This window comes from Asterias amurensis, chromosome 21 (assembly GCF_032118995.1).
Source record: "Asterias amurensis chromosome 21, ASM3211899v1".
Classification (NCBI taxonomy): domain Eukaryota; kingdom Metazoa; phylum Echinodermata; class Asteroidea; order Forcipulatida; family Asteriidae; genus Asterias; species Asterias amurensis.
The window spans coordinates 6,316,361-6,460,539 of record NC_092668.1 but is presented as its reverse complement, the minus strand read 5'-3'; the positions used below and the strand labels follow the sequence as shown (position 1 = coordinate 6,460,539).

At 40.3% G+C, this 144,179-nt stretch overlaps 2 protein-coding genes across 6 annotated transcripts; one reads left to right on the top strand and one right to left on the bottom strand.

The window, feature by feature from the left end:
* The first annotated feature begins 28,569 nt into the window (after positions 1 to 28,569).
* Positions 28,570 to 36,559, top strand: LOC139952808 (visual pigment-like receptor peropsin). Its single transcript, XM_071952040.1, has 6 exons — positions 28,570 to 28,822; positions 31,367 to 31,477; positions 32,942 to 33,118; positions 34,621 to 34,805; positions 35,617 to 35,769; positions 36,261 to 36,559. Exons 1-6 carry the CDS (start codon positions 28,759 to 28,761, stop codon positions 36,546 to 36,548), a joined length of 978 nt encoding a protein of 325 aa, XP_071808141.1. The 5' UTR covers positions 28,570 to 28,758; the 3' UTR covers positions 36,549 to 36,559.
* Positions 36,560 to 42,644: 6,085 nt separating this feature from the next.
* LOC139952806 (WD repeat and FYVE domain-containing protein 3-like) lies at positions 42,645 to 142,434 on the bottom strand. Of its 5 annotated transcripts, none has more exons than XM_071952035.1 (69): positions 142,329 to 142,434; positions 132,661 to 132,969; positions 128,200 to 128,323; positions 117,812 to 118,095; positions 116,706 to 116,898; positions 113,781 to 113,967; positions 112,950 to 113,116; positions 109,733 to 109,788; positions 109,176 to 109,420; positions 108,555 to 108,727; positions 107,847 to 107,948; positions 106,932 to 107,125; positions 106,087 to 106,225; positions 104,978 to 105,078; positions 103,773 to 103,921; positions 101,233 to 101,319; positions 100,544 to 100,814; positions 99,041 to 99,255; positions 98,084 to 98,541; positions 96,639 to 96,860; positions 96,111 to 96,271; positions 95,415 to 95,643; positions 93,812 to 93,963; positions 93,136 to 93,247; positions 92,364 to 92,554; positions 91,790 to 91,942; positions 90,911 to 91,146; positions 89,934 to 90,049; positions 88,772 to 88,898; positions 87,612 to 87,829; positions 86,956 to 87,143; positions 85,609 to 85,743; positions 84,862 to 85,035; positions 83,202 to 83,240; positions 81,115 to 81,162; positions 79,542 to 79,730; positions 78,659 to 78,860; positions 78,182 to 78,253; positions 77,147 to 77,245; positions 76,338 to 76,470; positions 75,045 to 75,243; positions 74,535 to 74,572; positions 74,049 to 74,096; positions 72,477 to 72,567; positions 70,799 to 70,978; positions 69,868 to 70,089; positions 69,038 to 69,215; positions 67,950 to 68,113; positions 67,382 to 67,530; positions 66,746 to 66,866; positions 64,719 to 64,885; positions 62,895 to 62,955; positions 61,734 to 61,853; positions 61,300 to 61,417; positions 59,653 to 59,700; positions 55,123 to 55,229; positions 54,541 to 54,694; positions 52,966 to 53,057; positions 52,241 to 52,453; positions 51,333 to 51,465; positions 50,141 to 50,388; positions 49,547 to 49,609; positions 48,877 to 49,056; positions 48,322 to 48,444; positions 47,557 to 47,616; positions 45,872 to 46,580; positions 45,434 to 45,545; positions 43,890 to 44,087; positions 42,645 to 42,783 (listed from the first exon to the last, which is right to left on the bottom strand). In XM_071952035.1, exons 2-69 carry the CDS (start codon positions 132,838 to 132,840, stop codon positions 42,669 to 42,671), a joined length of 10,932 nt encoding a protein of 3,643 aa, XP_071808136.1. In that variant the 5' UTR covers positions 132,841 to 132,969; positions 142,329 to 142,434; the 3' UTR covers positions 42,645 to 42,668. The 5 variants fall into 5 exon arrangements, with proteins under 5 accessions (XP_071808136.1, XP_071808137.1, XP_071808139.1 ...); XM_071952036.1 differs by having other exon boundaries at positions 77,156 to 77,245; XM_071952038.1 differs by lacking the exon at positions 59,653 to 59,700.
* Positions 142,435 to 144,179: the final 1,745 nt, after the last annotated feature.

Below are 144,179 nucleotides of genomic sequence, written 5' to 3'. Positions count from 1 at the left end.
TCGCGTTTTGACGTTGCAAATCGACCAAGTTGAGCATCCTGAACAACTTTCCTGTGTGGAGTCATGCAAAATTCGCAAAACGTTGGGAATTACAACTTTTTGGTGCAAAAGTGACGTCATAGTTTGACAAAAAATCGTCGATTACCGCCAAAGTAAATTATTGATGGGGTTCAAATTTGCACAGGCACACTCGGGTGGGGTAACCGCAAGAAGTAATCACGCTAATTCGGCTTTTCGGGAGCTCGAAAATTAAAAAGTTTGTTCCCCGGGCAGGGAAAAGGGAAGAGCGGCCATCTTGTTTTTCTAATAGTCAACTCTGGAAATCGCGTTTTGACGTTGCAAATCGACCAAGTTGAGCATCCTGATCAACTTTCCTGTGTGGAGTCATGCAAAATTCGCAAAACCTAGGGAATTACAACTTTTTGGTGCAAAAGTGACGTCATTTTTTGACCAAAAATCGTCGATTACTGCCAAAGTAAAACATTGACTGGGTTCAAATTTGCACAGGCACACTCGGGTGGGGGTATCCGCAAGAAGTAATCATGCTAATTCGGCTTTTCGGGAGCTCGAAAATTAAAAAGTTTATTCCCCGGGCAGGGAAAAGGGAAGAGCGGCCATCTTGTTTTTCTAATAGTCAACTCTGGAAATCGCGTCTTGACGGTGCAAATCGACCAAGTTGAGCATCCTGAACAACTTTCCTGTGTGGAGTCATGCAAAATTCGTAAAACCTTGGGAATTACAACTTTTTGGTGCAAAAGTGACGTCATAATTTGTCCAAAAATCGTCGATAACCGCCAAAGTAAAACATTGACGGGGTTCAGATTTGCACCGGCACACTCGGGTGGGGTATCCGCAAGAAGTAATCACTCTAATTCGGCTTTTCGTGGTGGCTCGAAAATTAAAAAGTTTATTCCCCGGGCAGGGAAAAGGGAAGAGCGGCCATCTTGTTTTCTAATAGTCAACTCTGGAAATCGCGTTTTGACGGTGCAAATCGACCAAGTTGAGCATCCTGAACAACTTTCCTGTGTGGAGTCATGCAAAATTCGCAAAACCTTGGGAATTACAACTTTTTGGTGCAAAAGTGACGTCATCATTTGACAAAAAATCGTCGATTACCGCCAAAGTAAAACATTGATGGGGTTCAAATTTGCACAGGCACACTCGGGTGGGGTATCCGCAAAAAGTAATCACGCTAATTCGGCTTTTCGGGAGCTCGAAAATTAAAAAGTTTATTCCCCGGGCAGGGAAAAGGGAAGAGCGGACATCTTGTTTTTCTAATAGTCAACTCTGGAAATCGCGTTTTGACGGTGCAAATCGACCAAGTTGAGCATCCTGAACAACTTTCCTGTGTGGAGTCATGCAAAATTCGTAAAACCTTGGGAATTACAAATTTTTGGTGCAAAAGTGACGTCATAATTTGTCCAAAAATCGTCGATTACCGCCAAAGTAAAACATTGACGGGGTTCAGATTTGCACCGGCACACTCGGGTGGGGTATCCGCAAGAAGTAATCACGCTAATTCGGCTTTTCGGGGTGGCTCGAAAATTAAAAAGTTTATTCCCCGGGCAGGGAAAAGGGAAGAGCGGCCATCTTGTTTTCTAATAGTCAACTCTGGAAATCGCGTTTTGACGGTGCAAATCGACCAAGTTGAGCATCTTGAACAACTTTCCTGTGTGGAGTCATGCAAAATTCGCAAAACCTTGGGAATTACTACTTTTTGGTGCAAAAGTGACGTCATAATTTGACAAAAAATCGTCGATTACCGCCAAAGTAAAACATTGATGGGGTTCAAATTTGCACAGGCACACTCGGGTGGGGTATCCGCAAGAAGTAATCACGCTAATTCGGCTTTTCGGGAGCTCGAAAATTAAAAAGTTTATTCCCCGGGCAGGGAAAAGGGAAGAGCGGCCATCTTGTTTTTCTAATAGTCAACTCTGGAAATCGCGTTTTAACGGTGCAAATCGGCCAAGTTGAGCATCCTGAACAACTTTCCTGTGTGGAGTCATGAAAAAATCGCAAAACCTTGGGAATTACAACTTTTTGGTGCAAAAGTGACGTCATAATTTGATCAAAAATCGTCGATTACCGCCAAAGTAAAACATTGACGGGGTTCAAATTTGCACCGGCACTCTCGGGTGGGGTATCCGCAAGAAGTAATCACGCTTATTCGGCTTTTCGGGGTGCCTCGAAAATTAAAAAGGTTATTCCCCGGGCAGGGAAAAGGGAAGAGCGTCCATGTTGTTTTTCTAATAGTCAACTCTGGAAATTTCGTTTTGACGGTGCAAATCGACCAAGTTGAGCATCCTGAACAACTTTCCTGTGTGGAGTCATGCAAAATTCGCAAAACCTTGGGAATTACAACTTTTTGGCGCAAAAGTGACGTCATATATTGACCAAAAATCGTCGATTACCGCCAAAGTAAAACATTGACGGGGTTCAAATTTGCACCGGCACACTCGGGTGGGGTATCCGCAAGAAGTAATCACGCTAGTTCGGCTTTTCGGGGTGCCACGAAAATTAAAAAGTTGATTCCCCGGGCAGGAAAAAGGGAAGAGCGGCCATCTTGTTTTTCTAATAGTCAACTCTGGAAATCGCGTTTTGACGGTGCAAATCGACCAAGTTGAGCATCCTGAACAACTTTCCTGTGTGGAGTCATGCAAAAGTCGCAAAACCTTGGGAATTACAACTTTTTGGTGCAAAAGTGACGTCATAATTTGACCAAAAATCGTCGATTACCGCCAAAGTAAAACATTGGCGTGCTTCAAGATTGCACCGGCACACTCGGGTGGGGTATCCGCAAGAAGTAATCACGCTAATTCGGCTTTTCGGGGTGCCTCGAAAATTAAAAAGGTTATTCCCCGGGCAGGGAAAAGGGAAGAGCGTCCATCTTGTTTTTTCTATAGTCAACTCTGGAAATTTCGTTTTGACCATGCAAATCGACCAAGTTGAGCATCCTGAACAACTTCCCTGTGTGGAGTCATGCAAAATTCGCAAAACCTTGGGAATTACAACTTTTTGGCGCAAAAGTGACGTCATAATTTGACCAAAAATCGTCGATTACCGCCAAAGTAAAACATTGACGGGGTTCAATTTTGCACCGGCACACTCGGGTGGGGTATCCGCAAGAAGTAATCACGCTAGTTCGGCTTTTCGGGGTGCCACGAAAATTAAAAAGTTTATTCCCCGGGCAGGAAAAAGGGAAGAGCGGCCATCTTGTTTTTCTAATAGTCAACTCTGGAAATCGCGTTTTGACGGTGCAAATCGACCAAGTTGAGCATCCTGAACAACTTTCCTGTGTGGAGTCATGCAAAAATCGTAAAACCTTGGGAATTACAACTTTTTGGTGCAAAAGTGACGTCATAATTTGTCCAAAAATCGTCGATAACCGCCAAAGTAAAACATTGACGGGGTTCAGATTTGCACCGGCACACTCGGGTGGGGTATCCGCAAGAAGTAATCACGCTAATTCGGCTTTTCGTGGAGGCTCGAAAATTAAAAAGTTTATTCCCCGGGCAGGGAAAAGGGAAGAGCGGCCATCTTGTTTTCTAATAGTCAACTCTGGAAATCGCGTTTTGACGGTGCAAATCGACCAAGTTGAGCATCCTGAACAACTTTCCTGTGTAAAACCTTGGGAATTACAACTTTTTGGTGCAAAAGTGACGTCATAATTTGACAAAAAATCGTCGATTACCGCCAAAGTAAAACATTGACGGGGTTCAGATTTGCACCGGCACACTCGGGTGGGGTATCCGCAAGAAGTAATCACGCTAATTCGGCTTTTCGGTGTGGCTCGAAAATTAAAAAGTTTATTCCCCGGGCAGGGAAAAGGGAAGAGCGGCCATCTTGTTTTTCTAATATTCAACTCTGGAAATCGCGTTTTGACGGTGCAAATCGACCAAGTTGAGCATCCTGATCAACTTTCCTTTGTGGAGTCATGCAAAATTCGCAAAACCTAGGGAATTACAACTTTTTGGTGCAAAAGTGACGTCATTATTTGACCAAAAATCGTCGATTACCGCCAAAGTAAAACATTGACTGGGTTCAAATTTGCACAGGCACACTCGGGTGGGGGTATCTGCAAGAAGTAATCATGCTAATTCGGCTTTTCGGGAGCTCGAAAATTAAAAAGTTTATTCCCCGGGCAGGGAAAAGGGAAGAGCGGCCATCTTGTTTTTCTAATAGTCAACTCTGGAAATCGCGTTTTGACGGTGCAAATCGACCAAGTTGAGCATCCTGAACAACTTTCCTGTGTGGAGTCATGCAAAATTCGTAAAACCTTGGGAATTACAACTTTTTGGTGCAAAAGTGACGTCATCATTTGACAAAAAATCGTCGATTACCGCCAAAGTAAAACATTGATGGGGTTCAAATTTGCACAGGCACACTCGGGTGGGGTATCCGCAAAAAGTAATCACGCTAATTCGGCTTTTCGGGAGCTCGAAAATTAAAAAGTTTATTCCCCGGGCAGGGAAAAGGGAAGAGCGGCCATCTTGTTTTTCTAATAGTCAACTCTGGAAATCGCGTTTTGACGGTGCAAATCGACCAAGTTGAGCATCCTGAACAACTTTCCTGTGTGGAGTCATGCAAAATTCGTAAAACCTTGGGAATTACAACTTTTTGGTGCAAAAGTGACGTCATAATTTGTCCAAAAATCGTCGATTACCGCCAAAGTAAAACATTGATGGGGTTCAAATTTGCACAGGCACACTCGGGTGGGGTATCCGCAAGAAGTAATCACGCTAATTCGGCTTTTCGGGAGCTCGAAAATTAAAAAGTTTATTCCCCGGGCAGGGAAAAGGGAAGAGCGGCCATCTTGTTTTTCTAATAGTCAACTCTGGAAATCACGTTTTGACGGTGCAAATCGACCAAGTTGAGCATCCTGAACAACTTTCCTGTGTGGAGTCATGCAAAGTTCGTAAAACCTTAGGAATTACAACTTTTTGGTGCAAAAGTGACGTCATAATTTGACAAAAAATCGTCGATTACCGCCAAAGTAAAACATTGACGGGGTTCAGATTTGCACCGGCACACTCGGGTGGGGTATCCGCAAGAAGTAATCACGCTAATTCGGCTTTTCGGTGTGGCTCGAAAATTAAAAAGTTTATTCCCCGGGCAGGGAAAAGGGAAGAGCGGCCATCTTGTTTTTCTAATATTCAACTCTGGAAATCGCGTTTTGACGGTGCAAATCGACCAAGTTGAGCATCCTGATCAACTTTCCTGTGTGGAGTCATGCAAAATTCGCAAAACCTAGGGAATTACAACTTTTTGGTGCAAAAGTGACGTCATTATTTGACCAAAAATCGTCGATTACCGCCAAAGTAAAACATTGACTGGGTTCAAATTTGCACAGGCACACTCGGGTGGGGGTATCCGCAAGAAGTAATCATGCTATTTCGGCTTTTCGGGAGCTCGAAAATTAAAAAGTTTATTCCCCGGGCAGGGAAAAGGGAAGAGCGGCCATCTTGTTTTTCTAATAGTCAACTCTGGAAATCGCGTTTTGACGGTGCAAATCGACCAAGTTGAGCATCCTGAACAACTTTCCTGTGTGGAGTCATGCAAAATTCGTAAAACCTTGGGAATTACAACTTTTTGGTGCAAAAGTGACGTCATAATTTGTCCAAAAATCGTCGATAACCGCCAAAGTAAAACATTGACGGGGTTCAGATTTGCACCGGCACACTCGGGTGGGGTATCCGCAAGAAGTCATCACGCTAATTCGGCTTTTCGTGGTGGCTCGAAAATTAAAAAGTTTATTCCCCGGGCAGGGAAAAGGGAAGAGCGGCCATCTTGTTTTCTAATAGTCAACTCTGGAAATCGCGTTTTGACGGTGCAAATCGACCAAGTTGAGCATCCTGAACAACTTTCCTGTGTGGAGTCATGCAAAATTCACAAAACCTTGGGAATTACAAATTTTTGGTGCAAAAGTGACGTCATAATTTGACAAAAAATCGTCGATTACCGCCAAAGTAAAACATTGATGGGGTTCAATTTTGCACAGGCACACTCGGGTGGGGTATCCGCAAGAAGTAATCACGCTAATTCGGCTTTTCGGGAGCTCGAAAATTAAAAAGTTTATTCCCCGGGCAGGGAAAAGGGAAGAGCGGCCATCTTGTTTTTCTAATATTCAACTCTGGAAATCGCGTTTTGACGGTGCAAATCGACCAAGTTGAGCATCCTGATCAACTTTCCTGTGTGGAGTCATGCAAAATTCGCAAAACCTAGGGAATTACAACTTTTTGGTGCAAAAGTGACGTCATAATTTGTCCAAAAATCGTCGATAACCGCCAAAGTAAAACATTGACGGGGTTCAGATTTGCACCGGCACACTCGGGTGGGGTATCCGCAAGAAGTAATCACGCTAATTCGGCTTTTCGTGGTGGCTCGAAAATTAAAAAGTTTATTCCCCGGGCAGGGAAAAGGGAAGAGCGGCCATCTTGTTTTCTAATAGTCAACTCTGGAAATCGCGTTTTGACGGTGCAAATCGACCAAGTTGAGCATCCTGAACAACTTTCCTGTGTGGAGTCATGCAAAATTCGCAAAACCTTGGGAATTACAACTTTTTGGTGCAAAAGTGACGTCATCATTTGACAAAAAATCGTCGATTACCGCCAAAGTAAAACATTGATGGGGTTCAAATTTGCACAGGCACACTCGGGTGGGGTATCCGCAAAAAGTAATCACGCTAATTCGGCTTTTCGGGAGCTCGAAAATTAAAAAGTTTATTCCCCGGGCAGGGAAAAGGGAAGAGCGGACATCTTGTTTTTCTAATAGTCAACTCTGGAAATCGCGTTTTGACGGTGCAAATCGACCAAGTTGAGCATCCTGAACAACTTTCCTGTGTGGAGTCATGCAAAATTCGTCAAACCTTGGGAATTACAACTTTTTGGTGCAAAAGTGACGTCATAATTTGTCCAAAAATCGTCGATTACCGCCAAAGTAAAACATTGACGGGGTTCAGATTTGCACCGGCACACTCGGGTGGGGTATCCGCAAGAAGTAATCACGCTATTAATTCGGCTTTTCGGGGTGGCTCGAAAATTAAAAAGTTTATTCCCCGGGCAGAGAAAAGGGAAGAGCGGCCATCTTGTTTTCTAATAGTCAACTCTGGAAATCGCGTTTTGACGGTGCAAATCGACCAAGTTGAGCATCTTGAACAACTTTCCTGTGTGGAGTCATGCAAAATTCGCAAAACCTTGGGAATTACTACTTTTTGGTGCAAAAGTGACGTCATAATTTGACAAAAAATCGTCGATTACCGCCAAAGTAAAACATTGATGGGGTTCAAATTTGCACAGGCACACTCGGGTGGGGTATCCGCAAGAAGTAATCACGCTAATTCGGCTTTTCGGGAGCTCGAAAATTAAAAAGTTTATTCCCCGGGCAGGGAAAAGGGAAGAGCGGCCATCTTGTTTTTCTAATAGTCAACTCTGGAAATCGCGTTTTGACGGTGCAAATCGACCAAGTTGAGCATCCTGAACAACTTTCCTGTGTGGAGTCATGCAAAATTCGTAAAACCTTGGGAATTACAACTTTTTGGTGCAAAAGTGACGTCATAATTTGTCCAAAAATCGTCGATAACCGCCAAAGTAAAACATTGACGGGGTTCAGATTTGCACCGGCACACTCGGGTGGGGTATCCGCAAGAAGTAATCACGCTAATTCGGCTTTTCGTGGTGGCTCGAAAATTAAAAAGTTTATTCCCCGGGCAGGGAAAAGGGAAGAGCGGCCATCTTGTTTTCTAATAGTCAACTCTGGAAATCGCGTTTTGACGGTGCAAATCGACCAAGTTGAGCATCCTGAACAACTTTCCTGTGTGGAGTCATGCAAAATTCGCAAAACCTTGGGAATTACAACTTTTTGGTGCAAAAGTGACGTCATCATTTGACAAAAAATCGTCGATTACCGCCAAAGTAAAACATTGATGGGGTTCAAATTTGCACAGGCACACTCGGGTGGGGTATCCTTAAAAAGTAATCACGCTAATTCGGCTTTTCGGGAGCTCGAAAATTAAAAAGTTTATTCTCCGGGCAGGGAAAAGGAAAGAGCGGACATCTTGTTTTTCTAATAGTCAACTCTGGAAATCGCGTTTTGACGGTGCAAATCGACCAAGTTGAGCATCCTGAACAACTTTCCTGTGTGGAGTCATGCAAAATTCGTAAAACCTTGGGAATTACAAATTTTTGGTGCAAAAGTGACGTCATAATTTGTCCAAAAATCGTCGATTACCGCCAAAGTAAAACATTGACGGGGTTCAGATTTGCACCGGCACACTCGGGTGGGGTATCCGCAAGAAGTAATCACGCTAATTCGGCTTTTCGGGGTGGCTCGAAAATTAAAAAGTTTATTCCCCGGGCAGGGAAAAGGGAAGAGCGGCCATCTTGTTTTCTAATAGTCAACTCTGGAAATCGCGTTTTGACGGTGCAAATCGACCAAGTTGAGCATCTTGAACAACTTTCCTGTGTGGAGTCATGCAAAATTCGCAAAACCTTGGGAATTACTACTTTTTGGTGCAAAAGTGACGTCATAATTTGACAAAAAATCGTCGATTACCGCCAAAGTAAAACATTGATGGGGTTCAAATTTGCACAGGCACACTCGGGTGGGGTATCCGCAAGAAGTAATCACGCTAATTCGGCTTTTCGGGAGCTCGAAAATTAAAAAGTTTATTCCCCGGGCAGGGAAAAGGGAAGAGCGGCCATCTTGTTTTTCTAATAGTCAACTCTGGAAATCGCGTTTTGACGGTGCAAATCGGCCAAGTTGAGCATCCTGAACAACTTTCCTGTGTGGAGTCATGAAAAAATCGCAAAACCTTGGGAATTACAACTTTTTGGTGCAAAAGTGACGTCATAATTTGATCAAAAATCGTCGATTACCGCCAAAGTAAAACATTGACGGGGTTCAAATTTGCACCGGCACTCTCGGGTGGGGTATCCGCAAGAAGTAATCACGCTTATTCGGCTTTTCGGGGTGCCTCGAAAATTAAAAAGGTTATTCCCCGGGCAGGGAAAAGGGAAGAGCGTCCATGTTGTTTTTCTAATAGTCAACTCTGGAAATTTCGTTTTGACGGTGCAAATCGACCAAGTTGAGCATCCTGAACAACTTTCCTGTGTGGAGTCATGCAAAATTCGCAAAACCTTGGGAATTACAACTTTTTGGTGCAAAAGTGACGTCATAATTGGACCAAAAAACGTCGATTACCGCCAAAGTAAAACATTGACGGGGTTCAAATTTGCACAGGCACACTCGGGTGGGGTATCCGCAAGAAGTAATCACGCTTGTTCGGCTTTTCGGGGTGCCACGAAAATTAAAAAGGTTATTCCCAGGGCAGGGAAAAGGGAAGAGCGGCCATCTTGTTTTTCTAATAGTCAACTCTGGAAATCGCGTTTTGACGGTGCAAATCGACCAAGTTGAGCATCCTGAACAACTTTCCTATGTGGAGTCATGCAAAATTCGCAAAACCTTGGGAATTACAACTTTTTGGTGCAAAAGTGACGTCATAATTTGACCAAAAATCGTCGATTACCGCCAAAGTAAAACATTGGCGTGCTTCAAATTTGCACCGGCACACTCGGGTGGGGTATCGCAAGAAGTAATCACGCTAATTCGGCTTTTCGGGGTGCCACGAAAATTAAAAAGGTTATTCCCCGGGCAGGAAAAAGGGAAGAGCGGCCATCTTGTTTTTCTAACAGTCAACTCTGGAAATCGCGTTTTGACGGTGCAAATCGACAAAGTTGAGCATCCTGAACAACTTTCCTGTGTGGAGCCATGCAAAATTCGCAAAACCTTGGGAATTACAACTTTTTGGTGCAAAAGTGACGTCATAATTTGACCAAAAATCGTCGATTAACGCCAAAGTAAAACATTGGCGTGGTTCAAATTTGCACCGGCAAACTCGGGTGGGGTATCCGCAAGAAGTAATCACGCTAGTTCGGCTTTTCGGGGTGCCACGAAAATTAAAAAGGTTATTCCCCGGGCAGGAAAAAGGGAAGAGCGGCCATCTTGTTTTTCTAATAGTCAACTCTGGAAATCGCGTTTTGACGGTGCAAATCGACCAAGTTGAGCATCCTGAACAACTTTCCTGTGTGGAGTCATGCAAAATTCGCAAAACCTTGGGAATTACAACTTTTTGGTGCAAAAGTGACGTCATAATTTGTCCAAAAATCGTCGATTACCGCCAAAGTAAAACATTGACGGGGTTCAGATTTGCACCGGCACACTCGGGTGGGGTATCCGCAAGAAGTAATCACGCTATTAATTCGGCTTTTCGGGGTGGCTCGAAAATTAAAAAGTTTATTCCCCGGGCAGGGAAAAGGGAAGAGCGGCCATCTTGTTTTCTAATAGTCAACTCTGGAAATCGCGTTTTGACGGTGCAAATCGACCAAGTTGAGCATCTTGAACAACTTTCCTGTGTGGAGTCATGCAAAATTCGCAAAACCTTGGGAATTACTACTTTTTGGTGCAAAAGTGACGTCATAATTTGACAAAAAATCGTCGATTACCGCCAAAGTAAAACATTGATGGGGTTCAAATTTGCACAGGCACACTCGGGTGGGGTATCCGCAAGAAGTAATCACGCTAATTCGGCTTTTCGGGAGCTCGAAAATTAAAAGGTTTATTCCCCGGGCAGGGAAAAGGGAAGAGCGGCCATCTTGTTTTTCTAATAGTCAACTCTGGAAATCGCGTTTTGACGGTGCAAATCGACCAAGTTGAGCATCCTGAACAACTTTCCTGTGTGGAGTCATGCAAAATTCGTAAAACCTTGGGAATTACAACTTTTTGGTGCAAAAGTGACGTCATAATTTGTCCAAAAATCGTCGATAACCGCCAAAGTAAAACATTGACGGGGTTCAGATTTGCACCGGCACACTCGGGTGGGGTATCCGCAAGAAGTAATCACGCTAATTCGGCTTTTCGTGGTGGCTCGAAAATTAAAAAGTTTATTCCCCGGGCAGGGAAAAGGGAAGAGCGGCCATCTTGTTTTCTAATAGTCAACTCTGGAAATCGCGTTTTGACGGTGCAAATCGACCAAGTTGAGCATCCTGAACAACTTTCCTGTGTGGAGTCATGCAAAATTCGCAAAACCTTGGGAATTACAACTTTTTGGTGCAAAAGTGACGTCATCATTTGACAAAAAATCGTCGATTACCGCCAAAGTAAAACATTGATGGGGTTCAAATTTGCACAGGCACACTCGGGTGGGGTATCCGCAAAAAGTAATCACGCTAATTCGGCTTTTCGGGAGCTCGAAAATTAAAAAGTTTATTCCCCGGGCAGGGAAAAGGAAAGAGCGGACATCTTGTTTTTCTAATAGTCAACTCTGGAAATCGCGTTTTGACGGTGCAAATCGACCAAGTTGAGCATCCTGAACAACTTTCCTGTGTGGAGTCATGCAAAATTCGTAAAACCTTGGGAATTACAAATTTTTGGTGCAAAAGTGACGTCATAATTTGTCCAAAAATCGTCGATTACCGCCAAAGTAAAACATTGACGGGGTTCAGATTTGCACCGGCACACTCGGGTGGGGTATCCGCAAGAAGTAATCACGCTAATTCGGCTTTTCGGGGTGGCTCGAAAATTAAAAAGTTTATTCCCCGGGCAGGGAAAAGGGAAGAGCGGCCATCTTGTTTTCTAATAGTCAACTCTGGAAATCGCGTTTTGACGGTGCAAATCGACCAAGTTGAGCATCTTGAACAACTTTCCTGTGTGGAGTCATGCAAAATTCGCAAAACCTTGGGAATTACTACTTTTTGGTGCAAAAGTGACGTCATAATTTGACAAAAAATCGTCGATTACCGCCAAAGTAAAACATTGATGGGGTTCAAATTTGCACAGGCACACTCGGGTGGGGTATCCGCAAGAAGTAATCACGCTAATTCGGCTTTTCGGGAGCTCGAAAATTAAAAAGTTTATTCCCCGGGCAGGGAAAAGGGAAGAGCGGCCATCTTGTTTTTCTAATAGTCAACTCTGGAAATCGCGTTTTGACGGTGCAAATCGGCCAAGTTGAGCATCCTGAACAACTTTCCTGTGTGGAGTCATGAAAAAATCGCAAAACCTTGGGAATTACAACTTTTTGGTGCAAAAGTGACGTCATAATTTGATCAAAAATCGTCGATTACCGCCAAAGTAAAACATTGACGGGGTTCAAATTTGCACCGGCACTCTCGGGTGGGGTATCCGCAAGAAGTAATCACGCTTATTCGGCTTTTCGGGGTGCCTCGAAAATTAAAAAGGTTATTCCCCGGGCAGGGAAAAGGGAAGAGCGTCCATGTTGTTTTTCTAATAGTCAACTCTGGAAATTTCGTTTTGACGGTGCAAATCGACCAAGTTGAGCATCCTGAACAACTTTCCTGTGTGGAGTCATGCAAAATTCGCAAAACCTTGGGAATTACAACTTTTTGGTGCAAAAGTGACGTCATAATTGGACCAAAAAACGTCGATTACCGCCAAAGTAAAACATTGACGGGGTTCAAATTTGCACAGGCACACTCGGGTGGGGTATCCGCAAGAAGTAATCACGCTTGTTCGGCTTTTCGGGGTGCCACGAAAATTAAAAAGGTTATTCCCAGGGCAGGGAAAAGGGAAGAGCGGCCATCTTGTTTTTCTAATAGTCAACTCTGGAAATCGCGTTTTGACGGTGCAAATCGACCAAGTTGAGCATCCTGAACAACTTTCCTATGTGGAGTCATGCAAAATTCGCAAAACCTTGGGAATTACAACTTTTTGGTGCAAAAGTGACGTCATAATTTGACCAAAAATCGTCGATTACCGCCAAAGTAAAACATTGGCGTGCTTCAAATTTGCACCGGCACACTCGGGTGGGGTATCGCAAGAAGTAATCACGCTAATTCGGCTTTTCGGGGTGCCACGAAAATTAAAAAGGTTATTCCCCGGGCAGGAAAAAGGGAAGAGCGGCCATCTTGTTTTTCTAACAGTCAACTCTGGAAATCGCGTTTTGACGGTGCAAATCGACAAAGTTGAGCATCCTGAACAACTTTCCTGTGTGGAGCCATGCAAAATTCGCAAAACCTTGGGAATTACAACTTTTTGGTGCAAAAGTGACGTCATAATTTGACCAAAAATCGTCGATTAACGCCAAAGTAAAACATTGGCGTGGTTCAAATTTGCACCGGCAAACTCGGGTGGGGTATCCGCAAGAAGTAATCACGCTAGTTCGGCTTTTCGGGGTGCCACGAAAATTAAAAAGGTTATTCCCCGGGCAGGAAAAAGGGAAGAGCGGCCATCTTGTTTTTCTAATAGTCAACTCTGGAAATCGCGTTTTGACGGTGCAAATCGACCAAGTTGAGCATCCTGAACAACTTTCCTGTGTGGAGTCATGCAAAATTCGCAAAACCTTGGGAATTACAACTTTTTGGTGCAAAAGTGACGTCATAATTGGACCAAAAAACGTCGATTACCGCCAAAGTAAAACATTGACGGGGTTCAAATTTGCACAGGCACACTCGGGTGGGGTATCCGCAAGAAGTAATCACGCTTGTTCGGCTTTTCGGGGTGCCACGAAAATTAAAAAGGTTATTCCCAGGGCAGGGAAAAGGGAAGAGCGGCCATCTTGTTTTTCTAATAGTCAACTCTGGAAATCGCGTTTTGACGGTGCAAATCGACCAAGTTGAGCATCCTGAACAACTTTCCTATGTGGAGTCATGCAAAATTCGCAAAACCTTGGGAATTACAACTTTTTGGTGCAAAAGTGACGTCATAATTTGACCAAAAATCGTCGATTACCGCCAAAGTAAAACATTGGCGTGCTTCAAATTTGCACCGGCACACTCGGGTGGGGTATCGCAAGAAGTAATCACGCTAATTCGGCTTTTCGGGGTGCCACGAAAATTAAAAAGGTTATTCCCCGGGCAGGAAAAAGGGAAGAGCGGCCATCTTGTTTTTCTAACAGTCAACTCTGGAAATCGCGTTTTGACGGTGCAAATCGACAAAGTTGAGCATCCTGAACAACTTTCCTGTGTGGAGCCATGCAAAATTCGCAAAACCTTGGGAATTACAACTTTTTGGTGCAAAAGTGACGTCATAATTTGACCAAAAATCGTCGATTAACGCCAAAGTAAAACATTGGCGTGGTTCAAATTTGCACCGGCAAACTCGGGTGGGGTATCCGCAAGAAGTAATCACGCTAGTTCGGCTTTTCGGGGTGCCACGAAAATTAAAAAGGTTATTCCCCGGGCAGGAAAAAGGGAAGAGCGGCCATCTTGTTTTTCTAATAGTCAACTCTGGAAATCGCGTTTTGACGGTGCAAATCGACCAAGTTGAGCATCCTGAACAACTTTCCTGTGTGGAGTCATGCAAAATTCGCAAAACCTTGGGAATTACAACTTTTTGGTGCAAAAGTGACGTCATAATTTGTCCAAAAATCGTCGATTACCGCCAAAGTAAAACATTGACGGGGTTCAGATTTGCACCGGCACACTCGGGTGGGGTATCCGCAAGAAGTAATCACGCTATTAATTCGGCTTTTCGGGGTGGCTCGAAAATTAAAAAGTTTATTCCCCGGGCAGGGAAAAGGGAAGAGCGGCCATCTTGTTTTCTAATAGTCAACTCTGGAAATCGCGTTTTGACGGTGCAAATCGACCAAGTTGAGCATCTTGAACAACTTTCCTGTGTGGAGTCATGCAAAATTCGCAAAACCTTGGGAATTACTACTTTTTGGTGCAAAAGTGACGTCATAATTTGACAAAAAATCGTCGATTACCGCCAAAGTAAAACATTGATGGGGTTCAAATTTGCACAGGCACACTCGGGTGGGGTATCCGCAAGAAGTAATCACGCTAATTCGGCTTTTCGGGAGCTCGAAAATTAAAAAGTTTATTCCCCGGGCAGGGAAAAGGGAAGAGCGGCCATCTTGTTTTTCTAATAGTCAACTCTGGAAATCGCGTTTTGACGGTGCAAATCGACCAAGTTGAGCATCCTGAACAACTTTCCTGTGTGGAGTCATGCAAAATTCGTAAAACCTTGGGAATTACAACTTTTTGGTGCAAAAGTGACGTCATAATTTGTCCAAAAATCGTCGATAACCGCCAAAGTAAAACATTGACGGGGTTCAGATTTGCACCGGCACACTCGGGTGGGGTATCCGCAAGAAGTAATCACGCTAATTCGGCTTTTCGTGGTGGCTCGAAAATTAAAAAGTTTATTCCCCGGGCAGGGAAAAGGGAAGAGCGGCCATCTTGTTTTCTAATAGTCAACTCTGGAAATCGCGTTTTGACGGTGCAAATCGACCAAGTTGAGCATCCTGAACAACTTTCCTGTGTGGAGTCATGCAAAATTCGCAAAACCTTGGGAATTACAACTTTTTGGTGCAAAAGTGACGTCATCATTTGACAAAAAATCGTCGATTACCGCCAAAGTAAAACATTGATGGGGTTCAAATTTGCACAGGCACACTCGGGTGGGGTATCCGCAAAAAGTAATCACGCTAATTCGGCTTTTCGGGAGCTCGAAAATTAAAAAGTTTATTCCCCGGGCAGGGAAAAGGAAAGAGCGGACATCTTGTTTTTCTAATAGTCAACTCTGGAAATCGCGTTTTGACGGTGCAAATCGACCAAGTTGAGCATCCTGAACAACTTTCCTGTGTGGAGTCATGCAAAATTCGTAAAACCTTGGGAATTACAAATTTTTGGTGCAAAAGTGACGTCATAATTTGTCCAAAAATCGTCGATTACCGCCAAAGTAAAACATTGACGGGGTTCAGATTTGCACCGGCACACTCGGGTGGGGTATCCGCAAGAAGTAATCACGCTATTAATTCGGCTTTTCGGGGTGGCTCGAAAATTAAAAAGTTTATTCCCCGGGCAGGGAAAAGGGAAGAGCGGCCATCTTGTTTTCTAATAGTCAACTCTGGAAATCGCGTTTTGACGGTGCAAATCGACCAAGTTGAGCATCTTGAACAACTTTCCTGTGTGGAGTCATGCAAAATTCGCAAAACCTTGGGAATTACTACTTTTTGGTGCAAAAGTGACGTCATAATTTGACAAAAAATCGTCGATTACCGCCAAAGTAAAACATTGATGGGGTTCAAATTTGCACAGGCACACTCGGGTGGGGTATCCGCAAGAAGTAATCACGCTAATTCGGCTTTTCGGGAGCTCGAAAATTAAAAAGTTTATTCCCCGGGCAGGGAAAAGGGAAGAGCGGCCATCTTGTTTTTCTAATAGTCAACTCTGGAAATCGCGTTTTGACGGTGCAAATCGGCCAAGTTGAGCATCCTGAACAACTTTCCTGTGTGGAGTCATGAAAAAATCGCAAAACCTTGGGAATTACAACTTTTTGGTGCAAAAGTGACGTCATAATTTGATCAAAAATCGTCGATTACCGCCAAAGTAAAACATTGACGGGGTTCAAATTTGCACCGGCACTCTCGGGTGGGGTATCCGCAAGAAGTAATCACGCTTATTCGGCTTTTCGGGGTGCCTCGAAAATTAAAAAGGTTATTCCCCGGGCAGGGAAAAGGGAAGAGCGTCCATGTTGTTTTTCTAATAGTCAACTCTGGAAATTTCGTTTTGACGGTGCAAATCGACCAAGTTGAGCATCCTGAACAACTTTCCTGTGTGGAGTCATGCAAAATTCGCAAAACCTTGGGAATTACAACTTTTTGGTGCAAAAGTGACGTCATAATTGGACCAAAAAACGTCGATTACCGCCAAAGTAAAACATTGACGGGGTTCAAATTTGCACAGGCACACTCGGGTGGGGTATCCGCAAGAAGTAATCACGCTTGTTCGGCTTTTCGGGGTGCCACGAAAATTAAAAAGGTTATTCCCAGGGCAGGGAAAAGGGAAGAGCGGCCATCTTGTTTTTCTAATAGTCAACTCTGGAAATCGCGTTTTGACGGTGCAAATCGACCAAGTTGAGCATCCTGAACAACTTTCCTATGTGGAGTCATGCAAAATTCGCAAAACCTTGGGAATTACAACTTTTTGGTGCAAAAGTGACGTCATAATTTGACCAAAAATCGTCGATTACCGCCAAAGTAAAACATTGGCGTGCTTCAAATTTGCACCGGCACACTCGGGTGGGGTATCGCAAGAAGTAATCACGCTAATTCGGCTTTTCGGGGTGCCACGAAAATTAAAAAGGTTATTCCCCTGGCAGGAAAAAGGGAAGAGCGGCCATCTTGTTTTTCTAACAGTCAACTCTGGAAATCGCGTTTTGACGGTGCAAATCGACAAAGTTGAGCATCCTGAACAACTTTCCTGTGTGGAGCCATGCAAAATTCGCAAAACCTTGGGAATTACAACTTTTTGGTGCAAAAGTGACGTCATAATTTGACCAAAAATCGTCGATTAACGCCAAAGTAAAACATTGGCGTGGTTCAAATTTGCACCGGCAAACTCGGGTGGGGTATCCGCAAGAAGTAATCACGCTAGTTCGGCTTTTCGGGGTGCCACGAAAATTAAAAAGGTTATTCACCGGGCAGGAAAAAGGGAAGAGCGGCCATCTTGTTTTTCTAATAGTCAACTCTGGAAATCGCGTTTTGACGGTGCAAATCGACCAAGTTGAGCATCCTGAACAACTTTCCTGTGTGGAGTCATGCAAAATTCGCAAAACCTTGGGAATTACAACTTTTTGGTGCAAAAGTGACGTCATAATTGGACCAAAAAACGTCGATTACCGCCAAAGTAAAACATTGACGGGGTTCAAATTTGCACAGGCACACTCGGGTGGGGTATCCGCAAGAAGTAATCACGCTTGTTCGGCTTTTCGGGGTGCCACGAAAATTAAAAAGGTTATTCTCCGGGCAGGGAAAAGGGAAGAGCGGCCATCTTGTTTTTCTAATAGTCAACTCTGGAAATCGCGTTTTGACGGTGCAAATCGACCAAGTTGAGCATCCTGAACAACTTTCCTATGTGGAGTCATGCAAAATTCGCAAAACCTTGGGAATTACAACTTTTTGGTGCAAAAGTGACGTCATAATTGGACAAAAAAACGTCGATTACCGCCAAAGTAAAACATTGACGGGGTTCAAATTTGCACCGGCACACTCGGGTGGGGTATCCGCAAGAAGTAAACACGCTAGTTCGGCTTTTCGGGGTGCCACGAAAATTAAAAAGGTTATTCCCCGGGCAGAGAAAAGGGAAGAGCGGCCATCTTGTTTTTCTAATAGTCAACTCTGGAAATCGCGTTTTGACGGTGCAAATCGACCAAGTTAAACATCCTGAACAACTTTCCTGTGTGGAGTCATGCAAAATTCGCAAAACCTTGGGAATTACAACTTTTTGGTGCAAAAGTGACGTCATAATTTGACCAAAAATCGTCGATTACAGCCAAAGTAAAACATTGACGGGGTTCAAATTTGCACCGGCACACTCGGGTGGGGTATCCGCAAGAAGTAATCACGCTAGTTCGGCTTTTCAGGGTGCCACGAAAATTAAAAAGGTTATTCCCCGGGCAGGAAAAAGGGAAGAGCGGCCATCTTGTTTTTCTAATAATCAACTCTGAAAATCGCGTTTTGACGGTGCAAATCGACCAAGTTGAGCATCCTGAACAACTTTCCTGTGTGGAGTCATGCAAAATTCGCAAAACCTTGGGAATTACAACTTTTTGGTGCAAAAGTGACGTCATAATTTGACCAAAAATCGTCGATTACCGCCAAAGTAAAACATTGGCGTGGTTCAAATTTGCACCGGCACACTCGGGTGGGGTATCCGCAAGAATAATCACGCTAGTTCGGCTTTCCGGGGTGCCACGAAAATTAAAAAGGTTATTCCCCGGGCAGGAAAAAGGGAAGAGCGGCCATTTTGTTTTTCTAATAGTCAACTCTGGAAATTTCGTTTTGACGGTGCAAATCGACCAAGTTGAGCATCCTGAACAACTTTCCTGTGTGGAGTCATGCAAAATTCGCAAAACCTTGGGAATTACAACTTTTTGGTGCAAAAGTGACGTCATAATTAGATCAAAAATCGTCGATTACCGCCAAAGTAAAACATTGACGGGGTTCAAATTTGCACCGGCACTCTCGGGTGGGGTATCCGCAAGAAGTAATCACGCTAATTCGGCTTTTCGGGGTGCCTCGAAAATTAAAAAGGTTTTTCCCCGGGCAGGGAAAAGGGAAGAGCGGCCATCTTGTTTTTCTAATAGTCAACTCTGAAAATTTCGTTTTGACGGTGCAAATCGACCAAGTTGAGCATCCTGAACAACTTTCCTGTGTGGAGTCATGAAAAATTCGCAAAACCTTGGGAATTACAACTTTTTAGTGCAAAAGTGACGTCATATATTGACCAAAAATCGTCGATTACCGCCAAAGTAAAACATTGACGGGGTTCAAATTAGCACCGGCACACTCGGGTGGGGTATCCACAAGAAGTAATCACGCTAGTTCGGCTTTTCGGGGTGCCACGAAAATTAAAAAGGTTATTCCCCGGGCAGGAAAAAGGAAAGAGCGGCCATCTTGTTTTTCTAATAGTCAACTCTGAAAATCGCGTTTTGACGGTGCAAATCGACCAAGTTGAGCATCCTGAACAACTTTCCTGTGTGGAGTCATGCAAAATTCGCAAAACCTTGGGAATTACACCTTTTTTGTGCAAAAGTGACGTCATAATTTGACCAAAAATCGTCGATTACCGCCAAAGTAAAACATTGATTGGGTTCAAATTTGCACCGGCACACTCGGGTGGGGTATCGCAAGAAGTAATCACGCTAATTCGGCTTTCCGGGGTGCCTCGAAAGTTAAAAAGGTTATTCCCCGGGCAGGGAAAAGGGAAGAGCGGCCATCTTGTTTTTCTAATAGTCCACTCTGGAAATCGCGTTTTGACGGTGCAAATCGACCAAGTTGAACATCCTGAACAACTTTCCTGTGTGGAGTCATGCAAAATTCGCAAAACCTTGAGAATTACAACTTTTTTGTGCAAAAGTGACGTCATATATTGACCAAAAATCGTCGATTACCGCCAAAGTAAAACATTGGCGTGGTTCAAATTTGCACCGGCACACTCGAGTGGGGTATCCGCAAGAAGTAATCACGCTAATTCGGCTTTTCGGGGTGCCTCGAAAATTAAAAAGGTTATTCCCCATGAAGGGAAAAGGGAAGAGCGGCCATCTTGTTTTTCTAATAGTCAACTCTGGAAATCGCGTTTTGACGGTGCAAATCGATCAAGTTGAGCATCCTGAACAACTTTCCTGTGTGGAGTCATGCAAAATTCGCAAAACCTTGGGAATTACAACTTTTTGGTGCTAAAGTGACGTCATAATTTGACCAAAAATCTTCGATTACCGCCAAAGTAAAACATTGATTGGGTTCATATTTGCACCGGCAAACTCGGGTGGGGTATCCGCAAGAAGTAATCACGCTAATTCGGCTTTTCGGGAGTTCGACAATTAAAAAGTTTATTCCCCGGGCAGGGGAAAAGGAAGAGCGGCCATCTTGTTTTTCTAATAGTCAACTCTGGAAATCGCGTTTTGACGGTGCAAATCGATCAAGTTGAGCATCCTGAACAACTTTCCTGTGTGGAGTCATGCAAAATTCGCAAAACCTTGGGAATTACAACTTTTTTGTGCAAAAGTGACGTCATATATTGACCAAAAATCGTCGATTACCGCCAAAGTAAAATATTGACGGGGTTCAAATTTGCACCGGCACACTCGGGTGGGGTATCCGCAAGAAGTAATCACGCTAATTCAGCTTTTCGGGGTGCCTCGAAAATTAAAAAGGTTATTCCCCGGGCAGGAAAAAGAGAAGAGCGGCCAGCTTGTTTTTCTAATAGTCAACTCTGGAAATCGCGTTTTGACGGTGCAAATCGATCAAGTTGAGCATCCTGAACAACTTTCCTGTGTGGAGCCATGCAAAATTCGCAAAACCTTGGGAATTACAACTTTTTGGTGCAAAAGTGACGTCATAATTTGACCAAAAATCGTCGATTACCGCCAAAGTAAAACATTGGCGTGGTTCAATTTTGCACCGACACACTCGGGTGGGGTATCCGCAAGAAGTAATCACGCTAGTTCGGCTTTCCGGGGTGCCACGAAAATTAAAAAGGTTATTCCCCGGGCAGGAAAAAGGGAAGAGCGGCCATCTTGTTTTTCTAATAGTCAACTCTGGAAATCGCGTTTTGACGGTGCAAATCGATCAAGTTGAGCATCCTGAACAACTTTCCTGTGTGGAGCCATGCAAAATTCGCAAAACCTTGGGAATTACAACTTTTTGGTGAAAAAGTGACGTCATAATTTGACCAAAAATCGTCGATTACCGCCAAAGTAAAACATTGGCGTGGTTCAAATTTGTACCGGCACACTCGGGTGGGGTATCCGCAAGAAGTAATCACGCTAATAAGGCTTTTCGGGGTGCCTCGAAAATTAAAAAGGTTATTCCCCGGGCAGGGAAAAGGGAAGAGCGGCCATCTTGTTTTTCTAATAGTCAACTCTGGAAATTTCGTTTTGACGGTGCAAATCGACCAAGTTGAGCATCCTGAACAACTTTCCTGAGTGGAGTCATGCAAAATTCGCAAAACCTTGGGAATTACTACTTTTTGGTGCAAAAGTGACGTCATAATTAGATCAAAAATCGTCGATTACCGCCAAAGTAAAACATTGACGGGGTTCAAATTTGCACCGGCACTCTCGGGTGGGGTATCCGCAAGAAGTAATCACGCTAATTCGGCTTTTCGGGGTGCCTCGAAAATTAAAAAGGTTTTTCCCCGGGCAGTGAAAAGGGAAGAGCGGCCATCTTGTTTTTCTAATAGTCAACTCTGGAAATTTCGTTTTGACGGTGCAAATCGACCAAGTTGAGCATCCTGAACAACTTTCCTGTGTGGAGCCATGCAAAATTCGCAAAACCTTGGGAATTACAACTTTTTGGTGAAAAAGTGACGTCATAATTTGACCAAAAATCGTCGATTACCGCCAAAGTAAAACATTGGCGTGGTTCAATTTTGCACCGACACACTCGGGTGGGGTATCCGCAAGAAGTAATCACGCTAGTTCGGCTTTCCGGGGTGCCACGAAAATTAAAAAGGTTATTCCCCGGGCAGGAAAAAGGGAAGAGCGGCCATCTTGTTTTTCTAATAGTCAACTCTGGAAATCGCGTTTTGACGGTGCAAATCGATCAAGTTGAGCATCCTGAACAACTTTCCTGTGTGGAGCCATGCAAAATTCACAAAACCTTGGGAATTACAACTTTTTGGTGCAAAAGTGACGTCATAATTAGATCAAAAATCGTCGATTACCGCCAAAGTAAAACATTGACGGGGTTCAAATTTGCACCGGCACTCTCGGGTGGGGTATCCGCAAGAAGTAATCACGCTAATTCGGCTTTTCGGGGTGCCTCGAAAATTAAAAAGGTTTTTCCCCGGGCAGGGAAAAGGGAAGAGCGGCCATCTTGTTTTTCTAATAGTCAACTCTGGAAATTTCGTTTTGACGGTGCAAATCGACCAAGTTGAGCATCCTGAACAACTTTCCTGTGTGGAGTCATGAAAAATTCGCAAAACCTTGGGAATTACAACTTTTTAGTGCAAAAGTGACGTCATATATTGACCAAAAATCGTCGATTACCGCCAAAGTAAAACATTGACGGGGTTCAAATTAGCACCGGCACACTCGGGTGGGGTATCCACAAGAAGTAATCACGCTAGTTCGGCTTTTCGGGGTGCCACGAAAATTAAAAAGGTTATTCCCCGGGCAGGAAAAAGGAAAGAGCGGCCATCTTGTTTTTCTAATAGTCAACTCTGGAAATCGCGTTTTGACGGTGCAAATCGATCAAGTTGAGCATCCTGAACAACTTTCCTGTGTGGAGCCATGCAAAATTCACAAAACCTTGGGAATTACAACTTTTTGGTGCAAAAGTGACGTCATAATTTGACCAAAAATCGTCGATTACCGCCAAAGTAAAACATTGACGGGGTTCAAATTTGCACAGGCACACTCGGGTGGGGTATCCGCAAGAAGTAATCACGCTAGTTCGGCTTTTCGGGGTGCCACGAAAATTAAAAAGGTTATTCCCCCGACAGGGAAAAGGGAAGACGGCCATCTTGTTTTTCGAATAGTCAACTCTGGAAATCGCGTTTTGACGGTGCAAATCGACCAAGTTGAGCATCCTGAACAACTTTCCTGTGTGGAGTCATGCAAAATTCGCAAAACCTTGGGAATTACAACTTTTTGGTGCAAAAGTGACGTCATAATTAGATCAAAAATCGTCGATTACCGCCAAAGTAAAACATTGACGGGGTTCAAATTTGCACCGGCACTCTCGGGTGGGGTATCCGCAAGAAGTAATCACGCTAATTCGGCTTTTCGGGGTGCCTCGAAAATTAAAAAGGTTTTTCCCCGGGCAGGGAAAAGGGAAGAGCGGCCATCTTGTTTTTCTAATAGTCAACTCTGGAAATTTCGTTTTGACGGTGCAAATCGACCAAGTTGAGCATCCTGAACAACTTTCCTGTGTGGAGTCATGAAAAATTCGCAAAACCTTGGGAATTACAACTTTTTAGTGCAAAAGTGACGTCATATATTGACCAAAAATCGTCGATTACCGCCAAAGTAAAACATTGACGGGGTTCAAATTAGCACCGGCACACTCGGGTTTTAATCGTCGTAAAAAGTTGTAATTCCCTAGGTTTTGCGAATTGTGCATGACTCCACACAGGAAAGTTGTTCAGGTTGCTCAACTTGGTCGATTTGCACCGTCAAAACGCGATTTCCAGAGTTGACTATTAGAAAAACAAGATGGCCGCTCTTCCCTTTTACCTGGCCGGGGAATAACCTTTTTAATTTTCGAGGCACCCCGAAAAGCCGAATTAGCGTGATTACTTCTTGCGGATACCCCACCCGAGTTTGCCGGTGCAAATTTAAACCCCGTCAATGTTTTACTATGGCGGTAATCGGACGTTTTTTGGTCAAATTATGACGTCACTTTTGCACCAAAAAGTTGTAATTCCCTAGGTTTTGCGAATTTTGCATGACTCCACACAGGAAAGTTGTTCAGGATGCTCAACTTGGTCGATTTGCACCGTCAAAACGCGATTTCCAGAGTTGACTATTAGAAAAACAAGATGGCCGCTCTTCCCTTTTCCCTGCCCGGGGAATAAACTTTTTAATTTTCGAGGCACCCCGAAAAGCCGAATTAGCGTGATCACTTCTTGCGGATACCCCACCCGAGTGTGCCGGTGCAAATTTGAAGCACGCCAATGTTTTACTTTGGCGGTAATCGACGATTTTTGGTCAAGTTATGACGTCACTTTTGCACCAAAAAGTTGTAATTCCCAAGGTTTTGCGATGTTTGCATGACTCCACACAGGAAAGTTGTTCAGGATGCCAACTTGGTCGATTTGCACCGTCAAAACGCGATTTCCAGAGTTGACTATTAGAAAAACAAGATGGCCGCTCTTCCCTTTTACCTGGCCGGGGAATAACCTTTTAATTTTCGAGCTACCCTGAAAAGCCGAATTAGAGTGATTACTTCTTGCGGATACCCCACCCGAGTTTGCCGGTGGAAATTTGAACCACGTCAATGTTTTACTATGGCGGTAATCGGACGATTTTTGGTCAAATTATGACGTCACTTTTGCACCAAAAAGTTGTAATTTCCAAGGTTTTGCGAATTTTGCATGACTCCACACAGGAAAGTTGTTCAGGATGCTCAACTTGGTCGATTTGCACCGTCAAAACGCGATTTCCAGAGTTGACTTTTAGAAAAACAAGATGGCCGCTCTTCCCTTTTCCCTACCCGGGGAATAAACTTTTTAATTTTCGAGCTCCCGAAAAGCCGAATTAGCGTGATTACTTCTTGCGGATACCAATACGAAGGTCTAAGTCCAGCAATTTTATCAAACAAATTTGAACCCATAATTGAAAAGTTATGGGCCGAATTTTAGAAAAACACAAGGGGTTACGCCAATTTTTTTGTCAAATGTTGGCTTCGATTTTAAACAATCAAAAGGGGGTAATATTCAGCATTTGTATCTAATTTGGACCAAAAATTAACAACAACAAATTTAAGGCAGAACACTAAGAAAAACACAACAAGTCCAGCAATGTTATATCAAATTTGAACCTATATCTGAAACATCCTCCTCAGCCCAATGTTAATTTTCTATTGGGTGGCCGAATGCCCGGCGTACAGAATTCCATGGGACACCGGAATTGTCTGATTTTTTGATAAAGAGGTAATTTCTCACTAAAATACTAAAATACTTCTAGCTGAGAGTCTTTTATTCCTATCTGAAATCATACAAATTCGTCAAACAAGGTCGAATATTGTTCAGTGCCTTTAAAGCCACTGCAGAGTGGAGACGTTTAGTATCCTGTCATGGATCAATCTTCTGATTTGTTGTATCTCAACGTATGCATAAATCAGCATAGAACAAACCTGTGAAAATTTAAATTCAATTGGTCGTCAAAGTTGCGAGAGAATAATGGAAACAAATTAACCCTAAAAATAATATCCAACAAGATATATAGTGTTATTGTATCTATAGTGCAAGTCTCTCGTGTTTTTGTTTTTGTTTGTTTGCTTGTTTGTTTTTACCGAACCTCTGAAATGGGTTGCCAGTGAAGTTCTTGAGGCACTGTACATGTTCCATGCATAATTCTCTCCAAGGCTGCACGGATGATGAAGCCAAGAAGTCTACCCATTTCTTCTTCTTCTTCTTCTTTTTGTGTGTGTAGCATTTCAGGGTGGGATTATTGTAATTTATTCAGTTCTTAGGGCGGATTACAAAAAAGCTGATTAATATTCATGTAGTCAAGACAACACTCTGCCTTGAAGAAAACCCATTATTTTAAAAGCGTCTTTACCTAAATCTCTTTGTATTTATATGCATTAGCCAGTCTAATGGTGCTGTCCACAATTGAGATTACGTTCATATAAAAGTGTAAATAGATTTTCCAGTGAGAGTGGTTGATTAAATCGAGGTCGTCCTCTTAAAGACACTGGACACTATTGGTCAAAATTGTCAAAGACCAGTCTTCTCACTTGGTGTATCTCAACATATGCAAAATAAGAGCCTGTGAAAATTTGAGCTCAATCGATCATCAAAGTTGGGAGATAATAATAACAACAGGAAAACACCATTGTCACACGGAGTTGTACGCTTTCAGATGCTTGATTTCGAGACCCCAAATTCCAAATTCTACCAATTTGGTAACTGTCAAAGACCAGTCTTCCCACTTGGTGTATTTCAACATAACATAAAATAACAAACCTGTGAAAATTTGAGCTCAATCGGTCGTCGAAGTTGCGAGGTAATAATGAAAGAAAAAACAACCTTGTCACACAAAGTTGTGTGATTTCAGATGCTTGATTAAATCAAATTTAATGTCATGCATACGGGCCGTGGAGACGCAGGTGTTCAGGCACAAATGTAATTCTACGATACAAAAGAAATGAAATATCTAGTTTTTAAATCGTTAATAAAGGAGATTCCCATAGGATATGATTCGATTTCCATGAATACAACCAATGTTAACTTTAACATAGTCAGTGTGTTTGGTTCACTTTCACACAGAAAAATAGCAAACGTTTTAAGCATGTAAAATGGCCCAGCGCTCTGGGTCTCAACTAGCCAAACAGAACATCTTTTGTTGAATGTGCAAGTATGATTTTATCCGATCCTACACATCCCCGGCACTGGACGCGGTTGGCAATCACACAAAAATAATTGTAAGCATTACAGATAATACTCGGTAATGAGCAAATGAGAGCTGTTGATAGTTTTACTAAAAAACACAACGTTTTTATAAAATCGGCTAAGGATATTTTCGGCACATGCAATACAAATTTTAATTCTCTTGAACCATAATCACAACAAAAATCACTCATTTTATCATTTTCTATTATTATATGTTTTGTTAAAGACACTGGACTGGTAATTTTCAAAGACCAGTTTTCTCACTTGGTGTATCTCAACATATACATATAAGAACCCGGTGACAATTTGAGCTCAATCGGTTGTCAAAGTTGCGAGCTGATAATGAGAGAATAAACACCCTTGTCACATGAAGTTGTGTGCTTTCAGATGCTTGATTTCGAGACCTCAAAATCTAATTCTGAGGTCTCGAAATCAAATTCAAATATTTTAGTGGAAAATCACTTCTCTCTCTCGAAAACTACGTTACTTCAGAGGGAGCCATTTCTCACAATGTTTTATACTATCAACATCTATCCATTGCTCGTTACCAAGTAAGGTTTAATGCTAACAACTATTTTGAGTAATTACCAATAGTGTCCACTGCCTTTAAGGTCATAAAAACTAATTAGAGCATTCTCTTCCAAAACACCTCTCGAATCCCATCAATCCCCGAACACTTACGACAAGATAATGAGCTCTTGCTGTGTATAATGACTTGCTGGTTTCCCCCGCGGAGACTGTCACTAAAAATAAGCATTATTATAATGAACCTTTTCGAGCACACCATCTTTTCTCATTAACGTGGCATTAACAATGAGGCCATTTTGTATGATCACAATGATCACAAAAACAGAGAAAAACAATACTGTGCACTCAACATGGAAAGTTACCTGGTCTGGCTGTAATTCTACCGTGCGTTCCCAAGTTTGCATATCGTTTTAAAGCTTGGTTGCGGCTAGGTTCACACGTGCGAGGAGATAAAACTTGTTTAGCGGCCCAGCCGTCGATTTCATCAAACATTAGTCTTCCGCAACCGCTTTCGACTTTTTATTACGGTCTCGGTAAGTTGAATGGGAAGTCGACAGTATAACATGCCTCCCCATTTATTTTGTCATTTCTACAAACAAGTTGCGGTACTCTAAAGCCCGTTTCACATGAGAGCAATTTAGCAAGGGTCCCTTGCTAAATTGTAGCATGACTTTAAACATTTTACAAAATGCACCTCGTGTGAAGAAAAAAAAATGTGTGTCTTCTGTCCAAGTTCTCTTGTGAATCTATTCAAAATATTGAGTAACTAAACACAAAAAGTTTAATGGGAGCAAGGCTGAACTGACTAGTGATTTTATCGACGCTTCGACTGGTCTTCAACGATCATAATCTGTGTTTGTGAGTGGCTTTGTGCTTCGGTAGCGCGCTCTAATCGGTCAAAACATCACCTTCTTGACTCTCTCGTATCAGATTCGATCCGTCTGAATTGCCACGGCAGGTGGAAGCTTTCTCCTTAAATAAGATATCCCCATCAGTCCATATTTTTTGTTACAGATTTAATCAGAGTACATTGGTCTATCCTCACCGGACAGCTGTGGGACGCGAGTCTTCTCGGGCAGCCAGATCAAATCTTCTCAAACCTCAAAGTTTGAATAATGTATTTATCATACTCGGGTGTTTTGGCACCTGAAAGATTTTCCTTGTGTCGCGGACTAGACATTGTGATCCGACTTTGATTAAAAAGCAACTCTTGTTCTTGGCAACATCTACACACGAAGTTGTCAGATTTGCTTTCGTGAAAGCGCAAGTCGTTTTTTTTTTCCACTCAGCGTATTATATTGAACACAGTACGAGACCACGAACTTTTAGCTATTACAAAACAAAAGCATCGTAGTTATTTTTTGTGAACTATAAGGTTGCAGTCTACAAATACACATATAGGCCTACACGCTATGAACTGATTACGAAATAAGCGCTATGAACTGATTACGAAATAAGCAGACAAACAATTATTGCTGGTGGTTTTCTTGATGAGAGTATTTTATTATCCAAACATTTCTTGGCATTCTTCGGCCGTGTGTAATCTGTGACAGAGAGGGGTGTCTTTTGAGGGAAAGATGATGTGCATTCCTTGGATGTAAGGGTGTATGAGATTTGGTACATCTTTATATCTGATTGAGAATTACCTACCAAGATGGCGGATGATGGCTCAACGGACACAGTGAAGATACTCGTCGGAGGGTTCATGATTTTTCAGAGTGAGTTATATAATATTAATTATGGTTTTAATCTTAAAGACAGTGGGCACTTTTGGTAATTGTCAAAGACCAGTCTTCCCGATCACTTGGTGTATATAAGCATATGCATAAAATAACAAACCTGTGAAAATTTGAGCTCGATTGGTCTCGGAGTTGCGAGATAACTATGAAAGAGAAAAACACCCCTGTCACACGGAGTTATGTGCTTTTAGATGCTTGATTTCGAGACCTCAAATTTTAAACTTGAGGTCTCGAAATCAAATTCGTTGAAAAGGCAGTGGACACTATTGGTAATTACTCAAAATTTAGCATAAAACCTTACTTGGTAACGAGTAATGGGGAGATAAAACATTGTGAGAAACGGCTCCCTCTGAAGTGACATGAATTTCGAGAAAGAAATAAGTATAATGTTAGGAGGCCTCGAAATCAAGCATCTAAAAGCACACAACCTCGTGTAACAATGGTGTTTATTCTTTCATTATTAATATTATCTCGCACATTAGACGACCAATTGGGGCTCAATTTCCACAGGTTTGTTATTTTATGCATACAGCAAGTGAGAAGACTGGTCTTTGACAATTACTAATAGTGTCCATCGTCTTTAAAAGAACACGTTGCCTTGGATCGGACGAGTTGGTCTATAAACAGCGTTTGCAACCGTTTGTTATGAAATGTATATGGTTGGAAACGTGTTTTAATAATAATAATAATAATAATAATAATAATAAAAAGTAGTGTTTTAAAAGTAGAATACAATGATCCACACAAGTATCACTCAAAAATGCACGGTTTTCATTTTACGTCGCGAATTAACACGGTCGGCCATTTATGGGAGTCAACCTTTTGACTCCCATAAATGGCCGACCGTGTTAGTCGACGAGGTAAAACGAAAACCACCTTTTACAACATCTTTCTATCCATATCAATTTTGTAACAAACGGTTACGAACGCTTTTCAAAGACCAACTCGACCGATCCAAGGCAACGTGTTCCTTTAAACACCAATGTGTATTATAGCACTGTTTACTCAGTAGGCCAGTCTGTGTTTGGTGCTGCACTTGGAGAGCTGAGGAAAGTACTGAGTACACACAGTGCTAAAACACATCTGTGTTGTAAAAGGTTAAACCAAAATTGTATTTTTTTATCCCTGATGCAGAAATAATATCGACTAAAGGCAGTGGACACTATTGGTAATTACTCATAATTAATATCAGCATAAAACTCAGTTGGTAACGGTAATAGGGAGAGGTTGATATAGTATAAAACATTGTGATAAACAGCTTACTCTGAAGCGACGTAGTTTTCGAGAAAGAGGTAATTTTTCACGAATTTGATTTCGAGACCTCAAGTTACAATTTGAGGTCTCGACAAGAGTGCTCTTTCATTCATAGTTATCTCGCAACTCCGACGACCAATCGAGCTCAAATTTTCACAGGTTTATTACTTTTTGCATATGTTGAGATACACCAAGTGAGAAGACTGGTCTTTGACAATTACCAATAGTGTCCATTGTCTTTAAGTTAAATGTATATCTTCAGTTGAAGGAGCATCTTTGTTTTTGTTTTGTTTTCCTCGGAACAGTTGCACAAATTACCAATCCTTGTTTTTTTTTTCAACCAGCTAAAAACGAACAATCAATGAAATATTATCCATGTCGGTGGTCACCTATAGTATATTCAAAGGAAAACAGCGATAAATGTGTTGTTATTGTTCAGAATAGTCCCAAAATGGGAGGTGGTAATTAGCTCCGTAAGGGGATATACCAAGCTGACAACAGCCCGTCTCTCTCATGGTGGCTCTGAAGGGACATCGCACATCGCAGATACCTATGCAAATAATTTGCGATATCAAAAATATCTTCACGTTCATGCCACCATACTCATCGTGGTACACCGGATTATGCAAACTATACACTGTGATTTAGTAACTAGACGGCAATACTTAAATTATAGTCATTGTGAAATGTTATTAGCGTGGCCAGTGACTTACAGTCATATAATTACAAATCCTGCAGTCCAACCAGTTAATTGTTTTTCTGGCGGATTGACGCTCTTTCTCTCTAAACACGGCGAGCTTTCAGCTTTGAAATCATTGTAAAATGAATTCAGTAATTACTGCTTGATTTTACAGAACATTTCAAATTCATCTTACAATGAGTTTTTAATTTCACCAGACTAATTAATTGCATTGTGACATCACAATTTGCTTCGAGAAGCGCGATTAACAGCTTAGAACAATCTTTAACTTTTCATAAATTGTGTATGTAAAGTTTTAGCCGTCTGTTTTCATCTATAGAGTGACGTCACAGTTATGGTTAAATTCGAGCTTATCGGCTTTATTTAATAAAATGAATATGAATCCAGTAGTGCTTGATCTCTCTAAGCAATATTGTTAGATTCATAATTTGTATTGTGGCCCCACAATTTGCTTTGAAATTAACAGTGATTGATATAGGCAGCTTATAGAACAATCTTAACTCTGAATTTCCAATTAGTAGAAACGCCTTTATTGTAATAATTTATCTTGCTACGGTATCCCCAATTAGCCATTGCTGGATTATTTGGTAACTCCGTCATCATCAGGATGTTCTGGAAATTCAAGCAGCTACGGACGCCTAGCAACAATCTGCTACTATTCCTTTCTGTTGCAAACTTAGGTGAGTCTGTGAACTTTATTTGACCCTTGACCTAGGACATATACAGTCCATTTGAATGAATAAGTTGACATGGTTATGTTTTGTAGAGGGCCGGTGTCGCAAGAGTCTGTCTCTGAGATTGTGCCGCCTTGTGGCGATTTGTGTGGATATTCCATCTGATTTCGCCCTCTTTTGAACCAAATTTCTTCAAAACGGCTCCCTCTGGAGAAAGAGATAATTTTCCAATACAATATTTTGATTGAATTCGAGACCTCAGCCGATGAGGTTCTCGAATTCAAGCATTGGAAGCACACAACATTTGTGCGACAAGGGTGTTTGTCCTTCCATTATTCTCTCGCAACTTCCACGACCAATAATTGAGTCAAAATTTTCACAGGTTTATTATTGTGTGTATACGTTGAGATACAGCAAGTGAGAAGACTGGTCTTTGACAATTACCGAAGGTGTCCAGTGTCTTTATAAGCAAGTCTAGAGTATAGTGTAATGTTGATGCAATACTGGAGTTACGGTGTACTGAGATAGATGAGGATGCCAGCTTGCTAATGGGGTGTGAGATGACGATAATGATTGTAGACGGCAGAAGGGACTGAGTGCGTCTTCAGGTTGAAGCTATTTTTTTTTTTTTTTTTTTTTTTTAATAATGACGAGATAAACAGGACGATAAATCGGAGAAATGTCTGGGAGCTTTTTAATAGAGGAAGTCATTAGATGGATTGGTGAAGCTTTGATGGCAGGTGGCCGTTTGGGACAATCTACATCCAGTATACTATAATCTATCGAAACAAATATTACCCCCTCAAGACAGTGTTGAAGAAGGAGAAGAAGAAAACTTGTTCTGGCTACAAGCTTTAAAGGCACTGTACACTATTGGTAGTTGTCAAAGACCAGTCTTCTCACTTGGTGTATCTCAACATTATGCATAACATAACAAACCTGTGAAAATTTGAACTCCATTGGTCATCGAAAGTGGCGAGATAACTATGAAAAAGTAAAAACACCCTTGTCACGCGAAGTTGTGTGCTTTCAGATGCTTTATTTCAAGACCTCAAGTTCTAAATCTGAGGTCTCGAAATTAAAGTCGTGGAAAATTACTTCTTTCTCGAAAACTACGTTACTTCAGAGGGAGCCGTTTCTCACAATGTTTCATACTATCCACCTCTCCCCTCTCTCGTTACCAAGTGAGGTTTTATGCTAATAATTATTATGAGTAATAACCAATAGTGTCCACTGCCTTTAAAGCATACAAACAAGCTAAGCAAAACCAAATTATGCTTACCAGAATAAGGTTACCGGCCACAATACCATGTCAAATATTAATGTACAATTTGTGCCTGGTATCCTGCTCATTCTTGCTAAGCAGGTAGGCCCATAGGCTCTTGCCAACATGTAACGTCATACCAGTGGCAACAATAAAAATGAAATTCAAACTGTGTTAATTCAATCTTTTTCCACGCTGCTGATAAGGAATGTGCTTGTGTATACCATTCTCCACTGCGTCGACATTCGCTGGCCATTGGGTTTTCGATACGTCTGGATGTAAATTCTACGGCTTTGCAAGCATGTTCTTCGGTCTGTCTGTTATCGGCATCCTGACTTGTCTCAGCATTGACCGATACATTGTCGTCTGCCGGAGGTCACTCGGTAAGTTTTCGCGCCTAAACAGAGAGTCTGTTCCAATATGATCGGTGCGCAGAGGATTTTGGGTTAAGTCCGAGTACAAAAATCAGCGCTAATTTTGAAGCAATGCGGTCAGAGAGTTAACAACTCTACGAATGCGGTACACAATACATTTTAGAAACTGGCATTGTTACACGCAAACTTAAGCATGACGTCTATTTTGACAGCGTATTCATGTAAACTGTATCTCGGAGTGTGTTTTGTCGACCCCAAACAATTCACCAATTCGGTTACCGGACTTCCAGTTGGTCTGAACAGCATCGTCACCGCCCAACCGATGACCAATGTTTCTGGTTAGGGTCGCCAAAACGCACTCCAGGTTCACTCAGTTTTCCCAAATGACGATGTGCATATGGGCTATAGACCTTTCTTTTGCAACGTCACAGCCCGAGTTTTTCCTAACCCAGATTGAAAAACTATGGAAAGCCATAAATGCAAATCAAGAAAAGATCGCTATTTTTGGTAACAATGTATAAAAAGAACTTGTTGATTTTGTTAAAAACAAAACAACTAATTATGAGAGGTATTATAATTAATTGAAAGTTTGCAGAAAATGTTGAATTTTGTTAAAATATTTGTTTTTTTTATGATTAAAGGAACACGTTGCCTTGGATCGGACGAGATGGTCTATAACAAGCGTCTGTAACCGTTTGTTATGAAATGCAAGAGCTAATCAAAATGATCACTCACACTCTCGTGGAGACGTCATGCACCTTGGGCCAGTCCAAAAATGACCCGTTCCACAAGCAGGGCACTTGGGGCCTACCCGGGTGAGCCCCTGGAACGACGTCAAAGCTATTCAAACGCCACCGGGGCAGATCGGGGTCGACCCGGGGAAGCTAATCGAACTCACCCTATAAAGACGTTGACTTTTGTCTTTTGATTATATATATATATAGCTATCAAATATCGTTTGTGCAAACGGTAGCTTAATTTTCGGTCTTTAAAGGAATACGTTGCCTTGGAGCGGTCGAGTTGGTCTTTGAAAAGCGTTTGTAACCGTTTGATAAAAATGCATAGTTAGAAAGATGTTGTAAAAGTAGAACACAATGATCCAAACACATTTGCCTCGAAATTGCGTGGTTTTCCTTTTACTTGGTGAACTAACACGGTCGGCCATTAATATGGGAGTCAAAGATTTGACTCCCATATAAATGGCCGACCGTGTTTGTCGACGAGATAATAGGAAAACCACGCAATTTCGAGTGATACTTGTGTGGATCATTGTATTCTACTTTTACAACATCTTCCTAATCATATGCACTCTACAAACGGTTACATACGCTTTTCAAAGACCAACTCGACCGATCCAAGGCAACGTGTTCCTTTAACTCCTGCAACAGGTCGTCCGCGGTGGCCGTTTATTTGAATACGAATAAATCATGCAGATAAACTCTGGTGTTTAGCGGATTTTGTAAACTTCAAAAGAGTTTTTACAAATAATGATAACCTTTGTCTCTCTTCAGCCTCTATGTTAACCCAAGTCCACTACAACTACATGTCTCTGACGGCCTACGTGAATGCCCTGTTCTGGGCCATCATGCCGGTGTTTGGCTGGGCACGTTACGAAGAGGATCCCGGAAGTGGATGCGCTCTAGATTGGAACAGAAGGGGCGCTTCTTACATCTCCTACCTCTTCACCCTCTTTGTGGTACGTCACCATGTCTGAAACCTTGTGTTGATCAGTAGCAATTCAAGTACTCTTTGAAACAGGTGTCAGACTGTTTTCGCTTACGGCCAGCAGGTCTGATTCCTTGTGTTGTTCAGTAGCAAGTAAAAGAATAAAATAAATAGGGGCCAGACTGTTTTCGCTTGTGGCCTCGGTTGGGAAGCGCAGATTTGTTTTGGCGGTAACAATGACGTAGGCTTATAATACTGTCGGTAATATTGACGTAGGCTTTTCACTACTGATTGGTAATACTGACGTAGGCTTGTTAGTGCATGTCGGTAATAATGACGTAGGCTTTTTACTACTGATTGGTTATAATGACGTAGGATGGTTAGTGCTGTCGGTAATAATGACGTAGGCTTGGGTTCTGATTGGTAATAATGACGTAGGCTTGTTTCAAATGCTGGTAATAATAATGTAGGCTTATTGCTACCAGTTCTGTCGGTTTTTATGAAGTTAGCATCCGACTTCTGGCGTAATAATGACGTACGTAGGCCAAGTACAGAGTCATGTGCTTTGCTGTCAAGACATCGTCCAAAGATACTAGATTTCAAACGTACACCCGTCATTTTGGTAGGTAGTTTACAAAAGGTTATTCGATTTTCTCAAAAGTGTCAAACAGAAAAATGCCGTATAAAATCCTTAAACTTACTCAGGAGTACCAAAAGTAGATCTTAATTAATTTAGTGTACACTAAGTTCTGTTTGTGTTTTATGTTTAAGACTTATTCACAGTTACTAATCGATCTCATGGAAAGACAAACATTTCTTTTGGTTGTCATTTCGTGCTGTAGATTAACTTCCTCGTACCGTTAGTAGTGATGGTCACTTGCTTCGGTCGAGCACACGCCGTCATGGTGAAGCGTGAGCAGGTACACGCTGCTTCCTCTGACAACGATCTTACTCCCATCAACTCCGACTGGGCTAACCAGAAACAAGTCACGATGGTACGTAAATTCATGTTGTATTTATTAAGACCTGGTTCCAAGTATGTGATCGTGGCTTTTAGTCCGCCCGATAGCCAACAAATTTTTGCTATTTAAAAAAAAGATGGTTCAAAACAGGGCGCTACGATTAGTGCTTTGTACACGGTTCGCCGTTCGCCGTATATATATGGGGGACAGAATCCTCGATTTGACCATGGAGGAAGAAAATAGTACACCGCTTCATCATTGTCATGCACTGTCGGTTTTGTACATTTTCTGCATTACTATAGGCAAAGATAACCATTTCTGATAAATGCTTTGTTTGGAAAACAGTTGTTCGTCTGGAATATCTCCCGCCCGCACAGCACTTGAGGGACATGCACATGGTGTTACCGCAAACCTCTCCTAGTTATACTTCCATCATGCAGATTTTCAAATCTTACTTGTTTAGAGTTCTTTCATTTCAATTCAGTGTTGATTAATTACCATCATGACCCATATTTACACTTCAGCTTGGCGTCGCCCTGATCGTCGTCTTCCTGTTTACATGGTCCCCCTTCGCCATCATCTGCATATGGGGTGCCATAGGAGACCCACACAACGTCCCCTACTGGTTTGCCGTCATAGCCCCCTTCGCAGCAAAATGGTCACAGGTTCTAAACCCCCTCATGTTCGTAATGTTCATCAAGAGGTTTCGCGATTACACCCTGGTGATTCTGTGCTGCAAGACGCACGTGGAGACCATCGAACTCACACAGCAGACTACCAGTGACCAACAAGCGGTCGAGCGTGCGCTGTGACGTCATTACTAAGCCGCCATTTTGAATTTGTTTCCATGTAGCAGTTCTCACTGCAACGTCACATCCCGAGTTTTTGCCAACTGAGGTTGGAAAACTACAGAAAAGCCATAAATGCAAATTAAAACAGACAGCTACTGTTTTTCACAATGTTTGACACACAATTTAAACATAGTGTTGAACTGGTTGGAAACAAAGTACACAGTAATGGGAGGTATTTTATTGAAAGTTTGCATAACATACTGAATTATTTTGGTTAAAACATGTTTAACACGATTGAGTGTTTTACTAACAAACGGCCGTCCATAATGCCAACCAGCTATGTTTGTTTATCAACAATTGGAAAGGTCTGTAAGCTTATCAATCGTGGGTGTTTTTTCCAATATTTTCCGAAATCTTACAAAAAATTGAGACCAACAATCTGCACTTGGTATTTCACGTTATTTGATTGCACACAAAGACCCGTTTTGCGACTATTTTGCAAGCTCTATACCAATCCTGTACCTTTCAGAAAAAATAATTCAAGGTGGGTTTATCGTTTGAATTTCCATCGTAGGCGTTTTGTTTGATTGTGTGTTTTCGTGATTTCCTTTGTCTGTTTGTTTTTTGTTGTTTTATAGTATTGTTTTTTTTCTAGGGGCGGGGTAAGGGTTTTGCCGTTGTCGGTTTTTTTCCCCCTCATGGAAGAGGAACTCATATGACGTCACAATTTGCGAAGTCACGAACAAAGTGACTTAAAACAAAAACACGTTTGGCTACGAGTGTGTTTTATTAATTCATTGAGTTTTTTATTAATATTATACGACCGTAAGCCAGTTCTGCATATTAACTAGACACTGACACACGACTTACTTCCACATAATGAATAAGTATTTTTTTTGCAAAACATCTTTTTCTTTCCACATAGGGATAATGTATTTATAAAGGAATATTAAATTAATTTACAGACCAATATTGGGAATTTTTATACAGAAAGTTCTCTGTGTCTCGTATACACAGATCAAAACATGTAAAGTTTATTCAAACGTTTGAATTATTAGCAATTCAAATTTAAACACATATATAAAGTCAATATTGACTGCTCATGTGACACAACACAAATCTTGGCATTATCTTTGATGTTTTTTTAAATAATATCAATTTACCATCTTTAGATAAAATATAAATTATTAATATTGATTAAATATTGATTAATATCTACGTTTAAAGGGTCTATGTACTTTTTGTAGGACAAAAAAACACACAGATTTACATTAAACTTGCACAGTTTGAAAGTAATAGTAATAGAAAGCTTCCCTGAAAATATTACTTGCTGAGGTAATGTAGTTTTTGAGAAATGAGTAAAACAATGTCAAGAAAATAATTTTCTTCTCGCTGATCATGGGACGAAAATTATTTTAGCATGTAAAAGCGTATTTTCATGACATTGTTTTACTCATATCTCAAAAACTACAGCACCTCAGCATCTAATATTTTCAGGGAAGGTTTCTACTATCATTATCTTCAAACGGTGTAAGTTTAATGTACATCTGTGGAAAGCCTTTAAGCAAAAAACTCACAGTTTGAAACTGATGGTAGTTGATTTACTCTTAAAAACCGTTCGTTTGTATGATTGAGTGATAGTGTGTACACGGTTCACTGTAGAGTTATAGACATATGTTCACCACAGGTTAAGCTAATGTTTTAAAATGCTCCAAACATATTTATTTTCCCGCTCATCAGCATTTCTTAGATAGTATTTTGGCTGAGTAGTATTATAAACTTGGGCAAGGAATGGAGGTTATTAACTTTTATGTAGCTTTGATAAATTTGGTTTCGAGTAGAGTTTTGGTGTGAAAACTTGTTGAACATAAGAATCGGAGCAAAGGGCCATCACTATGGTAACACAAGTTAGTTTCCCGAAATTTTCACACTAAAACTGTTATATCTTAGATGGCTGGTTAAATAGTGAACAAAAAAAAATTGTTGTCCAGTAAAACTGGTCGAGTTGGTAAAAAAAATAGTACAAAATACTGTTTGTAAATGTGTCGTATTACAGTTATGTACTTAAAATTATATTGTTAATAAAAGTGTCTTTAAAAGCAAAATACATTCCGGAATATTGCAAAATTAATCTCTACATCAAAGAAAATGTTTGGTGACAATCACCAAGCTGCCACCTTAGAGGTAAACCAAAAATGAACCAATAGAAACGTGCAGATTTGTACGCACGGCGCACAAGATTGCCCAATGAACAAACGTCCTTTTGCAAGACGTACGTGTCAACGTTATTTTGAGTGAACCAGTTTTTCGCGCGTTAACATCTAAAGCATGATTCCTGCAAATGCGATACAAATTTTTACGTCACAAATAGTTCGCTGTGCTAAACTCCTGCTAAACATTCGCTATGAACACAGCCACGTGACGTCAAAATTCGCTTCGCAAGCACAGGAACAATGTTCGAATGCGCAAAAGACTTGCACAGATATTCAAAAACTTAAGGCTAGTCCTATAAGTTAGAACTCGAGATAAGACTATAGTCTTTACTCTTCGTCAAACCCACCCATGTAAGCACAAAAACTTAATAAGCACTGGCAATTATATCTTAGCAGAAACTGGCTACCAGCCAAAAGTCGAACAAGTTTACATTGATGTGACAGGTGCCCCACAAATTTGTCGCTTAGCATAGAAATTTGCCAAGCAGTATTTTCCGCCGAACAATTTTTATGAAATTGGGCACAGGAATTGAACCCAAGACCTCCCAGCCAAAACGTCAATCTGTGCATTTAGTTGTGGTTATTCCAGCCAAGGACCCCCCAACACTGAGCACACAAATCTGTTTCAACTTAAAGGGGCAGCTTCACCATATTAATAGCAAGCCTGTGGCTGTACGTGGAATAGTGAACTCTCGCATCCAGCTATACTCCACGCGCCCTCACTTCATATCACATCCATGGAGAGAGTGCACGCAAGCAGAAACCGGGCGAGAGTTCACTGTTCGTCTGTTCGATTCTCAAGACGAGACGTAACCATTGCTTTGTCCTTGGGATGGGACATAAAGCCGTTGGTCCCATGTGTTGTGTAACGCATGTAAAAGAACCCAGTGCACTTATCGGAAAGAGAAGGGGTTCTCCCCGGTGTTCCTGGCTGTGGCTGCTGCATCACCAGAGCACTTTGTAAGCCATTAAGGTGCTAACTAATTGGGTCTCAGAATTCATCACTTCATTATTATTATTATTATTATTATTATTATTATTATAATTTTTATTATTATGATTCCATAATGGCCACAGTCCTGCATTGAACATGACGAAACTGCCCCTTTAACTAGTGAAGGGAAAATCACCAACTATTGTTGCAGGAATAACATTCATATTAAACAGTAATAATTATGTACAAATTTTACTAGTGATCACAACAATGATCTCAAAAATAACAAGTTAAAAAATCCTTAAATGGAATTATTGATCTCTTAAACAAATAACGGAATATAAACTCACAAGTTTTTTATATCTTTTGCTCACAGCTTTTTTTCCAAAATGGTAATGCACAAAATCCATTGTGGCCTTATTTAAACAGCATGGAACCAGAAGCTGTAGACTTCACCACCATATACAATCACTTTGTCTTTCTAAATCCTCAATTTTTCAGCCTTGTAAAAAAAAAAACCAGAAACACGAGAACTTCTCAAATGAAAATCTACACAAGAATAATATACATGGTATTTGCATACATTAATATTACATGATTAGCATATTCATAAGTAACATTGCACTGAAACAGTCAGCAGTACTGTACACTTGCTCACACTTGCCCAGAGAGGGCGCTACCACTGATTTCAAACACTGAGCATTTTAATATAATTTTTATTTTCCAATATTTTTTTTTTCTCACCCAAAAAGAGTGACATTGTGAAAGAAAAAACAGCAGCAATATCACTCACAAAATACATTTCCTATTATAAAATTAATATTTATCAACTTTTCCCAACAGACTTGGGCAGAAGCTTCCCATTTTTTAAAATACTCCCCTTTTTATTGTTATCCCTTAGTTTATCCAGTTACTTTGTGAGTGAATTTGTACTGCTAAATAGTAATTGCTACTACGATATCTTAGCACAAACGTCCCTGATTTATATACACTATTTTCTGTCCTCACATTATACATATTGAATAGAATACCTCCTCGGTACAACTTTAAGACATTCACATGGATGTGTATAAATCTCGTCACGTGTTTTTTTTTTTCAAAAAAAAACCTTTGTGTTTCCTCTCCTATTAAAGATCTGTGCGACCAACACAAGGCCGATTTTGTTCATAGTTTTGGTCCTCTTTCTATGATAAGAATCAGTACTAAGAATAATGCTCTTGCAGTCAGGGAACCTGACCAGTTTACTAATAACCAGTCTACTTTTCATTGATTTTGTTTTGTTCACCCCCAAACTAAACCAATCGGTTCTTTCCACAGCCAGCATTTCCCAAAGATACAGAAATTAGTATAGTCTGACCAGTATTAACACCATGTGACTACGGCTGTTCGCCAATCAAAACCAGCCACAGAGTGCACAAAAAACTCATTCGTCCTAATTTGGCAAGAGTGGACAATATCTCCCATTTAGCGATTCTATTCCATTATATACAACTCACAAGTTGATTTACATCATTACATGTATGGCTTCACAACTATATTTACAAACTTCAAACCTTTAGTAATTCGCTTCAACGCCGGATTCCTTAAACGGAAACCTTCTTCCTGTTTCATGGTGCAACACTTTGTTACTTCGTTGCTCCGTTAAACGTTTTTAAATTACAGCATTGTGATGTGAATTCTAAATGCATATTCTTATTAACTTCTTTAAATTGTATGTAGTCACTGGCGGTCAAAATACACTCAAGAACTTTGGCCGAATAAGTATAATACTGAAAGCAAGGTCAAAGTTCAAATTGTTGACCTTTGAATGACCTCCTTGATGACTCTACAAAAATTTGCACACACATTAGTAACAAGTACTCATATTAGTTGCCAGATGATATTGCACAACAGTGCTTGACTATCATCAGAATGGTTTAGGGTTCGAAGTCTATTGAGTTCAGTGTGTAAGAGTTTGGTACAAGCTGTGTCGTTTAAAGGCAGTGGGCGCTATTGGTAATTACTCAAAATAATTATTAGCATAAAACCTTACTTGGTGACGAGTAATGGGGAGAGGTGGATTGTATAAAACATTGTGAGAAACGGCTCCCTCTGAAGTGACATAGTTATCAGGAGAGAAGTAATTTTCCACGAATTTGATTTTGAGACCTCAGATTTAAAATTTGAGGTCTCCAAATCAAGCATGACAAGGGTGTTTTTTCTTTCATTATTATCTCACAACTTCGACGACCAATTGAGCTCAAATTTCCACAGGCTTGTTATTTTATGCATACGTTGAGATACACTAAGTGAGAAGACTGGTCTTTGACAATTACCAATAGTGTCCAGTGTCTTTAAGAAGATTGATTATCTATTGCAATGTAACCAACCAATGACTGAAGCTGGATTCGAACCTCCGACCTCCATACTACTTTACAGGGTGCTCTACCAACAGAGCTGCTATTGCCTGTACATGTCTATTGGTTCTCTCACTCAATTGTTTTTAGTATCTCTGTTTTGGGGCATCAATCAGAAGTTTTATTTCATTCATATCTTACAGCAGAAGATCAAACACACATTTCAACTTCGGAGGCTGTACTCGGTGAATTAACAAAAATAGGATACATTAGTTTTTAATCGTACAATTTTCCTGTTTTACTGTTTGCAGAATTTACCCATTTGCCGTTTTTCAATAAGAATCTCCTTTAAGCAAATTTGGTGGTAACCACCAAATCGACTTTCCAGCAAAGCAATTGCTTATACCAGTATAAGAGATAAGCAGGCTTGCTGGTTACCAGCTTTGAGATACTGCACCCTTTATACACAAGACAATACTGGTCCCCTGCTATTACTGCTTAGAGTAATACTTAACCAATAAGCAGGCTTAGCGGTCACCATTGCTTTCCAGTCATTTATAGAGAGACTGGTTTCCAGCTGCACAAACAAACTGCTTAAAATACACAGTTGAACTGTTTCTGCTTAACAGAAATTGCTGGCAATGAGTTGATCTTTCTCTCACGTTCTGAATGGCGGGTCAGCGGGTGCTTTGAGAGTATTGTAGCACGCTTGACAGACGCGAACTGGCTTGGTGATCCGAAGACGCTGTATCTCAGACTCAAACCTACTGCATCTGAAGATTTAAATATAAAAAAAACAAGAGGAAAATGATTAAACTTTGGAACAAGACAAATCTTTCAAACAATGGGACTTACAGCTTTACAGTCCATCCAAACAATAAAGCAATATGAAAAGCGTCTTGCATATTGACTTAAAGACAGTGGACACTATTGGTTAACATAAAAACCAACTTGGTAACAAGCAATGGAGAGCTGTTGTTAGTATAAAACATTATGAGAAACGGCTCCCTCTGGAGTAACGTAGTTTTCGAGAAAACTACGCATCAAGCAAGCATCTGAAAGCACACAACTTCCTGTGACAAGGGTGTCATAATGAGTTAATGTGGCTGGCAGCCAAAGGCCCCCTTGCATGCCAGCTTCTGGAACACGTTGTAGCCGCGTCCTTCGCAATTCAGCTCTTAGCTGCGAGTAAGGATGATTAGCCCCCCAAATTATTATAAAAATTATTATCATTATAAGACAGTTCTCTAAGAAAAAACTCTACCTGGCAAGTAGATACACACATGGTATTACCTCAAACCAAATATATATTGATACCTCACCATGCAACGCCTCAAATCCTATATAGCAAGTAATTTGTTAAGGGAAGCTTTCTAACATCATTATTAAACTCAAACTATGTAAGTTTAAAGGCAGTGGACACTATTGGTATTTACTCAAAATAATTATTAGCATAACACCTTACTTGGTGATGAGTAATGGGGAGAGGTTGATGGTGTAAAACATTGTGAGAAACGGCTCCCTCTGAAGAGACATAGTTTTTGAGAAAGAAGTAATTTTCCACGAATTTGAGTTTGAGACCATATATTTAGAATTTGAGGTCTCGAAATCAACCATCTAAACGCACACAACTTCGTGTGACAAGGGTGTTTTTTCTTTCATTATTATCTCGCAACTTCGCCGACCGATTGAGCTCAAATTTTCACAGGTTTGTTATTTTATGCATATGTTGAGATACATCAAGTGAGAAGACTGGTCTTTGACAATTACCAATAGTATCCAGTGCCTTTAACGTAAACCTGTGGACATTGTGTTAAGGCTGATGCACTCGACTGCTCAGTGACACCAATCTACCCCAGGAATTTTAAAATAACTGTACCTTGAACAGAAGAGTTTTCCACAGTTGCGGCAGTGATGGCGTCTTTCCGCGAAGGTGAACTTGACACTGCAGGAGGCGCAGGTATCGCTGCTCTCATCTTTGACCCAGTGGTCCGTCATGACCTTCCCTGGTTGGTCAGCCACTGACCAGCTGAAGACTCGGCCCCTCTCGTCACCAACAAACACCTTCATATGGTCCCTGGATGTTGAGGAAAGAACAGAAGAAGGAATGTGTCAAAAAAGAGGGAAAAACAACTCGCTTTCTTATTAGTTTATTTACTGTAATAAAACGTACATGTATAGCAATTCAAAGTTAATATCGAGTGTAATTAAAGGAACACGTTGCCTTGGATCGGTCGAGTTGGTCTTTGAAAAGCGTTTGTAACCGTTTTTTATAAAATGCATATGGGTAGAAAGATGTTGTAAAAGTAGAATACAATGATCCACACAAACATGCCTTGAAATTGCGTGGTTTTCCTTTTACCTCGTCGACTAACACGTCGGCCATTTATGGGGGTCAAAATTTTGACTCCCATAAATGGCCGACCATGTTAGTTCGTACAGTAGAGGGAAAACCACGCAATTTCGATGCAAACTTGTGTGGATCATTGTATTCTACTTTTAAAACATCTTTCCAACCATATGCGATTTATAAAAAACGGTTACAAACGCTTTTGTTTTGACCAACTCGTCCGATCCAAGGCAACGTGTTCCTTTAACATGCTAGCCAACATGTAGGGGGAAAGGTTCAGCATATTGCTTTGTACATTTCAATGACAATGGACCAGATTAATCAATATAAATAGTTTTCAGAACAACAGCCTTTGTACAATAAGCGTGTCTACAAATACATATTCAAGAGGTGATGCTTTGGTTTGTTTGAGAATTACTTGAGTGAACAAGACATTTTAATATCAGAGTTGAGGTTATTCCAGAATTGGGTACCACAAGAAACAATACTATTTTTTTTTTTTTAAAGAACAAAATTTAAGCGAACTAGGGAAGTATCCGGTCGAGTCTAGCCACTAAGAAACAAAATATAATAATCGATCTCAATGCATGACCCTTAGGGCCTTGTCACACAAGGCAACTTTTGCAGGCAACTTGGAGGCAACCAACTGCAGTGCTTGCTACAGGACCACTTTGGTAGCACACGGGTCCATTTTCAAACATTGTCTTACGATCCACAAGAGAAATAGGTGAACATTCAAATGTGAATGCCTTTTCTTCATGGAGATTGCCTGGAACTGGTTGCCCGTAAATTGCCTCGTGTGACATGGCCCTTAGTTAAAAAAAAAATCCTCACAAATTGTCATCTAAAGTGCTATTCACATGACAGCAATTTAACTGGGGTCCCTTGCTTAATTTTAGCATGACTGATGTAGCAATGTTGACAAGATTGGGCAAGAGAACTTGAACAGTAGAAAAACATTGCTGTCCGTTCACACGAGGTATATTTTGTAAAATGTTTCAACCATGCTACAATTTAGCAAGGGACCCTTGCTAAATTTCTCTCATGTGAAAGGGGCTCAATAATGATCTAACCTTGAGATTGCAAGAGCTGTTACTGCGGCTGGTTGGACGTTGTCTTTCCGCTCAAACGCTGTATGCATGGTCAGTTTACTTCGGAACACCAACTGCCGCTGCCACTTAAAACCTTGAGAGAAAATAAGAGAAACTTTCAAAAAAACTAAGAGAGGTTTGCGATAACACTTTTTGAATATCTCTTGTATTAGGTTTTGAAACCTGTGGTTAACGACTCACTGTTGATTCAGAACTAACACTACTCCAAAAGAGATATTCACATGGTGTTGCCATAAACTTTCCCAAATTCCACGAAAGCAACACAGAGGCAAATCAATTGGGTGGGATTCGAACCCAGAACCCTTGCATTTCTAGAGCAGATGTCTTTCCACTAGACCATCGAGCTAGCCCGGAGGCCAAAAGCAGTTTGAATCCTAGTTGGCAATGAATAATACCAACCTGGCTTAAGCTTGTTCCTGTGAGAAGCCGACATTCGCTCTCGCTTCTTGAAATCGTCATCGTATTTATCAAAGTCACTCTCCGAGAGGATGACATACTCTCCCCGCTGCATGGGGCTCGGTGGCGTCACGCCGTTCTCCCCCACCCTCAAACCGCTGCCTAGGCTATCCGTCTCATCGCCTTGGTTACCGTTGATGATGTCACTCACGTCATCCCCTGTGGTAAAGCTCGTCGCATCACTGCAGGAGTCCAGATTATCCGGAGTCGTCATCGTCGTATCGCCAGGTTGGGTTAGAGTTATTCCAGGCCTGTTATCAATGTAAGTTCCCTCGACAGGAAGACTAGACGGAGGGGTGAGTCTCGGATTGTGCCCATCCATTTCATCCACGCTAACTTTAGAGTTTCGATTGGCCTTGAGGGTGTCGCAGTCATACCCTCCCGCGTCGGACATCATTAGCACCTCGTTCATGTCGTCCGGACTCGAGTCCGACATCACTTTATCGACGCTGCCTTTTGTCGGCGTTGAAACCTCGCTTTCTTCGTTCAGGGCGCTACTGAAACTCTGACTGTCCTCTGATTGGCTCTCTGAGGTACAATCTTCGTCCTTGACCTTTGACACTAACGTGTCATCCGGCTGTAGGCTATTAGAGGTTGACGACCTTTTGGAACTTGATATGTCTGGCACCTGGACGTACTCAACACTCCACATCTGAAGACAACAAAAAATAAAATATTTACTTATTTGGGCTAGGGGGCTAGACAGTTCAGGTGGTTGAGCGCCGGCACGTTAATCCAGAGGTTCGATTCCCATTACACCAGTACGCTGGCTTCTGACTGGCACCAAAATCAAAGATCATGACAAAACAGGGATACCGCCAACATTAGGGCTAGATAGCTCAGCTTGTAGAGCGTTGATACGCTAATCCAGAGGTCAATGGTTGAAATCCCACTCCAACAAATGTTTTCTGTAAAACCCAAAATCATTTAAAATTTATCCAGTCAGCTTCCCTTGTAGTTTATTATTTGATCTGAAATAAACAAGTTGCATCCCTGTAAGGTGATCCCCAGATTGTACCGCAATCTTGAGTGTGATCCCTGGCTAGAAGGCAATTAAAGCCATTATACACTTTCGGTACAAAAAAAAAGAAAAAAAGTTCACATATTTACAAATAACTTAGAGGGTTTACAGAAGGTAATGGTGAAAGACTTCTCTTGGAATATTATTCCATGAAATGCTTTACTTTTTGAGAAAACATTAAAACAATATCAATTCTCGATAGCGAGAATAACAAATTTATTATAAACACATGTCATGACACGGCGAAACGCGCGAAAACAGGAGTGGGTTTTCGTGTTATTTTCTCCCGACTCCGTTTGTTATTTTATATATAAGTTGTGAAACATGAAGTGTGGGACTTGGACAATACTGTTTACCGAAAGTGTTTTAACGGTTGTATGGCTTCTGACTGTGCCTTGACCAAAAAGTAAATACTGACATATTGACGCCAACATAGGGCTAGATGACATGTTAATCCAGAGGTGGTTGGTTTTAATCCAGTTTCAGTATTTTTTTCTTAGTTCAACCCCAAATAATGTTCTCATCTTTTTACAGATAAATTCTAACCATGTTCGATGTAATCATGGTTAGACAATAAATTGAAATTATTCTCAGAATGTTGACTTACTCTGACGACCCCGTCGCTAGAGCCGGTCATGATCACGTTCTGGGAGTCCCACTCCACCATCTGGAAAAAAATAAGGAATTACCAAATTGAACAAGCTTTACAAGAACAAAATAAACTTTCTATTTTATCGGTTTTGGTACAAAAATATTATAAAAACTGCAGAATTTAAAGGCAGTGGACACTACTGGTAATTACTCAAAATAATTATCAGCATAAAACCTCACTTGGTAACGAGTAATTGGGAGAGGTTGATAGTATAAAACATTGTGAGAAACGGCTCCCTCTAAAGTGACATAATTTTTGAGAAAGAAGTATTTTTCCACGAATTTGATTTTGAGACCTCAAGTTTAGAATTTGAGGTCTCGAAATCAAGCATCTGAAAGCACACAACTTCATGTGACAAGGGTGTTTTTTTCTTTCATAGTTATCTCGCAACTCCGACCACCAATCGAGCTAAAATTTTCACAGGTTTGTTATTTTATGCATATATGTTGATATACACCAAGTGAGAAGACTGGTCTTTGACAATTACCAATAGTGTCCACAAGTTTTGTTTTTTTCCCTTTTTTTTCTCTTCTTTTTTGGGGGTAAAACTACATGTAATGATTATGTAAACAAAAAAAAGACCTTAAAAAATCGTTACAAAAAGAATATTCACACTATTAATTGTTTTGATAAACAAAATTGAGACCAAAATTGAGACAAAAATTGGAAAGAACAAAGTTTTAAATTGTAACAAAGAACAGAATCACACAATTTGTTCACCTCAGACATCGCACAACACAAGATTCTCTGATCTCGACCGGTAGACGTGTTGACACTGGCGACTAGTTCACCATTAATGCTCCATAGATACAGAAAAGCACCAGCGCATGTTGCAATGTCACCCTGAAAGTAAGAGGAAAGCGCATGAGGCAGGAGATAATATTAAAAATCAGGATATGGAAATGTAAAATTTAAAAAGAAGACTAATTTTGTCATATATGTGGCTGATAGATAGCAGCAGAAGAAATAAATAATAATAATAATAGACATTACTTATATCTTAAATATCACCAAAAGGTCCCTATTCGCTTGAAAGAGAGAAAGAAATGTGATGAAAAGGGAGAAAATAATGAAATGAACAGTGATAATATTTATTGAACAAATGTGAACCCCTGGATGGAGAGAAGCAATTATAATAAAGTGTCTTGCTCAGGGACACAAGTGTCACGACCGGGATTTGAACTCACACTCTCCTGAACAGAAGCACCAGAGCTTGAGTTCGGTGCTCTTATCCGCTTGGCCACGACACCCTAAGAAATCTCATGCACTGCTTACCGTAAGGTTATTGATGGCAACAGCAGACACCGGTGCCCCAAGATCCCGGAGCTGCCTAACGAAGATGAGTCGGTTCAGGTCCCACATGAGGCAGGTTTGATCCTTGGATCCGCTGATGATGATGTTGTAGGCAGTGGAGACGGCAAGGCAGGTCACCACGTCGTTGTGACCGTACAACGCCTGCGAAAGGTTTGCATCAAATAACACACATTTGGTTTACTTTTCTAAAATCTATTTAACAAATTTATACACTGTTTGGGAAAATAACAATTTAGTTTCATAGGGATACTTCACGGAGGCAACGAAGGCGATTGCCTCCGTGTCCCCTGGGCATTGCCTTGTGTGCCCTTGCAATGCTCCAGTATAAATTTGCAGTTTCCTCATAGGGTGCTCTTTACAAAGAAGAAACTGCCTTGGTGCCCTTGCCCTTTCAAAAACGAAGCATACAGACCTGGGAGGGTATACCTTTGGTTAGGAGTCAACAATTTAAAGGCAGTGGACACTATTGGTTATTACTCAAAGTAATTATTGGTTATTACTCAAAATAATTATTAACATAAAAACTAACTTGAAAACAAGTAATGGGGAAAGGTTGATAGTATAAAATGGCCTGAAGTTTATAAGAGTCACAATGACAAGAAAAGATAAGTCGTAGATGATAAATCTTTACCTGTTTGAGATATAGCTGTTTTGATCGTTCCTTACGGGCCTCAAGTTGCCAAACGTGAACCACCTACAATCAGAAGAAAACGAATTCTTTCAAATTTTTGTAAAGAATATTTCAAAAAAATTACTATCTGGCAAACCAAATTCAGAATTTAGTACATGAAAAGTTTGACGTCTGAAACAGTTAGTAAACGATTTGACGTGTTTGAAGTCGAAAGATCGACTGTTACATGTAGGTCGATCTGAACGAATAAAGTTGCATGGCGCAAGTCCGACGTGCCTGTCTGAATTGGGTGCAAGTGTACTTTTTCCTTTACATGACAGGGATGTGACTCCTCTGTTTTGAAACGGAATTTCGTTTTTTTTTTGCCTTGGGCTTCTAAAACTGAAGATAAATGCAAATAATTGGGTTCATGCTTGCAAGTTTTCAAGCTCGCAGGTTTTCAAGCTCGCAGGCTTTTGTGCTTTGCGCTTAGAGTTCAGTTTTTTATACTCGACAGCCTATCACATCCCTGCATGGTTTACAAGGTGCTGCGCTGCAAAATACAGCCAAATAACTAAGCAATTGCTAGTCTACTGACGAACATTTTTGACTCACCGTACTAGCCCCTCCAGTCACCACCATCCTTGTATTTGGACACACCGCACACTGAATCTGTCCGCTTAGCGTCCCCTCAAACACAGTGGTAGCCTTGTCTGAATCGTAGCTGCCGATACGCAGACTGAGATCCGCGTAACCGAAGGCAAGGAATCGATTATAGACTGGTGGAATGAGGACCTTGTTCTGCTCGACAGCCAGGAGGATCTTCTCTGATGGGATGATTTGACCGACGGGACCCTTCAACTCTGAGGAGTGATTCAGACGAAAAAAGATGGTTCGATTATCCATCCGTCATTTCCATTGGCAAAAAACAAAAAAAGCACAGTCTGCCTCCAGCCAATAAGCCATTTTGGGGTATGGTAGACATGTAGGGCTCCTTTGAAGGGCACTATTTCGAACAGTTAAGTTTCGAACAGTTTACAAAATTCTTCTGTTAACTTTCAAGGCTCAAACATGTCAATCTCCTGCTTATTTATCTGAACTTGTTCACCATTATTCTCCTACTCGGACTTTACGATCATCTCAACAGTCATTGCTTTCTGCTACTAGAGCTTCTTCCATTTTTTATGGCCACAGATCTTTTTCTTACGCCGCACCGTTTCTTTGGAAAAGTCTTCCTGTGCATATCCGCCAAGCTAATACTTTACAATGTTTTAAGTCCCTGTTGAAAACTCATTTGTTTAAAGCTTCTTTTTTGTAATTTGCCTATTTGTATCTTGTATCTTTCTCTAATTGTTTATGTTATTGTTTCTTTTATGCGCTTAGAGGCTTTTGCATTAGGCGCTTTATAAATGTCTTATTATTATTATTATTATTATTATTATTATTATTATTATTATTATTATTATTATTATTATTATTATTATTATTATTATTTGGTTTGGGTAAATTTGTCTGTATATACCCAAACCAGTGTACTCAACATTGCAGTTTCATGGCGTACGCAGCGTGCAGACCATTTCTCTGAGTTCGCTAACCCTAACCCAACCCCCCCCCCCAAAAAAAAACAAAAAAGCAGGCAAAAAAGGTAGATAAGCATTGACACCCAAAATGGCGACAGGAGACACGTGTTGCGCATTGTGCATAGGGTCTATTGAATGGAATGTGCTTCTTTTTAGTAAAACATTAAAACTTTGCAATGACCTCAGTTTAATTCAAATGACTTTCGTTGACTCCTTCTTACATGTACCTTTCAAGGGTTGCAGAGAGGGTCTCAAGGTGTCCAGATTGTGAAAGAACAATCTATTGATGGGAATGACTGAGCCGCTAACGTCACCAATCTTGTTGCTGACTTTCTTCTGGGGATGGGGTTTCTTGAACAACTGTAATAAAAATAATAATAACATTATGAAAAGTTTTTATATAGCCAAAATGACAGTGAAGTCTCAAAGCACTTTTGGAAAGCCACGAATGAAAAACCAGATCTGTTGAACAAACAAAAAAATTACAGAAAATACATTAAGAACAATTTGTTGATTAAGATGCATAATGCATATGGTCATATGGTCAACATAGTTATCAGTTTGCTGCACCTCACTTATGGAGCAATCTCCCTCTACACATCAAACAAGCCACCACGATCTCAAATTTCAAGACTCTTCTCAAAACATGTCTATTTAAATCTTCATATGCTTAATTGTTCTTTTGGTTCCTCTGAGCGCTTAGAGACTTTCTTTTGGAGGTGTTAGGCGCTATAGAAATACGGTTGTTATTATTATTATTATTCTGGTCCTGTAAAATAATTTTTTTTGCCGTTGACAATTTTGAGCTACACTCCCCAAGGTTTGTGAATTTTTCACATAGTCTAGTACTACTACTCGGGAGGTTAAATCTTACAACTTTTCTCTGTCGGTGTCCAGTGGCCAAGCGTCTAAACACTTTCTTGGGTTTGGTCACCGACTCCTGGACAACCCTTCCTCAAATGGCCGTGATTGGTTGCAAAGCCTGCTACCAATCACCCACTCATCACACACCACCAGGCAACCACCGATCCTAGACTTGCCCTAGTCCGAGCAGGACATAGGTATACAAAGGTAACAAAAAAAGGGGGCCTGCAATTTCATCCCATTACGTACATATGTTTGGAGGTACACTTACCTGCTTAGGGATTTGACCAAAGTTATTGATGAATCCGATGGTGGCGTTCTTCTTGAGAGGGTCGTCGATGCTGTAGATGTCTACGTTACCTTCATAGAAGAGATGATGGAAGACATTGTGAGCTTCTGCTGCCTCCTTGCCTTGCTGCTTGTAACCAAAGATCAGATCAATCCACTCATGAAGATGGGCGCTGACGTAGTCACACTCCAAGGCCTAAAGAGTGGAGGAAAAAACCAAGGAAATGGTTTACGGTTTGTTGTGAGTGGACCCTTCAAAAAAGAGCTGAACAATGCATGATGCAAGAATGATCGTGTAACGGCAAGTGAGCACGCATCACGCATTTTCGCTGGTTGAATTGGGGCACCCCATTAATCCAGTAACTAGGCTCATTTCACATTATTATAGTTGTACATTATAGTAACTTTCTTGTAACATAGTTTTTGAGAAAGAGGTAATTTCTCACTCAAATATGGCCTGAAGCCTTTTTATAGGCATCCGAAAGCACACAACTTGTGCGACAAGGGTGTTTTTTTCTTCCATTATTCTCACGCATTTTCAATGACCAATTGAGTTCAAATTTTTACGGATTTGTTATTTTTATGCACATGCTGAGATACACCAAGTGAGACTACTGGTCCTTCACAATTACCTATAGTGTCCAGTGTCTTTAATGGGAAGAGTAAAATGATATGCTTGGGAGAAATCTTCCAAGGATTACAACTTACCTCTCGATGCATTCGAATAAACTCCCTTGGATCTCCTTTAGCCCAGGGAGGTAAAATAACGTCTCCCAGCTCAATGCCACTCTGCTTTATTCCTACAAAGACAAACAAACTATGAATTAAGTATTCATCAAATTGTAATAGATGGATTGCACAGAACATCATTGTCCGCCATCTACGGCTGAGAGTTGTGTGCAGCGACCACACACTTTCACTTTTCCATCATATTTGGCATCAATGACACTAGGTGCAATCAATCTGTATGAATAACAGTATCAGCTAGAGCTGGTGGCATGGGTGGCTCATTTGTAAAGCATGAACATCTCTAAATTGACACATTACAAATGCTTCTATTTATTTGCATTATTATTAACGTGCCAAATAATACTCTTCATCAAACTTTGAGAATACATAATATAAGTTTGAAAAACTGTGGTTATGGATAAAGATATCAGATTTTATCATCATAAATTTGAACTTGACAAACGTTCAGATTGTTAATTAAAATTTTGGATCCTTCATCCTGCATGGTCTCAATGGTCCTTGATTTTTTTGCAATATCACAAAAACGCTACAAAAACAAAAGGTATACATTCCCTTTAATGGATGAGTCTCCTAAGTAAACTGCTCACAAAAAGTAAGGAAACTTTTTTCAATCCAGTATATTTGTTATTATTCAATACTCGTTTTGTATATATATATCAATGCAAAGCGGAACTCTTCCTCTTTAAAATGATACCACATTTGCAATGATTACATGTTGCTGGATTTGGCTACACGAATAACAATGAGGCAAAGTCACAAATCAAATGTGCCAAAATTACCGTTGTCTGTGAATGGTCAATAGGTAATGCTCAATAATCTAGCTTTTCAGAACCATTAATGGTTTACACAATGATTTGCACCAGTGAGCTCACCAGGCACAATTAACCCTCATCTCATGAAAAACACCTTGTTTGATGGGTATTTGCAAGACGATATTCTACAGCCGGATGCAGTCCCATACTTGCAGACTCTTGTACCAAATGCCATCTTTCAAGAGGACAACGCTCGCCCCCATCGAGCCCGACTGGTGACTGACTACCTGAACAATGTTGGGGTGTACCGGGTGGATTGGCCCGCTAACAGTCCACACCTGAATCCCATGGAACATCTGTGGGACCATCCACTCGTTACTGAACTTCTTGTATCAATAAAGTGTATTAATATCAGCCAAGTTGTCTTGCTCTATACCAAACTTCTTGTCTCAATAAAGTGGATTAAGATCAGTAAGTAATGTCTTGCTTGTTTGAATTACAGTGTCAATTTGATTGTTCACCCATAACACAAATTGCAAATTTTGGCACATTTGATTTGTGACTTTGTCTCGTTCTCATTAGCGTGGTCAAGTTGAGCAACATGTAATCGTTGCAAATGTGGTATCATTTTAAAGAGGAACAGTTCAGCTTTGCATTGATATATATCATATACAAAGAGAGTATTAAATAATGACAAATATACTGGATTGAAAAAAGTTTCCTTACTTTTTGTGAGCAGTTTACATGTAGGGCAATATGAAGGAAGTCCTTGCTAGCTTACCGAGGTCAAAATTATTGTGGTTGGTCATAAACTCTGGTAGATAGAAGAATTCTGGAAGGAGTTCCTTCACGTCGGCCATGTTGTGTTTGGACGCCGACAACCACGCATCTTTGATACTGTGGAACATACGGTCCGCCAAGTCAAAATGGCCGCCCTGAAGACAAAGACAGAGATTTGGTTAAATAGATGTTAGTTTCTTGTGAATCCACTGCCTCTAGCCACCTCTAGACACTCTTAAGTTGTCAACAATCAGGGCCAAGTTTCATGACTCTGCTTACTGTAAGCAAAGAATCTACGCTTGCGGAAGCAGGAAATTCTGTATTGACGTCAAGCATGATTCCTGGGTTAGCGGGGAATGTCGGTTTTAGCGCATGCGCACTCCACGTTACCATGCATTCTACGTTTACACAGCTAGTGCAGACATTCGGCGCAGAGCATGGTGATCGTAAGCGCAGAATCTGGCGGTAAGCAGAGCCATGAAATTAGGCCTTGTCCTTTCAGAGAGAATCACAAAATCACTTTCTTTAATGTTGTGCATTAATATTCAAACTAGGAGAGGTCTGGTATCCCGACTTCCCTTACCTGTAATCTGAGGAAATGCTGAGTGAAGGGTTCCATCCTGACTAAGGTAGAGGCCACAATCATAGCCGATGAGTAGTGTGTGCCGTAGTAGTATGGTGGGGTCTCACCTGTTAAACACATACAAAGTTTAACAAAATTTATCAGCACTTTATACATGTAATAGACCCCTTGCATAACCTTAAACGCTACAGGGACGCCGAGTACATGCGCCGATTTTTGTGGGCAAAGAACAACTATCGTCCAAACATTTGCCTCCTTTGACTTCAGCTTTTAGAGCGTGTGACATCACATGCAATGGGTCTATTGAAACTAAGTCCCTTGAAAGGGTACAGCAAGGGGTGCTGTAGTATGGGTCACTACTTTGAGGAAATTTTTTAATTTGTATTGAAACTTCGCAAACGGCACCACAGCAAAAGCACAGGGCACTACGCCAATGGACCCTTTTTATGAAATATGCTAATTACTTGCGTACAGACCCTGTTGGTTGGCAAAAGCCATAGAGATGCACAATAGCATCTGTGTCGAGCAACCATTAGCTGTGTACAAAACAGCGCGATGTGTTAGCGTTAGTGCGCAGGCGCTATGTGCAATTTACATATTTCATGAAAAGGGCCCATTGCTGGGGGGGGGGGGATTTCGAGGCCTGTATGCAAATACATGTAGGTAGCTTGCAGCATTTTCATCCTTTTTCATAATTGCTTTTATAGTGATTAAATTAACTTTTTTAAATCAAATGCTTTCTTTCTGTGTTGCAGACAAACAAAACGTTTCAACCAGTGTCTTGAAATAGCAGGTTGGTTCAACCATTGAATTAACTTGTCATAAAACAGCAATATGGTACACCAAATGGTTTGCATCTAGTCATAAAACAGCAGGTGTTGCAACCATTGATTTTAATTGTGTAGTTCATTAAACAGCAGTATAGTGCACCAGTACTGTAAGGAGCCTGCTGAAGACATTTCAGGTCAGGAAACAGCCGTCTGGTGTCACCAACACCCTTTAAGATTTAAAAAATGTGCAATAAAATGCACAGCAGGGGAAACAACAAAACCCAAAACAGAATAATAAAAAATCTGGGTAGAAGTTGAAAACTTTTGGGAGTCAAAAAAGGAAAAGCAATCAAAAAGTAGCCAGAATAAAACAAAACACCGCAACCTTGTTTGTTAATATATCGAGTGGAATTCATTCATAAAATAAATTGAAGCCACAGAAAGTTTTGTAGGGGAAGAGGGGGGGAGGGAGACAAATTTTCCTTCAAAACCACGTCCTAAAGCCAATCAGTGTTTGGAGTAACTAATAATAATTATAAGTAATCCAATATAGACGAGGTGTACTAATTGAAAATGTTTTCATTTGGTGAAATGCTGTCATGAATGATCATACATGTATTTAAGACTAGTTGAAATACATGGTACATGTATGTCTGGGCCGAGAAGTTTAGAGCACCGGACTCGAGCTCTGGTGTTTCTGATCAGCAGGGTGTGGGTTCGAGTCCCAGTCTCTTGACACTTGTGTCATTAAGCAAGACACTTGACCAATACTGCTTTGTCCTTCTGATGGGACGTAAAGCTGTTGGTCCCGTGTGTTGCGTACTGCGTGTAAAAGAGCAAAATGCACTTATCGCAAAGAATAGAAGCTTGTGTCGGAACGAGAAGGGCACGGTATGGCAGCAATTTACGCCCCAAATCACCTTGTATCCCTTTCCAAGATCGATGTATCAAGGTTGCTTCCTCTCGTGAATTCATTGTTAAACAAGCTCACCAAACTTAATTTGATAATGGGTTGATAGTTACATATTGCGGGAACACCATGTGTGCATCTACTTGCCAGGTAGAGTTTGTTCTTTGGAGAACTGTCTTGCTAAATATTCTACTACCGGGGAGTAGATTTATCAGATAATTTGGGGAGACTTCTCAGTTCTGAAAAGAACTGTCCTGCTTTTTAACTACTACCTGGGCAGAAGGTATAGAGAGTATAGGGTTGATAGTAGATCAGACAGGGGGACCCTGGTACAAATTTAAAGGGTGCGGTGGTGGGGGGTTGTAGGAGGGTCTTTGGAAAGATGCCAATATTGCGTTTAGCTTTTCCATTAAGCCGCCTTAACTTTCCCAAAGATAGCTTTAATTAACATCAATCCACTTTATAAAGCGATGAGTCAGTTGAAGAAGTTTGTTTTGGGTTGGGTTCAAGGATCATCATGAAATGATGTCCTATATATTAAATTGAGAAGTGATTTGGTTATTATTTGTGAGTAATGGTAACTACATTGATCTATAAATGTTCAACTAATGATCGTGATGATTAACAGATCCATTCTTCGGAGGAAAAAATATGTTTAATTTAATTTGAGGCATTGCATGGTGAGGTACAGTATCAACATATATTTGGTTTGTGGTAACACCATGTGTGTATCTACTTGACAGGTAGAGTTTGTTCTTAGAGAATTGTCTTGCTATTATTCTATTACCGCAGAGTAGATTTTTGGAATTCGGGAGACTTCTCAGTTATGAAAAGAACTGTCCTGCTTTTTAACTACTACCTGGGCGGAAGGTAAAAACCAATCCGACGAAACAAAATTGATAGCGCCCTCTAGTGAAAATTAACAACTGCGGTGTCTTTTTGTGGACAATCTAGGCATTGAAGACACCGCAGCAAATGGCGCGCGGTGCTCACCACTTGCGCGCCCGGTGCGCATTGGATTGGTCTATCAAAGCGGATGGGACTACCACCATAGTATCTAGGATCGTTATTAACTGCACTACCGCGAAGTGAGTTCTCAAACTGGTCTTTAAAAGATTTTGTATACACAATGTGTCAACACCATGTCTACACTGGTAAACGCTGGGCCAACACTAAGTTTACTGACTTTTAAATTGATGAAAGCATTTCTTACACAACTTATTTTTGTCCTATCATACCGTTTTTGAACTTCAAAAACACTTGAAATGAGTGCAAAGTCTACATCATCGGTAACCAACTAAGTTTTGTATGATGAAAAATGGTTGTCACCTGGTAGTCGCTACTGGCAATCCAATGGAAGAGTCAGTTATGTATTGTATCAACTACAATGAGTGAAGATGAGTAAGTTAGCGAGATGGTGGTTGACTTTTCTCGAAATTCAGCCCCTGATAAAACAATTATTTTTTATAAAAACTGCAGAACTGACATAAAGGCACTGGACACTATTGGTAGTTACTCAAAATAATTGTTAGCAAAAAAAAACTCACTCGGTAACAAGCAATGAAAAGCTTTTGATACATAGTATAGAAACGGCTACCTCTGAAGTAACGTAGTTTTTGAGAATGAAGTAATTTTCCACTTAAATATTTAATTTGATTTTGAGACCTCAGAATTAGATTTTGAGGCCCTGAAATCAAGCATCTGACAGGGGTGTTTTTTCTTCCATTATTATCTCGCAACTTCGACGACCAATTGAGTTCAAATTTTCACAGGTTTGTTATTTTGTGCATAATGTTGAGATACACCAAGTGAGAAGACTGGTCTTTGACAATTACCAAAAGTGTCTATAAGCACAGAAGATTCTCGCTAAGCATGTTCAGCTGACAACCAGCTACATGTACAATACTTATAACTTGTCATTTTATGTAACTGGTAACCCAAAACTCTTACTTAGCTTATTTCTGTCTCAAATATAATTTTTTGGGTTAAAGCAAGATTACCTCAACTGTTTTTTGTTTTTGATTTTCAAATACAAAAGATTAAAGACTGAATAGGACTTTATTAAAAGATGAAAAAATTAAAAGTACTTTTATGGGTCGTGAACAGCAGAGAATTTAGTCACCACAACCAGAGTTTGAGTTAACAAATGGGAGCTGAATTTAATGGGGGTTATATATAAACTGCTCACACAAAGTTAGGAAACTTTTCTCAATCAAGTATATCAATATTATGTATTACTCTCTTTGTAATATTATACTATTAATACAAAGCTGAATTGTTCCTCTTTAAAAAGATACCACATTTGCAATGATCACATGTTGCTGAGTTTGGCTGCGTGAATGACAACGAGACAAAGTCACAAATCAAATGTGCCAAAATTATCAATTTTATGTTACTGTGTGAACAAACAGGATGACAGTAATTCTAACAAGCAAGACAACTTACTGCTCTTAATCAACTTTAATACCCAAACAAGGTGTTTTTCAAGAGATGGGGGGCAACTGTCTGTGGTGTTCTCACTGGTGCAAATCTTTGTGTAAACCATTCATGGTTCTGGAGCTTGACCAATTTGATTACCTATTGACTGTTTAGCACCGATAGCGGTAATTTCGGCACATTTAATTTGTGACTATGCCCCATTCGCATTCATGTAGCCAAATTCAGCAACATGTAATCATTACAAATGTGGTATCATTTTAAAGTGGAACACATCAGCTTTGCATTGATAATGTAACATACATTATACAAAGAGAGTAATGCTCAATAAAGATATACTTTGATTCCTAACTTTTTGTGAGCAGTTTAGATGGAGATGTTCAGCACCCGCTTACAGTAACACAAAAAGTATACCTTGAAAATCTCTATGTGATCCAGCCTCTATATGTTTGGGGGAAAATGCTTCGATACGAAAACGCAAACATATAATTAGTTATCCATTGACAACAAACATTCATAGTTGATAACTTTGGGGGCGACATACAAATTGGGCGAAATCTGAACACGCTTTGGTTGGCTTCACAGGTTGTGCAAAGTTCCCATGTAAGAGCTTTATTCATTTTGGTTTTTACCCATATACGCCGATGTGTGTTAGCACTGTATACTCAGTGCTTACCCGAGTTCTGTGAAAACAATCACATGCATATTACTCGGGTGGGATTCCAACCCACATCCTTTGCAATTCTAGAGCAGTGTCAGACCAACTAGACCACCGAGATTGCCCGGTGGCTAGAGGCAGTTCAAATCCTACGTTTTAGCAGCGGGTACTGAAATATTTTAATAGCGTCTTTGTCGCACAAATTTGTCTACCACACAAAGTCGTTCTCAGCAGAAAAAACTCACCAGCCAAACTGCCATGTGACTGTGCATCATCTGGGGCTGGTCCCCTGCCAACATGCATTAGTCAATCTTAGCTATCTTGGAACAGGGCAAAATTTCATAGAGCTGCTTAGCACATAATATTGCTTAAACATTTTCTGCTTAGCAAGAATGAGCAGGGTACCAGTTGTAGATTATACATGAGGAGTGGCAGTTTGGCTGGTAACCAGATTCTGGTAAGCATAATTTGTACTTTTTGTGGTGCTTAAGCAGCTCTATAAAATTTCGGCCACGGCCCACAAAACAAAATCATTCCCAATTTATGTTTTTGGCAAGAGTCTCAAACCGGAACCTAGGCCACATCATGACCTCATTTTTCGCTCAGCATTCATGCAAAGTGGCTACAGGACTGGGCTGGTTAATAAAGCAACTGCATTATGGTTAGTGCACTTCAACAACAAAAAGAGAAAAGCAACACAACTCTCGGATCAGATTTCTCTGACCACAGCAGTATAACTGAAACACCGGGGTACATGTAAGTACATGTAGCCTCATGCACAATCTCGAAGTTGCAGTTTTTATGAAGGAAAATAGCAGATTTCTTTCTTCAGATTCATCCCATAAAAAAGTTTCCTTACACTTTCTTTTTATAAAAAATTTCTATTTTGATCAATGATGGAATTTTGGGGTCAGTAGAGTTAATGGTTCATGAATTATAAGAATTTCAGAAAACTTCAGTACTGTTGAACCTGATAACTTTTCCAAAACTCAGTTCAAATTTTTGTTCCAACTATAAGAGCTTTTTATTGACAGAGTTACAACATGGATGGACCAGTTTACTTTGGTCAAGTGGTTGCCATTTTCGGTCCAAATACATGTAAAAGCACATCCCAATGTGCAGTCTAGTCTGGCACCCTGTGTCCACACATGTGTTTGTTGAAACCGAAAAATCGGCTTTGAATTGCAAATTATCGCAACTCTTTCAATTCACAGCTCTGCCGTCAACCACTTTGTGATCTTCGGAAAAAACAACAACATGGAATCGTATAATGGCAGAAGACGCCCAAGTCAGAAACAGACTCCGTTTTCATCACTAGAGACAATAATAACCCACAGACTCATGTATGACCTACAACCCCTTGTTTGACCTATGACCCTCCTGTTTGACCCATGACCTCTCACCTGTAGGATCTTCCCATTCATCATAGCGCTTCTTAAACTGCATCAGTCGTTCCTCGGTCTGGGCTCCCAGGGGTTTGCTCAAATCACGGAAAGTTGATGATTTATCTAAACGGAGTTCCTGTAAATAACAAAGTTGAAGATATACATATTTTTGTGTGAAAATAGTGTTAGCGTTGGAAACTGCTTGCAAACCAAAAGGACCTACAGTATAAATGCTAAAAAAAATTGGTGGCAAGAGTCTTTCTCAAAGGCTTTTTTTTTAGAACTCTTACTCATTTATGATTCTGTGTCTGCAGATTCTGTTTCTCCTTATGAGAGCTTTGCTGAGTTCCCTTGTTGTGTAGATCATCTTAACAAACAAACAAACAAACCCCCAATACCCCAATAAACAAACAAACCAACCAACAGATGAGTGTTTCTCTTGTCCTACATACCTCAGAATCATAGTCTGCCAGGATCCATGGAAACACAGGGTACTGCATGAGATCATTGTAGCTACGACCGGCGATGGTGTTCAGCGCCATCAGATAATGGAAGTTGGTTATTTCACCTCTCTACATGACGAATAAGAAACAGAAAAGGTAGGGTCATACATGTGGATTCTCCCTAAATATACAGGGTTTTCCTATTCTATTTAAGAAAACACTCCCCCGCATTACTACATATGCATTTTTTCAGCGTGCAATAGGAGTACAAGTATTTTTAGGTTTGCTCCTAGCTATACACCCTGCAAGCGTTAAGATCCTATTTCCGACACAATTTGGCTGATAAAAAATATAAAAAAACACGTGTACTCCTATCGCACGCTGAAAAAATGCATACGTAAAGCTTCAAACACCATTTAAGGTGCTCTTTGGTGAGAAGCACTGTAGCTGTTGATAGTAAAGACTATTTGAGAAACGCTTCCCTTCACAGTATGATTTGGTTGATTTTTCGCTAGAAAGTCTTCGAGTCTGAAAAACTAATCGTGTAAAAATGAATTCTTAAATTTCTGAGGGTTGATCTGGTCACAGATTCTGCGGCCAGATGCAGTTGGTAACCGCTGTCACCTTGCTAAGAGTGGATTGATTTAACATTCTTGCAGAAAGATGAATGTACAAAATAATAATGATAATAATTTAATATCAAAGTCTTATATACATAGCGCACGTACATGTATCTATACCAACCAAAGTACTCAAGGCGCCGAGTATATACTGTACAAACTTTCAGAAAGATGGATTATTGCAGTGATGAATTTTGAGACCCAATTATTTAGCACCTTATAAGGCTTTACAAGGTGCTACAGCGCATACAGCAGCCACAGCCAGGAACACCTTGTAAACCCCTTCTCTTTTCGATAAGTGCACTGGGTTCTTTTACATGCATTACACAACACATGGGACCAACGGCTTTACGTCCCATCCGAAGGACGAAGCAATGGTTAAGTGTCTTGCTTAAGGACACAAGTGTCACGGCTGGGGATTCGAACCCACACTCTGCTGATCAGAAACACCAGAGATTGAATTTGGTGCTCTCAATCGCTCGGCCACGACACTTCCAAACGAACTGTTTGACAAACACCTGATGCTTGCATCATTCTATTTCATTCTTACCTCCCACCTCTGAGTAACAGTCTTCTCTCCGATTAGATTGCCAAGACCTAAGAAACTATTCCTGCAAGACAAAAAACACAAACTTTGTTAAAACTCAGAGTCCCAAACTTGCACTTTAAAGCAGATACAAACTTTGTGTAACCTGGTATTGAAGTAACTGTGGATAAGGCGCCTTCAGACCATTCAGCCCCCATGGTCTGAACATCCAAGAAGGAAATGACAAATATCGTTTTGTTTTTGTCTTCTCCTTTTCCCAACAGATATCCCCAGAGATGCCAACATTGAACTTTAAAAAAGAGTAGCATCTCCCAAAAGTTAAGGGCGAGCGTGGCTTGGGCTGGGGCTGGGCTCCCTAAACCGATCTTTCTATTACTCTCTACAATGCTAATTAGCTCATTTTCAGGCATTGTCCTGAAATAACAATTACCTCTGTATGCACCACCAGAACAGCTACAAATGTTTATAATGGCCAGTGAAAAAAAAATCTGGGAAAAAAGAAAAAAAATCCCTCATCTTCTGACTTTGTTTAAAAAAAAAAAAAAAATAACAAAGGGTGGCCTTACTTAAATGTTTTTGTTTTAATGGTCAGAAATGCAACAACAAGCTATTGGGAGAGACAAAAAAAAAAAAAAAAACCCTGTCCGGATTTTGGGCAAAAAATAAGTGTCCGTATTTTGGGCATTGTCTGGACATCGGCGCTACAATTACTAGTAAGAAAACATGGAAACTGTCTAGCTTAGATCTCACAGGCCACTCTGTTGAAGTTATTTTTGTTCAGAAGGTCTCCTTTTTTGTCGCCATTATTTCTTACTTTTTGTGCCAAGCTTCGATGAAGTACATGTACGGACAGCGTGGGCACAATAATAGTGGATACATGAGGAATGAGGTTACTGTGACACGTTAGCTCACACACAACCTCATTCCCCACGCACGTGTGCACTATTCCCCATGGTGTAATAGAGACAAATGGGTACGATCTTGCAGCCATGCACTAGCGTAAAAATACTTATCCGGCCAGCCAGCGGGGGATCAGAGGGCACGCAACAATCATTACGTCGAGACACGTATATTGTTCAAGTGCATTCGCCGCTATTATTCAACACTGCGTTCTAAAATTAAAAGTGTTTTTTCTTTTCTGTTACAATTTTTAGGATATTTTTCTTAATTTTTATTTCCACTTAATAGTTCATTCGTTGTTTGCATGTATCGTACGATTTAATAAAATTATATTGGGCGGCTTGTTTAGCTTGTTTTATTGAGTATTATCGTAGCGTCGTAGTCACGGCTCAAAATCGTATTTGCTACGCCCAAATCGTGTATGTTGGTATCTCTGTATCCCCCTTTTTAGCCTGCCTCATTCACTCAACAATTACATTTTTGTAAATAATTAATCACACGGGAAACTGACTGGCTTTATTTAAAATGATTTGGGGTTGAACAAAGAAAAAAATTACCAAACCACCCACCTCTGAAACAACGCCCCGGCACTCTACCAACTGGGCAACCAACTGAGCGATCTATTTTGTCAATGGAACCCAGAACAAAGTTATTGACAAAATAAGGAGACTGCTTATAGCGCTAGATAGCTGACTTGGCAGAACACCTGTACCTTCATCTGAAGGTCTCTGGTTCACATCCCGCTCTAGTCAATTTTTCTTAGTTCAACCCCAAATCAATTAAAATTTACCCAGTCAGTTTCTCTTGAGTTGTTTGAAAACCATCGGTTCTCTGGTTCTCCATAGAACCACCACAGCTCATAAAGAGCTTTGTTATAGGTGTCTCCGCACACCTCATTTGACAAGTAAATCAACAATTTCATCTTACCCTCCTTCCACTTGTACGTTTCTCTTCTGACCTGCTACCGATGACGCATCGTCGGTTAATCTGGTGGCTTCGGCAACGAACCTCGCATATACTTTGTTCTTGACCTTGCGTGGGAAAGCAAGAAGATAATTCCGACCGTCTGCTGAGAAGACTTCGATGGCGGAGGGCTGAAGAGGACAAGAAAAGAACGTCTTAGGAGGGCCAAGACACTAACAATCGCTTTAATACTATTGTTATAACTTATCATTTCTTCTTATCACATCATGCAAAAGAAATATCACATTTTCCTTTGAGCCGGTAACTCCTCGAGTCGGGCTACGTCCCGTAGCCTTAGATCTCGAGGGTCTTCCCCAGGATCCTTGCTGTTCCCAAAAGTGTTGTCTTATTTGAAAGATCTACCCACAGATTTTTGTCTCTAGTTCATCAAGATGTTTCACCAGCGCTTTCGGAATGGTACCAATTGCTTCAACCATCAAAGGGACTACTGTCACTTTCACCTGTCAAATCTTCCTAAGTTCCCTGGCAATATCATTACTATTACTATATATCTTAGCCAACTACCCAATATTTCTCCTTCATGGTGGCATCGCAGTCCATAAGACATTTTAGGTCTTCACCTAAATTCACCCACTTCATTGGTCAAATTATCCGTCGTCATTCTCTCCAGTTCCACTTTTATGCCGTTGATGTTCAGCTATTCTTGGCTTTCGACCCCACCAAGCCAGGAGATGCAACCTGCGCCTTGTTTAGACTGTCCCAGTGCGTAAAAGAGCTTCAATCCTGGTTGGTCACCAATAAACTCAAGATGAATCTAGACAAGACTGAGGTCTTTATTGCATCTTCCCCCTCTCACTTAAAACGTCTTCAACACCTCACTTTCAATATCGACAATCTTGTTATTCGTCGCTCTCCCTCCATTAGGAATTTGGGTGTTGTCTTCTATTCCGACATGAATATGTGTGATCATTAAGCTTGGGCGATATCGATTTATTTTATTCACAATATATCGCCGACAATATATCGCGATATTCGATATAATCGCGATTAATGAAATTTGACATCATCAGTCTTCAAACTCCAAGTGAAAGTTGTAGAAGAGACAGTCATAGCTTAAGAGAGGTGTTCTAATGACCTATTCTTCTGGTTTTACTCCAAACCTATGGGGTGCAAGATGTCTCAGCTAGCAAATACGTCGCGATATTTAATAGATATTGCGATATATCGATATATATATCGATATCGCGATTATCGCGATAAATCGCGATATATCGATATTTCGATTAAAACCAAATCCATCCGATATCGAAATCGTTTCCAAATTAATATCGCGATATTCGATAATATCGTGATATCGCCCAAGCTTAGTGATCATGTCACACATCTCTGTCGTTCTCTCAACTGGCACATCCGGAACCTTAGTCGGATCAGGAGATTTCTTGACTTCAATACGTGTCACAATGCAGTCCGTTCCCTGATCCTGTCCAAGCTGGACTACGGCTGTTGTTTGTTGAATGGCGTCTCTATGAAAGACATATCTCGCCAACGACTTCTTCCAGTTGCCAAAACACTCCCATACCTCACCACTTCAAGACAACTACACTAGCTCCCAATAGCCCAACGTATTGAGTTCAGCACGCTGGTCCATACCTACAAATCATTAAATCACAGTGCTCCAGATTATCTCTCTTCACTTTTTGAAATCCATGACTGTTCGTACTCCCTTCGAAGCTCTGATGCGATCTCCCTCGTGGTGAACAAGTCACGCAAACAAGTCGGGGAGAGAGCTTTTTCCACTGCTGCCTCCCGCCTATGGAACGGTCTTCCTGTCCCCATTAAAAACACAGAGACTGTGTTGTCCTTCAAAAAGGGTCTCAGGACGCACCTGTTCTCCAACTCTTAGCTGTTTTCTTTAACTTTTGTCTGTCTCCCTGTTAAGCGCCTTGCATCCTTTGGTAATTAGGCGCTATATAAATCCAGTTATTATTATTATTCTGATTTTGGAAGCAATTAAAAAAATATAGTCCCACCTGGAGAAGGTATCGTCTCTTATGAACTTCTCGGATGTCTTCATACGCAAACTTGCTGCACGTCCGCTTCTGGCTTGACCTTTGACCTCTAGAGGCTCTTGGAATGATAGGATCTTGATGTCTGTAAACGAGAAAGAAAATTTTTTTTTTTCATGAGCTACAGACATTTCTCAATATTACAATGATAACATAAGCTGTTGAAGAAAAAAAAAATCTGAGTGCAAAGCGCAAAAGCATGCCAGCTCGAGCCCAAATATTAACATTTATCTTTGGTTTTAATAGCCCTAATCTGTAATCTTAGGCGTTATTATATGGTTATATATCCATTTCTTAAACAATTTGATCTTTAAAAAAATTACAGGAATATTACTTGGGTGGGATCCGAACCCACGACCTTTGCAATTGTAGAGCAGTGTCGTACCAACTAGACCACAAGATAATACCGGTAGCTAAAGGCAGTTTGAATCCTTTGATTTTTAGCAGTGGGTACCTCAACGTTTTAGAAGGGGATAAAAAATTTTGGTTTTAATCATGTACACCAATGTGTTAGCACTGTATATACCGAGTACTGAATAAAAAATAAAAAAATTAAAATCTTGTTTTGAAAACTATTTAGTTCAATTATGATCGACTTACTGAGCTGGAACTGCATCAATGTCACATATTTCTCTTGAGCTGAGTAAAGTGAAACCATCGACGACGTAAAAGTGTTCCTTACAGAAAAGAAGGAGCCCTTCACTGGTGTCTAGGCCCTGGATACGAGCACATCGGAACATGTGACGAATCTGAAAAGAAAAAAATAATAAATAATATTTTAAGGAAAGCTTTCTACTGTCATTATCTTCAAACTGAGTGAGTTTGATGTATATCTGTGGACATTGTGTTTTGTGTCCTACAAAAAGTAGCCAAACCCTTTAAGAACAAATCCTGAGAAATTCAATGCGTGAAGTTTCAAAAATTCCAGATCTTTTGTTTCTGATCCCTCACCTTTTCTCCTTCTTCAAGCAGTCTGAGAATCAAGATTCCATGCATCATCAAAATACGTAAATACAGGATTGGACCACAATGTGGAAAACTCTTTTCTTCCTTTCGGTGATCTTTTTTTTTTTTTTTTAAGAAAATCTGAAGCCTTAACTTTTTTTGAGAAAACCCTGAAATCTGAAGAAGAAAAACAATTCTAGAGCTTTTGTTTCTTATCCCTCACCTTTTCTCCTTCTTCGAGCAGTCTGAGAATCATCTGATTGTCCGTCTTTGGCTCTTCTGGTTTATCCACCGGCGTCTCCAAATCTGGCGTCTCACTATCTTCCCACTCCTTGTCTTGTCTGGAGTTTCCTAATTGCTTTGTTACGAGAGATGAGGGACGGAGACCTAAGCAAGACATCAGAGAGAATGTAGAGATCTTAAGTAACAAGTAGTTCTTATATAGCGCAATTTACAATAATTGTATCAATAGTGCCCTAGTCATTGGACAATATACATTCCTTTGATATCTTTATCAGCTCCCTGGAAAGTAAACAGCCCCTGGCTGCCATGGCAATATCAACATCTACCCTCGAGGTACCCATTTACATGCACATGTATACCCCTGGGTGAAGAGAAACAGCAATAAAAGCATCTTGCTCAAGGACACAGGTGTCATGACCGCGATTCGAACCCACACTACGATAACTTAACCATCAGAACTTGAGTTGGATGCTCCAAACCACTCAGCCATGACACTCCAAACACCTGCTTCACAACCAGAACAAATGAAATGAAAGCACTGTGCGCCCATTCACTCACCGTTGTCAAGTGGTTAGACTGCAGGACTTGCAATCACAAAGTTGTGGGTTTGAATCCCCAAGCTAACCACGATTTTACAATGAAAAGTACAAAAATTGTCATCTAGTTACGGAATCACAATTTCTTGATGTATGCAGTTCATAATCATAGGCATTAAAACGAATGGCGTTTTTTATCCCCCTGTTCTATTGATGGGAAGATCGTTGTCGTCGTCCCATGAGTCATAACTGACCCTTTGTGACCCCTAATTATGATGAAGTTCCACTTCTGCCTATCCAGTGCAGATCTGTATGCACTATTTATTTATTAGCCTGCGAGGTCTTTAATTCCGTCTGTCCAACAAAACTTTTGACGGCCACCTAAGCACATCCTTGCACAATGATCTTCTCAAGGTTGTCCCTCCTCTTTTCTGCATATATGACAAACGTATCGAAGCTTGTTTTTGTCAATCTTTGAGATCATCTAAAGATCATCTAAACATTAAAAAAAACAGGATGTAGAAATTCTCACCTTCTCTAGTTCCAGCCTCTTCCTCCACCCCATCCATAGATATATCGGTATCTATCCCGGGTTCTGTCAGGGGGTCTGTCACTGGCCCCTCCCCTCTGACTAGAAGACTCCGGACCCGTTGCCGCAGCCAGTACTTCCTGCTATCAAAGCTGATTGGTTTACGACCCTTGGAAGGCTTCTGGGAGAAATGGTACAAAAAGGGAGTGAAGTTTGAGAAATGAAGAAGTGTATTTTTGATGAGATGGTGTTTGTCTCAGAAATGCAAAAGAAGGGGGAATTGTGTCTTTCCAGTCTTTCTTTTATGGTTGCCTTGCCCGTTAGTTTAGATTCTGGTCCGACTTCTGGACAGATCAAAACATTATCAATATTTTGCCCAAGCCTTTTTTTGAGCCATTTGAAAGCACAACAATTTGTGCAACAAGGGTGTTTTCTCTTTCATTATTTTTCATCGCAACTTCGATGACCAATTTAGTCCAATCTTTCACACATTTGTTATTTGATGTGCTTTTCACACCTAAAGGGCGTCTCGAAGCGCTTCCAACATTACTATCCCAGCCATCGATTTCACCAAACTCATCCTAACTTAGGATTGATCTTAGGACTTGGGACAAGTTAAGTTCCCTATCTGAAGACGTAGGACACATTGAACCCATCCTAAGTTAGGACGGGTTACTCGTCCTAACTCGAGATAGGATTAATCCTAGCGTTTAGTGAAATCGGCCGCTGGTCACTTAGCCATTTATTTTATTCCTTAAACCATCTTCTTACCAAAGGTGCCTAGTGCCTTTAAGTTTCACAAAGTTTCTCTATCTCTTTCCTACCCAACTTACGTTCTCCAGGGTATCAAAGTCTTCCCGATGCGGGTAGTTATCGTAGAACATGTCATTCCTCAACACTTTCTTTCTCATCCTGGAGGGACCCTCGGTCATGTCTAAGATCCATTTATCCAGCTCTGAGCCGCAAGGAGGACCCCACAGTCCCCTCTCTCTCGTCAGCTCCATCTCCATCTGGGACCACTCCTCTGTGATGTAACGCTGGAGATGCTGCTGGCTCTGGAATAACGGAGGTTTTAAGAAAAAAGGGGCGTCAAAGTTAGACATTCAGAGAGAAGCTTCAGAGATTCCCACACTGGAGCTGATGCTTCAAATAATTTTAAAAATAACGCTGGAGATGTTGCTGGCTCTGGAACAAGGTGGTTTTTAAGGGTATGGGTACTTTTTGTAACACAAACGGAATGTCCACGGATTTACATTAAACTTACTTGATTTGAAGATAATGATAGTAGAAAGCTTACATGTACCTTAAAATATGAATTGCTATGGTGCTGTAGTTTTTGAGAAATGAGTAAAACAAGTAACTAAATTAATTTCTGTTTTAGTGAGACGAAAATTATTTTAGCATGTAAAAACTAATTAACCACTTTTGGTAAAGTATCATAACTGGTTAATACGTTTTACATGCTAAAACTGAGACACAAATTATTTTCGCACCTTGGCAAGTAATATTTTCAGAGAAGCTTTCTACTATCATTACCTTAAAACTGTGTTTAATGTAAATCTGTGGCCATTATTGTTTAGTGTTACAAAAAGTACCCACATCTTTTAAGAAAGAGGCTTCAAAGAGGGAGATGAGGCACAGCAGAGAACCAACGCACAACTCTATGCCCTTGGCCGGGTATCGAACCAGGGTCACCTTGGTGAGAGGCGAGCGCTTTATGCACAAGCCAACCATGCCCCTTGGGGACCTAGGATGTTTACTAACCTGTTGATGTTGGTTATACTGATGCTCAACGAGGTCTCTAGCGATTGAGATATGAGTAAAGGTCCACATGCTGGCCTCTTGGATCGACGGCAGGTTGTACTTGAAGGATGCGCTCTCTCGTTTACTCTTACGACTTGACGACAGCAGCTGAAAACTATTGCTCACTTTACTGGATAATCTCTATAAATTAGCACAAAAAAAATGTACCCAAAAAACTATCAATGAAAAATAGTTATTAGCTGTTGCTGCAAACTGGGCCCAATTTCATAGAGCTGCTTAAGCACAAAAATTTGCTTAAGCGAAAAAATCCATGCTTAGTAAAGTCAGATTGACGGCCAAGACTCCACTCAATTGTTATGCTTAAGTAAACAACAGCTAAATACCAGTCACAAGCAATGTATATGGCATGAAATTTTGGCCAGTAACATGTGTAAAATAAGCAAGCTATTTTCGTGCTTAAGCAATAAAAATTGCTTAAGCAGCTCTATGAAATTGGCCCCTGCTTATCAGCCAAAAGGACCTATGGTATAAATGCACAAAAAAAAAAGTAGTCTGACATTTAGACCCTAGCAGAGTCTATCTCAAAGTATAACAATTAGAAATGCCTTCAAGAAAGACTCTGCTTGGGTTGAAACATGCCACTAACTATTTTTTTGAAAAACTATCAGACAAGTGCGACTAGTAAATTATGTTGTCGCGAACAGTCATGAGCGACACAATTGGTTCACCAAGCAGAAAGTCATGACTATTTTTGTAGTAGTCTTGGTCGTTTTGGTTAACCGAGTAGTTGAAAAACGGTAGTCACGACTCAACTAAGCAATCAATAGTCGCGACTTTGACACTAGTCTTAAAGTGATTGTAAACTAGATCATCTAGTTTGATTGTAATGTTGTCTGTATGCCGAATAAATAATGATAACAATAACAATAATCTTTATAATTTGTTTTTTTTAACCCTTACACTGATGTGTCTTAAGCACTGTATACTCAGTACTTTCCCGAGTTCCGTAAACAAATCCACAGGCAAATCACTTGGATTGGATTCGAACCCACTATCTTTGCATTGCAAGAGCAAATGTCTTACTACTAAACCACCCAGCTAACCCAATGGCTACAACCAGTTCCAATCCTATGTACATGTATTAGCAGAGATTGATTTCATAGATGATTTTTTTCATTTTTCATATATTACATCAATACAATACAATAGGCATTTACATAGCGCCCCACAAAGAACGGAGTGCTTTACAATTTACGATGCAAACAAACAATGCAATGATACAAATACAAAAAACAATACAACCATTAGCAAAATGGCCAGGCTAATTAAATACATGAGTTTTGATACTATTTTTGAAGGAAAGAAGTGTGTTAGCTTCCCGGATGTTATGGGGAAGAGAATTCCAGAGCCGGGGAGCAGCTGCTTAAAAAGCATGATCTCACGTACCAGACTTAGTTTTTGGGATATGTAGACGTGTTTAGTCCAATGATGAGCGGGTGGCATAGACAGATGTCTTGAAAGAAATGAGTTCTTGGAGACAATTGTCACAAAAAACTTCTCTGTATAACATACAATTAAGAGTTAATTGGTAAGAAATGGGAGGTATTTGAGAATATTTTGAGAACATTTTGGTGTTTTGTTATGATGGAGCTTCAATATGAGAGTGTGGACCACTTACCGACAGAGCTTGCTGTTCCCTCTGTGATGTCTTCTTCTCTGCTGTTATGTAATTGTTCCAAGTCTTAGAGGCAGATTCACCCATGGAAGATCTGTCATGCCAAATCACAAAAAGTTTTTTTAGTACGTCAGCAATTTCAGATTTTACATTAATTTTTAAAGGCACCTGGAAATAGAATTTGTTTTTCTTCAAACATAAGAGTATATGTTCATGAACAATAAAATAATTTTTTGAGTAATTGTTTTTAACGATTTATATGTTTAAACAAATAAATGAAGCTGTGTGGGGGTGACTCCGCCTACCCCTTTTGTGACGTCAATCGAGGAAGACTTTGCCTCGATCGAACATCGAACACACGTACGTGCAAGTACATTCAAGTCCTAGTCGTGAGTTTGTACGTTTTGAAAAAGTTTTTTTCTTGCATTTTCCGGCAATGTCGACCAGGTGTATTGCTGCTGCTGGTCAGTTTGCCAAGTTGTCTGGTCCGTCGTTTTTTCCAGCGCTGTGCAGCAAACACTTCTAGCCGTCGTGCTTCGAGAGTCCAGAATACACTTCACATTTTGACATGAAGAGAAAAGTTCTTTTCTAAAACATGACGCCATCCCAATAATTTTTTTCAGCTAGTGGGGAAGTCGAAGAAGGTACCTGAAAGACGTAACGAACCTAAAGGAGCATTTGCCTAACGTGAAAAAAATCAGGTATTGTTTTTAGCTTGCGCCAAGCGTCACTATGTTGTGCTGGCACTGCATGCGATTCATCGTGCCTCGATTGATGTCACAAACAGCCCCCTCTCGAGTCGGGCTTTTTTTCAAATGTGTAAATAACATGGAAACTAATTTTTTTAAACCTTAGTTAATGGTTTATTCATATTCCACACATCAAAACACATATTTTAGTGACAAAAGCTTTATTTTGACAAAATACCACTTCCAGGTGACTTTAAAGGCAGTGGACAGTATTGGTAATTGTTCAAAATAATTGTTAGCAATAAACTTACTTGGCAACGAGCAATAAAGAGCTGTTGAAAGTAATTTCTCACTAACATTTTTGAATTGAATCGAGACCTCAGCTGAGGTCTCGAATTCAAGGCATCTGAAAGCATACAACTTGTGCAACAAGGTTGTTTTTTCTTCCATTATTCTCTCGCAACTTCGACAACCAATCCAGTTCAAATTTTCACAGGTTTATTTTATGCATATGTTGAGATACACCAATTGAGAAGACTGGTCTTCGACAATGAGCAAAGGTGTCCAGTGCCTTTAAAAGTAAGCATCAATCTTTGCTTACTGTGCTTCTGTAAACGCCAATTCTTGGCTTACGGTAAGCAGAGCCATGAAATCAGGCCCTGCTTGTTTCTCTGCGATCTGGTCTGGATCCACTGCCCTTCCCCAGTGTGTGCTTTCATGATTTCAAATTACTATTCCTTATTAACAAATCTCTCTCCCTATTTGTGTCTATTGTTGCAGTCCCATGATGACCTTTTCGATAGATGTGTGCGCCGTGCAAAACTTCAGTACTATTATTATACTTTATTAATCACACTTTATTTGAGAAACTAATGTGAATCCTTACCTTGCGATCTTCAAATCAACCGACACCCCGTTTTTGGTTCCAGCATTCCTTAAAAAAAAAAAATCCACCAAGTAAAATACATCAAATCCTTACAAATCCAATAAAAAAACATGAAATACACCAACCCAGGTGTATTAATGGGAACCTGAGAGGGCTGATACAGTATTGTGGATTAACCTCTATAAGCAACTTGCGGTTTTATGCTCCCTAGGGAACTGAGAAAGTTACAGAAATACATCAACCCAGGTGTATTAACGCTAACCTGAGAGGGCTGAGACAGTATTGTGGATGAACCTCTATAAGCAACTTGCGGTTTTATGCTCCCTAGGAAACTGAGAAAGTTACAGGAACGATCATAAAGTAGGCCCAATGAAGAGTGATAACAATGTTGTTAAAACGTCTTGCTACTAGGATACCTGCCCTATATAAGAACTAACTATGATTAAACAAATGTACGCAATTCTTTACAAATAATTCTTTACTTACGAATTTGGAAGCGTCACCTTGAAGATCTCCTCGATAAACTGAAAGAAAATATTTGACAAAAATGTGATCACATTTTCATGACAGTTTGTCTGATTTTTCCCTAGAGCAAATAATTTGGAAATCAGACTAAAGTAGGAAGAATACATGTATCCTGCCTGTCAACTGTTCAATGACCAATTTCTTAAGAGTAAACTAAATTTTAGTTTTAATTTTGATTTGCTAAAGACCACTTTTCTTTCACCGTTAATCTTATTTCCTGTTTTTGTATTTAATGTTTTGAAATGTACAAAATTGTTTAATTCTGCCTCTGGCGGCGAATACATTTTTAATTGTTTTAAATCAAATCAAATTAAATCAAGAAAACAAAATTGCAGGTACAAACAGATTAAGCAAACAAATCAATTGAACAAGTGAATTTTTAGAGATTTCTTGAATACTGCTGGTGAGCTAAAGTGGCGGATGCTGTATGGAAAATTGTTCACGCCACACAAAGCTTCAAACATCACTTACCTGTTTCTTGCTAGTTACGAGATCATCCCAGACTCTCCGCGATGCTTTCCGGACCAGTAGCTGGCCTTCCTGGGCGTGAGCGTTCTCGTGTTCATGACAGTCGCCCTCCGAGTGACCTCCAGGGAACATGGGGTCAACATGCCACTGGGTTGTACGATTCAGGTCGGTTGACTGGCAGTGGAGACACATTCCACCGGTGCTAAATTCAAAACCAAATTGTGGATACATTGAGGCGACCGTCATATCAAAAAATTCTTACAAACTAACTCTGAAAACTCAATTAAAGGCAGTGGACACTATTGGTAATTACTCAAAATAATTGTTAGCATAAAACCTTATTGGTAACAAGTTATAGGGAGAGGTTGAAAGTATAAAACACTGTGAGAAACGTTTCCCTCTGAAGTGTTGTAGTTTTCGAGAAAGTAATTTTCCACGAATTTGATTTTGAGACCTCAGGTTTCTTAAAATCAAGCATCTGAAAGCACACAACTTTGTGTGACAAGGGTGTTTTTCATCCATTATTATCTCGCAACTTCGACGACCAATTGAGTTCAAATTTTCACAGGTTTGTTATTTTATGGCAAGTTGAGATACACCAAGTGAGAAGACTGGTGTTTTAATAGTGTCCAGAGTCTTTAAGTTCTGATATTATAAATAGTTGCTGAATTTAATTGAAATGGTTATTAAAATAATTCTCACAACCAATACGCCAAACTACATGATATTGCTCAAGTTTAAAAATCATTATAATCATTAAAAATCATTACAAATCATTAAATGACTAACAACAATAGCAAAATATAATTTTATTTGGTTTGCGGTAACACCATGCGTGTATCTACTTGCCAGGTAGAGTTTGTTCTTAGAAACCTGTCTTTCTTTATTCTACTACCGCGGAGTAGATTTTTTTCTGATGTTCGGGAGACTTCTCAGTTCTGAAAAGAACTGTCCTGTAAGTACTACCCGGGCGGATGGTATAGAAAATTGGCTGAGACTACTACTTTAGCTTATAGGATCGTAATTAACTGCACTACCGCGGAGTCAGTTCTTCAATCGGTCTCAATGTTTCAACTAGCTTGCTCTAGTCATCGTCAGGATACTGAAGAGATAAGAGAGAAATGGGCTTCTTTATAGGGGTTCAATAGCATCACATTATAAATGTGCTTGTAATTTAAGAGAATTTAAATTTTGCCAATTGTAAATCAGAATGGAAAAAAATGTTCTTCCTCCCAAAAATAAAGAATTTCACTGTATTCCTAAATTTATTTCAAGAAATATATAACACAAAAATACCTGAATTCATCCGTAAGACTGAAAAGCAGATGGCACAGACACGCAATGAATTCTTGCTCAGAGTTACTCGAACCAAACAGCATAATCCGATTCTCTGTTATCTGATGTAGAGACTCCAGTAAAGAAAACTGATCTGTGAGACGGGACGGTAAAAAGAAATAAGCAGAGAAGGGGTTATGTTCTAGAAATCACAAAAACAAAACGCAAAACCATAGACATGGCAAATTAAAGAACCTAATAGGTGTGAGAACATTTCCTGAGAAAACTGGACAATTTTGGTAGGTACATGTAATCAAAACAATTGTTAGCATAAAAACCTACTTGGTAACGAGCAATGGAGAGCTGTTGACGGTATAAAACATTGTGAGAAATGGCCTCTCTGAAGTAACGTAATTTTGAGAGAGAGGTAATTTCTCACTCAAAAAAATAAAAGACTTCGGGTTGAAAGCACACAATTTGTGCAACAAGGGTGTGATGACCAATTGAGTCAAAATTTTCACAGATTTGTTATTTTTTGCATATGATGGGAAAACCCAAGAGTCTGGTTCTTGACAACTACCAACGGTGTCCATTGCCTTTAATAAGGTGTGTTTAAATGATGGCATTTTTAACTTTGTTAACCCCTGGAGTTATAGATTCCAAGATTTTTTAAGGGACACAAAGGCAATGACCAGGGGCAAAGTAGGTACATGTAATTGCCCCCTGCCTCAGCAATAGAGAAGTAGATCAAACAGCAAGATTTCTAAATACATCAGAAATAAATTAAGTCTTGAGCTAGAAAAAAACAGTCAACTTTTCTAGAATCATACCACACAAACCTGCAACTGTGTTATGTGGTCTTGAGAGCTGATACAGAACTGTGCGATTCATACAATGGTAGATGGTATCCCAAGGAATCCCATGAGAGCCTAGGAATAAAACATATAAGCAGTGAGTTAAATTGCAGCTGAGTAAAGGACGAGTCACACTGCAGCGATAACGAAAACGATAACGATCACGACGCAAAGAGAACACATTATATTGGTTAAATTGCTCCACGCAGAATACGCACACGCTCATTCAACCAATAGAATAGAATGTGTTCTCTTTGCGTAGTGATCGTTGTCGTTTTTGTTATCGCTACAGTGTGACTCAGCCTTAAAACATAAGTGCGGGAAAATTACTTTTAAAAGTACTACAAATTTAACCAGGGTCAAAATTCATGGCTCTGTTCACCAGAAGCAAAGAATTGGCGCTATAGAAAGCAGGGAATTCCATGCTTATGATGAGCGTATTTCACAGGTTAGTAGGGAATTTTTGGCTGTATGGGTATGTAATAATGAAAATATTAATAATAAATAAGACTTATAAAGCGCAGTTTACAAAAATACAATATGCTGGTATAAAGAAAGCTATGAAAAAGTAAGTTTATCAGATGCATTTTTAGTGACACTTTGAAAAAAAAAAAATTGAATGAGTTGATCGGGGACCAGCAACTAAGAAGGACCGGTCCCCTGCCCTTTTGTGAGTGCGAGGGATTGTAAGATTCTGGCTGGAGCAGAGGCCACTCAGGCCAGGTTTGTTGAAGTGTATGTTCTATGTACATGTTACTAGGCATTCTATGCTTACACAGCTAGTGCACAAACACAAACTGTCAGCCAATGATAGGTCTTCATTGACCTCATTGAGGGCGCTGTTTGGTTTCTTGTGACATTATATGCAAAGGGCTCTTAGATCAAAGATAAAGGTTATAACTAAAGAAAATAACAGATGCTTCAGCAGGCAGACAAAATGAGGGTTTCACTCAGATGAAAGACCCATCTCTTCTTGGACGAGAAAGTATAAATAACCTTCGTATAAAGTACCTCTTCGTTTGGCCTGTCCAATCAACTGGGCTACAAACTCAAAAACCTCTTTGGATTTGTGGTTGAAGACACCTGCAATGGGATGACAGAAAAGAAAATTTAAAATAATAACAATGAATGATTCTTGTATAGCACATAATCACAATCACAGAGAGGTGTCTATGCACTTTGAGATGGAAAAAAGAGAAGATCAAGATGTGCAAAAGTTTAAAATGTGCAACAATTTCTTACGGCCAATCTCACAGGTCGATAAAAGTTTGTTTTTATACATTAAAGCATCTCCATTTGTGAGTTGCAATGATTAGACAATGAAATAAAAAGAGTGTGGGTACGAATCCCGGTCGTGACACTTCTGTTTTTAAACAAGACACTTAACCATTATTGCTTTGTCCAGCTAATGTTTTATGACTTGTTGTTTACTTGAGTGGAAATTAATACACAACCAACTAATCAATCAATCAAACGTCCCAAACTTACCCTGCCATAGTTTATCCACCACCCTGGAGCTGATGTAGAAGACGTTATTAATAAGATTGTTGAAGCTTCCGCCTGCAGCGATCGGGAGGGCGCTCTCTCTTTCGAGAAGAACATCACCCGCGACGAGACGATCCATCAGGTTTGCCAACACCTCCGTTTGGAACTCATTTGTCTGCATCGGCGTGGAGCGAACTGGAGACGCCTGCAACAGAAAGTGTGAGTGACTGTAAGATTCTCAAGTTTATCTACAAACATGGGTCTCTGCTTTTCATCCCCTGTGTTCAAGTTGTGTTCAATCTTAAAGGTTTGGTCCTGCAACCGTTGATTTAAAGGCAGTGGACACTATTGGTAATTACTCAAAAAAACTATTGGCACAAAACCTTTCTTGGTGACGAGTAATGGGGAGAGGTTGATACATGTAGTATAAAATATTGTGAGAAACGGCTCCCTCTGAAGTGCCATAGTTTTCGAGAAAGAAGTAATTTTCCACGAATTTGATTTCGAGACCTCAGATTTAGAACTAGAGGTCTCGAAATCAACCATCTATAAACGCACGCAACTTCGTGTGACAATGGCGCTTTCTTCTTTCATTATTATCTCGCAACTTTGATGAATGATTGAGCTCAAATTTTCACAGGTTAGTTATTTTATGCATATGTTGAGATACACCAACTGTGAAGGCTAGACTTTGAAAATTACCAATAGTGTCCACTGCCTTTAAGGTGCTGGCGCTCTACCAACTGAGCCATCTATACCCTTATGTTGGCTGGCTACGCACTTCAATGATGTGATAGGCTGTTGAATAAAAGCCCTGAACTATGAGCACGAAGAGTGACAAATTACTAGCACGAAAGCTTCTAAATACGAAGCCATGACAACCTACCTCAAGCAATAGATCCAGGACTGGGGGCGTCTTGCTCGGTACTGAGAGCGATAAACTATCCATGACGATGACTCGTAAGAAGTCCATAACGTAGCGCCTCGCGGGATGAAAGGTCAGGTTCCCAGACTGCCCTGGGTACCTGTCTGGACTCTTGATCCCGGAGAATGGAATATCCAGACCAGGTAAGTACTACAATAGAAAACAATCAAATTCAATTGTGAGGAGAATGCAGAAAAACCTTAAAGGCAAACAAAGCTGTGCAATATATTTTTGGTTTGCGGTAACACCATGTGTGTATCTACTTGCCAGGTAGAGTTTGTCCTTGGAATACTGTCTTTCTTTATTCTACTACCGCGGAGAGTAGATTTATCAAATGTTCAGGAGACTTCTTAGTTCTGAAAAGAACTGTCTTTCTTTTTAACTACTACCCGGGCGGAAGGTATAGACAATTCGCTGGGACTACTACTTTAGCTTATACATTGTAGGATCGTAATTAACTGCACTATCGCGGAGTCAGTTCTTGAAGTGTTCTCAACGTTTTGACTAGCTTGCTCTAGTCATTGTCATGAGACAGCTGTGCAGAAAACAAAACTTCTTCTTTTTTCTACAAGCACTGAAGAAAGCAAAACAGAAGAAGATGGCTGAGAACTTGGTCTCTCTGTAAAAAGATTGTTCTGTAATACCTGTTACATGTACCTCTCGACTTCATAATAATTATGAATTATGGCCAACCCAGAACAGACTAGACAACGACCCTTAAAACCGACATGATGAATCTACTAACAGGCATTTCACCAAACCCCTAACTCACATGAGCGATGTAGGTTTTTTCTTCTTCACTCTAACACATTCCAACAGAATAATGGTAACTCTATGACCTAGCTGTTGGACTCTGATTATGGTGGTATGCCTGATCCTATAGTAGTGCAGTGCTTTTATAGTCCAACACCGTTCAGTAACTCAACACCCAAACTGTTGGACTCCGATTATGGGGGTATGCCTGATCCCATACTAGTGCAGTCCGCAGTCCAACACCATTCAGTAACTCAACACCCAAACTGTTGGACTCTGAGTATGGGGGTATGCCTGATCCCATACTAGTGCAGTCCGCAGTCCAACACCATTCAGTAACTCAACACCCAAACTGTTGGACTCTGAGTATGGGGGTATGCCTGATCCCATACTAGTGCAGTCCGCAGTCCAACACCATTCAGTAACTCAACACCCAAACTGTTGGACTCTGATTATGGTGGTATGCATGATCCCATACTAGTGCAGTCCGCAGTCCAACACCATTCAGTAACTCAACACCCAAACTGTTGGACTCTGATTATGGTGGTATGCATGATCTCTAGTAGGGCATAATCAAACTACTAGTGACGTCCGCACGCAAACTGTTGATTAGTTTACTAGTGCAGTCCTCAGTCCAACACCAAACTCGACATCCAAACAGCTGATTATGGTGGTAATCAGTTTACGAGTGTAGTCTGCATTGAAACAGAACTAACCAACACAGGAAGTTGGATTCTGAAGGGTTGGGGACAGTTAGAATATGTCCTATATAAAATCTCACCTTAATCTCATCTGATGGTGACGATAACTCACTGTTGTCCTCACTTGGCTATAAGGAAAAGGAAAAGACAAAATAAAGTTAATTCTCTGAAAAGTTTTTGAACGCTGTGTCCTTGACGATCATTGGTCACAGTGGTTCAGTGGTCAGACTGTAGGACTTGTAAGAAAAAGGTAGTGGGTTAGAATAAATATTTCCGTCTAGTTAGTAACTGAATCACAGTCTCTTGACTTGTGCAATTCATAATGAAAACCAATATTTGTATGAGAGTGATTGGCTGTTGCCAGCTTGGTGTTTATATCACCTAGTGTTAGTTTGCCGAGTTTATTTGACGGGAAGACCATCTAAACAAACCAAAACAAACAATCTTGTTGTGCAAGAACACATTTCAAAAAGCCAGTCACATTTCTGTTGAAAAATAAAATAAGATTAACACAAACTTAGCCAGCAAGAAAAACACCAATCCATCAAAAGACCAAATAAAATAACCTAAAAATGTACAATATATTGAGTTAAGACGTTGTGTAACGATCAGGATTAGAATGTCAATCTTATATTGTGTACATAAACTTTTCACCTAAACTAGACATGTTTCATCTTAATTATTAGAACGAAATAGAACAAAACCATACAAATACACAGAACTTAAAACGATTTCCAATTAAGTGAAATTTAAAGCTTTGCATAAGTAGGACAATAAGAAGTACATGTAACTATATATAAAAAAAAATTTTTGGGGTTACAACCTTACTGTTAGTACAAAGTGTTGTAGTTTGGGTGCCCGGTAGACTTGTGGACAATTCATAAAATTTTTATTGAATAGGCTCTCTCGTGACTACAAAGAAATGAGGCAGCAGTGGAGAACCAGGAGCCTTGCGCGAGGGCAGTCTTCCTTGACAGTATCGGGAGAGTCGTTGGTAATAGCAGCTAACTCCACGAATCTTGCGACATTGGCAATGCCCTTGCCAGACAACTGGTTTGCGAGACTACTGCTCTCGTGACTACAAATAAATGAGGCAGAGGTGGGGAGCCAGGAGCCTTGCGCGAGGGCAGTCTTCCTTGACAGTATCACGAGAATCACTGGCAATAGCAGCTAACTCCACAAATCTTACGATATTGGCAATGCCCTCGCGAGACTACCGGTTTGCGAGACAACTGCTCTCATGACTACAATTAAATGAGGCAGAGGTGGGGAGCCAGGAGCCTTGCGCGAGGGCAGTCTTCCCAGACAGTATCGCGAGAGTCGCTGGTTATAGCAGATAACTCCACGAATCTTGCGACAATGGCAAAGGAAGACAGCAGGCTTGTGAGACTACTGCTCCCTTGAATACAATAAAATGAGGCAGTCAGCCAGCAGTCAGCCAGCAGCCTTGCGCGAGGGCAGTCTTCTCAGATAGCATCGTGAGAGCTATAAGGATATAACCGCGACAGACATTTAAAGGCAGTGGACACTATTGGTAATTACTCAAAATAATTACTAGCATAAAACTTTGCTTGATTACGAGTAATGGGGAGAAGTTGGTAGTATAAAACATTGAGAGAAACAGCTCCCTCTGAAGTAAAGTAGTTTTCGAGCAATTTTCCACGAATTTGATTTCGAGACCTCAGATTTAGAATTTGAGGTCTCTAAATCAAGCATCTGAAAGCACACAACTTTGTGTGACAAGGGTGTTTTTTTCTTTAATTGTTATCTTGCAAGTTCGATGACCGATTGAGCTCAAATTTTCACAGGTTTGCTATTTTATGCATATGTTGAGATACACCAAGTGTGAACAGTAGTCTTTGACAATTACCAATAGTGTCCACTGTCTTTAATGAATGAGAGACTTATGAGACGCTCGCGGCAGCAGACATAACGGTCCTTTTTTGCAGCTCTGAGGTAGTGAGCGTGTGCACACATGTTTAGTATTGCGCCCATACATGTAGGTCTGAGCACATGTTGAACTGTGAAAAAAGACTGTCTAAAAGTCTTCCATTGTCCACAAGTCTAGGTGACAACACAAAATTGCCACACTCAATGAATTGAGATGTAGAAATAACAATGTGATTTGAAACAAAGAGAGTAGAAATAGGAGAGGGGGAATACGTACCAAGCTGACATTTACGTATTCATCAATGGGGGAGAGGACCTACAAGGGTCGATCAAAGAAAAACACATGCAGGATACATGACAAGAGGCAAGACAAGGTGGGGTTGGGAGGTTGGGGGGGGGGGGTTGGTTTTGGGAGTGGTGGGGGGTATGAATCAGGAATGTAGTTTGGATTGGAATATGTGTATTATAAGCAAGGGTTTCTTTTGATCAAGTCCAATGCATTACATGTAGTTTTCTTTTAATCACAATTTTAGTTCTATCATTATTTTGTTGTCTTTCTTTGTCTTTTTCTTAGTGGGGGGGGGTCCTTGGGAGCAAAGTAGAAAACCTTCCAGTGGAAAATCTAAATTCAAAGAGAGAATGTGGGGGAGGACAGTGGGGGACAGTAGTAACTGTTTATCTATATGAGTGATGCAAACAGACATGTGTCTTGCTCAGCACACCAGACACATTGTTGCAATCTAAACTTGTTTACTTTTTGTAGCATACACTTTTTGGGAAACTTTTTCCGTTTGAGGTGCTGTGATTGTTCAATACATAAAGGGGAGGAGCTAAATGGATTGGTCAGTTAATTCTGGTTTTACCCTTCTACGGATTTGTGTGAGGACTGTTTACTCAGTACTTTCCCGAGTTCTTTGAAAAAACTCATAGGAATATTACTCGGGTGGGATTTGAACCCACAACCTTTGGATGGGATATTGTTCATTATGACATGACACTGGCTATGGCTGTGGGACAGCTTACTGCTTTAGCCGACAGCCACAGCCAAGCTAATGAACTGTGGTTTTACCCTTACAATGATTTGTGTGAGCACTGTTTACTCAGTACTTTCCAGAGTTCTGTGGAAAAAACTCACAGGCATTTTACATAAGTGGGATTCAAACCCATGACCTTTGGATTGGGCTGTTGATCATTTTGACATCACAATGGCTATGACTGTGGATACAGCTCACCCTGAAGCCGACAGCCACAGCAAAGCTAAAAAACTATGGACACAGCACTCTAAGTTTAGACGGGTGGGTAAATGGGCTGGGTGTAACAATAAACAAGTGCTATTTGAACTCGGTGCTTGCAAGATTTGTGAAAACATTGGAGATGCAAGAAAAACGGAAAAATATACAAGAATTTAGAAAACAACAAAATAAATACATTCACATTCATGCTACTCTAAAAAAAAAGCTAAACAAAATTTCTCAAATTTTCTTTTAGACCTTTCATTGAATGAGAAAGTCATCAGTATTTTAAAAACACAATTCTTGCCATCATGCACTGAATTCAAAATCTGGGATCTTTTGATGCAAGATCTGGGATCCTATGAATGCAAGATCTGGGATTCGGTCAATGCAAGATCTGGGATCCTATGAATGCAAGGTCTGGGATTTGGTCAACGCAAGATCTGGTATCCTATGAATGCAAGATTTTGGGTTCGGTCAATACAAGATCTGGGATCCTATGAATGCAAGATCTGGGATTCAGTCAATGCAAGATCTGGGATTCGGTCACTGCAAGATCTGGGATCCTACGAATGCAAGATCTGGGATTCGGTCAATACAAGATCTGGGATCCTATGAATGCAGGATCTGAGATTCGTTTAATACAAGATCTGGGATCTCGCTAATGCAAGATCAGGGTTTCGAGGACCATACAAAAAAGCTTACCTGTTCAGTATTAGCAATGTATGGAAACAAGGTTGCCGCTAAACCACACAGGAACGGGGCGCTCATGCACACCGGTTTGAACTCCGGCACGTTGTGGTACAAGTACAGAAGGAATTGAATCAGAGTCACTGGGTATTCTTGAATCCAAGGGATGCTCTCGTCTGGATCAATATTCTGAAACGTTAAAAAAAAAATATAAAAAATTGACTCTTGACATGTTTCTTTAAGGGCACTGGACACTATTGGTAGTTGCTCAAAATAATTGGTAAAAAACTTGGTAACAAGCAATGAAGAGCTGTTGATACATGTAGTATAAAACACAGTGAGAAATGGCTCCCTCTTGAGTAACATAGTTTTCGAGAAAGAAGTAATTTTCAACTAAAATATTTTAATTTGATTTCAAGACCATAGAATTAGATTTTGAGGTCCCAAAATCAAGCATCTGAAAACACACAACTTCGTGTAACAAGGGTGTTTATTATCTTGCAACTTTTATTATGAGCTCAAATTTTCAGAGGATTGTTATTTTACGCATATGTTGAGAAACACCAAGTGAGAAGACTGGTCTTTAGATGTCCAAAGGTGTCCAGTGTCTTTAATAAATCTACTTAATCAACCGATTGACTTATCAATATATTTAATAAATTGATTGACTTATCAATCTATTTAGTCTTTGTTGATGTTCACCTGACCACATCTTTGGGCCATTGTTAACACAAGAAAGGGAAGAATTCACTACACACTTACATGGTTGAGCATCGCTCTGATCGTGGCTAGGATGACGAGGATGGCATCGGTGCAGATGTTGGTTGACACCCGACCCGCCAACGACTGAGTCGTCGGAACACCGAAGATAAACTGCCACATAGAATTCAAATCCAACTAAAGAACAAAACAAAAAAACATGTACCATCTAATCAAAAGATGAAGATTTTTTATAGTTTAACTTCATTTCATTTAATTTTGGTTGTAAAGCCAAAGACTCTCAGAGAAGCAATTTTAGTCAATGTACTAGCCAAGAACCCAACAGGGTTAATCATGTTAATCATGTATGTCTATTTCTGATTTTAACTCAATCGTACTGTTTTTATCTTTCGTATATGTCTGTATATTGTAATACTCAGATATGTTTATATTATATTTCAATGTATTTTTGTATAAACGGTAAATTTTTAGTGTATTTTTATATTTATATATTTTTAGACACGCAAAACCAAAACGAATTTCACTGTTCAATATTTGTTTTTTACAAGTGACAATAAAAAATTATTCTATTCTATTCTATTCTATTCTATTCTAACAGGGAGAAGACAAGCAAGGAAGTTTCAGTTTTGATGTGGAAGGAAAACCCCAAAGAGTTACTCCAGGGAAAACCCATCAGTCAGGTAGGGACTGAAAACCCAATCCAATCCCCCTGGCGTGATTTGAACTTTGAGGTGGAAGGCGAAGAAAGATACCACTATGCCAACTCGACCAGTTTGAAACTGAACTATCACAAGATGATTACGGCATTGACGAAAAACTTTAAAAGGGTCTTGTGGGCGAATGGTTTAGAGCATCAAATAAGTCATTGGAGTGTGGGTTAGAATCCTGGTTATGACACTGGTGTCCTTGAGCAAGATACTATAATTGCTTCTTTACTATAATTGCTTCTCTTCACCATAAATTGGTACCTGGGATGGGTAGAGGTTGATATTGTGTGTGAAAAAGCTTTTGGGTCACTATGGCAGCCTGGGGCTGTATACTCCCAAGGGAGCCGAGAAAGATTACAGGAATGTTATTGGCCCAATCACTAGGACACTCAATGTAAAGTACATTTGTGTGAGACTGTTATTGTAAAATGCGCTTTATAAGAACTACAAAAAATAGTTAATGGTCTGACGTTTTGACTCTAGTGGAGTCTTTCTCAAAGGCTAAATGACAACACAACAAACATGAACAGGTAACTACATGTAAAGTGTAAGCATTAAGCATTGAAGTGGAAAAACATGAATAGAGAGAGTGAAAGTCGGAAAGCGCACCGAAAAAAACCAAGGGGTAAACAAACAAAAAGGGAGACAAAAGGGAGTGGGGTTTTGGAGGGAAGGGACTTACCTGACAATTCTCTGGTAGTTCCCTGACGTGCTGTCCGAGTGACATGGCCATGAGAAGGAAGTAGATCCCTGGTACGCTGGCGTGTTTAGGGAGTAGCCACTGTAAGACGGTGAAGCCTGGCATGTGACACGTCTCTTGATTGATCTCACGATTCTGTAGACCCTTTTTGCCCTTTCCAAGATTGAAACCTGACACCAAACAAAAGGTAAACACAAATATTTTCAATTATTATGATCTTTACTGCGTTCTTATCATCAACTTAAAAGATTTAAATTACTCATTCAACAATATTTTAATTAGGTTTAGGGATGGGGTAAATGGTAATGAACTTAAAGGCACAGGGGTGGTTTTCACAAGGAGTTAAGACTAGTCTTATCTCGCTTTAGGAAGAATTACTCGTTCTATTACTTAGAACTAACCTTTAGTTTTTAATATCTCCCAAGGTTTTATTGTTGTGAACAGGAGCAAAAATAATGTGTTCAAATACAGGAGCATAGGTGGATATCATGCATCTGTGCATGGTACATGCATGCAATCGGAGAGGCCAAGACTAAAATATAGTCAGGCCCCTTCTTGGTGTGTTGGTTTAAAGCACAGTAAGGATGTATTTGCAACACAGGAACCCACTCAAGATGGCTGCTGTAAAAATGACTTACCCAACACGACACCCATTCTGTTCTGTAAGACTGCTTCTGTGTGGTCCAGCCACCCGCCGCCATACGACCCGTCGCGGAACTTACTGATTGCTGATTGGTTGTGGAGCATGGTTACTAGGATACGTAACCCCATTATGACTGTGGTCGCATGGACGTGACTCTGTATGACTAGAAGCAGCCAATCATAGCCAAGCACCTTCTGAACCTCTTCACATATACTGCGTTAACAAAATAAAAATAAATAAACATGGAAACTCTTAAATTTGTCAGAGTTTGTACCGTTTCTAAAGGCCTGTAGCCGATTTCACGAAACGCTAGGTTTAATCCGATCTCGAGTTAGGACATGTAACTAGTCCTAACTTAGGATTAATCTTAAAGTGCAAGGCTGGGACTCGTCCTAAGTAATAAGATTAATCCTAAATTACAATGTAGGAAGAGTTTTGTGAAATCGACGGCTGTAGTGTTTAAAGGATTTGGATACTTTTTGTACGACACAAAACACAATACAAACTTGCACGGTTTGATGATAATGATGGTAGAAAGCTTCCCTTAAAATATTACTTGCTGAGGTGCTGAGAAATGAGTGAAACAAAGTCCAAAAAAACATTTCGCCACAGGAGACAAAGTGCAGTGGCGCAATATGCAGCCAATCAAACCGACAAAACCGGGGCAAACTCCTTCTCTTTTCGATAAGTGCACGGGGTTCTTTTCAGGCTTTACTCAATACATAGGACCAACGGCTTTATGTCCTATCCGAAGGACGAAGCAATGGTTAAGTGTCTTGCTTAAGGACACAGGTGTCAAGGCTGGGATTCAAACGCACACTCTGCTGATCAGAAACACCAGGGCCCAATTTAATGGAGCTGGTTAAGCAAAAAAAATTGCTTAAGCACAAAAATAGCTTGCTTGATTTAAGTATGTTACTGGCCAAAATTCCACGCTATTTAGTAATAAACATTGGTTGTGACTGGTATTTAGCTATTAATTACTTGACGTACAGGTAGCAATTGAGTGGAGTCTTGGCCGGTAATCTAATTTTACTAAGCAAGGATTTTTTTTGCTGAAGCAAAATTTTGTGCTTAAGCAGCTCTATGAAATTGGGCCCTGAGTTTGAGTCTGATGCTCTTAACGATAGGCCACAACACACCATGATTACTTACCTAGGGTTGACGTTGTGAGTATTTGGAACAAAGAGAAGTTTCAAGATGACATCAAGGAGGACATTTCTAAGATGGATGTTATGAGGAGAGACCAATCCAGACCAGTCTTCAGACATGCTCTCGTTATCTGCATCAAAAGACAAGAACAAATAAGTTATAAAGGTTTGTGGTGGCACCGTGTAAAAATCTCTTTGTGAGTAGTGGTGTCTCTGAGAAGAGCCGGTTGGAACTGCCCAAGGTTTCATTCAGTGTGCTCTGACTGTCTTCAGGAGGCTGGACTCTAATGTGTATGTTAGCTTATGTAGGGTTGGGTGGGTTTAAACAAATACTCTCATGAAGGCTGGAGAGAAATAATTACAACAACATCTTCAATAATTTGGGAGGCTTCGTTTCAGATAATGACAATCAAAGCCCGTTCATACTTCTTGCAATTGCGAATGCGAAGCAAATTTAGACGTCATGTTTTCTATGTTTCGCAGCAAATGTTTTGCAGGAGTTGAGCACAAGTCAACTATGCTAATTATTCGTTGCGAATTTGTGGTGTCAACCTCTTCAGAAAATACTGCTTAACTTTTGTTCGCTAAGCAGCAATGAGCAAGATAATAGTCAAAAATTGTACAAGTGACACTTTGGTGGGCATAATTTGGTTGTGCTTATTTACTTTTCGGCTCTATGAAAAAAATACTTCACAAATTTCTTTGCTCAGCAAAAATAAAGTGTGGCACCAGTGCCAACAATGTTAGTTCAATGTAACAAATGTGACTGGTAACCTGCTTCTGTAAGTTCAATGTAATTAATGTGGCTGGTAACCTGCTTCTGTAAGTTCAATGTAACCAATGTGGCTGGTAACCTGCTTCTGTAAGTTCAATGTAACCAATGTGACTGGTAACCTGCTTCTGTAAGTTCAATGTAACCAATGTGGCTGGTAACCTGCTTCTGTAAGTTCAATGTAACCAATGTGACTGGTAACCTGCTTCTGTAAGTTCAATGTAACCAATGTGGCTGGTAACCTGCTTCTGTAAGTTCAATGTAACCAATGTGGCTGGTAACCTGCTTCTGTTAAGCAATACTTTTCTGTGCTTAGCATGTTTTGGTGCCTACAGGTTTCATGAACTTGGGCCTGATTGTAAATGAACCTGGAAATGGCTAGACAAGCCCTTACCTCTACTTCCTTTCTGTGAGTCAGTGTCCGAGATAAGACACTGGAGTTCATCCATTGTGACCATCCTCTCATCGATGGATAGACTCGGCAAGGTGGATGCGATGAACTGACCAACACTGAAACAAAATCAACATCCAAGCTTAATAATAATAATAACATTATCACAATAACCGTATCAATGCGCTCTACACTTGTGCCTGGTAATTGGGCCAACAACATTCCCTTTGAATCTTTCTCAGCTCTCTGGGGGAGTATACAACCCCAGGCAACTGTAGCGCTCCAAAGGCTTTTTGTTTTATACATAATACCAACCTCTACCCTCGCAGGTATCCATTTAAAACCCTGGGTGAAGAGAAGCAATTACAGCAAAGTATCTTGCTCAATGACACAAGTATCACCACCGAGACCCGAACCCACACTACAATGACTTAACCACCAGAACTTGAATTCGATGCTCTAAACCACTCGGCCATGGCACTTAATAATTTCAAGTCATTTATTAACTAGTTGTAAAGCCAAGGGCTCTCAGATAAAAGACTGGATATGTTGGTTGGTAAGCATCTATTACATTATGCTTAGCTACTTTTTTGTGCTTAAGCCAAAAAAAGATTGCTGAACAAAAGCAACATTTTTAAAACATTCTATTTATCCGAGGAGACAGCTGTTATTTGGTTTGCGGTAACACCATGTGTGTATCTACTTGCCAGGTAGAGTTTGTTCTTAGAGAACTGTCTTGCTATATTCTACTGCCGCGGAGTAAATAACCGGGGGTTTGGGCAACTTCTCAGTTCTGAAAAAAACTGTCCTGCTTTTAACTATTACCAGGGCGGATGGTATAGAAAATAGACTTGGACTACTACTTTAGCTTATTGGATCGTAATTAACTGCACTGCCGTGGAGTCGGTTCTGAATTTGTCTCAACGTTTCGACTAGCTTCCTCTAGTCATCGTTTGGGGACAGCTATTGTTTGAACTCACAGCAGTAGGTCCAAGCTGCTGGACCCTCCTTGTAGCATAACACTCAATAGATTAGCGATGGACTGAATGGTGGCGTGGGTCAACGTTGGATCATGGAGCATGAACAGAAGACGATTCACCATTCGCAGTTGCCTCATCATCTTACGATTCTTCTCAGCCTCGCTGGAGTCTGTCAGAAGCTCGTAGAAGTGGTCATAGAGGGAGCGCTGGAGATCGTACGGGGCGTTGTGCCATACCTAAAAGACAAACAAAATATAGATATATGGGATTTGAGGCATTGCATGGTGAGGTATATATCAGTGTATATTTGGTATGTTGCAACACCATGTGTGTATCTACTTCTAGGTAGATTATGTAGCTAGAGGCAATTTGGATCCTATATTTTAGCAGCAGGTATACCCCAAGAATAAAGAATACTATTGGGTTTTACCCTTACACCGATGTGCCCGGTAACTAGAGGCAGTTTGAATCCTACATTTTAGCAGTGGATACCACAACAATTCAGTAGATGTTTATTTTGCATCGGGATAAAGAATATATTTTCTATTTACCCCTACACGATGCGTGTTAGCACCGCTTACTCGATACTGCCCCGAATTCTGTGAAAACAAAATCGGAGGTGGGATTCGAAGCCACGAACTTTGCCATTCAAGATCATTTTGCATCGAGAGAAAAAACAAATTTTTTTTTTTTTTTAACCTTACACCGATGTGTATTATTATTAAGCACTGTGTACTTTCTTAAATTCTGTAAAAAATGGCATATTCCTCACGAGGGATTTGAACCATTGACCAATAACTTGAACGATTACTTCTGCTCAAAAACTTTTAAACAGACACAAAACTTGAGAAATCAAAGTATATAAAATGGTGTCCTGACCTCTAGATCCGCGAGTAGATCCTCAAAAGCCATCCTATGAGGGATGATGGTGGTCTCACGCCCACTGTCGATCGTTCCAACCAAGGAGAACGTCAGATGGAGGATGTGACTGTTCAAAAGATGCTTCTTCTTCTTCAGTAAGAAGGCAAGGATCTGAAAACGTAGGAAAGGTGACTTTAAAGATGTTGCCAGAAAGATTGCTCACTGTTACTAGGCAGAGTGTACTTTTGTAAATTTCTCCACAAAGTAGCAATAATGAATTGCAGAATTCAATAGTTTGTGATTCGGTAACTAGATGACAATACTTATTTTAGTCAGTGTAAAATCAGCCGTGTGTATTTTTGGAATTACTCCACAAGTTAATGACCATATAAACATACTTGGTAAAAAGCACTACAGAGCTGTTTGAAGCACTGTTAAAAACAACCCCCTTTGAATTAATGTACATGTAGGTTTAGATAAAGAGATGATCTTTCACCCAAAAGATTTGAATCTGTGAAAAAAAAATTGTAGCAAAATTTATTTTCTATTTATTGTTATCTTAAAATTTAAAAGAACCGGAGCATCTACCTACCTGGTACCCTTTCGTTCGTTCCATCTCGGCCATAGCTGGTCCGTTATTCTTGACGACACAGACGAGGGCCTTCACTGCAGCGTACAATCCCTCCACGTCCGTTGACATCGCGATCAAACCAAGAAGAGGAGCTGAACCTCCGATGTTCTCTAGTGTGCTTGCGACAGGCTTCGGACCAAACGTTCGTACACCTGGTATTGATCGGGGAAAGAGTATAACAACTTAAGTTGATGCCATGTGAAAAACTTCATCAGACCTTAGGGGCTGTCTCAAAAGTCAAGCACCTTCTAGGCTCAAAATAACGCTCTGTTGGCACACATCTGCAATCTACAAAACATTCTGCTGGATGGTATCATTGTATCGATGTACGGAAGCAATAATACACAAGTGAATACGAATTAAAGGTCCCTGAGGTCAATGGAACGGTCCATGAGCATACGCTGGAATACTTATAATATCCACTTAGATTCCTACCATTCAGACTTTTGAGGCACCCCTTTAATACTTCTCTTGACTTCCTTGCTTTATTTTTGTTTAATGCACAAAAGGCCTGAAAGCCACTTCAAGGTGCAGGCTACAATCTTTTACCAAGGACCATTGCCACCTACTGGGCTGAAATAATCACAGTTTAGTGTCTTGCTTAAGGAGACAAGTGTCATGACCGGGACTCGAACCCACACTCTGCTGCTGATCAGAAACACCAGAGTTTGAATTAGGTGATCTTAACCGCTAGGCCATGACACGCCATCGTCTGATTGTGTTCTTGTCTTACCTATATTTCCGATGAGTACTGCTCCTAGTGATCTTCCACTACCACTGAGATGGCAAGCTGAGTTGTGAAGGATGCGGATAGGGGTAGAGTTCTCATGGGTAGATAGTCCAAGCTGTGAACATCACAAAAATACAAAATGATAACTTTCTCATCCCAAAATTTTCTGAAATCCATTTTGAGCGATGGAATGTGAAATATTAGCTACAATTGCTACTATCAATAAGGGGTAATTGAGTGCATGTGAGGACAGAGATGGTTCTTGTGATTGATTTAGCTTACGCTACATACTTGGCAGCACAGGCTGTATACTCCTTTATCTTCAAGTAAGCTTGAATCCCGATTGGAGGATCCATAGCAACAAGAGTGTGATGTAACCTATAGCCCATAACCTACCCTGCATCTTGTGTGTTCTAACTGCCAACCAAGTTTGCTTGAAGATAATTAAGTTGTCACACAAGCGCGAGTGGAATACGAAAAAATATAGCGCAACTGCATCCCACACCCAATGGGGGCTTTGGAATTGTGAGATAATGGTCGCAGAGGCGCTATATTTTTCCGTATTCCACTCGTGCTTGTGTGATAACTTATAGTGTTTGCACTGACACAGGGAGAAATTTTCCAGTGGATTTGTTTGAGAGGAATGGCAATAAGTCTAATGAACCAAGACTAAACTAACCTGCTTAGCCACCGACTTGCTGTCAAACTTGTTAAACGTCTTCCTGATCTTGGAGATGGTGAGAACAGATAGGGCGTGAGCATGGATTCCAATCACTATCTTCTCCTCTTGAATCTGCAGGGCCGTCAAGTCAATCTTCACTGGACTGAAGTCTTGTAGAAAAAACACAAAGGTGAGAGTTTTTAGAATATTCATCTTTTTGGACTGTTTCTTTTAAAGAGTTTGCATACTTTTTGTACAATACAAAACACATTGTCCACAGATTTACATTAAACATGGTTCAAAGATAATGATGGTAGAAAGCTTTCCTTAAAACATTACTAGCTGGGTGCAGTAGGTTTTGAGAATATGTAAAACAATGTCACAGAAATAATGTTTTGTCTCAGTGAAACAACAATTATTTTTTAGCATGCACAACTGATTTATGCAACTCTCGTGAAAACATTTGACGGCTAAAACAAATATAGGCCTGGGCGAATTATTTGAATATCCGGTTAATGGCGAATAGGTTTTCCTATCCGTAACCGCGAATGCCTTTTTTTTCTTAACCGGATATCCGCATAGGGCGCGAATACCTATTTACAAACCGGATATTTCTGTAATTACAACCGAGTAACCGGATATTCTTTAATATCCGAATATCCGCAGACGTCGGGCGACAACCAACATGAATGTTTTCTCTGAATCCTTATGAAACTTCTATTAAAACAGCATAAAACAGCATATATTAAGTATTTAACTATGCTCACCTCCGTGTAGATTTAAAACAATGACATTTCTGACGTAATTTGTTCAAAGATTACAAAAGTTTTCCTTCACGTAGAGTCAATCACGATCAAAAGAAAAAGCAAATCGCCATCTTTAAATTAGATCCGGTCATTTTTATGAATGAACCGAGTGACACCGTCTAAAACTTATATCAATCCGCCCATATGATCTCATATTTTTTTATTAAATAGCGCCCTCTAGCGGTGAAAAAATTATTCGAATATCTGGTTAATTTCGGATAGTTGGCCAGCGGTATCCGAATAACAAAATTTCACTATTCGCCCAGCACTAATCATGAATGAATGAATGACTAATAAAGCTGAAACTTTAACAGGGTAAATTATATTACATGTACTTACATCATTGTTCCCAAAGAGTAGGGAACTCATGGACAAAAAAACTTTATCTACAAAAAGTATCACAACCCTTTAAAGAGAAGGAATACATTAGGTGATCACCGGCAATAAAAACTACCCTTGTTAAAAGTACAGCAGCTTTCAATAGTGTCAAGCATTTTGAGAATCATTTCACTTTGAAGTAAGGTGGCCATGGGAAAATATATAAATTTTTAACCCCCAAAATTTTAATCTGAGAAGCGTTTTTGGCAATAACCTAAGATTGTGTTTACCAATTACAGGCTATTCTAATGGCTCAGGATTTTTGGCGATATCTCAAAAAACGCGATCACCTTTTGAAAAGAAATTTCCTTAGATTAGTTTTATTGTTATTATCCATATTCATATAGAATTAAAACAATCAAAAAATAATTCCAAAAACCAAAGGTAAACTTTCCCTTTAATGATGTATTTTTTCTTTTTCTAGAAACTAATTTTACCTTCAGTGCGAGGAGCTTGAAAGCTTCCAACGTTGGTTGGTCCAAGGAGGTAGATTGCACATAACGTCGGTGGCGTCAGAGCATCTTCAAAGAGATGGGTGGGGCCAAGTCGCCATAGCAACCGAGATGAGCTCCTCTGAGAGGGCGGAGTACCTATGTAGGCATAGACCGAGGTTGGGTTCGTAGGGGAACCAGATGCACCCGGAGCGTGGGTTTGGATGTACGGCATCTGGAGTAGAAACCAATATGAAAATTTTAAATCAACGCCTGTAGAAAAGAAACATACACGCATTAAAGCGTTTTATGTACATGTAGAGTGTCATGGCCGAGTGGTTAAGAGCCACGAATTCAAGTTCTGGTGCTAATTCACCGGAGTGTGGGTTTGGATCCCGACCGTGACACTTGTGTCCTGTGAGCGATATAAACTGTTGCCCAGGTTGTATACTCCCAAGGGAGCTGAGAAACATATAGGGATGTTATTGGCCCTATGACCAGGGCACTAATGTAAAGTGCATTGATACGGTTATTGTGAGATGCGCTATATAAGAATTGGTTATTACTATTTATGTTTTTATAGGATTCGAACTTCCTCTAGCCACCGGGCTTGCTTGGTGGTCTAGTGGTGAGACATCTGGCTCTAGCAATCTTAATAAAATTCAAATTCAAAATTCAAAATAAGAATGGTCTCAATGTTACCTTATGTGAGTGTATATGAGTGCCGTCTACATACAGAGAGACTGAGCTGTTCTTGAGTACTGCTTTGTTGAACACTACGCCGAGGTGATGCCATTTGCCTTCTTGGGCGAGCTCTGGGCAGAAAACCCGCACAGCTGAGGGGTCATTATTTGGCTTGTCATCTGTTGGTTCAGTAAGAGAGAAAGAACAAGATCAGTTTAAAGGCACTGGACACTATTGGTAATTGTCAAAGACCAGTCTTCTTACTTGGTGTATCTCAACATATGCATAAAATAACAAACCTGTGAAAATTTGAACTCAATTGGTTGTGAAGTTAAGAGAGAATATAACGGAAGCGGGGAATTCCGCGCTTACAGAAGTGTTCTGCTTGTTTACATGCATACTCAACATTATAACAGTTATTTTGTTCACACAACATAGCGCAGAAATTTGGCGCTTGTCCAGAAATTTGACGATTGCACATTTAGCAAAGAATAACAAGCAAAAAATTCGCCGATAAAAAGAGTCAAGAAACCACTGAACCGTCACCTGTTTTTGAAAGAGATTCCTCAGCCGTGTTGATGACCAGTTTGCGATCGGGTCCAGCGATACTGATCCTGAGACATGTGGAGTGATTGTCGGTACTGATAACATTCCTAACGAGGGTGAGTAGACGGACTTGATGGGACTTGGCTTCGGAGGCACAGTAACGATCAACGCAGAACCAGATGGAATACGTCAAGCCTGACTGGGGAGGGAACGGCCTCTCACCTTCAATGCAGGGAACGAAAACAAATAATGGTTGGCAAATAAACAGATCTTCATACAAAAACTAGTGTATAAAAATTGTTACCTTAAATGTTCTAGCCAATTCTTTACTTAAAAAAAAATATAGGGACACCGCCAATATAGGGCTAGATAGCTCAGTTGGTAGAGCGCCGGCACGTTAATCCGGAGGTCGTTGGTTCGAATCCCACTCTAGTCAATTCTTTGTTCAACCCCAAAAATCATTTACAAATTTCCCTTGTGGTTTATATTGATATCTGAAACAAAAAGTCGCATCCCCTTAAGGTGATCCCCTAGCTGCCGCTTCCCAGGTTGTATCGTAATTTGGGTGTGATCCCTGGCTACACGGCAGTTAACGGTTGTATTGCTTCTGACTGGCACCCCCGAACAAAGATATTGACAAAATAGGGACACCGCCAATATAGGGCTAGATAGCTCAGTTGGTAGAGCGCCCGCACGTTAATCCGGAGGTCGTTGGTTCGAATCCCACTCTAGTCAATTCTTTGTTCAACCCCAAAAATCATTTAAAAAAAAATATATCAACGTTTAATGAGAAATTGATTTTAAAAACCCAGGACAATTCTCGAAAACTAACAAAACACACAGCGGGCATTGTGTAAGTTGCCCGTATCAAAACTGTCACTTTCTGAAAACTGAAAGTGTCTGAGGGTCGCATTAGCACTCATACCCATATAAACTGCCCCTATGCAAACTGTCACTTTGTAAAAAAAGAGTCAGAGGGTCTTCTTGCCTTGTACACGCATACATTTAAGCACTCTACTTAGATTTTATAAAAAGTTGTTCACTTTATGTGCAAAACTAATCATATTTTAGGATTAAGATTTAGTATAAAGAAAGATGATTATATTTGCAGTCTAAATAGTGACTAAACAAATTTTCAGAAAAATTAAACTTCTATGAATAGAACGCCACTTCGTGAAACCTTCCACGATGGGATAGGCTGTTGAAAATAAACCTGAACTGTGAGCGCAATAGCGTGTAAGCTTGTGAGCATGAAAGCTTGCGAGCATGAAGCTTCCTTACATAGATTCATCTTTGGTTTAAAAAGCCCTACTCTGCAATCTGGGGCCTTCTGTATGGTTTTTACTTTCATGTTTTTATAAAATTGAGCGGGAGGGATGGAAAAAATGCATTTCCAATTACAAACAAAGAAATCACATTCCTGAGTAATAAAAGGAGAATTGTACCTGTTCCGACGCCACTGATGTTAGCCGAGTCTGCAGTAGCTGCTATGCCAACATTGACTACAGTCTGAGATGGTGTAGACTGCGGAGCAATACTCGGTAAGTACAGACACCCGAAACCTTCAGCGCTCATATCAAACTCAACAAACGCCGGTGTCACCGATGTGCTGTTCAGACGAACGTCCCGCGGAGTTGTCATGGAAACCAAACATTTTACCCGCGTCAGTGGGACAACGTTTCCCTGTGTTGTGCACAGGTTGCACAGACACTTGGTTGAGAGTTCGGATATTGCGCTGTTCGTGTCAGAGAAATCCGGCGATGTGGCGTAGCCGGGCTGGTCTGGAGTCAGGATCGGCGTTATTGCACTGAGAGGTACGTCCAGGTAAGTACTTTGGCTTGAAGAGTTTGGGCAATCGTCGAGGGGTTTGCAGTTGAGGGGACAACCGAGCCTCAAGAAATCCCTGAGTAGAGAGATACAAAACACAGGATTAAATAAAATACGCTGGAAGATCTAAGGGCACTTTAGTAATTGTCAAACACCAGTCTCCTCACTTGGTGTATATCCCAACATATGCATAAAATAAAAAATCTAAGAAAATTTGGACTCAATTTCAAAAAGCTTGTAAGCACAACAACTTGCTAAGCAAAGAAAAGTATTGCTTAACAGAAACAGTTATCGTGTAGGCCTACATGTATAGCCTACCAGCTTAAAAAATTAGAAAACATGTAATTTGTTTGTGCTCGGAGGGGTAACAATTTTTTTCTTTTGAAATTCCTACCTACCTACCCTATTTTGGGGGGCCCGTTACGCCAACACAATTTTTTGTTTATGCCTAACTATCGTAGTTGCTTAGCAAAGTGTTATGTCACAATACAAATCACTATGGTGATACGGACAGTTTGTCTAACACTGGATTTTATTGCTTTGTGAAACTGAGTCCAGGACAACTTTTAACCTACCTGAGATCTTTGGGTTCTAGCGCCTGCGAGGCAAGCCTCTCAAGCATGTGTTGAAGGTTCCCATGCAGAGGGTGCTCCTCGTCAGCGAGGGCAGCAGATGCAAGATGAAGGAGTCTCTGCGGTAAACCGTTCTCACACATTACCTGCTGGTTGCGTTCGCTCTTGACCAGGTCTTGGATTACGTCAGCGATGTGCATTTGAAGTCGGAGGGCAAGCTGGGACAAAAATAAATCAGTCAAAGTTCAATTTTGTTAAAAGGAGGTACACCTTTGGTAATTGTCAAAGACCAGTCTTCTCACTTGGAGTATCCCAACATAAACATAAAATAACAAGCCTGTGAAAATTTGGGCTCAATTGATCATCGAAATTGCGAGAAAATTATGAAAGAAAAAACACCCTTGTTGGACGGATTTGTGTGCTTTCAGATAGGAATAAAAGACTTCTACATGTAGCTAGATGTCTTTTAATATTTGAGTGAGAAATTACCTCTTTCTCTAAGACTACACTACATTTACTTCAGAGGGAGTCGTTTCCCACAATGTTTTATACTATCAACAGCTCTCCAATGCTCGTTACCAAGTCAATTTTAAGTTGTAATTTGTTTTGAGTAATTACCAAACGTGTACCTTCCCTTTAAATACCCCAAAAATGAACATCCTGTAAGGTACATTTACAAACTATCATTAAACTCTAAAAAAAAATGTCCTGAACATTTCCTAGTACATTGAACAACCATTTAACTGTGAGTGAGGAACTGAACACAGAACTAGGCCCAATTTCATGGAGCTGCTTAAGCAGACAATTCTGCTTACAAATTAAGTACAAATTTGCAGTATACCAGTCAAACATCATGCATCTCAAATGTTATTTTGACTGGTAACTTTATTCTGACAAGCACTTTGTTGTTCTCAGCTACTTTTTGTGGACCCTAATTTTATAGAGCTGCTTAAGCACAAAAAGTAGCTTAGCATAACATAATTACGCTTACTAGAATAAGCGTAACAGCCCAACTACCATGACACAAGTAAAAATTTGTGACTAGTATCTTTCTCGTTTCTGCTTGGCAGAAATTGTTTAAAGACACTGGACACTACTGGTAATTGTCAAAGATCAGTCTTCTCACATGGTGTATCTCAACATATGCATAAAATAACAAACCTATGAAAATTTGAGCTCAACTGGTCGGCGAAGTTGCGTGATGACTATGAAAGAAAAAACACCCTTGTCACACGAAGTTGTGTGCTTTCGAGACCTCAAAATCTAATTCTGAGGTCTCAAAAATCAAATTAAAGAAAAATTACTTTTTTCTCAAAAACTACGTTACTTCAGAGGGAGCCGTTTCTCACAATGTTTTTATACTATCAACCTCTCCCCATTACTCGTTACCAAGTGCTAATAATTATTTTGAGTAATTACGAATAGTGTCCACTGCCTTTAAGCAGTTTTCTCTGCTTAAGCAGCCTTATGAATTTGGGCCCTGGTGTTAAACACAAAGCCATGTACCTTTCTGTTTTTCTCACACTGTAGAGACGGCATCAAATCCAGCATGGTTAGAACTGCTCCTGGGTGAACGATGGTCGGATGGTTTGGGGGTGGGGGAGCGTGTGGTGTCAGAGGAGACGACACATGGGGTGGTGGACCCCTTGACGGGCGGGGTGATAACCTCGTGGAGTGTGGATTCAATGGGGAGGAGGGAGGGGTGGGTAGGGGAGGGAAGGAATCATGGACATGATGACTGGAAGCTGGCGAGTTGATGGGCGTCTGTGCGGATTTGCTATAAATTTAGGAAAGAGGAAGAACATTGGTTAGCCGAAAATGCCACCTTCCAAAAAGCCCTGTGCATACTTCCTGCGAATACGACAAAAATTTTGACTTTACAAACTCGCAACAACATTCGCAACAGTCGAACTGTTTTCAACTTGTGCGAAACATACACTGCAAAAAAAGCCATGTGTTGTTAAAATTTGCATTTGCAGGAAGCATGAACTGACTTTAGCTGTTTCATGCGCTGACTGGTCGCTACTTTCTAGTCACCAGTTTAAATCCCCTCAGAAAAACAGTTGCCCTGCCTGCAGTCTTGTCGTAGTTCACCCGAAATTGGAGCCCTAGGTTTAAATTTCCTCCCCAACAACAGAACAATTCTCTTTTTATAAAACAGCAAATTATGAAAACAAATTTTCTTGAATACATACCTGCTGAATGCGTCTATGGCAGTGTCGTATAGACATCTTAGTAATAAACACGCCGATTTCAAGATGTCTGGGATACCCTCTTGACTTCTACAAAGATGAAAAAAGAAAATAAATCATTTAAGTTTGAAATGATTTGGGGTTGAACGAAGAAAAGTTTACTTGAGCAGAATGTAAAACTTTGCATGGGGGAAGTATAACTAAGAGAGGTTTGCTGTAACACAGTGTGAATATCTCTTTTGAGTAGTGTTGAAAAAGAACTGGTGTTGGTTCTCAAAAGATCATCCAGATGAATGCACATGTACCAGCGCTCTACCAACTGAGCTAACTAGCCCTATGTTCGCAGTTTCCCTATTGTGTCAATCTTTGTTCGGGGTGCCAGTCAGAAGCCATATAAAACAGTTAACTGCAGTGTAGCCAGGATCACACCAAAGTTTACGATACAACATGGGATGCGACAGCATTGTTCAACACCATATCATTTAAAATGTCAACCAAAATAACATGAGAACAAAAGTGTGTTTTTATTTTAGAAGTTGGGGTGCTATGTTAACATAGGAAATATTGGAATTAATTTCATATACAGACAGGATCTTTACTTTGACCTATTCCTGTGAATGGAAGTAGCAGAGATGCCAACATTGAACTTTAAAAAAGAGTAGCATCTCCCAAAAGTTAAGGGCGAGCGTGGCTTGGGCTCCCAAAACCGATCTTTCTATTACTCTCTACAATGCTAATTAGCTCATTTTCAGGCATTGTCGTGAAATAACAATTACCTCTGTATGCACCACCAGAACAGCTACAAATGTTTATAATGGCCAGTGAACAAAAAATCTGGGAAAAAAAAAAAATCCCCCATCTTCTGACTTTGTTTTAAAAAAAAAAAAACATAACAAAGGGTGGCCTTACTTAAATGTTTTTGATTTAATGGTCAGAAATGCAACAACAAGCTATTGGGAGAGAGAAAAAAAAGAAGAAAAAAAAAACGTGTCCGGATTTTGGGCAAAAAATACGTGTCCGTATTTTGGGCATTGTCTGGAAATCGGCGCTACAATTACTAGTAAAAAAACATGGAAACTGTCTAGCTTAGATCTCACAGGCCACTCAGTTGAAGGTATTTTTGTTCAGAAGGTCTCCTTTTTTGTCGCCATTATTTCTTACTTTTTGTGCCAAGCTTCGATGAAGTACATGTACAGACAGCGTGGGCACAATAATAGTGGATACATGAGGAATGAGGTGACTGTGACACGTTAGCTCACACACAACCTCATTCCCCACGCACGTGTGCACTATTCCCCATGGTGTAATAGAGATCAATGGGTACGATCTTGCAGCAATGCACTAGCGTAAAAATACTCATCCGGCCAGCCAGCAGGGGATCAGAGGGCACGCAACAATCATTACGTCGAGACACGTATACTGTTCGAGTGAATTCGCCGCTGTTATTCAACACTGCGTTCTAAAATTAAAAGTGTTTTTTCTTTTCTGTTACAATTATTTGGATATTTTTCTTAATTTTTATTTCCACTTAATAGTTCATTCGTTGTTTGCATGTATCGTATTTAATAAAATTATATTGGGCGGCTTGTTTAGCGTGTTTTATTGAGTATTATCGTAGCGTCGTAGTCACGGCTCGAAATCGTATTTGCTACGCCCAAATCGTGTATGTTGGTATCTCTGAAGTAGGTCAAACTTTGCTGCCCCTTGCAACCGCTATGGGTGTTGTGGTACAAGCCGCATGTGGCCCCTATGGTCTTTAAAGACACTGGACACTATTGGTAATTGTCAAAGACCAGTCTTCTCACTTGGTGCATCTCAACATACATGTATGCACAAAATATAAAATCTGTGAAAATTTCAACTCGATTGGTCATTGAAGTTGCGTGATGCCTATGTAAGAAAAACCATGTTTATCACAAGAAGTTGTGTGGTTTCAGATAATTCTGAGGTCTTGAAATCCAATTTGTGGAAAATTCCTTCTTTCTTGTACATTACGTTACTTCCGACGGAGCAGTTTCTCACAATGTTTTATACATCAACAACTCTCCACTGCTCGTTACCAAGTAAGTTTTTATGCTAACAATTATTTTGAGTATTTACCTATAGTGCCCGCTGCCTTTAAAGATCCTATGTCAGATTTTTGGCCGATTTGGCCCAAACATTTTTATTTAAAATTCAATAGGTATTTTGAGGGGGGTCGAGAAAGTTACAAGCTTTCATTTGAGCCATTGCTCGAAAAAGTCTGCCAATTATTAGTAGCAGTGAAATAAAGTGCTCAAAATTAATTTTTGTCGGGATCCTGACAATATATTACGTGACCAATTCTTATGTGTTTTATAAGAAACGCTTTAAATTTTTGTCATGGTTCCTGACCATTAAAAGTAAAAGTTAAACTTTTTTTCGTGGGTGATACTCTTTGAAATACCATTCACTCAAAAAAATCTATTTTTTAATGTTTGGGGCCAAAATTCTGACATAGCTACTTTAAAACGTTAGGGACTTTCAAGTCCTTGTTTGGAGGAAGACAGAGAACCACTACTCACCCATCGATATCAAATAAGTTATGGAATGGCAACGTGCTCGATGATCCGTCGTTAGTAACTGACTGAAAGTGAGAATGGGGCAGCAACTCTGTGGCATCACTCAAACAACCGAGACGTCTTATATCATCAGTCAAGCTCTCATAACGAATCTTTAAAAAAACAAGAATATTTACAAGCAGGGATGAGATTGACAAAATTGAAAGTCCTGAAAATTATCCTCATGCCTGAGATAAAAGATAATAATAATAATAATAATAATAATAATAATAATAATAATAATAATAATAATAGTAATGGGTTCTCATATTATTGCACATATTTTCCTGCTAGTTAAGCAGAGCTACGCTTTTAAATACAAGACCTATTCCTTTATAGCACCATGTGATGGTTTACAAGCTGCTGTGGCGCAATCTATAGCCATACAAAATACAGCCAATCAAACCAGGAACACCAGGGCGAACACCGGAACTGTATGACTTTAGACCCAATCCAAAAGACGCAGCAATGGTTAAGTGTCTTGCTAAACGAAACGAGTATGGGTTCCAATCCAAAGGAAACACATGCAGCAATAACGGTTGAGTGCCTTGCCTTAGGACACAAGTTTTAAGACAGGGACTTGCACCCACAATTTGCTGATCAGAAACACCAGAGCTTGAGTCTTAAAATACAGTAAATCAAACCAGGAACACCAGGGCGAACACGTGGCCTCCGGCATTACGCCCCATCCAAAAGACGCAGCAATGGTTTTAAGTGGCTTGCTTAAGGAAACGAGTACAGATTCCCATCCAAAAGACGCAGCGATAAAGGTTAAGTGTCTTGCATAAGGACACAAGTGTCGAGACCGGGACTCCAACTCACACTCTGCTGATCAGAAACACCAGAGCTTGAGTATAAAATAGTTAATCAAACCAGGAACACCAGGGCGAACACGGGACCTCCGGCTTTATGCCCCATCCAAAAGACGCAGCAATGGTTTTAAGTGGCTTGCTTAAGGAAATGAGTATGGATTCCCATCCAAAAGACACAGCGATAAAGGGTGTCTTGCTTAAGGACACAAGTGCCGGGACCGAGCCTCGAACCCACATCCTGCTGATCAGAAACACCAAAGCTTGAGTCTTGTTTACTTATCCGCTTGGCCACAGCACGCCATGCCAAATAAAAGCAACAACTATTTCCAGTGTTTATGGAAAGAAACAATACCTTACCTCTGAGGCAAAGAATTTTGCATTGGCTGGTTCCTGTCTCATGGCTGCTGCAAGCGTCTGGAACATGACGTGGATGAAGGTAAAAATCTGCTCTCTGGAAGCTGAACAAAGAGGAAGAAAACTATCAGGTAAAGTAATGTTTTGGGGTATTTTTTGCGACAAAGGTGGAAATTTGTTTGAATGTGCTATCCTGGAAGCCAAATACATGTAAGAGGTAAATCAATGCTATGTTTTTTTGTGTAGGTGGAATTTCTTTGACAGAGGGTTGGTAGCACCATCCTCAACTCCGAAGAGATATATGAGGCAAATCTGTTTGTTGTTTTTGTTTTGTGAAGGTGGAACTTTGTCAACAGGTTGGTAGCACTGTCCGTCCTTGTGGCAAAACGTGAGCTCTTCTTTTGGTAGTCCAATGTTTTGGGAATTTTTTGTAAAAGGATATTTTTTGGACAGAGGGTTTGCGGCTGAATCGTTGAATCCATAGAAATTTATGAGGTTAGTGGTTCCAAGGTGTTTTTTTTCCTTTTTCAGGGGGGAGTTGAGGTGGGAATTTATTTTGACGGAGGGTTAGCAAAGCCATCCTGGAATACTTAAAAATGTATGCCAGTCAGGTCTGTTAAGTATTTTAATTCAATTTTTTAGTCAGACAATGTTTTGTTTTTTTTAAATTTCAAGGTGAACCTACAGCTTATCGCCCTTCAGAAGGATGAAGTAGTAATGGTTTTAGTGTCTTGCCTAAGAAGACAGATGTCTAGACCAGGGCCAGATTCCATACAGCTTCCTAAGCCAAAAATAGTGCTTAACATCAATCTGCTAAGCAAAAGTAAGCAGGATACCAGTCACAGATTGTATATATGTGACATGCTATTTTGGCTGGTACCTTGATTTTGGTAAGCATAATTTTGGTGTGCTTACATACTTTTTGTGCTTAAGCAGCTCTATGAAAATGGGCCCAGAACTCAAACCCACACTCTGTGGATCAGAATAACCAGAGATTAGGTCCACTGCACTTGACCACATAAAAGTCTTCTGTCACAGCTTACACCGCAAGGCACCCACGACTGAAAGACTTCTACGCAAATCTTAGACTTTTTACACTGAATATAACTTACCAGTATCCCATGGAGATTTCAGGTATTCACTCAAGCTTCCTTCCATGCTAACCAGCACCGTAGTAACATAAACAAACCCTCCAACCTTGCGGAATACCGTCCGTGAGCGGTGACTGTCCCTCAAAACGTTCAACAGCGACTGTGGACATAAACAGAAAGGAAATGAAGATGATTCCTGCACTTTTTGTCTCATACAAAGTCTACAGCAAAAGGTAACTTTGCATGAAACAATTAACAACAAAGCTTAATTCACATCAAAGGAATAAAATGGGGATAATATGCCGGGGGCATGTCCAAGAGGGAGATCTTTGGACGGTCCCTTTTCACAGTATTGCGCGTGCTCATACCTACACGCGCAATACTGAGCGTGCAAGAGCACACTCAGCTGCCGCCGTTATGTTTGATGCCGCCAGCTTCTCAAAAGTCTCCTATTGGTGGCTACCACTACGGCTAAGGCTCAGTTTGGATCACCATGTCATCATGCAGTAAAATATAAGAAGTCATGAGCAACGCCCTTAGTTATAGTTGTAGCCGTAGCCCTAGCCGATTTTTCGAAGATGGCCTTTTTCCTTCAAAGCAATTTTGTTACTGGCCTCGTTTTTTTTTTATATGCAAGTTCGCCCTGAACAAGGCTAAAAGTCTTAAGGAAGTAAAACTATCTAATAAAAAAAAGCTCAGAGGAGTTTTCTTTTTCGAATAGAGAGAAACATGCACCAGGCATGGAGTTCCAAACAGATGCAGTACGTGGAATAAAGCTATTGTGATAGCTCTAATTTGTTTTACATCTCAGCAAAGCAAATCAAGAGTGTATGGGTGAGAAAAGGGCAGAAAAACTGATAGAATACCTGTAATATATCCGTCTTTAGCTGCAACTGATTGGGCGGAGTGGAATTCATTAACCCTAGTAACGTCCCCATGTCGTCTTCACCGTCCCTGCTGAGTACCAGCTGCTGTACGATAGCCAACGCATGTTGTCTGCACTGGATGTAGGGAACCAGATTGTGCGAGCACCGGGCACCGCCGCACTCACGGAACACAGCTGTAAAAAAAAAAAAAAAAAGGAGAGAAAATACGTTGTAACATCAGACCTGGGGCCGATTTTACAAAGATATAAGATTAATCATAACTGCAAATACATCGTAGTTGCTAAGTAAAACATGATGTCACAATACAAATCACTATGGTGAAACTGAAAACTTGTCTTGCGATGAATGTTATTGCTTTGTGAAATCGGCCCCAGGACCCAATTTCATGGAGCTGCTTATGCACAAAAGCTAGCTAAGCACAACAAAATTGTGCTTACCAGAATAAGGTTACCAGCCAAAATACCATGTCACATGTACAATTTGTGGCTGGTGTCCTGCTCATTTCTGCTAAGCAGCAACAATTGTAAGGGAAATTCTGTTTTAGCAGCTACCAGGTCTTCAATTCTCCACATAACCCTTTCTAGTCATGCTCAAAGAGCGCCCTCGTTGAGGTCAAACGATTACCTACCGTTGCTTGACCTTGGTGTAAGGTGTCTGTATGGCCACAAAGCCAACTCTAAATTTACCTGATGGAAAACAACCCCCCCCCCCCCCCCCCGACATCAGACCTTTGAACCCTGATGACTCGGCTTCCTCTCAGTGAAATTTATTGTACGCAAGAGTCCATCGCCAGGAAAGCAAAGTGTTCATCCTGCTCTTCATTTCTGACACAAACCTTGCATGACCCACTGAGAGACTAACCTCTGACCCTTGACCTCTGTTCTGCATACTTACTAGCGTTATCTCCATTTTCATGTAGCAACAATGTTAAACAGTCCATCACAAGGAATGCTAGATTTTGGTCCTGCTCTGGTATATCGACTTCTGGTACAGAACCTGAAGGAAAGAAAAGAAATATCTTGACTTTTTTTTCTTCAACTAATTAAATATTTCTAACCCTGACTCTGCCTTACCCTGACTTTCACCTCAGTGGAACCCAGTTTTAAAATCCCTCCTCGAAGAAACCTTGCTCATGTTGCCTGTGGATTGGTTATTCAGTCCCTACCTGATAACTTGGCTTTTCTTTACCCATAAAAATAATTACTATGTCTTTTATTGACCCTTTGCACGCACATCACATGCGGCGACTGTGCCACGCTCACCATTTTGGTGGTCAATAGGTATAAACGCAGCGTCGCTTAAAATGCTCACTTCACTAGATAACGCAGTGACATTGCCCACCAGTATGGCGTTACTCGATGATGACATCAGGTGAATTGGGTCAATAGCACATTTTACAACAACTGTCTTCAGATGCTTTTAACAATAAAAGGCTTCAGGCCTCAAGTCTTTTAATATTTGTGTGAGAAATAACCTCTTTCTCAACGATACGTCACAATGTTTTATACTATCAACAGCTCTCCAATGCTTGATACCAAGTAAGTTTTTCTGCTAACAATTATTTTAAGGAACTATAAATAGTGTCCAGTGCCTTCAACTTACATATATCCTCTTTGTTGTCAGGCAGATTATCTTTGAGAGATGCGGCGTATCGATGAAGACACGTCACCATGACTTCAAGAAGCCCGACCTCTCTGTAGACATCCTTGTACACGACGCTGTGCCTTAAAATTCTCAGTAGACACTTGATGGCTCTGATTAAGCAATCTATCGCACTGAAAAAAGGGAAAGGTACATTTCTCATTGAGTCAGGGGTGAGAGGTACTAATGATACAAAAAGATCTGAAACTTAATTCCAAACTTTTGTAGGAAACTTTAACGATGGCAGTTGCACCTTTAAGAAGCCCAGCAGAAGAAAAAGTCCAATGGGAATACTGCTTTAGTTGTACCACCTGGGGGAAGTGGCCTGAGTTTTCATAAGAGCAAGGGCCCAATCTCATAAAGCTGCTTTGAAAAGCAGACAAAAATTGCTTAACATTTTTCTGCCGAGCAGATACGAGCAGGATACCATGCCAGTCACAAATCATACACATGAATGGTAGTTTGGCTGGTAACCTTATTCTAGTAAGCAAATAGTTGTTGCGCTTAGCGCCTTTTCTCTGGTTAAGCAGCTCTATGAAATTGGGCCCTTGTCACAGGGGACAATTAACCATGCTTTCTTACCTCCCTGCCTTGATGAGTAAGCTCACACTGATCAGCTCCTTGTAAGGAACAAAGTTGAGATTAAAGACGACAAACTCCAACAACTCAAAGATCTTGAGCTGGATGTCCGGTGACTTGGTCGTCGCTCGGTCGATGAACTGTGACAGGGTGTGCTGTGGCTCCAAGATGAAGTAGTTGGCGTTGTCGGAGTTGTAGATGTTTGTGATGACCTCGAGGATAACGCCGCATAGCTGTATTGTGTTGGCCTGGAAAACAAGATGGGTTTTGTGATTGAAATTGGGCTCCAATTAATCTTTAAATTAGTTGAGTTCTCCCACAAATAACAAAAAAACAATATTTCAATTTCAATATTTCATCTTGAGTTCAGTGTTTTCACAACCTATCATGTTCCTGCCGATGCTAGAAAATGTTTGTATCAGCTAAGGAACGTGTTCAATATACATGATGACATGTACATTGTATGCAGCTAGGTATACATGCAAAGTTTATCAAGCACCGAGTGCAATCTGTTCACACTTTTAAGAGTTATGAATCAAAGTTTTCTTCAAAATGCTTACCTTTAAGAAGATGGTCTGTAGTACTTGGAATGCCTGAAGATTTCTCACACTGTTACCTGAAAAAGTTTGTAAAAAAAAAAATGGCATTTTGTCACTTCCAACGCTCTCTGAAACTTGGACAACCATGTATATCAATCATATAAAATAATCGTATAAATAACACTGGAGTGCACATAGATAGCGCATAAATATCCACCAATGCATATCTCAATAGCTATCACACAAACTGTCTCCGAATCATACTGGGAATAAAACGTCTGGACATGCTGAACAGGGTTACTAACACCACGTTGTACAACCTCAGCCACCAAAGTGCATTGACTCAGACCATCCAAAAACGACAACTCAGATGGGTCGGACACGTCCTGCGGAAACCCACCAACGAGCCACTCAACATTACGCTCTGTACTCCCCATCGCATGGCCAACACAAACAAGGTCGTCAGCGCCTGCTGTACCCTGAGTACATTGGAAGATTAGTCTCCCCGGATTTTCTGCTCTCCCCGCTTGAGATTCGGAGAAAAGCACAAGACAGAAGAGAATGGGAAAAGCTTGTGTCCGCCAGCTGTGCAGCCGACTGATGATGATCCACCAATGAGGTGCTCAAGGAGCTTGAAAAAAACTTTTTAACATTTTGAAGTTTATGAATTATGAGACCCATTTATATAGCACCTTTTAAGGCTTTACAAGATGCTGGGGTGCACTCAACAGCCACTGCAAGAAACACACTTCTGTTCGCGATCAAGGTACAACTGGGTTCTTTTACGTGCGTTTCACATTACACAAATCCTACGGCTTTATGTCCCGACGGAAGATCAAAGCAATAATGGTTGGGTAGGGACACAAACATCAAGACCGGGACTCGAACCCACACTCTTCTGATCAGAAACACAAGAGTCCTCTGCGCTTGAGCACTCGGCAATGACACACCACCAACATACAAATCTAACACTTAAGTCAGTCGGTACATGTAGGTCGAAAATATTATGTGGTTTCCCATTGAAGTTACGACTTTTTGATGCATTTTTTTGATTGAAAGTCTAATCTTGCTGATCACAAGGAAAGACACAAGGTTGTAGCTACCACGGTCGGAGCCGGTCGGCTATCACCGGCCCCAGCTTTTGCCGACCAGGATCCAACAAAAAATATCAAACTCCGACCGGCATAAATTTATGTAAAACTGTTTTAAATGCCATTGAAATAAGTGAAAAATAAAGTAAACAATCCTGTAAAACTCCTAATTAGGTGTGTATTTTATTTCTGTAAAAACAATCAAAACAATTTTCTCTCCAAAACCGCGATGTTCTCCGTGATTGTTGCTTAAAAATAAGCCGCTTGAATGCTGCGAGTTCATGGAGTACTAAAAAAAGCACGCACAATCTCCGGCGTGCGTGTAGTATCCATGATGCACAAAACCACATGGTAATACTCACACGGTCGCCCACTGGTTCATGCAGCGTGCACAGCACATAACACACACAGTCCGAAATCCATCTTAACCAAGATTCCGCACGCTGTGATTGGCCATTGATGGCTGTTAATAAATCCATATTCATGATCTTCTTGGCTAGCCTTCTTCACAACACACGCTCACGAACGGAGTAAAGAATTGGCGAACGTTGTGCATCACGCCTGCAGACTGTATGCACAATGCACAGCCTTGGAGGAGTTCTAGTAACATGGACAACTTCTGCCAACAGAGGGGCGTTGCGGGCCAAAGTTCATTGAATTATTTCTCAATGTGTGTTGTTGACCGATCGTTGATTCACGAAGATTTTGTTGCAAACGGAGATCAGAACATGTTCAAAACAAACAATTCTCAAACAACAAGTTCATTCAAATGGTTGTTGATAATTTAGGGCATAAATTAAGAGATAAAGTCGTCCAATTTTAGGAACTTCACTTCCGTGTTTTTTTTAAATATTTTTTTTAGTTTCAATTTTTTGTTATACCATACATGCAGCAGGCTAGTGAAAAAAACCTGCGGGCGATCAAGAATTTTGGTTGACTCGCCCGGCGGGCGGTTGAAAACAAAGTTATTCTGATGGGCGGACCATGTTGGTGGAGTCGTCGAAGTTGCATTAAATTTTTATTTCGAATTTTATTTAGATGATTTTTCTGTCTATTAATACTTGTTGGAAAAAAAATGAAAAGACAAGAATCAATTTTTGAGTTTATTGAATGCACTTCGTTGAGAAATTGTCAATGAATACAACTCAGTGAAACATGGCTTTTCTATTTTACTAATGTGCTCCTTTTTGAAATGGAATAGTCTAGATTTTGCGGCAGCGATCGGACATGTGTCCCGTCATCCTGTGTTTCTGAACTTGTCTCTCCACTCTGCATTGCCTTCTGATGAATATATGCAACTGCAAGCTTTTCAATTGATAAATTCAACACTCAAAAACTCTGCCTAGTAGTCTACCTACCCTATTTTGAGATGGGATTTAAATCGTAAACAGAATATTAATTTTATTTATTTTACCCTAACATTTTACTTTAAAACTTAATAAGTATTTATTTTCTATGGCTCCCTGGACATGTTTTTTCCTTTGACAATGGCTATGTCAAGGCACAAATAGGCAAGAGAGAGCCTGGGGAACCCATCAAAGCTTTAAACAAAACCTAAAAATCTTCAGCTTCCAAAGACGCTGCCCCTGTTGATCCCACCAGGTTGTGAGGCGCTACGCTGCCCCTACATGTTCACCCACCCTCTCGACTATGCTCTCGACAAAATTAGCCGGCATCCAATTTGCCCTAGCTAATGTACAACCTTGCAAAGACATATTTGGCTGGTGATTTTAACCATATCCGACTGGTGGTAAATTAGCGGTTCAAAACAGTAGGGACTCTCTTCGCTGATCGGATAAGTGATCCAGAGCGTGCTCATAGACTGTTCTGTTGAAATGGCAAAACATTCCATTGGAACGTTAAAAATACTTGTGTAGGATTGCTCCTGTCCTTTAGCACAATGATAGGGTCCAGCAGAACATTCTGGCAGTCCAATGGATCATATGTGTGTCCAGAATAAAGAATTTGCATAAAAAGTGTTTTGAGACACTCTCTAAACAAGAAGTGGCTTGTGGCCTCGAGTTCTGGCTGATGACAGAAACCAAATGAGCAACAACATCTAGCTTTTAATGAAAGCCAAAATCTGGCTGGTGGCCATCAGAATTTGGCTGGCAGCCATCAAGGTTCTGAATGGCTGGTAAACTCACCAATGCCGCTTGGCTGTGGTAGTGTGAAGCCTGGTAGTTGGAATGGTGCTTCGTAGACGGCCGAGTTTGGCCTCAACTCGTTATACCCACACTGAGTTAACGATGAGATCAATAAGACGAGGTTCCTTAACGAGTCAATGGATTCCTGATCGCCCATGGATTCCAATCTGGGAGGAAGAAAACTCAAGTTAACTATTGAGAAGAAGATACTGAAGTATGTATGGGTTCCTAATTGGTCATTGATTCTAACTTGGGATGAGATTATACTTTGCATTTTGAGAGATGTCAGAGTTGGATGTGGCTCTGGTACATGTAAGAACACTGCAACTGCCTTCACTTCAATTGTGCCGTCAGCCAACAACAAATTCAATAACTTTGACTCAACCGGCCTCCAACACTTCAATACAATGCTTTTTACAATACCTTCTGTCACTTCTAGCTGCGATTCTTCAAATTACTTCTTGAAATAAATCTTGTCATCTTCAATCAAGTTTTCATCTTCACTTACTTTAAGTTGATATTATCATTGGATTTGAGGCATTGCATGGTGAGGTAACATATCTACTTGCCGGGTAGATTATGTTCCTTTTAGAGCTTATCTTTCTTAATATTCTACTACCACAAAGTAGACTTTTGAAACTCAGGAGACTTCTCCGTTCTGAAAAGAACTGTCCTACTCTTTAATTACTATCTTGGGGGAAAGTAGAACATTGGCCAGGACTACTACTTTAGCTCAAGTGGATCGAGGGGACGTCTCGTTATTAGCTTCACTAACTTCTAATTGGTCTCAATGTTCGACTAGCTTGCTCTAGTCATCGTCAAAAGACTTACTTTAAGACAAAGTCCGCAAGGAAGATGTAGCCTTGGCAAGACCTGAACTCATCCAGAAGGACCCTGGACTTATCGCTAGAATCCTTGAGGAAGCAGAAGACTGTGAAGCACATCTCGACTTTCTCCAAGGGGGTCAGCTCCTGGACCTGCTGCATGTTGTCCACGCAGAGGGCAAGGCATCCTTTGTCTGGAAGGAGAGATTGGAGGAGGGGGTGAGGTAAGTGGGTGGATTAAAAAAAATGGAATCTCCCTTCTGGGATTGATCTTGTGGATATACCCTGAGGAAACTTCTGTAGCTAATGTATTGGGCAAGCATTTTTCATTGTCTAGTTTGATCAAGTCCATAGTGTGACGTCACAGTGCTGTTTTTATTCATATGCACTTAGGGGCTCAGCATTTTTGCTGTGACACTGATTAAAAGGCACTGGACACTACTGGTAGTTACTCAAAACAATTAATGGCATAAAAACTTACTTGGTAACAAGCAATGGAGAATATAAGCGTAAGAAACAGCTCCCTCTGAAGTGGTTTTTTAGAAAGAGATAATTTCTTACTCAAATAATAAAAGACTTCAGCTGAAGCCTTTAACATACATATACACATATGAAAGCACTAAAATTTGTGCGAGAAGGGTGTTTTTTCCAGTCATTATTCTCTTGCAAAATCGATGAACAATCGAGTCCAAATTTCCACAGATTCATCATTTTATTCATAATATGTTGGGATACATGTACACCAAGTGAGAATACTGGTCTTTGACAATTACCCAAACATGTCCCAGTGCCTTTAAGAATTTTAAATAAAACAATGGCCGGGAGATACTAAAGGTGGTGATAACGATATCGTTCTTATCACTTTAGCTCCCGTCATCAACTATCCTAAAAGATCCCTCAGAGTTTTTGTTCCCTTTCCCCCTTGACGATGATTCATTATGTCGGGAGAGCAGCCCCTCAAGGGCAGCGAGGAGAGCGTGAATATGAGGGGAGGGGAACAAATCCGAGATGAGATAGGGATCGCCTCCGATGAAGGAAACTTATGGACGAAATGCCATTAGGGGATTTCTTCGATATAGCTCTTGGATCAGACCCCTGGGCGTTTGAGATTATTTTAAGCGGAAACAAATATGTCAGTGTTTTTTAATCCAGTCCCAGTTTCATTATCCAAAGATACTTCTCGGGCAAATAGTAAATAACAAATGCACGCTCCTAGAATGAACTATTTTTATCCTGATACCCTTATGCAGCTCATAAGGAACCATATCATTGCATTTTCAAGCGATTTAAAAAAAAAAAAAATATTCTCACAGTGAATACATATTGCAACAAAGCTCATGAGGAAGAAAATCTATGAATAAATTAACAATGCTGCATGTGTCAAGCAAGCGAGTATGTTAACAACTTCCAAACACATTCAAAGTATAAATATTTAAACCTCAAATAGTTATCCCACCCCCCAAAAAAATAATAATAATAATAATAATATAATAATTATTAAAAAAAAATTAAAAGAAAAAAAAAAAAAAAAAAGAATTCATATCTGAAAAGACTGTGCAAGTCAAGAGGTTTTGTTGTACAAAGTAACTTGTCTAAAATGATTTGTTTACGGGACATCTAACTTTTACAGCATGCAAAAGGGACTATTTGATCAGTGGCCCGGGGGACATTGTTCACACAGTGTCTTGCACATGTGTTATCATCAACAAATGATGTGGAAATTATACGGCCACTGTTTTGCCTTCGTTGAGATTGCCTGGAACAAGTTGCCTGTAAACTACCGTGTGAACTGATCCTTAAGGCATATTGGAACAGGTGGTATCAGTAACAACTGCACAACTAATTTTTGTTTCATTTTGATTTCTGAGAAATCGTCAAGCATCACAAGGCCTGGCGGCCACTTCGAGGTCAGGGATACATACACTTAGGGCTGATTACCCAAATCAACTGGGGGCACGTTGCCATCTAGGTACATGTACTCCTGGGGCTGAAAAAGGGTTAACCTCTTCACAGCTCATCATAAGGATGAACAATACCGTGTACAGTAGGCATAGTGTATCATCCAAATTGTTTCCTTAACAAAATGGAGGGGCACCAAGGCAAAGGCATTTCTGTTTAATTCCAGGCCTGCTTTTTTAGTGACTAGCCAGCAGGACCAATAGACCGATCCATTAAGCTTCGCCTCATTGCGTATTGACCAATCGCAACCCATTGCACAACCAAAAGTCTGACACAAAAAGTCAGACATGCATGCGCGTATGCTTGGCACGCGTGGCACAGTTGTGCAGACATGTGCCGTGGGCGGAGCCTAATGGATCGGTGTATTAACTTGTCATGTCACTACTCCATCAGCTTATTCACTTGTCCATATTTCAAATGAAACAAAAATGCTCTCCAACACTAGACAAGCCCAAAGGACCACTTGGAGAGAATTTTGTCTGGTCTTCAGGTGTTTCAGCTGGCATTTGGCCCGTGGACCACTGATAAAGGCATTGGACACCTTTAGTAATTGTCAAAGACCAGTCTTCTCATCACTTGGTGTACATATATCTCAACATAGGCATAAAATAACAAACCTGTGGAAATTTGAACTCAATTGGTCGTCAAAGTTGCAAGAGAATAATGGAAGAAAATAACACCCTTGTCGCACAAGTTGTGTGCTTTTAGATGCTGAGGTCTCGAATTCAATTCAAATATTTTAGTGAGAAATTACTTCTTTCTCAAAAACTATGTTACATCAGAGGGAGCAGTTTCTCACAATGTTTTATACTATCAACACCTCTCCATTGCTCGATACAAGTAAGTTTTTCTGTTAACAATTATTTTGAGTAAGTACCAATAGTGTCCAGTGCCTTTAAAGGAAAAACGCTGCGAGACAGTTCTACAATATCAAGCTGCTGCTGGTATTATTTTTAAATGGTGAATGTCTTACTGTGAATATACTGCACGACGTCCTGCGTCAGTCCGTGTCTTGAGATGGTGGTCAAGACTTCGGCCGCTCCTTTCCTCCAGGGACTGTTGTGAGGAGGACACCAGCTTGTGATAGCACTGAAGAGGAGGGTGAGGTCATCTTTCTTGGCGAGCTCGTCCGCAGGGGCGGGGTAGTTGCACAGTTTCACAAGGAGCTAGAAGTGATGGGTATATATAAGAGAAGAGGGTTCAGGGATCTGATCAAGTTGGAAGAAAACCTAAACTATGATCGTAAAGTGTGAAAGCTTGCGAGCGTGAAAGCTTCCGAGTGAGAAGCCTGCTTACATACATTTATCTTTGGTTTTGAGAGCCCTACTCTGCAATCTGGGGTGTTCCATATGGTTTTATCTTCATGTTCTTATGAATTTGATAAGATAAGAGCACTGCTGTCGATTTCACCAAACTCTTCCTAACTTAGGATTAATCTTAGGACTTTAGGATGAGTTAAGTTCCGTATCTATAGACATTAGGACGCATTGAACCCATCCTAGAGATAGCGTTAATCTTAGCGTTTCGTGAAATCAGCTGCTGGTGTTTCTGTTCAGCAGAGTGTGGGTTCGAGTCCCGGAAGTGACTCCTGTGTCACTGAGCACAGGTGAAAGAGGACAATCTAAAGACACTTCTCCACCTGCACCAATCAGGGTTGTACAATGTAGCTAATGTAGACCAATTTTAGTGGAGGATTATAAATCTTTTTTTTCTTTCAAAGTCCATCAAGGGCGAGCAGATCAACAAAATTATTCATGCACATGTATAATTTAATGGGGCCATCATTGCTGTTTTAAGTGAAAGCTTTAGGCAAGATGCCAGGTTTCCAAACTGTTCGTGTTATGGGGCCACGCAATATGTTGACTGGCCTTTTGACTGTGTTTATTCTCTCTACCATTAGTTACTCCTTGTATAAGCTGTGTCTCGGATCAATTGGACAATATTTTGATTTATTCTAGGGCAAATCTGTGCTAAGCGGCACAGTGTATTTTGCTGAGAGTACTGGGCAAACATTGTGAGTCCTGGGCAGGCCATGCCCAGGCCATGCCCAGCACTGCCCAACGTGGCTACAACACTGACCTGCACAACATATTTATGGAGTAGCTCTCTCCTCTTGGTCGGAGTCAGCTCCCCTCCCCCTTCCTCCTTCTTCTCCTCCTCCTCCTTAGGAATCTCCGGAAGATCAAAGAAAAGATACAGACACTTGACCAACGTTGAGGGCAGGGCTGCCATCATCATCGTGTTGACGATGCTCTGACCGCCACCGGCGAGAAGGTTCAGGGTCGTGAGAAGCATCCAGCCGTTACTGCTCTCAGCCGTGGAGCGGATTTCAAGATACTCGGCGATGGAGCGACTTGCTGCTTCTGGAAAGGAGAGAGATTCAGAAGGATTAGGTGAGGTGGATTATCAGCGACTATATCCCCCCTGACCTACTAGAGAGGAGGTATTCTGCCAGCCGCCGCTGCTCTATATGCAGCTAAGATGTTGATCTTATTATCTTAAGACACTCAGCTGAGGAAAAACTAGGTGTATCGAAAAGGGGGAAAATATTAAAGATGTGAATATAACTAATTCAATGTATGTATACTGTATGCATACGAGGGGGTGTCTTAAGCCCGGTTCATACTTCCTGCGAATGTGAATGCGATGCAAATTTGGCGTAAATTTGACGCCACAACTCTGTTTTCGCTGCAATATTCGCAAGAGAGTTAAGCACAACTTAACTGCTGCCAATTATTCGTTGCGATTATGTGAAGTCAACATTTGTATCGCCTTCGCAGGTAGTATGAGCCGGCCTTAACCGTCAAAACCGAGGACTTTTACAAACGGGATCCAATCAATATAGAAGAACAAATAGAAGTCCTAGATGAAAGGGGCCGCCTAAAAATGACTTTACGTGAACTGGCGAAAGTACTCGGGAGAGTATACAGAGCTTTTAAAATACATATCGGTGTAAAGGTAAAACCGAGGCGACACTTTTCATCCCTAATGCCAATATTCCGTCTGTTCTGTCAGTATCTCTTCATGGGTTCCTTTCCGGTAATATTCCTGAAAACAATCTCTTTAAACTGCAATTTCTGTTTTAATTCAGAATCCTCAGAGAATTTTGATACCTCTGGAGACATTCTCAATTCTCGATTCATCGGATGACCTTTATCAAGATTTTTTCTGCTGAATGGGACAAGATGGAAGTCGTTTAAGAAGACCTCTACCTGGCATCAGAGAATCTCACAATCACTGTGATCCGGTCTCTACATTCTGTAAATGGTTCACCTAAGTAACCTTTACCAGGAATACTGAGTTTTAAAAACGTATCCAGGAAAACAAGAAATCTTCAGAAACTCCGATGTGAATCGAATCGCCAAAGGCTAAACAGTATTGTCCTAAACAGTATTGTCCAAGGCCCACGCTTCGTGTATCACAACTTCTATATAAAATAACAAACCTGTGAAAATTTAGGCTTAATCAATCATCGAAGTCGGGAGAAAATAACGGGAAAACCCACCCTTGTTTCCGCACGCTTTGCCGTGTCATGACATGTGTTTAAAATAAATCCGTAATTCTCGATATCAAGAATTGATATTGTTTTAATGTTTTCTCAAAAAGTAAAGCATTTCATGGAATAATATTTCAAGAGAACGTCTTTCACCATTACCTTCTGCAAACCCAGAAATTTATTTGTAAATCTGTGACTTTTTGATTTTTTTTTTTATGTACCGAAAGTGTCCAATGGCTCTAAGAGCTATGTTCTAAGAAAGCCTGATAAAGTACTAGTACATGTGTATCCACTGCACACATTATAACAATAACAATGATAATCAATGACTGATTTCCCTTGTTTAGCAGAGCAAAATGCCACACAAAAATTCTCAATTGAGTAATTACCAATAGTGTCCACTGTCTTAACACTTGAAGGTGGCAGTAGATTCCACTTCTCTGATAGCACACGGCAGCTTGTGCCAGAATTTAGGGGCAACAAACTATTTGTATATTATATGTCACTTCCAATGACTTCTGGTTTATGTGACAAATGAACACTTGAGACAAAAACCTGGTTTTTGTCAACACGGTTTTATTGACAACAAGACGCGCGTTTTTGATTGATTATAATTAATGTGCTTTGTTTACGTTGGTCATCCTTTTGGCATACATGTACAATGTAAAATATGGATGCTAAGTGTTTTGAACATATTATATGACATAAGATTTATAAACAAATTTTTGTCAATGAATAATTGTGTTTCTTCCCCCTGGCAAGGCTTTGCACATTCAAAATATTATTTCTAAATCTTTTTTTTTAAATTCAACATCTGAAATTTCCTCACAAACCCAATTTCCATAAACTAAACTTATTAGGGATTAATATCTCAATACGGGCTACAATGTAGCTGTGGTTACGTCGACGTCCTTCCACCTTCTCTCAAACAATTTGGTTTTTTTAAATTGACAAAACGTTCGAGATAGCACGGCCACGTCCATGGCTATAAACAGCTTAACTCAGAAAATGACCATTTTGAGAATTTTTCAGCACACACCCCATGTAAACGTATTAGATTGGTTTTGCCATAAACTGGGATGAAAGTGTAAACAGAGGCCGATATAATGTAGGGCAAGTTATATTCATAAATACCTCAGACAGTTTCGCTATTCCTATTGGTGGAGAGCGCGTCACGTGGGGGTGTTTAAACCGTTGATAATGACCAGTGTTTATAACCGGTTGTTTGCGCTAGTCTTGATGCAAGACTTTTCTTGTTAGGGGCGATGATTTGCTGTTGGTGACTTGGCCGCGCTGTGTGAAAGGAAAACCAGCGAATATGCACCAAGACTATCTGCGCATGCGCAGGAACGGAACCGGAAAACACACGCGTACGAACATCGTACATGTACATTCAACACGTATACTGAACATACCATGGAGGTGGAAACATACAGAGCTCACGCACTCGGAAACAGATAAGTTTTACAGAGTTTCTTACTTTATTACGCCTTTTAACCAAAAAGGTATTTATGAATGGGAATCAAAGTGTGTTGAATCGGTTTTCAACTAGTGGTTTAAACCCGCCGAGGCCTGGTTCTTGATAATTTACCTCAACTTCGTCTCGGTAAAATTATCAAGAACCAGGCCTCGTTGGGATTAAACCACTAATTTAAAACCTCTTCACCACACATTGATTCCCTTAATCACATCCAGACACAATATGCCTTTGAAACTTTCAAACGGAAAAAACACCCTCAATTTGCCCAGAAATTACTACAAGTACACTGTATACATGTACATTAGGAACAAACAATTTCGAGTTAGGCTATTCGCCATCGAAGGGCTGAGCAGGACTGCAGTAAACATGTACAACTTAAAGACAGTGGACAGTATTGGTAATTGTCAAAGACCAGTTTTCTCACTTGGTGTATCTCAACATATGCATAAAATAACAAACCTGTGAAAATTTGAGCTCAATTGGTCGTCAGAGTTGCGAGATAACTATGATGAAAGAAAATCATGCTTGATTTGAGACCTCAAATTCTACACTTGAGGTCTCAAAATCAAACTCGTGGAAAATTACTTCTTTCACGAAAACTATTGTATGTAACTTCAGAGGGAGCCGTTTCTCACAATGTTTTACACTATCAACCTCTCCCAATTACTCATTACCAAGTGAGGTTTTATGCTGATAATTATTTTGAGTAGTTACCAATAGTGTCCACTGCCTTTAACACTCTCATTTATACATTATGAGGTTTTGGCTCAAGAGATTCCAAATTCTTTCCGAACGTTCGCAATGAAGAGAAGAAGAGGAGAGGGGGAGGTCTTTATATGTTCATGTTCCTTGGTCAAATACGATACAGCTATCTCTCTGTGAACAGCAGACCCCAGACATAGCAAACTAACTAACGGACATCATTCCTTTATTAAAACGCCAACCAAATGGTTAGTACAACTAAAATGGAATAAACACAATTTACCAACAAATGATCTTGTATACATGTAAGAAATAGCATTTATTATGAGGTTTTGGCTAAACAGATTTCAAATTCTTTCAAATGGTCAAGAAGGGAAGGGGAGCAGTCTTAATATTCCTTAGTCAAATACTTCACAGCTATCTTTCTGTGAACAGCAGACCCCAAGACACGGCAAACTAACTATCGGACATCATTCCTTTATTAAAACGGCAGCCAGGGGTTAATGGAACTAAACCGTCCTCAGGGATCCGCTCTGCTTCTCTCCCGTTAAAAAATAACCGCAGGATAAAATCTCATGGCGAGGATCAAGGGATCCCAGACAGTAAAATACGTTCGTTCAACATTGGAAATGTAGGGGGGGTGGTACAATTACGATGGTGGACAGATGGAGGAGCCATCCACTTCAAAAAAACCTCAAGGATTCGTTTTTTTAATTTGATCGGAAGTCTGCATCTCTGAATGGGTTTTCCAAGAATTTATATTTGAGGACTTTGTACGATTTTTACAATTAAAATGTAGGAATGCCATACCTAAACAATGGCAGATAAAATGGTTTTCAAGATTTCAAAAAGTGTAGCCACTTGATTTAACAATTAAAATGTGAGAATGGCAGATAAAATTGTTTTACGAGATTTTAAAAAGTGTAGCGACTTGATTGAGTATCTATCCCGCTAAATGCACAGTTGTAAAAACTAACCTTTACAGAATTTCCAGACTAATATTATTTGACATTATGATTATTAAATTTGTCAGTCACAGTACACTGTGGGTCCTTGATTACAATTTGTCCAAGCTACATGTACATAACCGCACAGGAGGACTGGGCAAAGTGGATGTATTGCAGCTGGGGTATCACATGTAACAATCCAGAATTCCGCAAAATTCATACGCTAGAATTACATGGACAGCAGACCACAGAGACCATGGCCTATGTTGCCCCTGGTCTTAGCCTTGGTGCCCCTTCAGAAGCTTCCCATTGACTTGAAGATTTTCAAATGGAAGTGCCCTTTGCAAAATGAAAATGGCCTTGCCCTTTCAAAGATTCAATTCCAGGCCTGCCATAATCAGTGTTTTGGGGGAGGTGATAAATAAGGAACCAGCACGTTGCCTGATTATGTGATTATCCGCCACTGATTCCTCGCGAATACCCCCCCCCCCTTCCGATTCTGGAATGATTCAAGTAAGTAAACAGACTTGAGATATTCAGGGACTCAGGGACTTCTCATTGTACAAAATTATCACAGCGAGTAGGAAATTTTCTCTCTAAATATACCCCAAGTGTACGTGTCGTCGTCGTAAGTCCATCTTGGCACTGGTGTCAGAGCAGAGAGAGAAAGAGAGAGAGAGAGAGCAGGGGCTTGCACCCCTGGGGGGACACGAACAAGAAAGTGAGTGACGAATCCCGATGAATAATGCCAGTTTATTTGAGGATGAATGGAACGAGAGACTGCCGAGACCGAAATTAAATAAAAGCGTGGAATTAAAGGGGAGGACAACTTGGTAGTGGAGAAGGCGCGTCTACGGATTTGACAACAAAAGATGACTCTCACTCATTCTGTTGAATTTGTGTTCAATAAGGGTTTTAAGAATTAGGCTCCATTGAGAGTGTTTTCCATCAATTGTCTTTACATTAAGTTTAATAACAACACAGCCTCAAAATAATTATCAGCATAAAACCTCACTTGGTAATGAGTAATTGGGAGAGGTTGATGGTGTAAAACATTGTGAGAAATAGCTCCCTCTGAAGTGAAGTTTTTGATAGACAATTGTCTTTACATTCAGTTTAATAACAACACAGCCCGTGTATTTTGCAAAACACATTGTCAAAGTACCTCTTCAAATGTGTAGGCAAATACCCTGTGTATTGTACGGTACGTACCCATATGTACAATAAGTACACATAAAAACACAATGTAATGTACACTCAGCTGTCAGCCAAGTTTCAGCAAATTCTTCTGCTATTGCTATTAAAGTAAAATAATGACAAGCAGGGCACCGGTCATATCAATGCAAATCACATGGAATTTTGTCTCGGATAACCTCCTCAGCAATATTTGTCAGTGCTAAGCTTATAAATTTAGATAGCTTAAATGCACTGTACAACTCCCAGCCTCCAAACCCTTTGGCTTAAAAATATTCCCACAGATATTTTGAAAATGTTCTCTTAACATACTTCAGTAAGTGGCCTTCCTCTCTTCAAGATTCAAATTCCGTGGACTCGTGCCAACTTCTTTTTTGAACATACATGTACAGTACACCTTGGGATTTTGTCCTTGGTAAAGGACACATTCTCTGAAATTCAAGAGAACATCCTATTTCAGCAGGGTTTTAAAAGATGAGATTTCAGGAATTTGACAGTTTCTAAAAAGTACGAGGCTTGTGAACCTACGGTCCCCCTTATTCTAGACCCAGAACCTCCCAGATGTACCAGCTCAGTCATAGAGTTTTCACCAAACTCTTCGTAACTTAGGATTAATCTAAGGACTTAGGACGAGTTCAGTTCCGTATCAGAAGACATTAGGAGGCACATTGAACCCATCCTAAGTTAGGATGGGATACTCGTCTTAACTCAAGATAGGATTAATCCTAGCGTTTTGTGAATTTGGCTGCAGGAGATACAAATAATATGATCACCAGGGGCACAATGTGGACTATTTTTTTCTCCCTTTGGTGACTGTTTTTTACTTCTTTCCAGCAGGCTATTGAGATATGAAAAGACTTTCCCTTTAAGATCCCCCTATAAAATCAAACCGGTTCTCGGCTCTAGTGGTGTGTGTTTGCATCATAGAGTTATATTATAAGAACTAGAGGGCGCACTGGCCTACATACGTGACCCAAATTGCGCGCAGGCGGCCATTTTCTAAGTTGACAAAACAGCCATCTCACAGCGTGTGTTTGTGCGGCCATTTTGTAAGTTGAACAAAACAGCATCGCGTGAGCATTCAATAAAAACAACTCAACTGTGTATTTCATATTCACCGCGCGTACAGAATGGCGCACTTGTCATCTTGCGGTCCCGTTGCGTTTGTGCAAGCAGCATCACCAGTGCGCCCTCTAGTTCTTGCTACATATGTTACTCTATGGTTTGCATCATGTACAATGTAGCATGTGACAGGGTGTAATTCACTTGAACTCTACTGTGTGTGTGGGATTAAAGGAACACGTTGCCTTGGATCGGACGAGTTGGTCAAAACAAAAGCGTTTGTAACCGTTTTTTATAAAATGCATATGGTTGGAAAGATGTTTTAAAAGTAGAATACAATAATCCACACAAGTTTGCCTCCAAATTGCGTGGTTTTCCTTCTACTGTGCGAACTAACATGGTCGGCCATTTATGGGAGTCAAAATTTTGACCCCCATAAATGGCCGACGTATTAGTCGACGAGGTGAAAGGAAAACCACGCAATTTCGAGGCATGTTTGTGTGGATCATTGTATTCTACTTTTACAACATCTTTCTACCCATATGCATGTTATAAAAAACGGTTCCAAACGCTTTTCAAAGACCAACTCGACCGATCCAAGGCAACGTGTTCCTTTAAGGGCTACCACTACACAGTACATGTTTACATGTTGACCCAACACTGCACACAGAAATTGCCAAGGACTTCCAAGAATAGGCTTCAAGTCCATTTAATTTCCAAACCGATTTAAAAACAGGTTGCCAGTGATTATAAATCGAGAATTCCAAAAACAATCATTCACTACAAATTTGTCTGCAGATTACACTTTGTACAACAGCCAATGGTTTCCACATCTCCCTCATCCAGTTGAATGGGAAAAAAAGACATGAAGACACAAATACCATGCGAGAGAGAAATGATGAGCCCCCAACGTCACTTAATCACGCCCACTGATTGACGCTATGTACCCACGGAACAGGGCTTGTATCCATCACGGTGGTGACGAGAGCGAAAAAAGGTGCTCCATCAGAGAAATAAATCCATATCTCCAACTGAGCAAACCGAAGACAAATTATGAAAATCCGTCAGGACGACGCCATGGAGCAGTTGGCCTTAAAGGGTGATACAAGAAATAATTACGTCAAGTAATAAACCACAAGAAATAATTATCGGAGATTTATCAACTGAGAACCTCTTAAGATCTTAACCACACACATCTTAATAAGTTAATCCCCCGACTTATAAATGGTTTTTGTCTAGGGGGTATCAGGTTGTATGATGTAACTGTCTTTCACAGATGGGGTTTTGTTTCACTGTTTTCTCTTTCATTTTACCAATACAATATGTTGAGTGAAGGGTATGTACGTACAGTTTTGATACAACAAAATAGCTGCCATCATTTGTTTTCGCAATCAAGGAGATTTTGTCTAACAATCAGGGAGATTTATAGTGACATTGAACAGGCCTAAGAGAGGGGAAAGCTTTCTACGGTAACATAGTAACAAAGACCAGTATCAACACTTGATGTGACCCTACACATACATACATACATGTAATGTACCATGTGTTATATGTACATGAAATAATGAACCTGTGAAAGCGCAATCGGTCAAGTTGAAGAATGGAGTCAGGTGGGAAAGATCCTCAATTATTGCTTTCAAACATTAAATGTTTGATGCAAGATCAAAACCAATTGTTTTACACATTTCTCAACAACTTCTTTCGAGCAGAAACATTTCAAAGGGATTCCCACCATACACATGTACCATGACCACCTACAATGTTATACGTAACTACATGTACGTACAAAGGCTTGTGCATGATCTGAACATGTATTTCTACTCAATACATTACCATTGTTATGCACATCCTTTTTTAAATCAAAAGACATCAAATTGATACCAATACCATGAAGACTGATGTTTCAGTTGTCATTACTTTCAATGTCACTTTGCTATTTCTACGAACTGCCTGGTTTTTGGTATTGGGTATCACAAATCAATAATCAGATTCCTCTCAAGTGCCCCTTTAACTAGAGCGGGAATTGTTAAATTATAAATACACCAGCGGCACCCTCAAGCTCATTTGAAGGAATGAATGGAGATGAAATGTCAGTGTTTAGGCAGTGAGAAGCATGAGAAATCTCTGCCATTATTGACCAGCACATCACATTGTCCATGTGTTATTCAGCTTCAGGACAGAATGAAAAGACAGAGTAAGACATTTCAAAAGATTTGACTAATTTGTCTTTGGACAGCATGAGATGAATGTGTCTTTTTAACCCACCCACGCTGGGGAACAATGGCGTAGTCTCCCGAATTCTGTAGAATAAATAGCAAGACGAATACTCAAAGAACAATTCTACATGTACGTACACAGCAAAGTACATGTATGTACATTGTACATGTACCGGTAAACATGGCGTTACCGCAACCGGACCTGAATACAACAATGATGCTGTTTTGTTTTAAAAGATTCACGAACGTACCCTGTACATGTACATGTTCATGAACATGTAACACTGTTTCTGCATTGGTGAAGAAACACTTATGTTGCCACTTTTACCACAGCTACGAATGAATAAACTGTAGATTCAACAAAAGGGATTGTAACTTTGCATGCTGTTATCTACACATTTAAAGGAACACTTCGCCTTGGTCGAGTTGGTCTTTAAAAAGCGTTTGGAACCATTTGTTATAAAATGCAAATGGTTAGATAGATAATTTAAAAGTAGAATACAATGATTCACACTAACATGCCTTCGGAATTGCACCATTTGTCTTTTACGTCACGAAGAAACACGCTCGGGCATTTTTGGGAGTCAAAATTTTGACTCCCAAAAATAGCCGACCATGTTAGTTCGCATGTAAATGGAAAACCGTGCATTTTCGAGTCATACTTGTGTGAATCATTATATTCTACTTTTAAAACATCTTTCTAACCATGCATTTTTATAACACTGGTTCAAAACGCTTAACCAACTCATCTGATTCAAGGCAACGTGTTCCTTTAATGACTAAGAAGAGAGGTTTGCGGTAACACCATGTGACACAAAGATGCAGTCTCACAAACTCTGAAATATACTTTGCAGGAGTGATGTTAGTTGTTACCACATATGTACCCCTCTTACAAAATGAGATGTCATACAGTGCACCAGCCGTCGATTTCACAAAACTGTTCCTAACTTAAGACTAATCTTCGGACTTAGGACGCATCCCAGCCCTGCACTGTAGCTTGCAGACCTTAAGATAAATCTTAAGTTAGGGCGAGTTACTCGTCCTAACTCGATATAAGATGAGTCCTAACTCTTGTGAAATCGACCCCTGTGTCGCCTGCGACACATCATATACAGCAGGCGACCTTACCCAGAAAAGCTCAATTACATGTACCCCTACAGAAAGAAGTAGCACACCTAAAAGTAAACAATCACACACAATAATAGGATCCTGCCAGCCATTTAAGGGAGCTGGTCGGGTTCAGGGAAGGGTCAGGGCGGGGTCAGGGCAGGGGCACGGTCAGGGCAGGAGCAGGGTCAGGGAGAGGTCAGGGCGGGTCAGGGTGGGGTCAGGGCGGGGTTGGACATCATCAACTTAGAATGATAACATACCTGTGGATTGGTCAGATGCTCTCCGTCGTACCTCAGTTACAAAGAGTCTGGCAACATGGTTGGCAAATTGTAAAACATCTCCAAATTTATCCATCATTTCATGACCAGCGCTATTTTCAAAGACCTGAGAAAAGAACAACAAAGAGTCAGTAGGGTTAGTGTCTTTCATTGTAGGAATGTTCCCACACGCAATGAACTTTGCAGCTGACGTTGTCTCAATGGTTTTTAACTCTTTAAGGACACAATACAAAGCAACCAGTATAATTTCACTGCTAACTTAAAAGACACTGGACATTGTTGGTAATTGTCAAAGACCAGTCTTCACACTTGGTGTATCTCAACATTGCATAAAATAACATACATGTGAAAATTTGTGCTCGATCGATCGTCGAAGTTGCGAGATAATAATGAAAGGAAAAACGCCCTTGTGACACAAAATTGTGTTTCACATTTGTTGGATATTTTAAAAGAGAGTGTCCTGGACACCCAGACACCCCTCTGGCTAACACTTTGGTTTACTGGCCCGATGCTAAAATCACTGGCCTCTGGCCTATATAGTCCAAGGTGTCACAATCGAGCCCTGGTCTGTGAAGGGATTTTTAATGGCTATTTTATGTACTTGCTCTCAGTACGCAGGTGCTTGCCTACAGTGTCTGAGTGGTCAGAGTACATTCACTGGATTCACCGACGACAAAACGTGTTCGTGAATGTCAATTTGTACAATGAAATACTGCAAGAGGTACTTGGGTGAAGTACGGGTGATAAATGATAACATAAAATTATGCGCCCACCACGGAAGAAGAGAAAATGCCTTTTGAGAAAGCTTGGATGGAAGCTTGAGGCTATACCCCCTCCCCCTCCCCACCTTTTGCATTTAAATAACACCGCTCATTTTGCAAGCAAATGGTCCTTTGAAAAAGTAGAACAAATTAGTACTAGGGCTGGCCAACATTGCTTCTGGCTTTTGTAAAGTTTTCTTGCTTTTTAATAACCAGTTTGCTAACCTTTGTCAGTGCAAACAAAAATGGGATTGAAGTTAAAGTAGGAAGAATGTCATGTCTGCATTTGGTTAGACTTGATTCAAGTCCCTGTCCCGCATGCGGAACAGGTTTGGGAATGCAGAGCATCACAAAACAGTAGTTTCCTGGGGATGGCAGGGATTGCGACTTGAGTCATGTCTAGCATTTGGTTGGTTTTCAGCAGTCTGCAGCAGATACAGTACAATGTACTTCTTTTTTGTAATAAAAAAAGGGTTGACTTTGCCCGGTACATGTACTTCCTAAAGGGCTTATTAATTTTTTCTTAGAAAGGAACTTCAAATTTCTACTAGAACATTCCAAGCAGACATTCCAAAGGCCATGGTCGGGGCCATGGAGGTAACTGCTTGTTTACCCTGTTCGAAACACATAATGCATACATGTAGTGGGTATCATTCAGTCACGCCTGCACAGTGTGGCTTATTTTTAGTATTTTGCATCCAGGGTCTACAGATTTGAGTTTGATTTTGCTGAAGAATTGTTCATATTTTTAAAAAATTAAACGGATCGCTCTGTAATTAAGTTAGGGTAAACTCTTCAAGAGACATAATTTTTTTCTTTCTAATGCGCATCGTACATTGTACATGATCCCTTGTCCTCATTTCCAGTGGTATCCATGGCAACTTGGAGCCATGCTCTACTTCCATATTCTGCATACGCTTACATAAAATCATGTGTGAGGATACCGAGAGAGAGAGACACAACTGCATGTGGTGCTTATGCGCAGCCGATTAATTTAGATTGATGGGTCCACATGATAAAGTAACCTGAAGCGGAGACTAGCATTCTTTCACACCCTCCATCCTGTCCTGTCCCATCAGACCAATGACAGACAAATCGTGTTATGGACGAGAACGTGCCGCGGAATGTAACAGTGGAATATTACGGTCGGACGTCAACGCAGGGGGGAGACCCCCCTTGGCAAGTCGAGTCAAACCCTGAATGTTTCTTACAGTCGGCAGGCAACGCACGGATTCAACGCCTCATATCATCATCGGGCTAATTGTTCCTGCCATTGAGATTGTTCGATAGTAACGAAATTGTAACACGTCTGACCGAGAAAGACTGGCTTCTCTTTAGTTCCTTGAAATAATTACAGCGTTCTCTTTTAGAATAAAAGTGTTGTATGTATTGACATCTGTTTGACTAGACTCCATGTTTGTAAAAATGTAGTTTGTCTGTCTAGGCTGTCTTCTACTAAGCCTTGGCTTAATAAAGGCACTGAACACTTTGTCAAAGATCAGTATGCCTACATGTGTAGTACTTGAGTGTATCCCAACAAAAATAACAAATCTGCGAAAATTTTGTCTCAATTGGTCACCGAAGTTGCAAGAGAATATTAAGAGAAAAAACAACCAAGTTGCACAAGTTTGTATGCTTTCAGATGCCTAATAAAAGGCTTGAAGTCTGAATTTTTGTAATACTTGAGTGAGAAATTACCCTTTTTTCAATGAATCCTATGTTAATTTAGAGAGAGCCGTTCTGACAATGTTTTATACTATCAACAGCTCTCCAATGCTTGTTTATATACCAAGTAAGTTTTTATGCAATTATTTTGAGTAACTACCATAATTGTGCATTGCCTTTAATGTGACATCCTCACTCCCTTCCTTATTTTGTGCTTAAATTATTTGTTCTCACAATTTGAGAGAACCATTTTTTTTAAACTGAGCAAAGTACAAGATTTCACAACTACCCTTTAAGTCTGACACTAAGAAAATATTAATTTTCAAATCAAACTCTTCAATCATCAACTCGTGTCGCAATCCTCGCTTCTCCAAATATTAACACAAATCAAAGTGGGTTCTATCTCCCCCATCAAAATCGTCTGAAAGTTATTGTAAGCACTTGAAATACAATAAGAAGCCATGCTTAAAGGCACTGGACACCTTTGGTAATTGTCAAAGACCAGTCTTCTCACTTGGTATACATCGCATCGTCAATGTATATAACCTGTAAAAATTTGAACTCAATTGATCGTTGAAATTGCGAGAGAAAAAATGGAAGAAAAAGAGGTCTCCAAGTCTATTTAAATATTTTAGTGAGAAATTACTTCTTTCTCAACCAATAGTGTCCAGTGCCTTTGTCGTTGGACAGCATTGAGATGACGCAGTCTCCCGAATTCTAAAGTATTATCTTTTTTGTTTTAGAAAAACCACAAAAGGTTCCCAAGAAACATTTTTATAGGAACGGTACATGTAGCTCTGAAGAATACAATGTACACATAAATATTTTGGCACATTTGGCAGTTCCATACCTAGGCCTATAAGCCCTACAGTATTATCTTTGTGTTTTTAAAAGAAAAACCACAAAAGTTGCACCAAGAAATGTTTTTATAGGAACAGTACCATGTACAGTACATGTAGCTCTGAAGAATACCCGTACATGTATTAAAGGGTCTTTGTACTTTTTGTAGGACAAAAAACACAATGTACACAGTTTGAAGATAATGATAGTAGAAAGCTTCCCTGAAAATATTACTTGCTGAGGTGCTGTAGTTTTTGAGAAATGAGTAAAACAATGTCATGAAAATAATTTTCGACTCAATGATCATGAGACGAAAATTATTATAGCATGTAAAAGTGTATTTTCATGACATTGTTTTACTCATTTCTCAAAAACTACAGCACCTCAGCAACTAATATTTTAAGGTATGTATGCTTTCTACTATCATTGTCTTCAAACGGTGTAAGTTTAATGTAAATCTGTGGAGATTGTGTTTTGTGTTACAAAAAGTACCCAAATCCTTTAAATATTTGGCGTTAAATTGCAGTCACAGGTGGTCTGCCCTATTGACTTCATCAATCATGAATGCAATAAGAACTTTTCATGCATCAACATCTGTGATACAGAACAAATAATTAATACCCATCATGCTCAGTGCACTTTGTAATTTAGTTAACTTGTAACAGCAGTGTGCTGTATGTGTACCGTTTCATTGCCAGCATTGTGAACGGGCATTGTTTTCCGTTTTTCAATCCCCATGTGTACATGAACAATGATAGGGAGGTTTAGCTGCACGTTACGCGAACAACGTGAACGTGAACGGCAGAAAATTGCATTGTTTAAATCTCACGCTTGAATAGCATGTACATGTATCATGTACGTAAATTTACTGTTTTTCACGTCAGGTACATGTACGTACCTGCGCGCAGACGTCAAACTTGAGCATAAAAATGCTGTGGTGACGTCACCTACATACTGTGTAGAAACCACACATTTGTTTAAGTTCACGTTTCTGTGTTTGATCGCGTAACGTGCACCTTTACCTCGCTAATATTAACAATTATAATAATGAGGTTTTATAAAGCGCACATATCCCCAAAAGTGCTCAGGGCACTATTACAAAGAACTATAGTGGTTTATTTTATTGTTTTACTTAGCCCAAATTTTCTGCTAAGTAACGTTTGGGTGGACATCTTACCTTGCAGAAGAGAGGCAGCATCATGTAGAGTTTATCTTCTTGTTCCTTCTGCGTCAGCGGCTGCAACGTGCAACAAAGCTCAACGTAGAGCTTCCTCAAATGCATCAAACCCAGTGAGTTATCCTGCGTTGCAGCCGGGCTCCGCATAGAGCGGTTCATAATCCTGCGCATTGTATTCATCGTGGTCGATTGGGGGGGGGGGGGCTGACGGCCTGTCCAATTGGTCAGTTGGTCAGGGGGTGATGACAGGGGGGCTACATGGAAGATGGGTGATGGGCGTCACACATGGCTAATGATATTGGTTGTTACCTGTAGAAGAGAAAACATCACAATGAGTTGATCAATAACGTCTTGTAATTATTACATTAATTGTGTACATGATGTATATATGTTTTACCAGATTGTTGTTGTTGTGGTTGTTTTGTTGTTGTTGGGGTTTTTTTTTTGGGGGGGGGAGGGGGGGGGGGAGAAGCGTCCACTAACAATGAAACAAATTGTATGGCAGCTTCAAGTATCATAAAATTGGCACAAATGTGCCCTTTTTAAATATTAAACTGTCTGATTGCCAAGGATTGAGGACTTTGTGTCGATGGCTAAAATTGCTTTAATCACTTCTTTAGCCAATCATGTAACCAATCATTATAGCCATAAAGTCCAATTATTTTGGTGTTGAATGACAATTAGAAATTAAAGCGTGTGGTTTTTATAACGGCCTCGGTAATTAAGCGTCATTTTGGTTTCTTCACGTTACGTACTCAAAAGAATGGGTTGAGTAGTGGGGTGTGGCATGAGGAGTCACGTTGGTTCACACCACAAACAAGGCAGTAAAAAGCAAAACTATATATTTGTAAAGTGTTACATGTAGTTTTATGAAGAGATAGGACAATCCAACCGGCTTCTATCATGATTGAATCTCAAGGGTAATGAAAGTACTGTCCATTCTAAGCCGAAAATTCTGAGCATTGCCTGTCAAACAGCAAGTAAAATTGCAAGTATATCAAACAACTGTTATGTTTTAGAATAAGTTGTTAATGACAAAAATTACAAAAATGTTACATAATTAAAGCCATTGGACCCTTTCGGTAAACAGTATTGTCCAAGGCCCACACTTCGTGTATCACAATTTATATATAAAATAACAATCCTGTGGAAATTTAGGCTCAATCGGACATCGGAGTCGGGAGCAAATAACGGGAAAACCCACTCCTGTTTTCGCGCGTTTCGCCGTGTCTTGACATGTGTTTATAACAAATCCGTAATTCTCGTTAACGAGAATTTATATTGTTTTACCGTTTTCTCAAAAGTAAAGCATTTCATGGACTAATATTTCAAGAGAAGTCTTTCACCATTACCTTCTGTAAACCCTGTAAATTATTTGTAAATCTGTGAACTTTTTTTTTTTTTCTGTACCGAAAGGGTCCAATGGCTTTAAGGAATTTCCCTAATCAGGGATAGATGGTTTCTTTTCAGGGAACTTTCTGCAGAATCAGAGAGTTGGCAACTCTGCCCAATGCTGATGAAGTGTCCCTTCTGCAGTTGGTTGCCTCCAAGTTGCCTCATGTAATAAGTACCTACACAGGCCTCTATGCTTTGTTTTTTGAAAGGGCAAGGGCACCAAGGCATTTTCTCCTTGGTAATGGGCACCCTATGAGGAAGTTTTCAATTTCTTCTGGAGCATTTCAAGGGGCATCGATCCAATGACCAAAGGGGCATGGAGGCAATCGCCTTCGCTTCCTCCATGAAGTATCAGACCTGCCTACAGTTCTCTTCCCTATACACAATGCCCAATGTCAAAACCAACACACTGGACACGGCAAATTCAACACACTGAAGACGAGATGATCTACATGTACGCACGCAAACATTGCACATTAAAACCCACCTGTGTTATGACTCACATTATGTGACAGTCATTCATGTAAATAACCCTGAAGACTACCTGTCAGACTGGTGTACATGTAGCTCACACCATGAACACCCTGCATGTCTTCAGATATTCAACACGGACCACGAATAAATGAGCATGGCTGTAAATTTATGTGCAGGAGTAGGCTTCAAATACTCATTGATTCATGTATTTTTTTTCTTTTTCTGAAACACTTGTCACCCACTCAAGAGAGCGTTGCACTAAGGCGAGATGAAATTTGACATTCTGCATATTGTACGTACAGTACAATATACAGTCATGCGACGCACGTACACATGTACCTGTACCTCGTTACACTAATACATCAGGGTTGTAATGTACATCATACACATGAAGCTAGATCAGTTTTAGTAGTGAGCAATAAATCACATTTTTTTAGGAAGTCCACCAAAGGTAAGCAGATCAACCAAGCTATCCATGTTTAATAATGTGGCCATTTTTAGGCCTATTGCTGAAGTGTGGCCAGACGTTGTTTACGCCAAACTCTTTAGGATTAATCTTAGGACTTGGGACGACTTCAGTTCCGTATTGGAAGACATTAGGACGCATTGAACCCCTGGATCCTAAGTTAGGATGGGTAACTCTTTCTTACACGAGATAAGATTAATCCTAGCGTTTCATGAAATCGGCTGCAGGGCAGACCCGCCCAGAACCACCCACCCTTGTTCATGTACAACACTGATGTACATGTACATGCTGAACCATCTCTATGATTGTATGAAAGCAGGAATTCAACATGACCCAAAAACATAGTCCAGTATTTGGTTTTACTATGCCTAAAAAACTTGCACCCTAGTCTCTTCTACATTATCAAATTTATTCGTATTCATACAGCTGACAAGAAAATGATTTCGAATTTGGTTCATCAAAGTATTTCCGAGAGGTCGGCTGAAAATTTATTTTGGACTCTTGCCAAGAGTATAAAATCCCCTCATGCTGTTTGACGTGTAAGCCTTACTTGGGGACTGAGGTGCAGTACATTATCAAAACAAACACGTTATTGCAGTCAATGGATTAATGTTCAATAGCTAGATGTACACCAAGTTTCATTTTGACAACCACTGGTTCGATCACCGTTTAAAGTATTATATTATGATGAACCAAGATACCGTCAGGTCCTTAGTAGTTTTTTTAAAGTTTTTTGATTGCTTCTTTTTTAACATAAAATACAATGTATGGGATCTACAGAAATTGTTTCAAATATTTTGTCTACGATCCCCTACATGTAGCTGTTGCTTTTTAGGTTTTATCATAAACCTAGGTGTGGTGAAACCTAATGTACTATGTACGTACATGTAGCTACATAGGGCAGTTATTGGTTGTAGGCTTCTGACTGGCACCTTTGAACAATGATATCAACAAAATAGGGAGATCGCCATCGTACATAGTACATTGAACATGCAGTGCTACTGTACATGTGGATCGCCAACATAAGACTAGATGGGTAGAGAGCCGGTATGTTAACCCCGAGGTCATTGGTTCAATTTTCTAGTCAATTTTCTTTGTTCAACCACAACAAATTAAAAATTTATCCAGTCAGTTTCTCTTGTGGTTAATTACATGATATAATTAATTTTCCAATCAAACAAATTCAATATTAGACATGTACATGTATATTTGTAGATAATTGTTCTGTTGACTATAAACTCTGTTTGCATACTACGAATGCGAGGTAATTTAAAGTTAGAATACATCCAAGTTAAACAAAATACCCAGACCCCTAGACACGAATACATTCTGCTTCAGAGCTGACCTTCCTAATTAGCTCTTCTTTATAACTGTTTGTTTTGACTGTGGATTTAACACCTTGATAGGATTCAGATATTTAATCCTCTTCAATCTAATAGGGATTAATAATCAGTAATTGGTTCAAGAATATGGTAGAGTGAGCGAGGCAAACATCAACCTTGGATTAAGAAAATAGTCTTTCTATTCTTGCTAATGAACACACTTTTTATTTTCCTCTCTTCTTCCTTTTAAGTGTAGCCTTCAAATAACTGAAGATGTACACACAGTGTATATTGTGTGAGTGGGTTGGCCTTATTGGTTATTACTCAAAATAATTGTTAGCCTAAAAACTTACTAAGTAGTGAGCAATGAAGAGCTGTTGATAGTTTGAAACATTTCAAGAAACCTCCCTCTGAAGTAACGTAGTTGTTGAGAAAGAAGTAATTTCTCACTACAACATTTTGAATCGATTCTGAGACCTCAGCTGAGGTCTCTAATTCAAGGCATCTAAAAGCACACAATTTGAACGGACAAGGGTGTTTTTTTCTTCCATTATTCTCTCGCAACTTCAACGACCAATTGAGTTCAAACTTTCACAGATTGGTTATTTTGTGCATTGCTGAGACACCATGTGAGAAGAAAAGAACTTTGGTCCTTGACAATTACCAATAGTGTCCAGTGCCTTTAAGACAACAGAAAATACACCGAGCAGTCATTCTACTAATATGAATAATTATTGTTGTAAGACCTCGTCCTATGTTGATACGAACACTAACATTTTCAAATTAAAGCACACATTTGCAAAGTAGTTCTACATACTGTGTACATGGCACTACTATTGTACATTGTACCAACACCCGGCAAATGTTGTAGTGTACAGTTCGTCATACAGTGAATGTTTCTGCTAGGCATTATGCACAGCAAAATGTTACACTGAACATGTTTTATACACAACACACTGAATGCTACTGAGTAAAAAAATTATGATTTTTCAATTACATGTATGCAAACCCTGATACAATTTGTTTACCATTGTAAGCTGCAATACGGGAAATCATTCACTGCATGTGTGTCTGTGTGTACTGTGCATATGTACAGGTACCTCCAGTGACAGCTCTACATATCGGGAGACGATAGCCGGACGTTGTGTATTATATGAATGTATTTCAACACCCCTACATGTACAATTTGTATATTCCGACAGCTACACATACATGTCAGAAAAAACCTGTGATTTACAGGGTTTAGGGTTAAGGGTTAGGGCTTTAGGGTTATGATTTCCTAGGAATAGGAGAATACACCACGGGGGTGTTGGAACATGTTTCGGAACGTAGGGGTGTCAGAACGTAGGGGTGTCGGAACGTAGGGGTGTCAGAACGTAGGGGTGTCGGAACGTAGGGCTATCAGAACATACATTAGTGTAACCACAAATCCGCCTTGTTTTCTTCAAAATCACACCAGGAAGGGTGAACAGCCTAATACTTCACAGGGTAGGTAACAGTGGCAACAGACCGTATTGAATATGACGTCACCGTTTCGAATATCTGCCCTACAACATGGCTTCTGTGCCCGTGTGCGTGCGGGCGTGTGTGCGTGCATGTGACATCAAACCGAGAATGCTGAGTGCTGCGTGCTTTATTGATGTACGTGTAAGCATTTGGACGCGCATATGGTTTGCCCTACAAGATGGCGACTTTCATAGCAAAAAAGGGGTTTTTCAATGCAGTCTATTGCCCAGCCTCAAAGTTCCTTGTCATTGCCTTGGTGCCCCTGGTGACAAACTAATTGTACAGTGTTGTACCTTTCTACCTCCATGGTTTTACACACTGTATACCCTTTCATACTTTTGTCCAGTACATTAGAGCATGGCGAAAGGCTTTTAAGCTCTCAGACACCTGAAGTGATCAATGCAAATTGCTGCACAGCAGCCAGGGAAGTCGCAGGTCGCCCCAGCCAAGGTCATTATCAATTTTACACTTCAAGCCTAAACGGCCTTCAAAGTGGAAAGTCAACTATAAAAGCATTGTCAATTAAATTTGATTATGCTGGTACAACAAGCATAGTTGTCACCAGGGTATCCGTGTACTGTGTTTGTTTTTCTCATTTAATACAATACTTAGTGTTTGATTTGATGCCGACAAAAAGCAGAGCAAATAATTTTTTATCGTGGAAGTAAAATTTATCTGTAATTATGCACCATTTCAGTTTGTCTTCTTCACCATGATGTACTGTGAATAAAAATCTCATTTCCCACACAATTGTATTGAACGGCAGTGAATGGACGCTTAAGTGAACATTCTGTACAATTATTTGTCAGCAATTTCAATGACTGTCAGAAAAATTTGATGGCTTTTCTTGAACGAGGGTCAATTTCAAAGGGACGCTAAATGCAGCGAACACATACTGTAATTTTTCCCAGCACAGGAAAATTGCGCTTATTAATTAGCAACAACCAGGGTTAGTGACATTATTACCAGGTGGTTTGTATGGCTGGGTCACTGCTGTAAAAGCATTTTGCTGTTGTTGTTGGGCAATTTGCTTAGCAGCATTGTACCAAGCAGGTGACAAATTCGTACTAAACACAGCTGCCAACTAGGAAGCAGTGAAATAAAATTGAAATTGAAAAGGAATTTTCAAGTCAATAATAATTCCTTAAAAGATATTATAATATTCTTCCAAGGATGGATTGCGTGGGACTTAATTTAATTGGACAAACTTGTGTGCAGTGAGTACATGGAGTGAGTTGATGTGGAATTACGGCTGCCATGGCCTTCGTTGCCCTGGTCTTGGTCTTGGCCCAAGGCTAGCACCCTTCAGAAGTTCCCCATAGACTCTAGGATTTTCCAATAAGATATTGCGTGTCAGATTTGAATATTGTCTGGTACAATGACGTTCTTGATCACAAGTTATTACTTAAATTTGAATTCCTCAGCGGTCGAGACAGTTGCTATGTCCCATGATAAGGGGCAAGCTTTTGCGAAGTTACATAAGAGACGGTGAACAGTTACACAACTCTGAATGCATGTGTATGGCACCATAGTACCAGGGTTTGCTCATCTGGAGGTTGCTATACAAAGGCTTGCCCTGAACCATTTGACATAACAACTGCCTCAGTCTGAGGAATTCAAATGTAAGCGGTACATTGTGACTAAGCAAGTCATTGTACCACAGACATTATTCAAATCTAACTCGCGAATGGCTTGAATGAAGTGCCCTTTGCAACTACAAAATGTATGCATGACCATGCCCCCACCCTCTCAAAGGTGTACACGTAGGACTTAAATTGTTGATACCGATCAGGCCTTGAACGGGCGGAGCAATTTTCCTCTTGTATGGGGGAACTTCTACAGGGGAAAATGTGAATTTGTATTGGAACTTTGCAAAGGGCAAAAGGGTCATTCCGTGTCAAATCACCCCCAAAAAAGGCAATTTTAAACCCTACCCTCTTCAAATTTGCTCATATTTGGTTTATGAAGTAATCGTGGCTCAACAAGCTCAAATTTTAAATTTCAGCTCCATTCGATAAACGGTTTCCGCGCTACGCCATTCTCTTTCTTGTTGATTTCGGTCAAAATGCGCCTGACCTCTTATCTGACATTCAAATGACCATAAATCGGTAACCTTTGGGTCAAATTGGTTGAAATCGGTGTCTTTGGAAAGGAAATTGTGTAAGCTTTCCAAATATGTCTTTATTTTTTTTGTAGGAACATGTTTAGGTATGATAACTTTTTGACCTCTACTTTGACCTTGAATTTGACCTTGTGGATCATGTGACCCGCAACGAACTTCGGTGAAAACTTACCCTTAAATGTTTTCTCCACAATATCAAAAATTTAGAGATATAATATTTTTGGCTTGCTTTCAAGCTCCACTCAAAGTTGTCCTACTTCACTTTTCCTGTGCTAAGTACATCCATGTACATGTCCATACGTGCATCCAAGTGTCCATTAAGCACTGTCATTACTACACATTGTAGGATGTATGGCTATTGGACCCAAACCTCACTTTTATGTATGACCAATGAAGCTGAGGCCACTGTATGAAGCGAGAGCATGACATTGAAGAGCTTTTTAATAACAATACTAATAATAAGAAAGACTTGTAATGAGCACGTTACATTGCATCCACCCTGCTGGGTGTTATTAAGGAGCAGTAAAATACAAAAACAAACGAAAGAAAACAGACAACTAAATTAGACCTTGAAAACCTGCTACATGTATATCAAATGTAAGATCAGTTTTCAGAAGAGATTTTAATTTTATGGTACAAAGACAAGATCTAAGATTAAGTTGGTAGAGAGTTCCAGATGCCTTGGGCAACTTTAGGCATTCCAATAACTCTACTCTCTACTCTGTGCCTCAAAATGCCACTGCTGTGGCGTTCTAAAGTGTAGGCATACATGTGATTTGTCTCCAGAAGTCATACTGTTAATAGGAGGGTTTAATTATTGTGAACAATGCGAGTTTAACCAACAATGCTAATTGCAGGAAACCATGCACACGATGACTGATTACAAAGTGTAAGCCATCCACAAATGAAATGATGTCATATCCTACAGTTACATGGTACCATAAGATTGCACAGTGTACTGAGGATATGCAGGGCTCAATTTGATTATCACATTCACAACATTTTTTCACAAAGATATTGAAATTTAAGCTCTCTACCATCAATCCACTCACCCTCCGATAGTCTACTACACTTTTACACAATCTTTTTACTTGCACCTTGACCTAAGTTTGTAGCACAATTTTTGTTTAGATTTGTTCTCATGACCAAGCACTTTTGCCCCCAAGTACGACTTTACTCCTCTGGAGGGATGTACTCATTGGAAGATAGATCTAGATAGATTTATAAATCGTTTTTTAATGTCACTGTTGGCTATTGTGTTTTGTGTCATACACAGGGACGGAAGGTCAAAATAACAATTGCTTATTAATCATTTGCTGTTGGAATACAATTCAGTTCTTGATGCAATTCACAGTCAAGAAGGATGGTACACAAATCAAACATAACTAATTATGCTCACCACTTTTAAAACAGACGGGGAGGAAAACCACAAAAATAATTCAAAGAATTTATCCCTGTGTATCCGTATTATGCAGGAAAACAAATTCTGAACCGAAGATACAAAAACATCAAGCCAGCTTGAAGTTTGAACCTTTCCATCTTCCCATTTCTCTTGCAGACAGTAATTTGTAGCTGTTTATATAGTGTAATTAATATTAAAAAATCACTGGCCTTTTCATCTACTTTTACTAATTGATACTTGAGTCAACAAAATAGTGAAAGTTATCGCTGATACATCAAACAGAACTTCCATTACTAACATGATTCACAATCAGATCTAAAGTTTTAGCAGGGAACGAATTCATCCAGCACTTGACTTTCTCAAAAGAGCAAAATATTTGGACAGAACAGACTTCGTGCAAATGGAATGCTAATTACTGAGTAGCAAATGATGATTCTTAAACGTTGAGTAGCAACTTAAACATTTTGTGTAGTATTTTGCTCTGCTATACATGACAACAATGGAAATCGTTCAATGTTTTAGCATGAAGATTGAATGAAGGTCCTCCATCATCTGATCATGCCATCCCATGCATAATAAAAAAAAACACTGCCTTGCAGCCTACACACACAGACACTGTGACAGAACAGACTGACCAAGTCACTACACAGAGACGGCTGTGAAATCAGCAAGAAACATACTTGAAACAGGGGCATACATTTAACACACATGACTAACACGACCGAAATTACGCTAGAGTTCTGATGTTTTCACAACCCAACCAAAGCAACATAAACAAAATGGAACACTGTTTCTACACACAGCCAAATTCGCGGATTGATGACACTCCCCCCATCAGCATCAGTGGTCTCATTACTGATTGAAAAACTGAGTCAGTCATGCCGATTGTTTTGGGAAAAGCAACATTACAATCGGGGCTACAGAGGTGACAATAAAACGTCCAACTGCATATTTTACGTCATTTAAACAACACATACTCACCTAACTCTCAGAAAAATTTGTCTAGAAGAGTGACAACGTATGCAGACATAATAAAAATCCTAATTGAAACTGCAGTACTCCGTTCTATTTTCCCGGATGATCGCCATGTTGGATGTGATGATCACACGGTCATCTGTATATTGCGCATGCGTACATATTGTTAGGCTTCGGGATTTTGACACTTTATAATTTTCTGTTTAGGGAGTGAACTTTTGAGACGTAAAATTGTTTCACTAAAAGACAGCTGAATAACCTGAATTATGAACAAGAGAATCATATAAATGGCTTTTAATTGTGTAAAATAATAGTGAGTTAGAAAGTATTTAGGGCCACTCAAAGATGGATGGAGATGCTCGATGATTAATAGTAAAGATTAATTAGTCTTGGCCCAAGACACAAGTGCTCGATATTGGATACTACGCTACGCTCAGTTGTAAATCGCTAAAGCGCGCCCTCTTATAATTATACGGTGTCAATGTTGAGCACTTACGTCGTGGACAAAGACTAAAAGATTATCAGCATCCGGATCAGGGGCGCGGTTCTACGGAGGAGGGGGGGGGCGTAATCGGAGCTTTAGGCCGTATACGAATTTTTGGCGGCAATTATTATGCGCGTATCAGAAAAGTTAAAAACAAATTAATCTAAACCGTTCAACCTGCTTTGCTTCTTGCCAAAATGTCTACTTTTGGACCGTGTAGGTGATGAACAAGTAAAATCTGATAATGTTTTCGATGGTCACAATAATAATATTTTTGGTCCCCAACTTTGATTCTCGTTTACCGCGAGACAGGCGGGGTCCACCGGTGACAGAAGCTCTGCTGCCTACTCCCCTAACACCGCAGGACTTCACAGTCGGCAGATGCACCATTTCCACTTTCCGGCGACCACCATGTACCGTTTTAAACTGCCTTATGATACACAACTGATGGCTCCAGAGGGCATATTCCATAATTAGCTCACACTCTACAGTACATACAATCCCCATTACGCCGGGGAGTCCAACCTCCGCGATAAGCGCGGCATCTCGCTAACCTTGAACGATTATGTAATCACCAAGACGAAGATGGTCTTTCCAAGATGCATTACCGCAAGAGGGCGCATCATACTTAAAGGACAACATTGTTGCGGCAAAATAATATTATCATAATTTGTAAACCCACCATGGGCGTCAATCAGGGAAAACAGGTGGACTTGTCCCCAACTTTTGGAGGGTGATGGGGGACTATCAAATGCCCCCCCCCCCCCATGTTTTTGACCAGCTCAACTATATACACTGTGTCCCGCTGCGGCTATGGGCATCAATCCTGGGATAAACGAATGACACCACTTTCTGAAGGGTGGTAGACACTTTATCAAAATGTCCCCACTCAAAATCGGCCTAAGATTAAGAGCATCTAAAATGCCCGGACCCCACTGCCGTAAAGCTTACAACCGGATGCTCCATCGTTCACAGATTATTGCCCCCCCCCCCCCACATTTTATGAAGGGTGGGGGACACAAAATCATGTCCCCGTACCATGAAACTCAGGAATGGCACTGTGTAAGACCAAACCCTGATGAGTCCCGCGTAATGGCATCAATCTATAGTAAGGGGCGTTGAAGGACACGTCCCCACACCGTATTTCAAATTGTCCCTCCATGTTTTTGACCATCTTTATCATGAGGCTCAAGTTTGGCACTGTGAAGAACAAACCCTGTTATCCGTCATTGGCACCAATCCTGGAGATGGGGATGTTCCCCAACATGTGCCTTATTAAAGCAATCACACCACATCGACAGTATTGTCCAAAGGCCCACATCACTGCGTAAATCACAACTTTTATTAAGGGAATCAATGTGTGGTGAAGAGGT

Coding starts and splice junctions, on each gene's coding strand:
- LOC139952808 (XM_071952040.1), top strand. CDS start 28,759: ATGGCGGATGATGGCTCAACGGACACAGTGAAGATACTCGTCGGAGGG. Junction 31,478..32,941: donor CCTTTCTGTTGCAAACTTAG/GTGAGTCTGTGA, acceptor GCTGCTGATAAG/GAATGTGCTTGTGTATACCA. Junction 34,806..35,616: donor ACCTCTTCACCCTCTTTGTG/GTACGTCACCAT, acceptor TTCGTGCTGTAG/ATTAACTTCCTCGTACCGTT.
- LOC139952806 (XM_071952035.1), bottom strand. CDS start 132,840: ATGAATACAATGCGCAGGATTATGAACCGCTCTATGCGGAGCCCGGCT. Junction 87,144..87,611: donor CAGAATGGGTGTCGTGTTGG/GTAAGTCATTTT, acceptor GTTTGGTGTCAG/GTTTCAATCTTGGAAAGGGC. Junction 52,454..52,965: donor TTATTCGAATGCATCGAGAG/GTAAGTTGTAAT, acceptor TCCACTCTTTAG/GCCTTGGAGTGTGACTACGT.